Source organism: Ylistrum balloti, unplaced genomic scaffold (assembly GCF_031769215.1).
Source record: "Ylistrum balloti isolate Yb309-2 unplaced genomic scaffold, AGI_CSIRO_Ybal_v1 Utg369598, whole genome shotgun sequence".
NCBI classification, from domain to species: Eukaryota; Metazoa; Mollusca; class Bivalvia; order Pectinida; family Pectinidae; genus Ylistrum; species Ylistrum balloti.
This window is the reverse complement of record NW_026781880.1, coordinates 85436-211219: the sequence shown is the minus strand read 5'-3', so window position 1 is coordinate 211219 and position 125784 is coordinate 85436. Positions and strand designations below refer to the sequence as shown.

General features: G+C 36.6%; 2 protein-coding genes across 2 annotated transcripts; both read right to left on the bottom strand.

The window, feature by feature from the left end:
- Positions 1 to 11882: 11882 nt before the first annotated feature.
- LOC132545592 (uncharacterized) lies at positions 11883 to 16691 on the bottom strand. The gene has a single exon (XM_060209288.1). The coding sequence runs from the start codon at positions 16689 to 16691 to the stop codon at positions 11883 to 11885; it is 4809 nt and encodes a 1602-aa protein (XP_060065271.1).
- Positions 16692 to 16811: 120 nt separating this feature from the next.
- LOC132545583 (secretin receptor-like) lies at positions 16812 to 77156 on the bottom strand. Its single transcript, XM_060209276.1, has 14 exons — positions 77115 to 77156; positions 75497 to 75593; positions 68325 to 68435; positions 53692 to 53828; positions 42361 to 42455; positions 40062 to 40233; positions 38495 to 38651; positions 34319 to 34379; positions 33152 to 33221; positions 32741 to 32832; positions 32049 to 32187; positions 31448 to 31489; positions 30965 to 31182; positions 16812 to 16890 (listed from the first exon to the last, which is right to left on the bottom strand). Exons 1-14 carry the CDS (start codon positions 77154 to 77156, stop codon positions 16812 to 16814), a joined length of 1512 nt encoding a protein of 503 aa, XP_060065259.1.
- Between the last annotated feature and the right edge of the window lie 48628 nt (positions 77157 to 125784).

Sequence of the window (125784 nt, the reverse complement as noted above, 5' to 3'; positions counted from 1 at the left end):
AACAATGACAGAAGCGTTACACAAACATAGCAAAAGAATAGAACATCGAAAATACATATATGTTAAGTTGGGATAGGAGCACTAAGGGTGGATAATTTAAATCTCCACGCTCGCCTTCAATATCAGTAAAATGTTTACCAGTATTTAAAAACTTGTTTAGGACGACTCCCTCCAAACCTTTATATAGACCTGAAGAGACACGCATACCTTCACGCGTGTGTCCTACTTGGGGTCATTATTCATTGGGCTATTGTCGGGCTAACATTCAAAGTGACCAATGCGATCACGCGTTGCTGCGTGCCCTAGTTGGGGTCATCCCCTACTGGCCAGCCTGGCTACAGCCGTAGACCACTGACCAGTGGGTAAAGACAAAGTAGGCGATGAAGTGCAGTCACTCATGATACATAAGTGATCTTACGTGTCCGACATAAATGCCGAAGTTGATAAATAGTGAAATGCATTTCAAGAAATACACGGTATACCCTCGACGCTATACCTCCTTCCAGAGTGATATCACAATTATACCCAATATCAGGGTTCAACTTACATAGATATATTTATAATAAATAATAGATTCTATTTATGTCAGCTTGAGCCTGGCCAGAGCTTGCAGCTTGTTTACTGCTGTCCATCAGTTCATCTAGTGACAACAGAAAGTAACATAGGATAGAATTGGTATTGAAATGGTCATGTATCAACGACATCAGAATTTAAATGCTGATACATATTCATACAGTGGCCTCAAGCATAAAGTGGCCCAAAACACACAGTGGTCCCATACATACAGTGGCCCCCCTAAATACCGTGGTACCATACATGCAGTGGCCCCTATACATACTATGGTACCATACAGACAGTGGTACCTAACATACAGTGGCCCCCATACATACAGTGGTACCATACATACAGTGGTCCCAATACATACAGTGGCCCCATACATACAGTGGTTCCATACATACAGTGGTCCCAATACATACAGTGGCCCCCATACATACAGTGGTCCCATACATACAATGGTCCCATACATACAGTGGTCCCAATACATACAGTGGCCCCATACATACAGTGGTTCCATACATACAGTGGTCCCAATACATACAGTGGCCCCCATACATACAGTGGTCCCATACATACAGTGGTACCATACATACAGTGGTCCCAATACATACAGTGGCCCCATACATACAGTGGTTCCATACATACAGTGGTCCCATACATACAGTGGTACCATACATACAGTGGTCCCATACATACAGTGGTCCCATACATACAGTGGTCCCATACATACAATGGTCCCATACATACAGTGGCCCCCATACATAGAGTGGTACCATACATACCGTGGTCCCATACATACCGTGCTCCGATATATACCGTGGTCCCATTTATATTTATACAGTGGTCCGATACATACAGTGGCCCCATACATACAGTGGTCTCGTACATACAGTGGCCCCATACATACAGTGGTCCCATACATACAATGGTCCCATATATACAGTGGCCCCCATACATAGAGTGGTACCATACATGCAGTGGACCCTATACACAGTGGTACCACACATACAGTGGTACCACACATACAGTGACCCAATACATACAGTGACCCCATACATACAGTGGTCCGATACATACAGTGACCCTATACATACATACATACATACATACATACATACATACATACATACATACATACATACATACATACATACATACATACATACATACATACATACATACATACATACATACATACATACATACATACATACATACATACATACATACATACATACATACATACATACATACATACATACATACGTACAGTGAACCACACATGCAGTGGTCCCATACATACAGTGATCCCGTACATACAGTGGTCCGATACATACAGTGGCCCCCATACATACAGTGGTCCCGTACATACAGTGACCCCGTGAGTGGCTCCCATACATACATTGGTCCCATACATACAGTGGTACCATACATACAGTGGTTCCATACGTACAGAGACCCTATACATACAGTGGTACCATAAATACAGTGGTCCCATACATACAGTGGTTCCATACATACAGTGGTCCGATGCATACAGTGGTCCCATACATACCGTGGTCCGATACATACAGTGGTCCCATACATACAGTGGTCCCATACATACAGTGGTCCCATACATACAGTGGCCCCCATACATACAGTGGTCCCGTACATACAGTGACCCCGTACATAGAGTAGCTCCCATACATACAGTGGTCCCATACATACCGTGGTCTGATACATACCGTGGTCCCATACATACAGTGGTTCCATACATACAGTGGTCCCATACATACAGTGGTTCCATACATACAGTGGTCCGATGCATACAGTGGTCCCATACATACAGTGGTCCCATACGTACAGTGACCCCATACATACAGTGGTCTGATACATACCGTGGTCCCATACATACAGTGGTTCCATACATACAGTGGTCCCATGCATACAGTGGTTCCATACGTACAGAGACCCTATACATACAGTGGTCCCATACATACCGTGGTCCGATACATACCGTGGTCCCATACATACAATGGCCCCCATACATACAGAGGTCCGATACATACAGTGGTCCGATACATACATTGGTCCCATACATACAGTGGTACCATACATACAGTGGTTCCATACGTACAGAGACCCTATACATACAGTGGTCCCATACATACAGTGGTCCCATACATACAGTGGTACCATACATACAGTGGTCCCATACATACAGTGGTCCCATACGTACAGTGACCCCATACATACAGTGGTTCCGTACATACAGTGTCCCCATATATACAGTGGTCCCATACATACAGTGGTCCCATACATACAGTGGTTCCATACGTACAGAGACCCTATACATACAGTGGTCTGATACACACCGTGGTCCCATACATACAGTGGTTCCATACATGCAGTGGTCCGATACATACAGTGGTCCCATACATACCGTGGTCCGATACATACAGTGGCCCCCATACATACAGTGGTCCCCATACATACAGTGGTCCCATACATACCGTGGTCCGATACATACCGTGGTCCCATACATAAAATGGCCCCCATACATACAGAGGTTCCATACATACAGTGGTCCGATGCATACAGTGGTCCCATACATACAGTGGTCCCATACATACAATGACACCATACATACAGTGGTACCATAAATACATTGGTCCCATACATACAGTGGTTCCATACATACAGTGGTCCGATGCATACAGTGGTCCCAGACATACAGTGGTCCAGTACATACAGTGGCCCCCATACATACAGTGGTCCCATACATACAGTGGTCCCATACATACAGTGTCCCCATATATACAGTGGTACTATACATACAGTGGTCCGATACATACAGTGGTCCCATACATACCGTGGTCCGATACATACCGTGGTCCAGTACATACAGTGGCCCCCATACATACAGTGGTCCCATACATACAGTGTCCCCATATATACAGTGGTCCCATACATACAGTGGTCCCATACATACAGTGGTCCCATACGTACAGTAGTCTCATACGTACAGTGGTCCCATACATACCGTGCTCCGATACATACCGTGGTCCGATACATACAGTGGTCCGATAGGTACCATACATACAGTGGTCTGATACATACCGTGGTCCCATTTATACATTGGTCCGATAGGTACCATACATACAGTGGTCCCATACATACCGTGGTCCGATACATACAGTGGTCCGATAGGTACCATACATACAGTGGTCTGATACATACCGTGGTCCCATACATACCGTGGTCCCATACATACAGTGGTACCATACATACAGTGGTCCGATACATACAGTGGTACCATACCTACATTACCCTATAGCTATTTATGTTTACGTACATAATATCTGTCCTGTGCTCGTGTCATAACTAGTACGAAGTTTGTATGAAGAGTGTATGTTGCACGGGTATTTATACATACCCTGCACACATACCAAAGCCCTGTTCACGTCCACTACCAGTCACTTTCCATCTGACTGCTGTCCCAGCTGTGCCACGTACCTCATGGGTCTCTGGTAAGTCTTAGGAAATAATCAATATTTCAAACCAATTTATATTGTCGCGACAGTTAAATGTATATCATGTGTCCCTACAATGAAAGTAAAAGTACAGTGGTATTATGTTGTAGGTTTTCTTAATTATTGATTAAATGGAAGTACCAAACTTTTGAGTCGTCTCATCACTAAAGAGCTGAAGGGTTACACATACATAGCAGACACGTGCTGTTGTTTGAATGTTTTGTATAAAGGTATACCAGGACTGTCGAAATGTTTCGAATTAACCCGGTCTTAGAGTTGTATGAGTCCGGGATAATGGGGTTCGACTGTTATTACAAATGTGGTACATCACATGAAAACAGCTATAAAAGTTCAAAAGTTTTGTGCATTAAATAACGTTTTCTTTTCCTCTCAGCTTCATCATTGTTGATTTTTATATACTGTTTATGTTTCCGGCTTTCTAAAAATGGTCGTTTGCAAGATAATATCTTGTTCATGGTTTTTTTGTACATAATGCTGAGATGTAGGTTGTACAGTTATGTAAGCTAACCATTCAACAAATTGTACGTCGCTAAAATCTAAATAAATCGATTATTTACAAATACTGTAATCAATATATAGCAAGGTGAATGCAACAGTGTAGTTTGTAGTATAAAAGTGTCAAATACAGACTCGATATATAAAGTACATACCTGAAAGACTGGTCGTGTAACCTGCCTACGTCCACACTGAACGGACACGTGTCCTTTATTTTATGTGTGTTAAGGCGTGTATCCATTATTGTTGTTTCTAAAAATAGAAGCATAACATACTGCCCATGTGGTCAGCTGTTAACAAAAGTGATGTATGCGTTGTTATACACAAACGCGATACATCGAATTCCCACGAGTATTTCAAACGAATGTGTGTTATGCTTGTTTACACTCATGTGTGGAGAATTCTATTTAATGCAAAACTCTAGGAGGAATCTACAAGGAAAAGAAACTGGTCGATAATGAACAATGATAGACAGAAATTAATAAATATTGACAAGTAGCATTGTCACTTTTATATTTCGGGCTTGCGTAGTGGAACTTGGTTCATATCCGACGGTAGAAAATACAAATAGTACACGTGGATACAGATATAATCAAAAAGTTGTATTCCGCATTTACAAAATGATTTCAAATACCAGTGCACAAAGTACGAACAGAGAAAAAAGTTTATGGGGAGTGAAAAAATTAATAGAACAGTGTTCGAAGCACGTCTGAACACTAAGGAGTTGGACTCTGTTTGCCAACACTGTTCACGAAGCAATCTTTCTCACTGTTGACCACTTGACTTACACACTCTAAAACCCTTTACAAAGCGTTACAAAACACAATATAGGTTGATTCGTCACACTTTCGATCTACATACGACGACTCGTCACACAAGTACATGGACCAGTTTTACAGGGGAGGTGACTAAAAATATATCACCTACATGGACAAAGGCACGCGCACGAACACATATACTACTATAAATATAAGCATTCACTCACACATGCATGCACGTACATTATTCACACAACATAATCATAAGTTTGTGACAGTATCTTACATTATCAAGGCTGTTCCAGTGGTGTTTTGTTAACAACGTCACCCTCCAGGTAAGCGTCTCAGCTTTGTGGGATCTGCTCCGTCACCTCGGATTACCGCGGATTAGTTTTTTAACACATCGGTATTTCTTTCCACTCTATCAGGGACAATGAAGTGATTGATACAGAATAAAAAAGTTGCCGTTATTATGACGATATTCGTTGCGTGTTAAACATTAATTTTGTGATATATCCATGTATGTACGCGTGTTTCTATTACCTATTGTCAGTGAGAGTTACCTGTGTGTACATGTATCCAAGTGTATATGACACCTGGCTTTCTTAGGCCATGCATGGGTACACATTACCTCTAACCAGGACTGTTGGAAGTAATTAATAAGACACCACCCAGTACCCTTGTTAAGGGAGGTGTGACTCGGAGGGGAGCCTTGGGTGCATGTGAGCAGTACACTGTACTATCAAGCAGTTCTGGTATGGTACACCTTTCAGCCCGTATTCATAAAACCATTCTCATGCTCAAGCAAACTTTTTTATAATTCACCTAAATCATATAAAATAATACAAATGTCAAATTTAATCCTTGAATTTAACTTTAACTTGAAGTCCTTTCAAAATTTTTTTAAATCTTCGGCGAAAACAGCCGTATTTATCGATCTTTAACTTAATCAAGACATAAGGCTTGAGCACAAAATTCATGCTTGAGCATGAGAATGGTTTCATGAATACGGGACAAGTTGTTTTGGTAACCACCAAACACCATGTCCCCTGCAACCAAGGTGACTGGTTGGTGTCATGAACCACTTATTAACAAAATAATGATAATTAAATACATTATAAGTAATACATTGTAACACTAAATCAATAGATTGATATATTGAACTGTAGCAGATCATCCCGGTTTCTTAAAACACTTGTAATGGCGAGAAAACGTTACAGTTGCTTCCACTCGTTAACACAGGGTTGATAAGCATACTTATAGAAGTGGACCTAAGTGAAATTATCGTCACGTACATATGTATGTATCTGATAGAGTCTAAAGTCATTTTAGAAAGTTATGCAGTCGTTTTTTTCAATTTAGATACTTACAACAAAACAAAGACCATTCCACCATTCAGTATTCTGATTTACGCTCAAAACACAAATATCGATATTGACCAAATTCAGTCATTTGGAACGATAAAAAGTCCACCCTGGCTCTTGAATTTACCTGAAGTTGACTTTTCACTTCATGGAATGGTGAAATCAGACACTGACAGTTGCATATTTCGTTCATACTTCTCGCAATTGCAGTTAAATTTTAAATCTACATCTATACACTGATGGTTCAAAAGATAATGGTAAGGTTGCCGCGGCCATGGTTACACAAGGTGAAGCCCATGGATGCTGGCTACCGAACCACGCCTCACCATTCTCGGCGGAGTAATGAGAGCTGTTATCTTTTCAGACTCTTTTTCTGTACTACAAAGTCTTAGCAAAATATTTTCATTCGTAATACATTGATATTATCATGAACTTACCTTAATATTGGTTTTTGCTAGGTTCCTGGGCACATGTGAATATCAGACAATGAAAAAGCAGATCGTGCCGCAAAGGAAGCTTTATCACTACCACCTGTTGTTTTTAAACTTCATTTTACTGATTTTAAACCATTTATCAAACAATTGTTTTAGCTCAGTGGCAGGATGAATAAAATCAATATACCAATGATAAACTGCACTCAGTAAAACCTATCACGAGTAAATTGTCTCCATGCTATAGGGACAACCACCGAGAAGAAGTTGTCCTTGCCCGTCTTTGGATGGGCCATACATTACACATTCATATATGTTGGACTATATGTCGGCCAGCGTAGGCGCTAAGCAGTTCTCAGGTACGTTGGGTAACTTGTGCTAAGCATGCACTTACAAGGTATTTTGTGGGAAACCCTAAGTGGGACGGGACAGTACCAGACAGAACTCCAACACTGGAGGTTGTGTTGTCCAGGGCTCGTCACCATGGATGTAGGAAGTATTGTTGGGAGAGCTGTGTGCCTAATTCCAGGAATTAATATGTTGGGAGACTAGAGACTGGTTCTTGTTGGTATGACATGTTATTACCTGGGTGCTAATGATGGCTGTGTGCCTGTAAACTTATTATTTTCCAAGCTGTGTGCTTCGAAGCTGTGTGGGCTGTGTGCCATGTTGACTGTCTAGAACTGTGTGTCCGTGAGACGTTTAGGACTGTGTCCATGAAACTGTAGCGGGTTCGTTTAGGACTGTGTGTCCGGAGACTGTAGTTGTGGGACTGTGTGTCGGAGAGGCTGTGTGCCATATTTCTGAGAATCAGGACTGTGTGTCCGAGAGGCTGCGTGCCATGTTTCTGAGAACCATGACTGTGTCCAGGGTGTTCGGGATGAAGCTACCTATATGTTACCCCGAAAATACTGAGGTCTTCATTAGAAGTTTGTGACCAGAATCAGGACATTGATGAAGGTGTTATAACCATGAACGTACAACAAGAGACTGTAATATTTATTTAGAGATAATTTCTCAGGTTTTAGTATATGGTATGATTACTAAAGGGTGCTTCCGTATCGTTAGTGTAAGAGGAAAGTATGAGTGTGGTAAGGTAAAGTGGTGTTTTGTGTTCTTCATAGGGTTCTGTTTATTTTGTTTGGATTGTAAATAAATGTATATAAGTTTTGGTTTGCTGGTTGTTAATTCGGACGAGCCAATTTCCCACATTCATTGACATATATAAACAAATTTGTGATGTTTGTCTTGTAGGGAAATACCTTGTGTAAGAAATGAATATTCTTAAAGCCAGAATATTATCATTTCTATCGAGAAAATGAACAAAACATAATTTCTAACAACATTTACTATTTGGCTACCAGAGTCCCAGAAATCTGGTTGTTAAGTTGCAAGTTTTTGATTTCTTAAATACCAACAGGAAATAGGGCATTACTTACTGGTATAAATGTTGTGTAAACCAAGGCTGTGATATATTGATGAAAGGTTATCATTCTACCCAGGATTTCCCGAGATAAATGGAAAGGTCGCCGGGCTACGTTAATCAATAATTGTTGTACAGGCAAATATTTTAGACCATCGTTATTTTAAAACTAAAGGATGTTAAAAATGCCGAAGGGTACATAGTATTATGTTACTTTCGCTAATAAATGTCTCGCATAAAAATCAAGATATTGACCTATTCTAAAGTATAGAAGAATTTTGTCAATATAAAACAATTCTGGTAGAATTATAGTAATGGGTGATTTTATTAAGAGCACATGCGAGATACAAAACAATTATAATTAAAGAATATGCGAGACAATAATAATAATAATAATAATTTCGTTCTATTGGTAAATTCAAAGGACACGTTCCATTAATCAAAGTTAATAATATACCAGAGATAGGCCAAAATGATCGAATACAGATAATGTTTTTAATCAATTTTGTAGACAACTTCTGGAAGTTTGTAAAAGCAATTGGACTTCGAATTGTAGACGTGACGATGATGTTAAGTGAAAATTACATGCTGTAACAGAACTGGTTTTAGCTTAATCAATTATTTATCAAGTTTGATATTACTCTGTGGTTTGATCACGCGCCTGTGATTCTTACAATAGATAAAAGTAATAAAATGGAGGCGAATGTTCTGATTCAAAGTAATATTAGCAGTACTAAAATTTGAACAACTGAAAGTGGAATTGGAAAAAAAACCCCAAAAAACAAAACAAAACAAAAAACAAAAATATTTGCATAAAAACATAAATTACATAACAATATTGATATCTTATTGGAAATAGGTAACATCACACAGAACGACCAGGATAACATTAATACGGGTATTGATAATTTAACCAATTTACTAAATGAACTGTTTGACCCATTGTGACAAAATAGCTGTACAATTAAGATAATTATTTTAACATAATTAATTGGTAGTAATTAGTGTTAGTTAATAATATATCTTTGTGGTGGAGGGATTATATTGATTATATTTTCTTCACATATTGGAACATGTTTTAGATAGAAGTTCAATGTACTGATACAGTTAAGTAGAGAGAAGGATAATTATATCAAATATAGATTCTCTAAATTCCAAATAGACTTTCACATGCATCAATCTCAATATTGGGTTGAGAGGTTTGATAGTTTTAACAGTGGTGTAGTCTATCTATCTCTCCTATAGTATTGGTCACTGGCAGGGTAATAAGGTGAAATTTGAATTTATTAATTATATTCTCGAGTCCGCAAGTTTGAGCGGGGTGTTTGTAGTCATTCATGGAGATTGATGGTCAATAATTGCATCAATTAGGTACCGATGGTCAATAATTGCAACAATTAGATACATGTTCTTGTATCTGTTCTAACGATGTTTTTGGGGATATAAGGTAGGCAGACTAGGGTCTGGGTTTTTTGGGGAGGGTAGGACTCTCAGAGGGTACAGTTCGAGAGCGGGAAGAGCTGACCGGACGCTCTCGAGGAGCAGGGCCTGAGAGTGAGGCGTACATGATGTATGGAACATGTACAGCGACATGACTTGTAAGATAATAAACACTATACGATCACTTGAATTAACTCGTTAATGTTGTCTGTTTTGTGCAACACCATATTGTTCACAAACATTGAGTAAAAGCTATACATACAGTAGACCAAAATCTACAAAGGGAGATAAGACATGGTTTATCTACAACTGCAGACAGTGGTATAGAGAATACAAGGACATTCTACATCGTTTCAACACGTGTAAATCTGACCTTAATAGACAACGTCTTTCTACTAAAAATCAACGTATAAGAAACTTGTGATGTCGAGTGAGTCCAAAGAAATACAAACTAAACGCCTTTAATGAGTTCTTTTATTACATATACAAAGTTCCTAGTTCCTATAGCCATAGTTCACAATAATCACAAACACAGTGTAGGGGTTCTTGGTTGCACCTAGCTTGCGCCCCAACCTGCGGTAAAAAAATGAAAAATACAGAAATTAACCTGTCCTTAGTACATATTTCAACAAAAGTAATAAACTTCAAACGTTTAAACCGTATTAAAGTTACCTCATGGGTCACCTAAGCCTTGCTAAATCCGCAAGTCTGTTTCCTTTGGACTTTCACGTAAACATATCCCATGATGCATTTTTCCACGATGTACAAAGAATGAACTCTGAACCCTGACCTGACTACCAGAGCAGACGGACAATATAAAACTAGCGTTTCACTACATTCCTCGCCTGATTGCTAAATCACTACTACATTTAAACCCTGTAAACATTCATATTATTTATAACCCGATGAAAATATATAATATCAAAACTTATCTGAATAACAATAAACTAAAGTTTCTAAGCAATAAAATTCACTTGTCGCTGTCAATGTTCAACACAATAATTCACTCTGCCATCAATAGTACTAACTGAGTAATAAGACGGATATACGAAACCGATCGTCCATTACGAATTGTCTTAACTCTGACTTTACTAACAAGACCATCGTGACTAGGGAAAACACATTCAACAATTCCCATTGGCCAGTCATTACGATGAGAGTCATGATCCTTCAGCAAAACAATGTCACCTTGTTTCAAGTTTGAACGTTCGTGATTCCACTTTTGTCGCGTTTGTAGCGATTGTAGATAGTCTCTTCTCCACGCGTTCCAAAATGTCTGGGCCAATACCTGAACACATCGCCATTGGGATCGAAACATGTCTTTCACTGAGAAGTCTACCAAGGTTAGATCTACATTTGGAACGTCAGTCTTTTGCGTAATGAGAGTACTTGGCGACAATACCACTGGGTTTTCAGGGTCGTCAGATACGGGTACCAGTGGTCGCTGGTTTACTATAGCACATGCTTCGGCTAGAAAAGTCGTAAGCACTTCATGCGTGAGGTGTTTAGTGTCAGTATTACGCAACATGTTGTCCAGAATCCTTCTAACGGTACCAATAGGCCGTTCCCAAGATCCGCCCATATGGGAGGCATATGGAGGATTAAAAGTCCATGTGATGCTTTCCTCTGAAAGAAAGTCTTTCACGGCTTTGTCCTCGACGTCAATAACATTCAAGTTAAGTTCCTTAACGGCTCCTACGAAGTTAGATCCTTTGTCCGACCTAATGTGCTTTACCGGTCCTCTGATCGCGATGAATCTCCGCAGTGCGTTAATGAAGGAAGATGTGCTCATCTCCTCTACGACCTCAATATGTATCCCTCTCGATACCATGCAACAGAATATTATAGCCCAACGTTTTGCGTTAGCTTGTCCTCCCCTAGTTTTTCTCGTGATAATGTCTCACGATTAGAGTAGCCACGTGATGTTTTGCTGGGACAATGATCGGATCCTTTCCAGGTAAGTCAATGTCACTATTCTGAATCCTACCACCAATCCTCAGGAGCCCCTCGTCGTCTAGAAACGGCGACAATTTCAACAAAGAATTGTTCCTGTTTAACGGCAGTCCTTTCTGTAAACAGTCGATTTCCATCGAATAAAACTCTTGTTGAACAACCTTCAGTATGAGGTTCTTTGAATCGCTAGCAAAACGCAACACGTCTGGATTGTCTGTTCCGTTGTGATGACGATGCGCGACTTGTTTCAGTAAGGTTATTGCACTAACCAACCTAGTCCATGACGAAAATCTCGCGAAACGGTCAGGATCGAGAGCGAAGTCCTTCCGAACGTGAGTTTTCATGACATTTGTTTCGTTGATGAACGTTATTTCACCGTCGTCGTTACCGATCAACGGAAATACTTGGTCTCTATACGAACTTTGCAAATCACTCATGACGTCAACGGGTCCGTTCAACCACACTGACTTTCCAACGTCTTTCGCACGCATTGGCCTAGTCGCACTATCGGCAGGGTTACATTCACTAGAAACGAAACTCCACTGCTGTTTGGAAGATAACTTCAGAATCTTGTCAATCCGATTAGCAACATAAACGAAGAAACGGCGCGTGTCGTTAAATATATACCCTAGTACTACCTGACTGTCGGTATAGTAGTAGGTGGCGTCAAACACAACATCGATGTGTTCGGATATAAATAAACCGAGTTCAGTAGCCAGAACAGCCGCGCATAGTTCTAGTCTTGGAATGGTATGTCCGTGGGAAGGCGCTACTTTCGATTTGCCAAGAACGTATGCAACAGAAGCATTTTCCTGTACGTCATAAATTTTCATGTATGTTACTGCGCCTATGGCATCCTTTGACGCGTCTGAGAATACGTGTAGTTCACGACGAATTGCCTTTTCCAATGACGAATTGGAGTAACATCTCGAAATTTCTAACTGTTCCAGATCTTTAAGCGAAGACCTCCATTTTTTCCAATCAGAGTTCAAGTCCGGAGGTAAAGGGTCATCCCAGTCAAGATCTTTTGACGATAACACATTTCGCATTAATAGTCTGCCTCCGAGAATAACTGGTGCCACAAAGCCGAGGGGGTCGAATACACTATGTATTGTAGAAAGTACACCTCGTTTGGTGAACGGTTTCACCTCATCAAAAACACTAAACGTGAACTTATCACAACCGACTTTCCAACATAGTCCGAGACTCCTATGAACGATATCATCGAAGTCCATATCGCAAATTTCGCTGGTATCCTCTTTTGGAAACTGCTTTAAAACATCAACACTGTTCGACGAGAACTTGTGCAAGTGAATGTTTCCGTTTTGCCGTAATCGAGCTTGAGTGTCTCTCAACAACTGCACTGCGTGACCTTCGTCAGATACAGAGGTCAACCCATCGTCAACGTAGAAGCTCTCTTTGACGAAACAACACACCTCGTCGCACGCGGAAGAATCGATATGGTCGCAAGCAGATTTCCTTAATCCAAGTGTGGCAATACACGGAGAAGACGAGTTGCCAATCACATGCACGCACATACGAAATTCCCTTAGCGGTTGTGTGGGATCATTATCTTGAAACCATAAGAAACGTAGAAAGTTTCTGTCACGCTTGTGCACATAGAAGTTGAAGAACATTTGTTCAACATCGGCCATAATCGCAATTCGTTCCTTCCTGAATTTCATTAACACACCAACCAAATTGTTTATGAGATCCGGACCTGTCATGAGAATGTCGTTAAGCGAATGTCCATTAAACTTTGCCGCCGAATCGAACACGACTCGGATTTTGTTGGGTTTTTGGGGATGATAAACCCCGAATATCGGTAGATACCATGCTTCCTCGCCATCTTGTAACTCGGGAGCTACCTCTGCATGCTCCTTGTCAAAAATGTTTTGCATAAACGCACAAAACTGTTCGCGCTCAGTAGGATTTTTCAGTAACGACTTTCGTAGATTTTCTGCGCGATGCCTTGCCTGATCCATATTGTTTGACAAAGTAGGTCGTTCCTTTTTTAGCGGTAACGGTGCACTCCAATTACCGTACTCGTCCTTAATAAACTCCCCTTCCATGACACGCATGAATTCCTTATCCTGTTGCGAGTAACCAGGAATATCATCGAATTTTGTTCTTTGAAATATGTCCATTCCAATTGGCAACTTATCGGATTTTTCAAACTGAGCCTTGAAGTAATTCGGACACGGATCCATGAGAGTAGGTCTGCCATCCGGTAAAACGACCGTTTTGCTCACAGTTATGACCGTAGGTTTGTGAACGAGACCTAGGCACGATTCTCCTACAACTACCCAACAGAATTTTAATTTCTGTGCATATGGTTCACGTTCATGTCCAGTTCGCTGTTCCAACACATGATTCGCCGAAATGAGATCTCTGCCAACGAGAAGCAATATGGGCGTATCGTTTTCATACTCTGGGATAAGATGAGCAATGTCCTGCATGTGACTATAGTGTCGTGCAACTTCCGGTGTAGGTATTTCCTGTTTCACATTCGGAATATAATTGCATTCTGTAATCAACGGTAATTTTAATGAGTATTCCTTGTCCAATGATTCCATTACGTATCCGCTGCCTTGCCTCCCGGTTACCTGAATTTCACCGGCACATGATGAAAGTACGTATCCGGTTTCCGTAGAATGATCTCCAAAATAATCGAAGAACTCACTTTTGGCCAATGTCCGATTGCTCTGCTCATCTATAATGGCATAAGCACGCAACACATTATTAAGTTGTCCGTCCTTGTAGATATTTACTAACACCGTTTTTGAACACGATTTCCCCACGAAGGGACCGGTTTCACCGCACAACTGTGTACACTTGGAATTTATCTTAAGATTGTCTCCCCTGATACTTGTCCTTTCCTCGCCGTGAGACTGACGGGGCTGATATTTGTCATCATGAAACATGGTGCAATGCGATGAACCTTTACACACAGTACAGATTACTTTTTCTGTACAGTCTTTGGCCAAATGTTTGTCCTTACAACACTTAAAGCACACGCCGTGTTTTAAGAGAATTTCCCTCTTTTCGTCCTTGGATTTCGATAGAAACAGGTGGCAACCTGATAACAAATGCTTCACTTCTCTCGCACTGTCATGAAGTGGGCACAAAAATGCTGTAGGCACATTATTAACTTCCGTTTTCTTTGAAAAGACGTATGCATTCCTACTTCCAGTAGACGGAGTACGACGTTGTTCTTTGTTGACGCTAGGTACCGCAGTACCATCGGTGTAATTGAAACTCGGGTTGTTCATTCGCGAGCTCATTTCCTGTATGAACCTCTCGAAAACACTGAATTTCGGATATGTAACATTGTGCTCGGTTTGATATCTGCACGCATAGTCAGTCCAGTTGTTCTGTATGAACACGGGTAACTTGCAAACAATTGGGTTTATTCCGCTGGACGAATCGTAGTGCGCCATTATCGAGCTGAACGCCGTGTTTTCCTTAACTGCCTGAATTTCCGCCAATATGTTCGAAAGATCAAATAATTTCTGACCATCTCGGTTCGTTAATTTCGGGAATTTGTTTAGCCTTTCCCTCAAAGATAACTCAATTTGGTCGGGCGCGCCGTACTTCTCACTGAGCCTAGTCCAGATTTTGCACAAGGCTTGGGGTGGGTCGTGTATGTTTGCAGCACGTAGACTTACACTTACAGCCTGTTTTCGAGATTCTGGCCCCAACCATTTCGATAATAAGTCTAATTGTTCTTGAGGGCTTACATCAAGTTCCTTTACAACATTTAGGAATGACATTTTCCAGACACGATACTCCTCGGGTTTATCAGTAAACTGAGTGAGTCTACCCATAAGCAAGTCTTTCTTTAGCATAAATTTGGTCAAATCAGTCAGTCCAGTTACACACTGACCTGGGGTGAATTCTCGAGCCTCAACGTTTACCGGCACTTTATGTGAATAGGGGTCGGATGTTTCATAACCGGTGTTCAAATTTTCGGCTTGACTTTGCACAAATTCAACTGTCCTAGACTTCCTGTGTAACTCCTCATCATCCGACGGTGCTTGTGAACAATGTCTGATAGGGCTACCAGTGTCGATAACGTCATCCATAGCCTTAAGCTCGGCTGCTGCCTCGTCCAGTTCTCTTTGTGATTTTAACAGCTGAAGGGATTTTTGCAATTCGGCCTCTTTCTCAGCAAATTTTAGCCTCACTTTGGCCGCTTTCAATTTCGCTCGTTGTTTCATATATACTGAACTGACCCTGGAGATGTTAGTTATGCTAGAACGCACTGAGGTTTTACTTGTTTTCGACTTTATTGACATAATATCCGAAACGCCGTTTTTATATCCACTTACACTATGCCGAGGTTTTTCCTCGACTACAAACCCCTGTGAAATGTTATCGACCACAGATACAGTTTGAACTGGGTTTATTTTGTCAATAAATGATTGAATTTGGTCCAAAACCGTGTCACACTGGGATTTTAATGTTTCCACAGCTGTCATATGAAATAATAATTCTTCCTGGCCTTGTTCCGTTCTACTTTCTTCCAAATATTTACTGAATTTGGTTGAAACTTGTTCATAGGATTCATATGATTGGGTAATGTCTGATGCCAAAGATTTTAATTCATCCAAGTTCATATTTTCATACTCAATATCAGTTATGAGACAATCTAAATTTCTGTATAAATTTAACAGTCTATGTTTATATTTGCCGACTGTGTCCTCAAATGCCTGACGTGCCTTTTCCGTCATTTTGTTGGTTCTTTTTCCCGGGTTTTCAGCCATGAGTTTTTTTACTGTGATGTCGAGTGAGTCCAAAGAAATACAAACTAAACGCCTTTAATGAGTTCCTTTATTACATATACAAAGTTCCTAGTTCCTATAGCCATAGTTCACAATAATCACAAACACAGTGTAGGGCTTCTTGGTTGCACCTAGCTTGCGCCCCAACCTGCGGTAAAAAAATGAAAAATACAGAAATTAACCTGTCCTTAGTACATATTTCAACAAAATTAATAAACTTCAAACGTTTAAACCGTATTAAAGTTACCTCATGGGTCACCTAAGCCTTGCTAAATCCGCAAGTCTGTTTCCTTTGGACTTTCACGTAAACATATCCCATGATGCATTTTTCCACGATGTACAAAGAATGAACTCTGAACCCTGACCTGACTACCAGAGCAGACGGACAATATAAAACTAGCGTTTCACTACAAAACTAGAATATAAGTTTAAACGAGAATACAAATATGAAAAAGGAGATAAAATAAATAATTATTTTCAATGTATATTTTAAACAATAAATGTAAACGCCGATTAAAATACATCAGATTTTGAACTGTATTTCAGGTTTGTCAACCACTGATAAATACATTATGATGTCAGTTTTGTTTGTCTTTGATTTAATGTGTTAGATGTTGATCTAGGTAAAAAAATCGGCGAGGTTATTACAATTTCACTACAGCTTGTGGACACACTAGTTTTATTAATGAGTAACTCATGTATTATACAGAGATCTTAATGCCATGTTTATTACCACTATCTCTTACTCTGGACAGCCAAATCCAGGGTATTTACCGGTGTGGGATTAATACAATCTTCATCCTCTTTAAGGTAAGACGGAGGATCAAAGAAAGGATACTATAACAGAGATGACTTTGTTCAACGTGAAAATATCAAAAGAGTAATAAAATCTAATTCGTCAGTCAAGTATAAGGAGTGACGAGATGAGTGAAGCAAAACAGGAAAGACAAACATTTGATAGGAATATACACGCTGTGCAAAGAGAAAGTGTTTCATTAAGTGTGCACGCAATTTTGAATGTCTCACGTCAGAACCATTGTTGCAACCGGGGACTTGGTGTTTCTTAAACATACCTTGTTAGTAATAAGTTGTGGATTACGATGAGTTTCAATTTCGATAATAATATACTGTTTTCAGTTTAGAGAATATCACTAGATTTCCGTTGTAGACGACCTAATGTGATGTGTGTAACCTCATAAACTGTCCTAGTGTCGGGGGACACATTTCCTAAGACTATCCTGTGACTGTTTTAGATAAACATTGTCAAAGATTGTCAGGAGACACATTACCTAAGACTGTCAGTGTTACACAATATCGACACGTCTTTTTGTTTTTTATTTTGTAGTGTTTATTATTTCCATTGCATTGTGTATATGTTCCTTGGCTACACAGCCCTCATAGGAACATAATGTCTGCTTTTTCTACCGCTCGATCACTGTCGATATTCGTTCCTCGAGTGTCCCTTCCAAACACCTCCCTCAGACACAAGTCTGGCTATTCTATATCCGAAAATAAATCGACAACGTGAGAACAGAGAGAAAACACGTGGCTGTTACAATTATTAATCTCTTGTTGAGCATAAATTATTAACGTTCACATGAAATCGCAGAAGTAATATATAATAAACAATTAAATCGTTGAAATCATTAACTTGTCGCTGTTGACCACTGTAAGAGAGATAGAAAGCTTCTCTCACCAATTAGATGTCAACGATCTCCACGGACTATTAGGATTAATAATTGCGATTAATGATTGCAGGTGTCCATTCCGAAATAATTTATTCAGAATTTAATTGGAGGATAATTTAGAATGCAATTAGCCTTCTCTCTGTTCCACTCTATACATGCTTGGTTAATTTACATATATAAACAATCATAAGCATATATATAATACATTCCCACAACCAAAACATACTATTTAATACTAACAATTATTGATTGTCACAGTCATCAGTGATGAGAGAAGTTAAAGGTTACTCTCTAATCGTCAGCTTGTAATAGGAAGGCGAATAACTGAGTTATGGAACCAGGAGAGAAGGTGCTGGTTTTGTTACCGACGAAACGGAACAAACTCCAGATGCAGTGGCGGGGACCTTGAGGCATCACAGAGCTGAAGGGTCCAATGGATTATGTGGTGTCAGTTGATGACAAAGAGAAATTTTTTTCATGCAAACTTGCTGCGTTGGTATGTCCACAGGGAAATGCCAGGGTCGTGTGAGGCTGGCGTTCTGAAAAGTGTTTGTTCATCTTTGATAGAGAATAATGACGATGATGATGTTGAAGGTGACTTACGGAACACCGATTGTTTCAACGCACCGACTCCTGTAAAGACCGAAAGTGTAGACGATGTATAAGTATGAGAACTACTGTCAATCCAACAATAACAAAGGCGTTAAGACCTTGATGGCTGAATTCTCAGACATGTTATAAGATGTACATGGAAACAAATCTGGTAGCGTATGCAGTCCGGACAACGAACAACGAACCAGTGACGGCTAATAACAACCCGATTCCCCACAACATGAAAGACATCATTCGAGAGGAAGTCGAGAAGATGCTTCAGACGGGTGTTATTGAGAAGTCCGATTCGCTATACGCATTATTGTTAGGAAAAAATACGGCATAAACCGCTTTTGCATTGATTTTAGGCAATTAAACAGAGCGACCATCTTTGATGCAGAACCAATATCGGACGCGAACGATATATTTGCCCGACTGTCAGGAAACACATTTTTCTCACGCTTAGATCTCGGCAAAGGGTATTGGCATGTCCCTATGGAGGAATCATCGATACATAAAACAGCTTTTACAACACATGTTGGTTTAATTTCTGTTTTCTCTTTGGCAACATTGGAGTAACTTTCATGTGAACTCTTTGTACCCTTACAAACAAAACCTAACAATGATATTTATTGTCTGTCGGTTCTCATCGGGTTAGTATAATTCCTCAAATTAAATTGTTTGTCTTTTTTTGTATCAAGTTTACTTTTATAACGTAAATCAGGATGTTTCAGTTTGGACAAATGCATTTTTTAAAAAGTCATGCCATTTGGAATTGATTTGGTTATTGTTGTAAATTCCAGCTTTCATAGACACGTGTTGGAATGGATCAGTAAGACGATACGTATCTGTGTCGACCAAACGTAATCTTTCTGTTACTTTGGTGATTATAATGACACGGTTGACAAGTGTCATAAATAAGTATCCCATCAACCACTAACTCGATACTGTAATGGACCAATATTATGGAAATACTGTATTTAAAATGTGACATTTCAGCATTAGAATTGTTGATATCTCATTGTTATACTTGTATATAAAAGAGTTGACAGAGGAAAAGGACCATTGCAGTAGGAAAGCCTGTGTGTAAACCTCAACACCACTGCAGCGTTCTAACAACTTGACTTTCTAAGGTAAAGGATTTTGATTTGTTTTTCATTTTGAACACAATATTGTTTTAAAAATATTTCATTGTTACCAACAATAAATGTTTTGAAAGTTCTTACATGTTTGCATGGTATATAAAATATTTATTAAAAAAATAGTGAATATTTCTTTGATAAGATCTATTAAATTTATTTTTTAAAAATCAGCGTTGAATGATACTTTGAACCCATTAATAGTATAGAGAACTCTGATTTTAACATTTTATTAACATTTTTCCTGTTTAAGACAAATTCACAGATATATGTTTTAAGTTTTCCTTTTGAAATGCTGATACGTGGTTATAGCGAGTGTCACATTATCTGTGAGGTATACATATCGAAAAAGACAAGTTTACATTACTTACGTTATTGAACGTTAAAATGTATTGTCTTAACAAGTAGCATTTGGCATGGTTATGTAATTGTGTATACTCAGTTTCTATGAGTGTGATATTTGAAATGCATTTAAAAAAATGAAAATACATATTCTTTACATCTGTGACATTTTAACCTTTGATCTTAATTCCAAATTAAAACGGCAGCTTAAACAAACTCTACTGTAAGATGTTAAATCTTAACATCAGTCGTCACATTTGTCATACGTTTGTTCAGAACCAGCGTAAATCATTGACACATTCAAACATCTTATACTTTAATTTGAGTTATGAGGATAAAATATTACTGATTTAAAGTGAAACAAATCCTGACACAAGTTATTGTCTAGGATATTTGGATAAACAAATCCTATTGAATTTAACCATTGAACGCCAGTCATATTGTTAGGCCGTCATAATTATTTATCTGGCACCCAGGTTACTTTTATATTGACAATAAATGCAATATGACCGACGTTCAAAGGCTATTTACATTGCAGATACAAAACATAACTGTTTGTCTTTTCCTGATTTAAAATTGTTTTCCTCGCTGAATGTTTACACACTGGGAAGCATTTTGAAAATCATAAGCAGCTAATTGATTAACGTAAAGCTATGAAGCGTGTTATCTGAGGCGAGGTGCAAAGCGTTGGCGTGACGTGATCTAGACTGTATTTATACTCCTGTGAATACAATCCAGATTTACAATGAGTAAATGGGAGACCATTATGTAAAATATGTATATGATATTTTAAGTCATATAGGTAATTGACTAACTCTGGAATCAAAGAAAGGCCATTACATTCGATAAAATAATCACTTAGGTGCATTCTTACATGGACAGCTGATCATAATATAATTTAGGTCAGATTTACAATGTATGATGATTATCAGTGAAGTTTTAGGCAGATTTGTATAAAGTAGAATTTTCCATTCAATGCTGCTGAAATGATAATTCGTTGTGTTATGCACCTGGATGTTTCGATAGTGTGACACAGAAAAAAATCAAGCGCTAGGTTTTAGCGGAATACCGATCTTATTCAGTGACATTAATTGTTCTGTTCTTTTCTTGTTCTCGTTTATTTTGTGTTTAGCTTGGATCCTAGGAATGTGTTAATTTTCTCTTATTGTTTTGAGAGGTTCTGTAGGGTCTGCCATCAAAGCGGAGAAATGAAACAGAAATACAGGCACTATATAACAAACCTATGTTGTCAATATGTTCAGGGTTTTGTTTTTCTGTGATTAACAATTAATAAGTATTTGGTGTAAGGGAATGTGTCATTTTCTTAATTTTCATCTTTCATTTGGTTTTTTTTTGTTCAATGAATGAGCTTATGTTTCTTTAATTATCATTTGTCGTGATGCCAAAATCACGATATCCCATCTTTTATAGGGAGACACACCAAAGGTCAAAATCAATGTGACTGAAAATACCAGTAAATGGGGTGATGACGTCACACCATCATCTATAAACGAGTGTAATTTGATACCTGTACTTTTGTCGTTTATTTCCAGATGAATCTACAGGAAACATGTGTGTTTGTTACAATCACATTGGTTGGTTCAATCATACAACCAATTAAAGTGTCCGGTACATACTTGGATTGCGAATCCCGATGTACTGACGAATTCTTCGAGTGTACTAATGAACTTGAATGTGCAATTAGGTCCCAGAAATGTCTCGATTACTGTTTTTATGTTCAAGACAAATGTAGCAAGAAATGTGAGGACAATGAAATAAATGATATACCGTACCGGCGATCTGCAACTGACGGACAATGGCACATAGACACCAGAACTACCGGGAACGACGCTACCACGAAACGTAATCCTATCCACACAAGTCCGCTGAGGAAAGTGTCAAATAACAAAGTCAGGGGGATGGGTGCTCTTGGAAGGCGTGCTGAAAACTTTCTACAGATGTTAAACAAAGTCATGATCCAAAACTAAGGACTGCAATTGTTTGACGGAGCTGCCATGTCGCCTTACGATATGTATTTCCATTCTACTGAACAATACAGTTTGAAATATTTTAAAACAAGTCATTTGTTTTAACCCTTATTAATATTTTTATAAAAAAGCACCAATTTTCATGTGGTTTTACTCCTCTTCATGGGTTTAGTATTCGGTTTAAGGACTGTTACAATAATTTCATTTCAATAAAAATACGTCATGACCATAATTAGTTCGTATTACTATCTTTACAATGATACTACGTGAATGACAACTTTCTATCCTCTTACCAGTAGTTGTTAATTGTTACGTACCTTCCAATCGATATCAAACAATGTCTAAGCTAAATGTCGAGGTAACCGGACATGTTATCAGTGGAGAATGTGTGAAGAAGTAAATATCTTACATCGTGGTCCCATAGTTTCCAATGGTATGATATTGATATATCCAATAAAAATAATGGCACAGAAGGAACATTAAGTCACAAGTAAAAATGTAACGATCGAAAGGATTTATTACACTTTTTCTGTAAAGGTAAACAGTATTAAATATATTTGTTTCATTTATGATAAAGATAAGTCATCGCTATTACACAACTTGATTGTTGATGAAAAAATAAAGGAGTGTTGCATAGAGGGTGAAAACGGCCCACAAGATTTTATATATATTTATTTAAATTAGTCAATTCCATCAAAGCAAACATAACAACAGTTAAACATCTGTTGGACCATTATTCTGACTGCAGTGCCACATACATCGATACTAGGAAAAAAATGACAAATTCATAAGAAAAGTATCCAGATCACAATCCAGTAAAACAGCTAAATAACATATATAATGGCCTTAAAATGATATATAACAATCGGCTTTATTTTATATGGTTTTTAAAAACACATATTGCATTTAACTAGCAAACAAGTCCCAAAACATATTTTCACAAACATAGCAAAGCAGTTTAGTAACCAAATGAGTACCCAAAAATTGTCATACTTAAAATCATTAGATAACTTTTGTGCTTGGAAATTACTATATAAGACAATTTTTTGGATTTTCTTTTCGTTTACTCCGTAATGTTTGACAGAATATCAAATCACTATGCATACCTGATCAAATAGTACAACAAAGAGTGTAGGAATAAGCACTCTCCAGTTCTGGCATAATTTTATACATTTGACTTAGATGTGCATGTTCTAGTTTGTGACCAACCAAACAACAAAATGACCGATAGACAGCCATCTTTAATTTTAACAATCGAAGTTTCCTGCTATTTTCAAAAATCTTTGTTTTAATAGATCTTTCTCAAAGAAAGTGTTGCATATGATGGAATGGTTTAATGACATCAATTACCTTTAAGCAGGCCTACAAATCAACCAATTTCATAGTCCCACACACCATTAACTCGTCATACAGCAACACACCATTAACTCGTCATACAACAACACACTATTAACTCGTCATACAACAACACACCATTAACTCGTCATACAGCAACACACCATTAACTCGTCATACAACAACACACCATTAACTCGTCATACAGCAACACACCATTAACTCGTCATACAGCAACACACCATTAATCCGTCATACAGCAACACACCATTACCTCGTCATACAACAACACACCATTAACTCGTCATACAGCAACACACCATTAACTCGTCATACAGCAACACACCATTAACTCGTCATACAGCAACACACCATTAACTCGTCATACAGCAACAAACCATTAACTCTTCATACAGCAACACAGCATTAACTCGTCATATAGCAACACACCATTAACTCGTCATATAGCAACACACTATTAACTCGTCATTTCGCAACACACCTTTAACTCGTCATACAACAACACACCATTAACTCGTCATACAACAACATACCATTAACTCGTCAGATATCAATAAAACCATTAACTCGTTATACAACAACACACCATTAACTCGTTATATATCAACACACCATTAACTCGTCATACAACAACACACCATTAACTCGTCATACAACAACACACCATTAACTCGTCATACAACACCACACCATTAACTCGTCATATAACAACACACCATTAACTCGTCATACAACAACACACCATTAACTCGTCATACAACAACACACCATTAACTCGTCATACAACAACACACCATTAACTCGTCATACAATACACCATAACTCGACATACAGCAACACACCATTAACTCGTCATACAGCAACATACCATTAACTCGTCATATAACAACACACCATTAACTCGTCATATAACAACACATCATCAACTCGTCATACAACAACACACCATTAACTCGTCATACAGCACCACACCATTAACTCGTCATACAGCAACACACCATTAACTCTTCATACAGCAACACAGCATTAACTCGTCATATAACAACACACCATTAACTCGTCATATAGCAACACACTATTAACTCGTCATTTCGCAACACACCATTAACTCGTCATACAACAACACACCATTAACTCGTCATACAACAACATACCATTAACTCGTCAGATATCAATAAAACCATTAACTCGTTATACAACAACACACCATTAACTCGTTATATATCAACACACCATTAACTCGTCATACAACAACACACCATTAACTCGTCATATAACAACACACCATTAACTCGTCATACAACACCACACCATTAACTCGTCATATAACAAAACACCATTAACTCGTCATACAACAACACACCATTAACTCGTCATATAGCAACACACCATTAACTCGTCATACAACAACACACCATTAACTCGTCATACAGCAACACACCATTAACTCGTCATACAGCAACATACCATTAACTCGTCATATAACAACACACCATTAACTCGTCATATAACAACACACCATTAATCCGTCATACAGCAACACACCATTACCTCGTCATACAACAACACACCATTAACTCGTCATACAGCAACACACCATTAACTCGTCATACAGCAACACACCATTAACTCGTCATACAGCAACACACCATTAACTCGTCATACAGCAACAAACCATAACTCGTCAACACAACACAGCATTAACTCGTCATATAGCAACACACCATTAACTCGTCATATAGCAACACACTATTAACTCGTCATTTCGCAACACACCTTTAACTCGTCATACAACAACACACCATTAACTCGTCATACAACAACACACCATTAACTCGTCATACAACAACATACCATTAACTCGTCAGATATCAATAAAACCATTAACTCGTTATACAACAACACACCATTAACTCGTTATATATCAACACACCATTAACTCGTCATACAACAACACACCATTAACTCGTCATACAACAACACACCATTAACTCGTCATACAACACCACACCATTAACTCGTCATATAACAACACACCATTAACTCGTCATACAACAACACACCATTAACTCGTCATATAGCAACACACCATTAACTCGTCATACAGCAACACACCATTAACTCGTCATACAACAACACACAATTAACTCGTCATACAATACACCATTAACTCGACATACAGCAACACACCATTAACTCGTCATACAGCAACATACCATTAACTCGTCATATAACAACACACCATTAACTCGTCATATAACAACACACCATCAACTCGTCATATAACAACACACCATTAACTCGTCATACAGCAACACACCATTAACTCGTCATACAGCAACACACCATTAACTCGTCATACAGCAACACACCATTAACTCGTCATACAGCAACACACCATTAACTCTTCATACAGCAACAAACCATTAACTCTTCATACAGCAACACAGCATTAACTCGTCATACAACACCACACCATTAACTTGTCATATAACAACACACCATTAACTCGTCATACAACAACACATCATTAACTCGTCATATAGCATCACACTATTAACTCGTCATTTCGCAACAAACCTTTAACTCGTCATACAACAACACACCATTAACTCGTCATACAACAACACACCATTAACTCGTCATACAACAACATACCATTAACTCGTCAGATATCAATAAAACCATTAACTCGTTATACAACAACACACCATTAACTCGTTATATATCAACACACCATTAACTCGTCATACAACAACAGACCATTAACTCGTCATATAACAACACACCATTAACTCGTCATACAACATAACTCGTCATACAACAAAACACCATTAACTCGTCATACAACAACACACCATTAACTCGTCATACAGCAACACACCATTAACTCGTCATACAGCAACACACCATTAACTCGTCATATAACAACACACCATCAACTCGTCATATAACAACACACTATTAACTCGTGATACAGCAACACACCATTAACTCGTCATACAGCAACACACCATTAACTCGTCATTTCGCAACACACCATTAACTCGTCATACAACAACACACCATTAACTCGTCATACAACAACACACCATTAACTCGTCATACAGCAACACACCATTAACTCGTCATACAGCAACACACCATTAACTCGTCATACAGCAACACACCATTAACTCGTCATATAACAACACACCATTAACTCGTCATACAACAACACACCATTAACTCGTCATACAACAACACACCATTAACTCGTCATACAACACACCATTAACTCGTCATACAGCAACACACCATTAACTCGTCATACAGCAACACACCATTAACCCGTCATACAACAACACACCATTAACTCGTCATATAGCAACACACCATTAACTCGTCATACAACAACACACCATTAACTTGTCATACATCAAAACACCATTAACTCGTCATACAACAACACACCATTAACTCGTCATATAGCAACACACCATTAACTTGTCATACATCAACACACCATTAACTCGTCATTTAGCAACACACCATTAACTCGTCATATAACAACACACCATTAACTCGTCATACAGCAACACACCATTAACTTGTCATTTCGCAACACACCATTAACTCGTCATACAACAACACATCATTAACTTGTCATACATCAACACACCATTAACTCGTCATTTAGCAACACACCATTAACTCGTCATATAACAACACACCATTAACTCGTCATACAGCAACACACCATTAACTTGTCATACAGCAACACACCATTAACTCGTCATACAACAACACACCATTAACTCGTCATACAGCAACACACCATTAACTTGTCATTTCGCAACACACCATTAACTCGTCATACAACAACACACCATTAACTTGTCATTTCGCAACACACCATTCACTCGTCATATAGCAACATAGTAACCATTTTCAGTAACATACGTAGTTACTTTTGAATTTTCACATTTTAATTGGCGTTCTATGTAGACATTATATGTCAAACACTTGAACAGGAAGACCAATGACAAAAATGGACATCTTTTATGTTTAAAATTGATATTTATTTTGAAGTAAGTATGAGTTTGTTTTCATATGTACCAGTATTATAAACAGGATTTCCCATTTAGCATATAAACTTGTAAATCTTAACGAAGCAACAGGGCTTTATTCTTTATCTAACAAGACATATGCACGGAACATTAAAAAACCAAACAAACAAAACACAATACGAACAAAATGTTTTGTTCTTTTGTCATTTGCATAATCCAACATGATTGGACTAATGACCGCTCCTTGAGAAAAACATTTGGCCACTGCCACATTTGACGGCCATCTTGAATTAGGGAAATCCCCCTAAAACGTTGCGTGAAAAGCTACATGTCGTTTGGGTTCTTAATAATAAAATACGAAGCAAAACAAGATGTCACCCCACTTTCCTTTGAGGACTAAAATATTCCGTAGTTTAGTGCAAATTCTAAGGGGTACAATAAAAGAAGTTAAATAATGACATATCCAGTGAATTATCAGTACAATGAATAATCTATTGTTATATATCATTGGAAAGATTCATTTATGAGGTATTTAACGACGGAAACAAAAAGTTGATGGAGCTTGCCTACACATATAACATGTATGAAAATTATGAAAATGTCACGAAATCTTTAAAACAAAAAGTGGCGCTGCAATCGCATATGTCATTTATTTCAAGGAAAAATACTGTTTCACTGTCTATTTTAGGCTAATTGTTTCACAAACAAACAAAAAATCGATCGTGGGCTGCCATGCAACAACTCCTTTACAAAAATACATTTTTACAAAACGTACATCTAATACCAAACATAATTTGATTGCCATGAGAAATTTGGCTTTGGTTGTGTATCAAAATTAATATTTATCTCGTCTATTGGAAGACTACCTTAAGCTACTCAGCACTACTTTAAGGTTTTCTGCGGATTAGCCATCATAAAACGAATCGGATCTAATCGGCTTCCCGATGTTCACACACAATATCATATATGTACTCTAACGACAAATGCAATCAAGGGAAAAAAAGAATTTACCTGAAAATATTTATGATTAATCGAAAGAAAGCTGGTAACAATGGTGTAAGATTTACTACACGAATTAAAACAATAATCGTTCTGAAAACAAGATGCCAATAAAATGGAAGGAGGCAGTAATTAAATTAATGTGTTACGTACTCTCGACAGCTAGGTGTATGCGAGGACGTGTTTCTAGGGAGACACCAACAGCCAGGGTCAGGTGAGGACGGGTTTCTAGGGAGACACCAAAGCTAGGGTCAGGTGAGGACGGGTTTCTAGGGAGACACCAAAGCTAGGGTCAGGTGAGGACGGTTTTCTAGGGAGACACCAAAGCTAGGGTCAGGTGAGGACGGGTTTTTTAGGGAGACACCAAAGCTAGGATCAGGTGAGGACGGGTTTCTAGGCAGACACGAAAGCTAGGATCATGTGAGGACGGGTTTCTAGGGAGACACCAACAGTTAGGGTTTGGTGAGGACGGGTTTCTAGAGAGACACCAACAACCAGGGTCTGGTGAGGACGGGTTTCTAGGGAGACACCAACAGTTAGGGTTTGGTGAGGACGGGTTACTAGGGAGACACCAACAGCCAGGGTCTGGTGAGGACGGGTTTCTAGGGAGACACCAAAGCTAGGATAAGGTAAGGACGGGTTTCTAGGTAGACACGAAAGCTAGGATCATGTAAGGACGGGTTTCTAGGGAGACACCAACAACCAGGGTCTGGTGAGGATGGGTTTCTAGGGAGACACCAACAGCCAGGGTCTGGTGAGGACGGGCTTCTAGGGAGACACCAAAGCTAGGGTCATGTGAGGGCGTGTTTCTCGGTAAACACCAACAGCAAGTGCAGTAAGGACGGGTTTCTAAGGAGACGTTAACAGAATTATGGAGTGTCAAGGAAAGAATAGTATACTACAATGGGTGCAGTAGAACAGTTTTCATCTTATTTGTGCCCCACCATATCTGAAACAAGAGACAGACAGGTCTTAACGGTCACTTGACTATAAAGACCTATATATTAATGAGGCAAAAGTAGGTCTAGATTGTTCAACTACTCTACAGCTTACAAAGAGGACAATGTTGGTTCATTACAAACATCTGCAAGCTTAGACAAATGCCCTAAAAATTGCTTATTGAAAAAAATTAAGATCTTAATTCATCTGAACCAAGAGAGGTTGAATATAAGTCAAGATGAATTATTTAGATATGTTTGGTAGCCGTTTATTAATTTATGTTAAATAACCTACTTTAACAGCCTAGACTTTTACCATTATTACGAAGAATTCCTGTGACGTTTAAAAGAGACAAAGTCAACCACAGGAACAAATTGGTAACCCTTCAACTTCCAGAATACCACAGAAACATTTTCAAGATCTTTACATCTTTGACTCTGTTACCTTGAAAAACAGTCAAGGTCATAATCCTAACGAACTGGGTAGTGCACTATCGCGGCATGCTACATACCTAATGTCAGTACCCTGGGCCCTTAACATATATGACCCCTGTGACATTGAAATTTGCTTAAGGTAATTCATTTTTCAAACTTGGTAACCCTTTATCCCAACATGATACATGTCCAATATCAGCACTTGGGTCTTTTGGTTTTTGAGGAGAAGTCGTTTTAATTGAAATTTTACGCACGGCGGACGGCGCACGACGACGGACAAACACTATGACTGTAGGTCATCCTGACACTTTGGGTCAAACAACTTAAACAAATCAATAAAGATAATTAATTGTATCACGGGGATGACATAGGGGCTTTTCAGACATAAAGTATATAAATATTTTAAAGAATTAAAGTTACAATATAAAAAACAAATTCAAATAAAAACATTAACCACCTAATGATTTACAAAACGAATAAAATATTAAACAAATAAAAGTATATTTTACCATAACCACCATGAGTTGGAAATTAAGGGGAACATGTTGATCAAATACAACTCTCAGGTCGCCGTAGGTCGTACTGTACAAGGCCTCGTCTTTCAAATTTATAATTACACGAGTTATACTTTGTTACTGATGTGTTATATAGATGGCAGTTCGTGTCAACATGCCATTTACATACACAGGAACTCAACCTGCGATTTTGATAGTTGCCACCCTCTGAAAAATGACGTTGTATTCCATCACTGTCGTATATGCTTTGGCGCGAATTCCCTGTCGTGAAATTGTTTTCTACTTTGTGACACTGGCATGAACACTTTAAGTTGGTAGGGTTTAGTGATGTTCGGTAATATCGTTGATAATGAATGTAGGCCCGTTTCCGGCATATCCTTTTTAACAGTTCCATTTGCACCTGTAAATTAATCAAGTCCTTTTCTTAGAATTTATTTGAAGAGTAACGAGACTGTATGAGAACAATAACATTAAAAAACAATACCGACATATCTGTCATAAATCAAAATTTAAATTCGTTAATATGAGAAAAAGGATATAAAGTAATAATACTAACACAGTGACCCAAAACAAGGAGAAGAAAAACATATTTTCTTCATTTCGTACCCTTTCTAAACACAATTAATTGAATGCGAAATCATTGTTATTATGTTATGAACACATACCTCACCGTTCATAAAGCAAAATAATATGGCAACCACCAATCCCTGAAAATAGTACATATTTCATCATTGTCATGATTATTTGGGGAGGAAAACATTGACTATCACTAAATATACACGAATTGATAACATTGATAACACATACGTTCGAATATCACGCTGATATTAAGAAATCTTAATACAATTACTGGGCAATTGTGTAGATCATTTGACATAGAATATGCTTCTAAATTCCACAGACATGCAATGCCATTCAGTATCAATAAATACAGTCGAACCTAGTTATCTCGAAGTTGTATAACAAGAAGAAAGCGTTAGATTAGAGGCATTTCGTCTATCCTGCCAAACTTTTCACCAAACATTTTATCTCGGATAACTGGAAGTTTCCAACTGGTTCACCGACTTCCAAATAACGGAGTTCGACTTGTTTACGATCTGTTGATGTACCTTCTCTATTGTCTTAATTCAGCGAGTATTATTGTTTCACATATGATACACATGTCTAAAAACAATTTGACCTGAAGTACACTTTTACCGTAAAACCGTACATCACACCACGAAAAAAACCCATAAATACTAGCACTAATACTATGAGGTGGTATACCTGAAATGAGTTGAGGAACATTTCAAAGTAAAGTTTAACCACTTCTGTTTCTGGTTCGAGTTCATCAGGAAAACCAATGAATACGATATAATGAATTCCAAAAAGTGGGATGAGAACTAGAGTTGCTTTTGCCAATCGCCTGCAATTGAGAAAAAAAGGTATAATGAAGCCTGTATACATTTCCTAAACGGTATTCTTGGAGAACACAGATAGCATATTAAATTTTGATGCTAGAAATCCTAGTTTTTGACAGTGAGATATGTGGTTTTCTTAATGTGGTAATCCAACATAAATATTGAGATTCACAATGCCAACACTATATACACTTAAATACAATTAACGGTCCATTGGCCGAAACAGTAATCTGACTTCACTGTATAGGACCTAGAACTGTAACAACAGTAGTGGCAGTGGTGATGGAATACATATGTAACTAAATCTATTCTTAATTCTAGCGAATTATATTTTTCACTAGTTTGCAGCAAGTGCCCATCAAATCATTTGAAACTTTATGTGACATTTTGTTGTGAAGAAATTATGAAATATGAAGCCCAAATAACAAAATAATAATAATTGTAATGGCAAAAGGACATTAACTCCATCAAATTCCATTTATCTAGAAACAAACGTTGTCAATGAACATAGCTTCACTTTGATAAAAGTTGCTTCCCCTTGACCAAATGTCGCTTTACCTGTACTTGTGTCGCTTCGCTGATTGTGATTTTGGACTTTTCATATTGAAAAATAACGTTCTCAAGATGTTCAGAAATAGGAAGAAATTGATCTGAAAAGGAAACCATTCATTATTAGCGAATTAATCATACATGGAAACATATACATTTGCTTTTAAGTATTATGATCGTTATGACACAAATATAACATTATCAAATTCGATCTGATGTTTTTAACGACTTAATATTGATTTGATCAATACTGTCATATGTATGAAAATTGATGTGACCCGTTTTGAAATTTAGAATTGACAAAAACAGGATCCTGGACGCAGACAGTGAAAAGTTTTGCAATGATATCACTATATCAATAAATTGGTAGAGATATAAATATTAACGACCATTTCTTCTGCCAGACCATCACTCACTCACCACAATGCTTAGAACTAAGGGTCCTTTTATGATCCAGAAATATTCATGAGTTGGGTTTGTATTCCAACACCTGTAATATAGTTGTATTTCATAATACATTGTATCAGGCATATGATTTGAAATTATATGTGTTCAAAACTTGTTCGTGTGCCTGGTCGCTGTTTGTTTCAGACAATTGTTTTCTTTTTGAGAACAAAACATTACTTGGCCTAGTCAAGCTCAAAAACTTCTGAATACGAACTTATACCATATGCCAATATTTGTTATCAAAGCATTCTACAAAAGACACATGAATAGGATATATTAATATTAGGTTAGAATAACATATGTATAATGTTGCTCTATAGCATGAATTAGACTATATAAGTGTGCTGTCTCGTCCATTTATGCTAAGGGCCTGAAAATTTGAAAATTAGGAGGCAACTGTTTAAGATCAAGATTTTCTCATTTAGATGCAACAAAGACGGAGATATATCCTAAGTCCATTTTTATTGATAAATGATTTTCAGTATTGTATGGTTTCCATAGAATTAAGTTACAACTGTTTGAATTACAGGTTTCAGCAAACTTTAGGGACTAAACTCCACTAATAATTCTATCCATTGCAAAGCAAAAACAAAAAAGGCAGTAAAACTAGGGCAAAATATGAACAAAAGAAAGATTGATAGTGCAACCCCTGAAAAAGTATAGGGACGATAACATCAGGCGTTCAGGAAGAGTAAGCGTTTTTAGAGAACAAGTTTTACAACAACGAAACAAACAGGCAAACTAAAAACATCAAACATGTACAGCCAAAAGAAATATAATATTTCTCAATGGGATCACTGTGATAACCTTAAAACTTCACCATCATTTTCGTCAATTTGCATCTTTTGAAACCCTATGTTACAGGGTTTGTCCGTCAGTTGACGACTTCTTGCACAAAAATCGTGATGCATTTGAATTTTGAATTAACTGCGAAATTATAATCAACATAAATAGGGGATGCAGGGAGGTTGCTATCAGGAAATGGAAAAGTTACATAGAGAAATTGAAATCATCACACAATATCAATGTTAATTATCATTTTCATACCAATTATATATAGTAATATTGGAAAAGCGCTTATTTTCGATTCGACACCGACAATCACGTTACCTTGGCATTGATACGTTTTTTCAAACTCACAGAATATTTTCTTCAGTGATCCGAACCACGACCCATGGAATGACATATAGGAATGGCGAACCTGCAAAAAGGAGACATGTTATATCATGTTAACAATGAATGTTTCAGTACATAATGATACCTTATCGTATAAAATATATGGATATGGCTTGTTACTATCAATAACATTAATCATGACGTCAACAAAGATGTCGGCTAGCTGCTGTGATTCGGCGGTCGAACGGAAGCTGCCTATAAATGAGTAAAATAGATTATCATCATAGACCCACTACTGCTAGAAGCACTTACACATTATCATGAAAACCTCGAAATGAAACAGAAAACCACGATTTACAATGACCGAGTAGTTTGACAGTTTATGGAAATTAAAAAAACAACAACTATGACAGTATACATTCATTGACAAAAAACAAAAACAAGAAAAACCAAACAACCAAAGTGAGTAATCTAAGTAAGTAATGGCACGTTCTCAAATGATACGGTAGAAACAATTGAAGCAATATTTATATTAACTAGCTACAAACACATGTTCAAATTTGTATCACATCAGGAAAATTTTCTCAAATAGTTTATTATGACGACCGCAAACTTTGCCACCATTTTAATCAACCTGTATCCTCGAAACCCTGTGTTGTGAGTTTGTATGTCATTTGCCATTATCTTGTGCATAAATCATGATACAGAAAGCAAACCCTTGAATATAGAATCGTCTGAGACCTGTAAATACCACAGGATTGAGATAGAGGAGTGGTGCTCTTCAAAAACAGAAAATTTTAAAAAGGGGAAATAAAAACACCACGCTTTACATACAGCTTGCTAAAAAACTATCACCGTTGATTTCTTGATTGGAAAGACTGAGGTAAGCAGTTTATGTTGAAGAGTTTGTCGTGTTCTTCATTTCCAATTCATGTGAATACATACGATGGACATAAAATATGAATTTCCTGTTATCTAATGACATCATCAATATCAGTTGATGGTCTTTTCAATGTTATTGTAACCAGTTTTTAAAAGCTCTGCGATGTATTCAGCCTTGCAGGAAAAACAAAGACAGGTCAGCCAAACAAGGGACATAATTTGTACCTGGTCTGGCGGAGGACCTTACACCGAACTCGACAAAAATGTCGTCAATCAGAAATATATTATTTAAATAACTTCTTGCTCTGTAAATTGCTGCTTTCATTTAGACGAAAATACGCTTCATTTTAGTTCACAACTATACATATTTATATCGTCGTTTCCTTTGAAAAGATATGGTTGTGTACAGAGCGGAAAAATTAAATGCTCTTATAAAAGAAATATTTTTAAGAGGATGTTCAAGATTTGTGAAAAGCTCTTTGGATCACTTTAAAATTCTCATTAATTTCACTTTAAGAGTAAATAGTATCACAGTACTAAAATGGTAGTATATTGCTTTGGTATAGGTAAAGTTTAGCAGCGAGTCAGCAATAATACGTTGCTTATATGGATTATTTTGCAGTTAAGACATCCAGTGTTAAGAACGAAGGTCCAGATCCTTGTATTTTTTGGCAATCTGAGAGATTGTTATACGGAAGCGTGATTAGCCAGTAATTATCACTTGAAAAGATCTAATATATCGGCACGGTTTCCTGCACCATGAAACATTTTTATTGGACTCCACTGACCTTGTGTCTACTCGAGAAAAAATATCCTAAACTTACAGCTTTAAAGACCAGTTTCGAAACTGTTCAGATTGATATAATGTTGGTCTATATTATAGAATATGACTTACTAATATTTGGTGATAAAATAAAGTTAAGATTTTCAGCGTTTGTCTTTTACGTTTTAGTGTGTATAATGTTATTTCTTTTTGGATCGTTGTGTCTTTCACCGGTTGATGGCCCCAATGTCGTTTTATATGTTGACGGACCGTTAAGATTGTAATAATGATAAAATTGTAATAATAATCCTCCATTGTTGAGCCAACTTTATTATCGAGCTAACTGAATCCTTTTTGAAGTGATGAAATGAAATTAAGTTTAATTAAGGACAGGGGAATTTATGTTTGGTGAAAGGTGTCAAGAAATTTAAAGCAGACTGTTTGAAAAAGTATGATAGTCACTTCTAGCACGCTGTGGTATCAGCAATGTTTAAAGGATGTTTGTCCATCAAGGAGGTAGGTATGCTAAGTGTAATAGTGGGGCGTGCTTTCTGTGATATATTTTCATCAACGTTCTTTAAGATATTTATGGCTAGTTGTTACGACGGTGACTGTTCGTGGAATTTCTGGGAGAATGACTGTCGGTTACATAAGTCAAACATGACCCGTGCGTGGAAGGAAGAAAAGGATATTAAGACTAGACAATCCCTGGATAATAACGTTAATAAGATGTTTGGTGACATATAACATAAGAAATGAACCGTCATAAAAATCCTCATCCAGGTTGTAAAAGACATATAGTCAAATATAATGTCTATGATGTCTATATCTGTTCTCTTAACCATATAGGATGAACATGTATCCAACTATACAGGGAATATACTTTCCTAGAAATAGCGTGATCTTGAGTATCGAAAACGAGGTTTTATTAGTAAAACGAAGATTCAATTATATCATTAAAATCTCTTAACAGTCATCGTTAACTATATGGAAGTTTTATGGTCGTTATACTGTCTTGGGTTGACAAGGATTCACATGGCGGGTGTCGTCAATGAAGCAAAAGACACTTAATCCTCCGGAAACCCGGGTCCGTGTTCATGAAACCATTCTCAAGTGTAGATTTTGTGCTCAAGCAAACTTTTTGAATTCACCTAATTCATATCAAATAACACAAAATTCAAATTTAAACCTTGGATATAGCTTTGTCTTGAATCCCGTTCATAATTGTTTTTAAATCTATGGCAAAATCAGCATTATTTATTATTTTTTAACTTAAGACATAAGTCAGATAGTATGTGGTTTTGTAGAGTGGCAGTTGAGAAAAGTATACTGACCAATAGAAAAATTGAGGAAAGGTGTCGCGAGATAATGGAAACATTCAAGAAAATGCTTGAGGATTTGGAAAATTCAATGAAGAGGAAATGTGAAATATCTGATGTTGAATGCATATTGAAAAAGGAAATGGGAAAGATTGTGAAACAGATGGAAACGCCTCAGTGTTCGGATGAAATATTCTCCGAGGTAAAGGATCGGCAAAGCAGGGAAAATAACATGGTCATTTTTGGAGTTCAACCTACATTGTATGATATATCAATTCCATTGTAAATCAAATTTAGATATGGACATAGAGGCATTGTTTTGCCTGAGTCCATTATTAACTTAACTTATAAGGCTTGAGCACAAAATTCATGCTTGAGTATGAGAACGGTTTCATGAATACGGGCCCTGGTCTTATTCTCCGTTTACTTTTCCAGTAGTCTCTGTGTAAATCCTTCTGATGCCATAGTTTTACTGAATTTGAGTTTGGATTATGATTTCATTTGTATGCTGACATGTTGGTGTTATCTTAATTTTGTTTGATTTCATTTCATCATTATGTTACACACAAAGCATTATTGGATTCGAAGACTAAGCATAGCCGCCTATCTATCTATTATTTAGCCAATTGGACATTTTTTTGGAATCCAACGTAACATAGTACTGAATAAGGTACAGACGAATTGAGACATGAAAAGTTGACATCATTCATCTGAAATATTCTTAGCAATATCTATGGACCTTATTACCGCTGATGAGGTTGGAAATACTTTCAGTCCTTAAATCATATTTTTATTGATAATATTGGAACGCCTATCAGTTATAAACCTAAAATGTGAGGATACTAGCTTTCCTCTAAATTATTCATTTTGACCTTTTTAGATGGTATATTACAGTGAACCATACGCTGGGTTTACATACTTAATTGCTTTTTCCAGATACGGAACTATACTATTCAGCAAAAAATGATAACGTAAATAAGGCATTTGGAACTGGGGTCATTGGAAGATTAGCAAGAATGTAATAACATTAATTGTTTCTAGATAAAAAGGAAATAGCTCTCATCTCGTGTAGTAAAAATTTTCATGCAATATACCAGTTCTTCATGAAACATAATTAACAGCCGTATTATACTGTATTACAATGGTTACACTTTAGTTGATATCATAGGAATCGCCTACGATTACCATAAATCTTGAAACTTGTTACTATTGCTTAAAACCGTAAATGATACCTACCCCAGCCGAGTATGACGTAGTATTTGATACTACTCCTCTCAGAGAAGACGGAGACTAAGATCAGTGTGTGTAAGTGTATGCCCTCTACGAAGATCCACATGTAGCTGGCGGACAGCACATAGTAGAAAACTGAGAACAGCAATTTACACTCCCAGTGCTGGTGATAGAAAAAGAAATATGTACTGGCATCATTGATTAAAATTGTATCTATATCAAATGATGAGAAACAATGAGCTGACTATAATATTTTTACTAAATGTACGAAAACTAACGATATAGCATGAGTATATGTAACAAGGTTGGTCGCAAAAATGTCTAAACTAATTAAGTTAAGCAAAATGTTTTAAATAAAAGCTCTACAGGAAGCTGTGGATAATCCTTTAACATAACCAGACATTCTCGCTCTTAAATATTAAAATGCCAGCGATAAGTACCAGTAACAGTTTAAATTATTGTAACATTGTGAGTGTAAGCTAATGCGACAATTCTGGAAAGTTTTAAACAAATATGCAATGTTCTCCAACCTTCTGTAAATGAAATCGAAATTCGTTTCCTGCACTGGAAGTGATAAGTTGCAGATAGTATAAGATAATAATAGTTGGAAAAGGATAAGAGATTGCACAAAGACACACCTTTTCACAATTTATATTAGATACAGGTAGAGTAGAGTCAAACAGTGAATTAAACTGCATCATACAACTGTTTTGTCCATCTAGGACCAAGAAAAATCCAAAGTGATAAAAAAAGTCAAAATCTAGATAATTTTAGGCACATACCCATCCGTAGCTATTAATCACTGATGTTAGTTCTGACCAAAATCAACAACGAAGGAATGTCACGATACGTCTAACCAATAAAGTTGAAGGTTCGTGGTAGGTATTGTAAGATTTAACAATCGATTAACTAATGATAAAAAAATAACGATGTTGTTACCAAAAATGTATGCCTTGACCTGTCGGTGATAATTGTTGAATAGCAACATCTCTGCATTGCCAACCTATGGTGTTTGCATGTCGCAGTTCATTCGATATCATTGACCTATTCCTGTTGTCACGATTTTCGTGGGTGAAGTCGTCAACTGATAATCAAACTCGTAACGCATGGTTTCAAAAGATGCAGATTTATGGAAATTATGAGGCAGTTTTACTGTCGTTATTGTGATCTCATTGAGAAATTTATTTCTTTGTGCAAAATTAAACAGGACGTGTTTGATGCTCGTTTTTTTCTTTTTTGCCTGTTGATTCCGTTGTTGTATACCTTATTCTCATTTGAGAATATGACATTACTTAGCTGGATTGACCAAGATTTAAATGACTTGTGTCGGCAATGACTTCTCCAGGTAATTTTTCAGAAGTCTCCGTGGACAATTTTTATTTTATTCCTATTTTGTCCTAGTTTAATTGAATTTGAGTTGATGATTTTGTTTACAGTTGGTATTTTCTTGTTGGTTTCCTCCTTTGAAGACTTTTATTATCATAAATTCTTATTATACATCTTTCTACATTTATACATCGATGTAATTACTAAACTATAGTGGTAAAGTATGTAAAACACGTGATTCACTTACCGTTCCTTCATTAATAAATAATACCGTATCTTCATACGGAATTCGTTCTACGTCCTTGTGCAGTCCAAGTCCCTGAACTAGAAGTGTTTCCTTAAGAATGGACACAGTTGCTCTCAGGATAAATGATACAAACAGATTCACATGGACTGTGTTCCTGGGGCAATGCAATTTTCTGGAGGAGTAAAATACAAGATATGTTCATTGCAATTGTAGACAATCACACCTCTACAAAACATTGTCAGTTCGTCCTCGTCGAAAATTATGCCACATGCTAACTTGGCCTTTGTTATGTTATAATAAATGAAGTAGCATGGGCTTTGATGACCCGAAAACAATATCTACATGTTATAGGTAGAATGATCATATTTACTTATGCATGCTATATTGAAATATTCTGAATAGGAACAATGTTATCCACACAACGTGCAGCCATTAGACATAACCTTGAAGCATCTATCGGCCACCTGTAACTCATTACTGACGCGTTCTAAGTGAGATTATTTCACTTTGTTAAATGCAGCTACGGCCATTACAAGATAATAAACAGTTTTCTGTTGTCACATGTACAGTCGAACCTTGTTATCTCAAAGTCAAGACTTCGCTTCACTCAAGTTTTCGATTTCAGCGAGTTTGAAGTTTTTGACGAAACCGACGAATTTAACGGGATCTTCGAGATTTATGAGTTCGAAGGTATCGAAGTTGGATTGTATATATCTTTCGAGTGCAAGCACAAGTTACATGTATTCTGAGATACACCGGACATATATGATATCTATTCAACGGGAAACCATTGACTTTCTTTTTAATGCATCTCAAGAGGGGAAGACATAAAAAAAAGTCGGTGCAGACGTAAGTCAAATCTGGTTTCAAAATGGTGGGAAACATGAACATATTATTTGACGTTCGATAATTCTGACAGTAAGTGCCATTTTGAATCGGCTACTCAATAGAGTATCCTACTGTTAGCATTGACGTCATACTGTAACAAGATATGAGTTTTCAGAAAACCCGCAGATACACAACATAGGTTTGGTGGAAACCCACGTATGTAACTTTAGCTTCCTTTGCAATTTTAATACAGTGGCCAAATTTCACAGTTCAGATTGGCTAAAAACCTAAACCGCTGTAGGTACACCTCCTGAGAGCTCGAGGGTAGCTTTTCCAAAGCTGTGAAATGATAAAAGTGTCTGGATGACCGAAAAGTTTTCCCCATTGGACTTATTAAGAACGTTATTGTGGAGTACGCTTTATTCAGCTTTAACTGGATCACGTCAAGTTATGACTTATTACATTACTAACAATATATATATATATCTATTAATTCTATAGAATAGTTCATGTCTAACCTAAGTATAGCTGGCCGAATATATGTTTCTCTGAAGATAAATGTTTTGACTGTGGAAACATTCCAGTACATAAAGAGCAATTTTACATATAGCTTTACAAAAGAGCTCCACGGCAATACAGTTATGCATATGAAAACACTATTTAAGAATCAAACAATTAATACTTATATTAACTTAAACTAAACTTAAGTTTTGCCAACGCGTGAAATTTTGATAGATACAATATTTATTCTTCATCTTTCTACGTCTTGATTATAATTATAATTTGTTTCAGACCGATTACAATGTCTCAGTAATTATAGAATTATACTATGTACCACATTCTAATATCAACCATGCTTTACTATGGAAGGTAGGCGAGTTTCATCATTCATTTACAAGCGAATTGATTATTTTTTCGAGGTGACATCCATTATACGAGTCCAAACTACAGAATGATTTGTGGACCACGGATGATGAGCGTATAATTTGATATGATAGGCAAATATAGCTGTAGAACGGCGCTTGGGAGCCAAAGGTGAGTACAGCAATCTAGACATCTCTTGTATGTAGAACGCATTATTCAAACGGATATCGCATTTCAGTGACAAAATGTTGGCTTTTTTCCATTCGTGGGAGACATATTTACTGGCATAATTGGTTTAAAAGTTATTGAGCAAATTACGCGATACTCTGAGACAGAAAAACAACATCCCGCATCCGCCCCCATGGATTTCGGCAGTACATGCACTTTAAGTCAATTAGAACAACAGTATGACAAACACAACCGCTTGTTATCACTTTAGATTCAATATTTGTCCATGTTTCTTTCTCAAAATTTCCCTTTACTTTCAGTATCGTTTATTTTTTGGTGTACACTACCTTCGGTAAGTGTAGGTATATACACCATCAGTAAATAAGTTACAAAATCACAGGCATAAGAAGATGTTTTATTGCCTTTAGTGTCAACTTACCGGAAGTAAATCATGATGAAGACTGCAACGGACAGGGATATAAGTGAAATTCCATAGCCGATGTTATACATCACCCGGATGTTCTTCATGTGAATCTTAAAGAACAACAGTATCACGATTCAAGCAGATAAAAGAAGTTCATGTAATGTAAGAAACAACAATATATGGCATTAAAAACAATAAAGATTGATGTAAGTCTTGCCGCGTCAATAAATCCTAACGATTTTGTATGGTGATATTTGATACAGCCGCAGGTGTTTCCTTCTTTGATCAATATATTAAACAGTTAAAAAAATACAAAGCGTCACACGCACAGTTCGTTGAATCATCATTTGAAACTTTATGGTTACAAAATAATCTCCCGAGTAACAAAAACAGTGCTGTTATATTGATACGAAGGCATCACTCTAGTTTTACAGTTTTTCATGTGTATACTATAGAGTGATTTAAACACGTCATAATAAAGGCATTAGAAATCTGAGACATGCTAATGACAACTTGTCTCAGGCAATCACACCTTATATGTTTTATGTGTTTGTGTTTTATTAAGTATAATTTTACTTTCATTTTAATGGTATTTTCTTAAAACCATAAACAAGGAGAGTTTGAGAACAATCTCTAGATGGTTATATGTTATGTCTCTATGGAAAAGAAAATTTGCAGTCGAACAGGATTGTTATTACATATGATTTATAAAAAAAGCAATCTTTAAATATGGTCATCAGATAGCGAAAGTTTGGATTGGTTTATATTGAGTACTATCAGCAGTGAATGTCATTAAGGACGGCCTCCCATTGTATGGAAGGTGAGTGCATGAGTTCGATGTCTGTGGTTTTGGAAGGCTTTGATTTGTTAGTTAAAGCGTCCTTGTGGTTATGCGCAACATAAGGTTCATATTGCAGTAGACGTTAAACTTCAGTCTTAAATGGTGACAGTCATGATCAGAGAAGAGTATTAAATAGTTTCAGTAAACTGGTCACAAATACACATGACAAAACTTTCAACCAACTCCAGAACAATACCGGCTGTACATGCAACCGTTGTGAATCTATATCGATATACAAATAGGTCAAACGTCGATTTCTACATGTAATTTACTAAAAGTTACAGGTCAAATAAGTACTTACAGTAATCAACACACTATACTTCAAGTCAGTAAAACAATGTCAAATGGTTAAATATAGGTGACGGAAGGTCACAGTTCAAGTAGGTGATATCGCATTATTTTCAGTTTACAACTGCTTCGACAATGTAGGTTCATTATATAGGCCATAAGAATACATGGATCGATAAGTTCAAAGGTACATAACAAGATCAAGATAAATATAGTTTCATTTACACATCTAACAATAATGTAGGTCAAAGGTCGATATATGTGTAACCTCAATCAGGTTATATAACAAGGTCAAGATAAATATAGTTTCATTCACAGATCTAACAAAAATGTAGGTCAAAGGCTAATTTATATGTAATTTCAGTCAGGTTCATATGGGTCGTTAAGAATACAGATATTGAATGAATTGAATGATTGAAAGCTGACATTGCATGTAAAACTAACTTGTTGCTGGTCTTAAAGTCATCAGCTTAAGTAAAGTGATAGATAGAAATATCCCTTGTTTGGCCCCTCAAGGCAAATTCCACCTACATGTTAATACATATTTAAACTCAGAAACAAGTTACAACTAATTGATCAGAATTCAACCGCGCGTTGATACACACATTGAGTTGAAGTCTTATCAGCGGCTCCAAAAGCTCTTTAAACTATCCCAGGTTACCAGCTAACTGCATCAAAATATGGATAATAAATAGATCCTACCTGATTAATGAATTGGTTATTTAACCAGTATCTTATAACTAAGTTGTTATAAAATAAAACTGTCGAGCCGAATCCCATCATACTTGCTGCAGAGGGGTACTACAAGGAAAACGGGGTTTCCCAAAGGAGTTTTACACGTAATATACATGCACGAATCTACATAGAAGATTACCCAGCTCCTCAGTTTTTCTTACACATATGCGTGGTGGCCTAAGGCCCCATATAATAACTTGCATCCACACACACACACCATCTTTAAAATGATGATATGGTCAAGCTAATCGATTTCAGTAATCATGATATGGTTCTTGGTTAAATTACACAATGGGGCCTCTAGTTCATCTGTATCTTCAACTCAATTTTGGAAGATGTTAAGAAGCCGTCGCTTCACAATACCTATGATTCTACCTCCGCCAAAATGTCCATCTATGTCTACAACCTTGCTGGACTACGTCCAGAGTTCGCTTGACGTTCTGGACGTTGGGCAATGTCCAGAGAGCTAAAATTGTTCAGAAAATTTCAGATCGCAAATGTAGTCGTCTCTTACAAGGGAGCTTATAAAACACATTATACCTTCAAAAAACATACATCAACACACCCACTTCAATGGTATACACCTGGCCCCCGGTTGCTTAAAGGTTAGTTCGAGTTAACCAACGGTTAATAAAAACACATTGCTGTCAGTGTAAAAACAAGGACTCAAAAAACCAAACTTGACACTCAATAATATCAATTTAACATGTCTCAAAAAGTATAGAAAAGTGGAATGATAAAGTGTGTACACAATTTGTTTAATTCATGTTTGAATTTTTTTACTAACTGCTGGTTATCTCTAACCAGTCTTTGAACAATTGGGGGCTTGAAAGTCGTCATAATGTAACACCATACCACTATTACTAAAATTGCAAGGATGTAATATCATAAACAATATGTTAATAATCGTTATTTGTATACAACATTCAGTTGTAATAAGCGAATATCTTGTTCACTTCTTTGCAAAATAGAAGTAAATGGTACAAGTAAGTTTGAAGTGGTAATGTCCCTTTAAGTGGATCTTCAGTCTTAAAAGGTACAGTTAACCCACTATAAAAATACGACTGTTACTTTTCTACTTAGGCCTTGTTAATTATCCATTTAATGACTACTTAGACTGACGCTGTGGTATATATGAGTCAGTATTATTCCAGTAATTTTGTTAAAACTACAATATTTAATCATTAGCATCACGATTTACAACACTGGGTTCATTGGCCAGCACTTTCACATAGCTGCGGTTTTATTTTTACTTTTTGTTTTGCTCTTAAATATGTGAGCATTATCGATTTGATGTTATCGTCCTAGGGCGTGTCTATACAATGTCTAGAGTTGGAGCACTAGAGCTAATGCTGTTTCCAAGCCCGAGGCTCATTAGTCAATTCATTAGAAGACACATCGTTGCAATGTCAATATTCCAATTACGTCATGTTGTTTACCACGACCTAATGTAGTTTGTACCGAATGAAATGTCAATTTGTTCACAGGCTCTTGCTTTGGTTTTTTTATAATACAATAACAAGATATTGATAACTCCAAGGATATCTAAACGAAAGGGATGACTAACTCCAAATATTTCACATATCAGGCTTTTCAATTGTCTTTCGTGTTTTAATCGCTACACTGATGTATCTGTAGAGAGGTGATTAATGATTCAGGGACGATATTAGTATATTTTGTTGTACTGCAGAAGGAATATTTCAACACCAGCTAAATTTAACTTACAATTGTGAATTACAAAAGGCCGCTAGGTATCGCTCGCTCTAAAGGTGGGGTCAATATTGGTTCCCCACTTTGCACATTGTTTTATTCTGCATATATAGAACAATAAACACTTATTGTATAAATGATAAATCATTATTACTACTTATAGTCGTTACGGGCCTCCATGCATGACACATGGTTGAATGACGGGGATAACAAAATAACAGATCATTGACAGAGGTGAATGTAATTTATGAGGTAAGCCTAGTGATACTTTTAATAAAAAATGCAATTTTTTCACATAATCTAAAATTATAGATGCATTTATAATCTATATTCTTTACCTCTTTATAAACTTTCCATACATATATACTCAATCAATTTAATGTAATATACAAAAAAAGTGAAATAAATACTTTTTAGGATAGCAACCATGTCCAATGCACAATTTCCAATAAATGAAAAGAATTGAATATGATTGCATTGTATAGAAAATACTGATGCTTTTTCGATTTTTGTAACATATCAACCACTTGTTTATATAACACATGATTTGAAGTCATGTACTGTAGTAATTACTCAGAAATATGTATAAAGTAAGTAGTCTATCCTCTAAAGAACTATCTTGGGTTAGGGGGTTGTATTAAAAACAAAGGTTTATATATATACGAAGACAATGAAATAATCATTGTAATCAATAACTTACAGATATATCAAACAAAACATGAAAGAATATTACATACTTTTATATCTTTACATCTTATCAACTAAACTAAGAAATAATAACCTTGTCTGGCACAAGTGTGCTTAGGTGATTGTTGCAAATTGAAAAGCTTTGCCTCTAGGATCCCGAACTGAAATAGATATGTTTTTTCTCTGTATGACTGGCTGCAACAAAAACTAACTGCTGAGAATAGCACTCCGAATGATATAGAAAGTGATGTTTACAACGCTAACACATACTTCCTGTCAACTCACCATCTAACATTAACCTGATTTTTATGGTGGTATTTCATCAGTAGGATTATGCAACATGCCACGGTGAATATATCTAATATATTCCATTTCCTGTGGTGTCAACCTGATACACGTGTTTGACGTGAACATATAATTTGTGACTCCCTGAACTCCTCATTGACAATGGACCTGATGCACGTCTTTGTTGTGAACATATAATTGGTGACTCCCTGAATTCCTCATTGACAATGGACATGATGCAAGTGTTTGACGTGAGCATATAATTTGTGACTCCCTAAACTCCTCATTGACAATGGACCTGATGCAAGTGTTTTACGTGAACATATAATTGGTGACTCCCTAAACTCCTCACTGACAATGGACGCGATGCAAGTGTTTTACGTGAACATATAATTGGTGACTCCCTATACTCCTCATTGACAATGGACCTGATGCACGTCTTTGTTGTGAACATATAATTGGTGACTCCCTGAATTCCTCATTGACAATGGACATGATGCAAGTGTTTGACGCGAGCATATAATTTGTGACTCCCTAAACTCCTCACTGACAATGGACGTGATGCAAGTGTTTTACGTGAACATATAATTGGTGACTCCCTATACTCCTCATTGACAATGGACCTGATGCACGTCTTTGTTGTGAACATATAATTGGTGACTCCCTGAATTCCTCATTGACAATGGACATGATGCAAGTGTTTGACGTGAGCATATAATTTGTGACTCCCTAAACTCCTCACTGACAATGGACGTGATGCAAGTGTTTTACATGAACATATAATTGGTGACTCCCTAAACTCCTCATTGACAATGGACCTGATGCAAGTGTTTTAAGTGAACATATAATTGGTGACTCCCTATACTCCTCATTGACAATGGACCTGATGCCGTGTTTTACGTAAACATATAATTGATGACTCCCTGAATTCCTCATTGAAAATGGACCTGATGCACGTCTTTGTTGTGAACATATAATTGGTGACTCCCTGAATTCCTCATTGACAATGGACCTGATGCAAGTGTTTGACGTGAACATATAATTGGTGACTCCCTGAATTCCTCATTGACAATGGACCTGATGCACGTGTTTTATGTTAACATATGATTGGTGACTCCCTGAATTCCTCATTTAAAATGGATCTGATGCAAGTGTTTTACGTGAACATATAATTGGTGACTCCTTTATCTGCTCATTGATAATGGACCTGATGCACGTGTTTTATGTTAACATATAATTGGTGACTCCCTGAACTCCTCATTGACAATGGACATGATGCAAGTGTTTTACGTGGACATATAATTTGTGACTCCCTCCATTCCTCATTGACAATGGACCTGATGCAAGTGTTTTACGTGAGCATATAATTTGTGACTCCCTGAATTCCTCATTGACAATGGACCTGATGCAAGTGATTTACGTGAACATATAATTAGTGACTCCCTAAACTCCTCACTGACAATGGACCTGATGCACGTGTTTTATGTTAACATATTATTTGTGACTCCCTGAATTCCTCATTGACAATGGACCTGAACTATAATTGGTGTCCTCATTGACAATGGACATGATGCACGTCTTTAACGTGAACATATAATTGGTGACTCCTTTACCTGCTCATTGATAATGGACCTGATGCACGTGTTTTATGTTAACATATAATTTGTGACTCCCTGAATTCCTCATTGACAGTGGACATGATGCAAGTGTTTTACGTGAGCATATAATTTGTGACTCCCTAAACTCCTCACTGACAATGGACCTGATGCACGTGTTTTATGTTAACATATAATTTGTGACTCCCTGAATTCCTCATTGACAATGGACCTGATGCAAGTGATTTACGTGAACATATAATTGGTGTCTCCCTGAACTCCTCATTGACAATGGACATGATGCACGTCTTTAACGTGAACATATAATTGGTGACTCCTTTACCTGCTCATTGATAATGGACCTGATGCACGTGTTTTATGTTAACATATAATTTGTGACTCCCTGAATTCCTCATTGACAATGGACCTGATGCAAGTGATTTACGTGAACATATAATTAGTGACTCCCTGAACTCCTCATTGACAATGGACATGATGAAAGTGTTTTACGTGAGCATATAATTTGTGACTCCCTGAATTCCTCATTGACAATGGACTTGATGAACGTGTTTTATGTTAACATATAATTGGTGACTCCCTGAATTCCTCATTGACAATGGTCATGATGCAAGTGTTTGACATGAACATATAATTGGTGACTCCCTAAACTTCTCACTGACAATGGACCTGATGCAAGTGTTTTACGTGAACATATAATTGGTGACTCCCTATACTCCTCACTGACAATGGACCTGATGCCGTGTTTTACGTAAACATATAATTGATGACTCCCTGAATTCCTCATTGACAATGGACTCCCTGAATTCCTCATTGAGAATGGACCTGATGCAAGTGTTTTACGTGAACATATAATTGGTGACTCCTTTACCTGCTCATTGAAAATGGACCTGATGCACGTGTTTTATGTTAACATATAATTTGTGACTCCCTGAATTCCTCATTGATAATGGACCTGATGCACGTGTTTTATGTTAACATATAATTGGTGACTCCCTAAACTCCTCACTGACAATGGACCTGATGCACGTGTTTTATGTTAACATATAATTGGTGACTCCCTGAATTCCTCATTGACAATGGACATGATGCAAGTGGTTGACGTGAACATATAATTGGTGACTATGTGAACTCATTGACAATGTACCGGCAGGGGAATCATTAGAACTTCATTACAAAGTCATAACTGGTCACGTGATAAATGACTTCCTGGAACTGAGTCATTTTCAATCTGCAAGTGGCCAAACCAATGCAGACATTGATGTTGACTAGTCAAGAGAAATGTCATTCATTAAGGCGGTACATGCTTGAGGAAATACAGAAAATCTACAGTTTTTGCTACTCCCGCATCAAAAGAGGATCATGTTTTTCTGCATTTAAAGTTTTGTTGTTCTTCTTGGTTAAATTGATGGCAAACAATAGTTTTTCATTGGGGAAAAAGGAACTGTAATCCTTGATGGTACCTATATAGTGCTGATGACCCTCTTTTAAGAAAACCATACACTCGGCAAAAGTAACATACCTACGTCAAGTTCATGAGCGTCGTTTTTCGCTACTGAAATCATAGAAATCGTTCAAAGAGGAACTCAAAAATTCCTCATCATCAAAGAGGAAGCAGTAACAGCTTCTTTGAATGATGTGCCTGGGCCAAACTTGATAGGAATTTGGGTACCGTCGCTTTGTTGGGAACATGCAATCCCGTTTGACACTGCTCAAAGAAGCCAATGACTGCGACCTTTCTATGCTATATAGTCAACTGGGTGAAGCTCTCCATACTTCATATATCTAGAGGTAGTAACATGCAGATGATGTTAGTAAAAAATAGCGCAAAGGTACAATGTAGAACATCTGATAAATCGTGGCAAATTTAAAATGTGGCTCGGTCAGCATGTTGAAAACCTCATCCGAAGTCTAAACTACACAAATCATAAACAAAATATGATCTTTGTGTTGCTTTTGACTTAAACGACCAGGATGGGATTTGTGCATATGATGCATGCGTTAAGTATTTCTAAAGTCAAGTACGTAATCAATAACACATCTTTCCAGTCCAAGCGACACCCAAATTCAATCAAGCTGTATTCAAAATGCGAATTTCATAATTCAAGGCATTTACTGCAAACCTGGTCACAAAACATTTTGTAACTTTCAGATATAAAAACCGTCACTTCGTTGACCCCATTTACCGTCATCAATATTTATTTCATAATTCTGCTGACTAAACCTGATAAATTCAATTCTAAAACAAAATTAATTCATGTGCCATTGATTGCAGGTCAAGGTCAGCAATATTAACCAAAATTATATCTATTCACATAAACAATCTACTTATCAAATATTGTCAAACTCATGAACTTTTGGTTATGTTGAAAAATATGCTTTTAAGCAAGTATGAAAAACAGACTTTATTTAGAAATTTGAAATTAACGTGTGTGGCAATTATCTCATTATTAATGAAATTTCTCATGCATTTCGACAAAAGTCTTTGCCAATCCCTATAGTAGCCAAGAGCTGCATCCTGTTTATGAACACCGGTTAGGGCTTGAAATGGCTTGATGATGTCAGAGGATGTGGTAATACAGCATTCGTAGTTCTTCTATGGTCATTTTTCCTCTTATATAGTGTATCGACGGAAACTGAGCGACTCAGTTCACATTGGTGAATGTTGTTGAAATGAAGATTCAATCAATAACACTTTTTCGATGATTTTCTGTGACATTGTTACTATTTCCACTAGAAATATGTGACTGCATAGAGGTAACCTAATTATGTCATCCAAATATAAGGTAGTTTTCATTCTTTCCGCTTAGATAATTTTTTGGTTCATAATTGCAGATTTTCTGTACGAATGGAAAGTTCTCAGATATATAAAGTAATTGAGAAAACTTAATGATATCGGCTTTTATTGCTTCTGCCTTGCAATAGATTATGAACGGCCGAGTCATTTACTGAAATTTCCAATGTTAGTCTATTTCTTTCGCTCTAGAATGTTTGACTATAACCATTTTTTTTGTCTGTTCTGTATTCTCCAATTTCACCTTAGGGCATTTTTATAATGACAAATGATAGGTCGATGGCCTTTTGGCGTGCGTGTATTGAAGCAGGTTTGGTAGATAGAGCTGACTAAATCCATTCTGACAAATTGCCATTTCACGCACGTCTTTGTTATATCATTCCTCTTGGATACACTTTTATCAGTCCTATCGAGATCCTCAGGGTCATAAATCTTCACGTGTTACATGCGATAAAACCTTGCTAGAACTGGCGTCTATTGTCCGAACAGTCAGTGTTAGACGGAGTAAAATGCAAGGCGTTATTTTATTGATCTTACAAGATTAAAATTTTTATCAGAACTCTTAATAACTTTTATCTGTATCTAACATTATAATCTTTGTGTCATATGATTCTTAACGTTTTTGATGCTTTTTTTGCCTGTTTGCTTGGTAGTTATATATATTATTTTCTCATTTGAGAACGTGACATTTCTTACTCGGATAGACCAAGATTTATATGACGGGTGTCGTCAATGAAGCAGAAAACGCTTACTCTTCTGAAACACCTTGCCTTATTTTCCTTCTTTTGTGGATATTTTGTCCTAGTGTTATTAATTTGAGTTTGGATTATGATTATGTTGACATGTCAGTATTTTCGTGAAGTGTCATTTTGTGAACATACACGTAAATAGCATTAGGGTCTGGTTCCAAGTTCCGTTTTCTACACGATTATAGGGTCTGGTTCCCAATTCTATTTGAACTCTTAAACGGAATCAGGAATAAGGAACCAGTTTCATACCCCAAAACACATGGTGGGAAAATGTGAAACATCAGCAGGTGTCGAACAGTGTGGAGGCGACTTGACCAAACGCTTATCATGAAAGTTTGCCAATAAGTATTGTAGTTTGTAATTATAATAACTAAAGTCAATCTTTTTGATAATGAAATGCTGGCCTGATATCATATATCTTATTATCAAAGGTAAATAATATACGGAAAGTAGGTTCACAGAAACCAAAGAACATGGACAAGTTTATTGTATTCTACCACACATCCATTACATGTGGTTACCATAACATTTCTGAAGTTTACAAACAGCTAATCAATATAATGTTGATACACCTAGATGGATCTTTTTGTGATGGATGTGTTTTTTGTTTTTGTTGTTTCAATCTTTTAACATTTTGTTTTATTCTAACTACATATGCAGAGTATTTGATAAAAAATATACTTGAAAAGACTGTACAAAAGACACACAAGTAAATAACATCTTTTCAAAGTTTAGAGTAATATACAGAGTCAAACAATAAATTAAACTGCATCATACAGCTGTTTCGTCCATTTAGGACTCGTCTGTTATAATAAGGGCCTACATTTGGAAGCCTAAGATGCGACTAAGTAAAATACAAACTGATAAGAAGAAAAGTCCAAATCTAGAGGAGGAGGTGCAGCAAGCAGCCCCCTGAGTAAATAAATTTCGTTATTTTCATACATCAGATAATTCGATGAAAGCGTCAAGTACATGTTTACCACTATCCGAGTGAATTAAAAAATACATGGCATTTATCAATTTGTATTGTCAATATGAACGATTAATTTCCCTAGAAACCTATTTCGCTGATACATTTGTTGTTAGGTTTCTGCCGGATAATGCTGATTTAGTTGGCAAGCTGTGTGTTCAAACCAAGAATTCAATTTAGCATTCAAAAGTAAATAAGCAATGCATTTACTTATTGCACATTTGAAAAAAACCTGATTAACTGAACAATTTATTGAAATTGTGAAAGGTGAATGAGCCTTAGAAATCATCTAATATAGAATAGTTATGATAATATATATAATGACTAAACTCTCGAGATAATATCCACGTTAAAATAAGATATTTATTAGAGACAGTGTCTATATAAAAGTGGTTATATAAAATATACCCGTGAAACACTTGTTGATTCCGACAATACTGATTTAACTTACAGTAGTGGGATCGCATAACGTTACACGATGTCTGCACGATGTGCGCACAATGTCTGCACGATAAAGTTTGAAGAGATTGTCATGAATGATTCAAGAAAGCTGGATAAACAGAAGGAAATGTTTACGTGTGCTATGTAACACAAAGCTAAAGCGAACCATTTGGCTATGAAGAAGAAACATTTCGCGCTTAATGTACTATTCTAGCTATGACAATTGATAATACCTGGATTAATTCTGGTACAGAGGAAGTTGGAGTAAGCATTTCCTTGTCAAAGCAGGCAGTGTAGTTAGTCCAGGTCTGGTTAAAAACAGGATGAACATACCAACGTCCCTCAGGCATGCAGAACCTTGTGGCAGCATCTAAATGGGGGGAAACATAGAAAAATAGAAAAAAGACCAAAGTCGTTCATCTATGTATGTTCAAATTTTCTATTCCATATCATATCATAAATGTGTTGATAACAGGTTTACCAAATATTAAAACACCTTTCTTGGTAATATCATACCAAATTCAACTACATATCAAATGATATAAGGTACCTCTGAATCACGTACACATAAACAAGCAATGATTTTGATGATGTGTCAAATTTGGAATTGTTTATAAGTCATTTTCACGGTAATATTCATACAAATACAACCTCAATTTATAGAACAGTATACAGCATCATGATTCATAATATTTCAAACCTTTCTGTATAAATCTCATTTGTATCAATCGTTGTTTCCCGATCATAAATATTAATAATGTATTGATTGATACTGATAATGACTGGCTGCCATATGGCGCTTATTCCATTGTAAAGGAACGATTGAGGGTGTAGCACGTGCTACATGCACCTGTTATATCACGAGCAATGACGTACGGGCAAACACCAAACACCAACTTCTCACGACGTAATCCAAAGTGGACATGACTGTTTCTTTGATGTGCCTACCTTTGTTAACATCGTCAAAGGTTAGTTAACATCTGTACCAATCAAATGTGACAGAGAGGTGGAGAACCTTGTGTAATCGAAATATGCAATTTACGGATGGTATGTCAATAAACAACTGTTGAACAACATGCCACAAGCCATACCATAAATTGTACAAAGGACACAGAATTGATTAATACCATGTGTGCCTTACAAGCAGATACAGAATTGTCAAAAAGAAATTACAGCTAACTGTTGCATTTGGTTTAGCTTATATTGCTTAACGTCCTTACAAAGTTCGGGTCATTTATGAAACGCATTTCGATGTACAAAAGAATTAATGTATGCGAGGTTTATGAATGTGTAGCGTTCGTATGTTTTTGGGTAGGCTGCGATATGTTCGTGTAAGTGAACTTGTGCTAATGCGTAAATGATGCCAACGTTACAGTAAAACCACAGTGAAGTTTTCCCAAAAGTGCACCTCGCACGGTCACATCATACGGACGAAAGAACAAATAGGGATACTTCCACACTTCTGGGCATTAAGCAGGAAGTATCAGCTACCGTGTGTGAAGAATGTGATCTCTCGGAAAAGAGATATAACTAAAAGTATTCGGCACAAGAGGTAGAGTCAAGAGAGACTTTAAGAAGAAATATGTCTTTAGAAAAAGAGAGCACGACAAGCAAGCAATTTCTGTCACGAAGATGTATATATTAATAGCTTACACAAATCTCCAATGGGGCCGTACTTCGGCAGATGTTTGCTACAAAACTTAATTAACATCTGCTGAACTTTCACAATCGAGCACTGCTTTTCTGCCTTAGAATTAACTTGGCATCTGAAAATGACTTCTTTTTCTTCTTCAAATTGATGACAACGTCTATGTCGATTATGTTTTGTTAAAGCTGACCTTATAAGTGTTATCTAGTATCACTGCTGGGTAAAGGTACTGGGCATGCTTGTGCATTTAAGCACGTGGTAAGAACTTTCCTAATGCCTGATGATTATAAGGATGTGCTACAGGTATCCTTCCTTTCTAAGTCCTGATACCATACTGTACCTACTGCCAGGATTATTAAGAAATGCTAATTTTTGTAACATATGTATGTTAATTAAATTATCTACTAAAGTACTTCTCAATTGTAATTACATTTTCTAGGTGATCTCATATCTTGCTGCTAGATCCAATCGTTATACCTGTCAGAATGAAACTAAGTAATGTTTAAGCCAGTGAACTTTGACCCTTTAACTGGTCTCAGAAACCTATTAAACTTAAATGAAATATCCGACCCCTGTAGATATGGCATTATCTCGCAAACTGTTTCAATTGAAAAATTATACAAAAGTGAATAGCACATTTAAGTCTAGATAAAAAACAGTAGAGCCAAACAAAGACGTAAACTGCATCATACCGATGTTTCGTCCTCCTAAGACTAGTCAGAGATCCTAAGTGACTAAATTTTAAACCTATAAGCGATCGAGGAAAATCAAAATGGGTTCCAAAGAATAACAAAATCTAGATGGGTATGTGCACTTTCCACAATAAATCGCCGAAATAACGTCAAGTATATATGTGTATATTCTGAACCGTTCATTATTCGTATGGATTAAAATGTGGCATGCAAGTTACAGCAAACTTCAGGGACTGATGGTCAACCAGACGAATTCACCATCTACAACCTCCAAGATTGTACAAAACAAGCAAGTTCCTATCAGCTATTGACCTAGATATAGATAAAACACGATAAAACAAGGATTTGAAGGCGATTGAGGAAAATCCAAAGTGTTCAAATTTCAAAATCTAGATGAAGAGTAGCAATATCCTCAAAATTCAATAAATTTCGTTAAATTCATTTATATAATAATTTTGGACTAACTTTAATTATAAACATTCCTAATATTGTATCTGAGGTTGACAATGACTACATTTCTGATTATGGGTGTACATACAGATGTAGTAAACAATTTCATGTTTTATTGGATTTCAGCCTTTCATGTCTAGCTTTAAATATATACATTTATAACTTTACAATCGCCGATTTTCTCTTTCGCCTGAAAACCCTAGACTTCTCTACAAAGCATGAGCTCCATTATAAAATACAAAATCAGCGGAAACAAAAATTACAAAATTCTGCGTCGTTTGTTCGGCGGAGGGAGCATTGTGGTATGGAGTAGCATTATAACGTATAGAAGGCTCTCCTTTTATAATGGAAGCCATCTCGCCTATCGCGCACTACGCAATAATACGTTATTATGTTCTTACAGTTAACATAGTCCGGGTCACATCATTTACTGTGACGAAATTATACGTTATTATGTTTACAGTTAACATAGTCCGGGTCACATCATTTACTGTGACGAAAAAATACGTTATCATGTTTACAGTTAACATAGTCCGAGTCACATCATTTACATTTAACATAGTCCGGGTCACATCATTTACTGTGACGAAATTATACGTTATCATGTTTACAGTTAACATAGTCCGAGTCACATCATTTACAGTTAACATAGTCCGGGTCACATCATTTACATTTAACATAGTTCGAGTCACATCATTTACATTTAACATAGTCCGGGTCACATCATTTACAGTTTACATAGTCCGAGTCACATCATTTACTGTTAACATAGTCCGGGTCACATCATTTACTGTGACGAAATAATACGTTATCATGTTTACAGTTAACATAGTCCGGGTCACATCATTTACTGTGACGAAATAATACGTTATCATGTTTACAGTTAACAAAGCCCGGGTCACATCATTTACTGTGACGAATTAATACGTTATCATGTTTACAGTTAACATAGTCCGGGTCACATCAATTACTGTGACGAAATAATACATTATCATGTTTACAGTTAACATATTGCGGGTCACATCATTTACTGTGACGAAATAATACGTTATCATATTTACAGTTAACATAGTCCGGATCACATCATTTACTGTGACGAAATAATACGTTATCATGTTTACAGTTAACATAGTCCGGGTCACATCATTTACATTTAACATAGTCCGGGTCACATCATTTACTGTGACGAAATTATACATTATCATGTTTACAGTTAACATAGACCGGGTTACATCATTTACTGTGACGAAATAATACGTTATCATGTTTACAGTTAACATAGTCCGGGTCACATCATTTACTGTGACGAAATAATACGTTATCATGTTTACAGTTATCATAGTCCGGGTCACATCATTTACATTTAACATAGTCCGGGTCACATCATTTACATTTAACATAGTCCGGGTCACATCATTTACATTTAAAATAGTCCGGGTCACATCATTTACATTTAACATAGTCCGGGTCACATAATTTACATTTAACATAGTCCGGGTCACATCATTTACAGTTAACATAGTCCGGGTCACATAATTTACATTTAACATAGTCCGGGTCACATCATTTACATTTAACATAGTCCGGGTCACATCATTTACTGTGACGAAATTATACGTTATCATGTTTACAGTTAATATAGACCGGGTTACATCATTTACTGTGACGAAATAATACGTTATCATGTTGACAGTTAACATAGTCCGGGTCACATCATTTACTGTGACGAAATAATACGTTATCATGTTTACAGTTATCATAGTCCGGGTCACATCATTTACATTTAACATAGTCCGGGTCACATCATTTACATTTAACATAGTCCGGGTCACATAATTTACATTTAACATAGTCCGGGTCACATCATTTACATTTAACATAGTCCGGGTCACATAATTTACATTTAACATAGTCCGGGTCACATCATTTACAGTTAACGTAGTCCGGGTCACATAATTTACATTTAACATAGTCCGGGTCACATCATTTACTGTGACGAAATAATACATTATCATGTTCTTACAGTTAACATAGTCCGGGTCACATAATTTACTGTGACGGAATTATACGTTATCATGTTCTTACAGTTAACACAGTCCGGGTCACATAATTTACATTTAACATAGTCCGGGTCACATCATTTACAGTTAACATAGTCCGGGTCACATCATTTACATTTAACATAGTCCGGGTCACATCATGTACATTTAACATAGTCCGGGTCACATCATTTACTGTGACGAAATAATACATTATCATGTTCTTACAGTTGACATAGTCCGGGTCACATCATTTACATTTAACATAGTCCGAGTCACATTATTTATATTTAACATAGTCCGGGTCACATCATTTACATTTAACATAGTCCGGGTCACATCATTTACATTTAAAATAGTCCGGGTCACATAATTTACATTTAACATAGTCCGGGTCACATCATTTACAGTTAACATAGTCTGGGTCACATAATTTACATGTAACATAGTCCGGGTCACATCATGTACATTTAACATAGTCCGGGTCACATCATTTACTGTGACGAAATAATACATTATCATGTTCTTACAGTTAACATAGTCCGGGTCACATCATGGACTGTGACGGAATTATACGTTATCATGTTCTTACAGTTAACATAGTCCGGGTCACATCATTTACATTTAACATAGTCCGGGTCACATCATTTACATTTAACATAGTCCGGGTTACAACATTTACATTTAAAATAGTCCGGGTCACATAATTTACATTTAACATAGTCCGGGTCACATCATTTACTGTGACGAAATAATACATTATCATGTTCTTACAGTTAACATAGTCCGGGTCACATAATTTACTGTGACGGAATTATACGTTATCATGTTCTTACAGTTAACACAGTCCGGGTCACATAATTTACATTTAACATAGTCCGGGTCACATCATTTACAGTTAACATAGTCCGGGTCACATCATTTACATTTAACATAGTCCGGGTCACATCATGTACATTTAACATAGTCCGGGTCACATCATTTACTGTGACGAAATAATACATTATCATGTTCTTACAGTTAACATAGTCCGGGTCACATCATTTACATTTAACATAGTCCGAGTCACATTATTTATATTTAACATAGTCCGGGTCACATCATTTACATTTAACATAGTCCGGGTCACATCATTTACATTTAACATAGTCCGGGTCACATCATTTACATTTAAAATAGTCCCGGTCACATCATTTACATTTAACATAGTCCGGGTCACACCATTTACTGTGACGGAATTATACATTATCATGTTCTTACAGTTAACATAGTCCGGGTCACATCATTTACATTTAACATAGTCCGAGTCACATTATTTATATTTAACATAGTCCGGGTCACATCATTTACATTTAACATAGTCCGGGTCACATCATTTACAGTTAACATAGTCCGGGTCACATAATTTACATTTAACATAGTCCGGGTCACATCATGTACATTTAACATAGTCCGGGTCACATCATTTACTGTGACGAAATAATACATTATCATGTTCTTACAGTTAACATAGTCCGGGTCACATCATGGACTGTGACGGAATTATACGTTATCATGTTCTTACAGTTAACATAGTCCGGGTCACATCATTTACATTTAACATAGTCCGGGTCACATCATTTACATTTAACATAGTCCGGGTCACATCATTTACATTTAAAATAGTCCGGGTCACATCATTTACATTTAACATAGTCCGGGTCACATCATTTACTGTGACGAAATAATACATTATCATGTTCTTACAGTTAACATAGTCCGGGTCACATAATTTACTGTGACGGAATTATACGTTATCATGTTCTTACAGTTAACACAGTCCGGGTCACATAATTTACATTTAACATAGTCCGGGTCACATCATTTACAGTTAACATAGTCCGGGTCACATAATTTACATTTAACATAGTCCGGGTCACATCATGTACATTTAACATAGTCCGGGTCACATCATTTACTGTGACGAAATAATACATTATCATGTTCTTACAGTTAACATAGTCCGGGTCACATCATGGACTGTGACGGAATTATACGTTATCATGTTCTTACAGTTAACATAGTCCGGGTCACATCATTTACATTTAACATAGTCCGGGTCACATCATTTACATTTAACATAGTCCGGGTCACATCATTTACATTTAACATAGTCCGGGTCACATCATTTACATTTAACATAGTCCGGATCACATCATTTACTGTGACGAAATAATACGTTATCATGTTTACAGTTAACATAGTCCGGGTCACATCATTTACTGTGACGAAATAATACGTTATCATATTTACAGTTAACATAGTCCGGGTCACATCATTTACTGTGACGAAATAATACGTTATCATGTTTACAGTTAACATAGTCCGGGTTACATCATTTTCAGTTAACATAGTCCGGGTCACATCATTTACATTTAACATAGGCCGGGTCACATAATTTACATTAAACATAGTCCGGGTCACATCATTTACAGTTAACATAGTCCGGGTCACATTATTTACATTTAACATAGTCCGGGTCACATCATTTACAGTTAACATAGTCCGGGTCACATCATTTACAGTTAACATAATCCGGGTCGCATCATTTACTGTGACGAAATAATACGTTATCATGTTTACAGTTAACATAGTCCGAGTCACATCATTTACATTTAACATAGTCCGGGTCACATCATTTACATTTAACATAGTCCGGATCACATCATTTACTGTGACGAAATAATACGTTATCATGTTTACAGTTAACATAGTCCGGGTCACATCATTTACTGTGACGAAATAATACATTATCATATTTACAGTTAACATAGTCCGGGTCACATCATTTAGTGTGACGAAATAATACGTTATCATGTTTACAGTTAACATAGTCCGGGTTACATCATTTTCAGTTAACATAGCCCGGGTTACATCATTTACTGTGACGAAATAATACGTTATCATGTTTACAGTTAACATAGCCCGGGTTACATCATTTACTGTGACGAAATAATACGTTATCATGTTTACAGTTAACATAGTCCGGGTCACATCATTTACTGTGACGAAATAATACGTTATCATGTTTACAGTTAACATAGTCCGGGTCACATCATTTACATTTAACATAGTCCGGGTCCCATCATTTACATTTAACATAGTCCGGGTCACATAATTTACATTTAACATAGTCCGGGTCACATCATTTACATTTAACATAGTCCGGGTCACATCATTTACAGTTAACATAGTCCGGGTCACATAATTTACATTAAACATAGTCCGGGTCACATCATTTACATTTAACATAGTCCGGGTCACATCATTTACTGTGACGAAATAATACATTATCATGTTCTTACAGTTAACATAGTCCGGGTCACATCATTTACTGTGACGGAATTATACGTTATCATGTTCTTACAGTTAACATAGTCCGGGTCACATCATTTACATTTAACATAGTCCAAGTCACATTATTTATATTTAACATAGTCCGGGTCACATCATTTACATTTAACATAGTCCGGGTCACATCATTTACATTTGACATAGTCCGGGTCACATAATTTACATTTAACATAGTCCGATTCACATCATTTACATTTAACATAGTCCGGGTCACATAATTTACATTTAACATAGTCCGGGTCACATCATTTACAGTTAACATAGTCCGGGTCACATAATTTACATTTAACATAGTCCGGGTCACATCATTTACAGTTAACATAGTCCGGGTCACATCATTTACAGTTAACATAGTCCGGGTCACATCATTTACTGTGACGAAATAATACGTTATCAGGTTTACAGTTAACATAGTCCGAGTCACATCATTTACATTGAACATAGTCCGGGTCACATCATTTACATTTAACATAGTCCGGATCACATCATTTACTGTGACGAAATAATACGTTATCATGTTTACAGTTAACATAGTCCGGGTTACATCATTTACTGTGACGAAATAATATGTTATCATATTTACAGTTAACATAGTCCGGGTCACATCATTTACTGTGACGAAATAATACGTTATCATGTTTACAGTTAACATAGTCCGGGTTACATCATTTACAGTTAACATAGCCCGGGTTACATCATTTACTGTGACGAAATAATACGTTATCATGTTTACAGTCAACATAGCCCGGGTTACATCATTTACAGTGACGAAATAATACGTTATCATGTTTACAGTTAACATAGTCCGGGTCACATCATTTACTGTGACGAAATAATACGTTATCATGTTTACAGTTAACATAGTCCAGGTCACATCATTTACATTTAACATAGTCCGGGTCACATCATTTACATTTAACATAGTCCGGGTCACATCATTTACATTTAACATAGTCCGGGTCACATCATTTACATTTAACATAGCCCGGGTTACATCATTTACTGTGACGAAATAATACGTTATCATGTTTACAGTTAACATAGCCCGGGTTACATCATTTACTGTGACGAAATAATACGTTATCATGTTTACAGTTAACATAGTCCTGGTCACATCATTTACTGTGACGAAATAATACGTTATCATGTTTACAGTTAACATAGTCCGGGTCACATCATTTACATTTAACATAGTCCGGGTCCCATCATTTACATTTAACATAGTCCGGGTCACATAATTTACATTTAACATAGTCCGGGTCACATCATTTACATTTAACATAGTCCGGGTCACATCATTTACAGTTAACATAGTCCGGGTCACATAATTTACATTAAACATAGTCCGGGTCACATCATTTACATTTAACATAGTCCGGGTCACATCATTTACTGTGACGAAATAATACATTATCATGTTCTTACAGTTAACATAGTCCGGGTCACATCATTTACTGTGACGGAATTATACGTTATCATGTTCTTACAGTTAACATAGTCCGGGTCACATCATTTACATTTAACATAGTCCAAGTCACATTATTTATATTTAACATAGTCCGGGTCACATCATTTACATTTAACATAGTCCGGGTCACATCATTTACATTTGACATAGTCCGGGTCACATAATTTACATTTAACATAGTCCGATTCACATCATTTACATTTAACATAGTCCGGGTCACATAATTTACATTTAACATAGTCCGGGTCACATCATTTACAGTTAACATAGTCCGGGTCACATAATTTACATTTAACATAGTCCGGGTCACATCATTTACAGTTAACATAGTCCGGGTCACATCATTTACAGTTAACATAGTCCGGGTCACATCATTTACTGTGACGAAATAATACGTTATCAGGTTTACAGTTAACATAGTCCGAGTCACATCATTTACATTGAACATAGTCCGGGTCACATCATTTACATTTAACATAGTCCGGATCACATCATTTACTGTGACGAAATAATACGTTATCATGTTTACAGTTAACATAGTCCGGGTTACATCATTTACTGTGACGAAATAATATGTTATCATATTTACAGTTAACATAGTCCGGGTCACATCATTTACTGTGACGAAATAATACGTTATCATGTTTACAGTTAACATAGTCCGGGTTACATCATTTACAGTTAACATAGCCCGGGTTACATCATTTACTGTGACGAAATAATACGTTATCATGTTTACAGTCAACATAGCCCGGGTTACATCATTTACAGTGACGAAATAATACGTTATCATGTTTACAGTTAACATAGTCCGGGTCACATCATTTACTGTGACGAAATAATACGTTATCATGTTTACAGTTAACATAGTCCAGGTCACATCATTTACATTTAACATAGTCCGGGTCACATCATTTACATTTAACATAGTCCGGGTCACATCATTTACATTTAACATAGTCCGGGTCACATCATTTACATTTAACATAGTCCGGATCACATCATTTACTGTGACGAAATAATACGTTATCATGTTTACAGTTAACATAGTCCGGGTCACATCATTTACTGTGACGAAATAATACGTTATCATATTTACAGTTAACATAGTCCGGGTCACATCATTTACTGTGACGAAATAATACGTTATCATGTTTACAGTTAACATAGTCCGGGTTACATCATTTTCAGTTAACATAGTCCGGGTCACATCATTTACATTTAACATAGGCCGGGTCACATAATTTACATTTAACATAGTCCGGGTCACATCATTTACAGTTAACATAGTCCGGGTCACATTATTTACATTTAACATAGTCCGGGTCACATCATTTACAGTTAACATAGTCCGGGTCACATAATTTACAGTTAACATAATCCGGGTCGCATCATTTACTGTGACGAAATAATACGTTATCATGTTTACAGTTAACATAGTCCGGGTTACATCATTTACAGTTAACATAGCCCGGGTTACATCATTTACTGTGACGAAATAATACGTTATCATGTTTACAGTCAACATAGCCCGGGTTACATCATTTACAGTGACGAAATAATACGTTATCATGTTTACAGTTAACATAGTCCGGGTCACATCATTTACTGTGACGAAATAATACGTTATCATGTTTACAGTTAACATAGTCCAGGTCACATCATTTACATTTAACATAGTCCGGGTCACATCATTTACTGTGAGGAAATAATACGTTATCATGTTTACAGTTAACATAGTCCGGGTCACATCATTTACATTTAACATAGTCCGGGTCACATCATTTACTGTGACGAAATAATACATTATCATGTTTTAACAGTTAACATAGTCCGGGTCACATCATTTACTGTGACGAAAAAATACGTTATCATGTTTACAGTTAACATATTGCGGGTCACATCATTTACAGTTAACATAGTCCGGGTCACATCATTTACTGTGACGAAATAATACATTATCATGTTCTTACAGTTAACATAGTCCGGGTCACATCATTTACAGTTAACATAGTCCGGGTCACGTTATTTACAGTTGATATAGTCCGGGTCACATTATTTACTGTGACGAAATAATACATTATCATGTTCTTACAGTTAACATAGTCCGAGTCACATCATTTACAGTTAACATAGTCCGGGTCACATCATTTACTGTGACGAAATAATACCATTATCATGTTTACAGTTAACATAGTCCGGGTCACATAATTTACATTTAACATAGTCCGGGTCACATCATTTACTTTGACGAAATAATACGTTATCATGTTTACAGTTAACATAGTCCGGGTCACATCATTTACTGTGACGAAATAATACATTATCATGTTTACAGTTAACATAGTCCGGGTCACATCATTTACTGTGACGAAATAATACGTTATCATGTTTACAGTTAACATAGTCCGGGTCACATCATTTACTGTGACGAAATAATACGTTATCATGTTTACAGTTAACATAGTCCGGGTCACATCATTTACTGTGACGAAATAATACGTTATCATGTTCTTACAATTAACATAGTCCGGGTCACATCATTTACTGTGACGAAATAATACGTTATTATGTTTACAGTTAACATAGTCCGGGTCACATCATTTACAGTTAACATAGTCCGGGTCACATCATTTACATTTGACATAGTCCGGGTCACATCATTTACATTTAACATAGTCCGGGTCACATCATTTTGCAGCAGAACAACACATGGCCTCAGGCAGATTTACAAGTACATCTACACCAACAGAACCTTAGCATGCTGTGACATCATATTTGTCCAAAATCTTGAATTTCAGAGGAAATGGGATGACGTCGGAAGCCGATCTTTCCCATATCTAGTTGTTGGCGCATTACGTCGTACATTGTTAGACATAAGGCAGAACATTCCCCAAGCATTTCTGTGTTATTTGATCAGTTCCATCCGTTATAGATATGACAGGCCTCAAAGCCAATGGTTGACATGCACAGTATGGAGCTTGTGAAACTGGATTTAACACACCTTCCTTTCTGTGACTATGAATTTTAATTGATCAATTCTGCCGTGATAAATAGAGAGTCAATCAAAGTATGATTTAAAACTATCAGTGTTTAAAACGATATTTAATATAACTTATAACAGTAATATAGACTAAATTTGGTTAGTAAAGTATCAAGGTCATGGCTTTCTAAAATCTAAGGACGCCTGATAAGAATCTTTGGTTTACGTAATCAAACCACGTGCAAACCAGGAAATTTGTGCTTAGCAAACATACTGACATTCTAGAATTATCTCACAACTGCATAAAAATGTACGAATGTGCTTTTTGTAGTCTTTGGAATTCTAGGTGGTAGACACTGATGGTGGACTAGTCCTCCAGGTAGTAAGCTGTATACCATGTTTTTCAATTCATCTGAATAGTTGTACGATTCAAAATGTACACCTATACGTTACTTTCTTCTAAAATGGTTAGATATATGAAAATAACGAAATTTATTGAATTACGGGCCACTGCAGTTCCCACCTAGCTTTTGCTTCTGTCTCAAGCGCCTCCTAGACTTCAAAATTTAGGTCCTTGGTAGTACTGACGAGTCCTACAAGGACAATGCAGCTGAATGATGCAGTTTACGACATTACTTTGCTCTGTTGCATCTAACTCTAAATTTGTGTTTACAGGCGGTCTTTCGTACAATCTTTCCCCATACATTTGGATATAAGTAGAACTAAAACTGACTTGTAATTACCTAGATTTCAGTGTCATTATGTACATACTATCGAATTATCACCAAATTCAATTTAATAAAACTACAGGACAATATGAACAAAAGAACTATTTACATAGAGAATCTTAGAAAGTACCAGGAGAATAAGACCAGATGTTCCGGGAAAGTTGGCGTCTGTTGCGTCATCGCCAACTCCCGACATGTAAATCTCAGTAAGTAAAGTCACGTTCTCAGGTGAGATAAATGTAAACAACAACGGAACCAACATTGTCCGTAAGTTGACAACTTCCTGCAAGAAAATCGTAATAATGGGAACCGCCATTGAATATCGAACAGCTGTGACAAGCAAGTATCGCTGGTTGGGATGATGGTTTGGTGTTAATCTAGAAATGGAAAAATTTACAATAGGGAAATTGAAATCATTACGCTTATCATATAGCTTGGAAGGAAGCTGTCTATGTTGGTTTTGTTGCAGTAAAAGATCAAGACTGGTTTAGAAGAGTCTGTCATGTCCTTGACAAATTCTAACAAAATTTAATTTTCTTCAAGAAAATGCAACAAATTGGCCGCAAAAATTTAATATTTTTTCTTTATAACTTTGGTACAGCGAAGGAATAAGGTCACCGTAGGGTGTCCTCTAATCATTGCAGAGAGAGATATATATATGCTTAACCATAATAATGAAAAACTTGAAAGATACAGCATGGCATTACCCATATTTAAAAAAGAAATTCACAATTTGCTACAAGTATTTAAAATCCTAAATATTAGTGATGAAAAGGAAGAACGGGATCCCTTCCTGGGGGAAATATGATACCAAGGTCACGACATCAAAAAGTACTATAGTTTAGTATACCATTATACTACATACCTATATTATATTTATCTTTAACGATGTTTTTTTTTTCTTTTTTCTTTTTTTCATATTGGCTATTATACAAGAATTGAGCTATAAGAAAATATCAAAATGTCAACATAATCATAATCCAAACTCGTATTCAATACACTGACAAATAAGCTTCCTAAAAGGTTCCAAAGCATTTGACTAATTGTTCCAAAAGAGCAACCGTCTTCTGCTTCGTCGACGACATCCGTCATGTAAACATTGGTCAATCTAAGCAAGTAATGTCATGTTCTCAAAATTAGAACAAGGTATACAAAAATGGAACCAACAGGCAAACTAACGGGCATCAAAAAGTCCTGATTCATATCGTAGAAGGAAATAGAATATCTGCCAATGAGATCACTGTGACGGCAGTAAAACTTCCCAGCTATTTTCATTAACCTGTATCTTTTAAAACTTTTATGTTATGAGTTTGTCTGTCGGTTGATGACTTCTTGCAAGAAAATCGTGATGATAGGAACAGGCCCTTGAAAAGATTAAATGGAATGACCCGAGTTGCCAGTTTAGTGGTTTTTGACACCTCTGACTGATGGTATTTATGTGTCACAATCAATTATGTATACATACTGTTGACGTAGAATCCATGAAAATAATCCGGACAAGGCATCCGAGCATATGATCCAGGCTCTGTTTCCGGCCAGCATGCAATTCCGTCCCATGTTCGGTTACAATACAAACCTTAAACAAAACCAAATAATTTTTAAAAACTTCTTGTTTATTTGATAAACACGCATAGCTTTAAACATATTAGACCCTGAGCTTCACTGACGAGGTCTAGATGCACAACAGTTTCAGTTTGATTTATTGGTCAGTTGTATTATTTCTAGTTCTTAATTTATGTAGCAAGCTCTTATTCACACGGGTATCTTGTGAAACATCCGATATTGCATGTGATAGACACTGGTGGGCAACTGCAGTTTCCAAAGTTTACCATAACCTGTAACATATTGTACCAACGACACAAGTGTAAAGAAAAGCATCTCAAACACAAGTTTAGAATTAGATACTGTAGAGTCAAATGACAAATTAAACTGCATCACAGACTTGAAAAGGTGAACTCAAACTTTGGACCTCTCGTAGTAATGAACTTGTTTTTGACCATATCTGATAAGTATAATATAAGATATATGAAAAGAAGCTTTGTGACCACCACAAAAAAACTATCTAATTATACATAAAGATAACACCGGAAACAAAATACAAGATGTACGTCAAGCTCACTAGATCAAAGGATTATTATGTCGTGTGAAATGTACCCACACAACATCTGAGACTGCAACCGGAAATTAGAAATATGACAACTGTTATTTGTCGATGACTAATCGGACTTTCGTTTTATATGTTAAATCTTCAGTAGTGCACAAAAGGCGCACGTAAACAGAGAAAAGTATCGTACACATAAAATGTAAAGGGGCTAAATGGTGATACATTCATTTAATTACCGATAAAAAACATTATAACATTTTTTCAAAAGTGTGTCCTTTTTGTTAATTATGATATTGGAAAGTTTGCATAACCATTTTATTGACAACGTCAAAAAGTTAAAAAAAAGTTGGAGAGACCCAATACTATTCCATATCATCGTTAGGAGAGTGTAAACAATGTCATTGCGCATGCAATTTTAGATTAAGATTATTTCAAATTCATTTATTTCGTTATGTCACACAAATAGCGTTAAACAATATATCATTTTACAAAATAAGAACTGATACACGTCTGGCTAATTGCATGAATATACATATTTAAAAATGATATCAAAACAGAGGAAAACGAGGCTCTGAAATGTCACGTGATGAACTCGGCTATCTCAGTTGGTAGACACAACAAAAAATAAAGAAATCTAATCATTTATTCCCTTCAATGTATATTGGAGGCAAATATATAACCATAGATTACTGGATATTTGTTGTAGACTCACAGAGTCAATCACTCCTCCAATCATTAAGTGGTTTGAACCAAATTTGTTTTTCATCAAAAAATTAAAATTGACGAATCAGAAACCTGCATACAATTAATGAAATATTAATCATTTTGTATCTTAATTCTAACGTCTGTATGTTTCCTTATGACTAATATAAAAATAGTTTTATAAAGCAATTCGAGGGTGTTTTCTATGTAAAATCAACGAATTCAAAACAAATCAGCACATTCCTAAACATTTTTATGACATTTTGTCCACAAAAACAAAATACGTATAAAAACTAGAGTATATCTCAGGAACTCCCCTTTCACTCCTTTACCGTGCACGTTTATGTGAGCTTTGATTATCAAAACACAGGTTATCTCCCTTCTTTACGACTTTTGAAATGTTTCAGTCTCACATTGACTACATGTCATAACTAATGCTCTCTGTACCTAGCACCAATCGGTAATTCTAATTTCGTTTGTTCATTGTTGCTTTACGTCCTATTAACAGCAATGATCATTTAAGGACGTGACAGAATTGGTAGATGGAGGAAAGTCATAAATCCCGAAGAAAAACCACCGACCTAGGTTCAGTACCTGGCGACTGCCCCACGTGGGCCTTGAACCCACGCCCCAGACGTGGAGGGCTATTGTAAAACGGTTAGATACCTAACCACATGCCCACCGTGGCTAATTGCCCTTTATAGCTAAAGCAGCGAGTGTTTCCCCCTCTTTTTTACGACTTCACATCGGCACATTCGGTAGAGAGTTTTCACCTGGGAGTAACGCTATGGGTTTTGTCAGTTTTCATCTCGACTTACACGAACAAATCGCAGCCAAAAAAAAAAAAAAAAATGAAAACTCAAAAATGGCGCCACTTGATATATGCAGCCAAACATAGTCAGGCCTTCCTTCGGAGACAATCAGATGAAAGATAAATCATTTTGTTTTGTAATATAACATTTAATGACACTGGCCACCTGCAGCTGGGAACAAGACACGAGTACATATATGTGATCAATAGGTATGTATCTGTTCGCTTTGTTGACTAAACTGGGACAAGATGTAAACGAAATTATACAGCATTATGATGTCAACACCATATGTTACACTCACACATCATGTATCAAGGCACGTCATTATATCTGTCTGCAGCTCTCCAGTCCATTGTGTTCGGGAATGGTGCTGACAGTTACCAACAGTAACACATCTCCGGACTTCATTACAGACATAGTAAATAGAACGAATATATACTGTACTTTGATCAGAATATTAATAACCTGAATGGAGACTTCAAACTGTTATTTCATCGATATCTTACCGATAAGAGTACGCGATGTAATCCATCGTAACAAGAGGAGTAATTTTGTTGGTTTGGAAATTAACGTCTTCGTAACAGCGTTGTTATTTGGTTGTTTTCCCCCTGTCTGCGTTACTTACCGTGCACTACATTCTGTTATAAATAATCAGCTGTGATATACTACTTTGTGGAGCATGGCATTGCAATTCATGTTCGTTGGTTAAATGCATATGAAGTTACTAAAATACACAAGTGATTCGGTTTTCTTCTATTCTTTTAACATATCATAATCATTCTGGGTACACAGTTGATGTAAGTGGTTACATGTGAGGGTTTTAGGTCCTTGGGTAGAGTTTACAAGTATGTGACCAGATACCGGAACTGTAATTACTGTCACGTTTTAATTTCCTTTTCAAGTGAAAAATCTCGACTCTCTGTCTATATGTGGTAGACATGTTAGTTGTGTGAAAGTATGGAGTTGCTCTTCGTCTGGTCAGAGGTCATTTTATATGTTACTAAAAATAGAATACAAGTTTCGTACACTTTTTCTCGTGAACTTGCCGGAAACAAAATGTGCCTTCTGAAATAATAATTTATCACGTAAGGCCATATCTAGTTGTTGATTTTAGTGATCAGTAATGTAAGTTCTGTTGGTATAACATTTTTCCCACAGTGGACAGTCAGAGCTACTTTGCGGCGAGGTCTCCCTGTAGTGGCCGATGGCTACAAGTGTACCACATCGAACAACATACGGGTGATCCGTCGCATGTCATTTAAAGCAATTAAGGTATAGCATCCTGACAAAAAACACACCTACACCGGCAGGCCGATCCGATTATCAGCTTACCGGGAAACAGATTCCACGGAAGCGTCGAACCCTACATTTGTAGGTCAACGTCCTTACCGACAAAGTTGTCGCAGCAGTCTCTCATTGTTATGTCATACTTATTAAATGCAAACATATTTTTATAAACATTTATTCTAAATTCACAATGCGTTCATTGCACTCAACCGAGTATTTTCACGGGCTTATTACAACTGATAGGGGTCTAACTAAGTGGTCATTGGAGAATGGTCGGATAGCACAATGGTAACGCTTTCGTCCTTAACCTAGAACTGACGTGAAAAGGTATGGGGTTACCTACCCGACCACGTGGGTTTTCGCGCGGGTACTCCGGTTTCCTCCGACAGAAATACTTTCGCGAACTTCGGGCCAACAATTGTGGTTTATATAAAACGGGAAAAAACTTGTTTTGCAATTGTGGTAAACTACTTTAATACAAATTTAGTGTCAGATACAGTTATATTACTTACGGTTATATTGATAATTACATGTTTTTTTTAACAACAAGAAAATTATTGACTATGTCCATTATATATACCCATCGGAATTGGAAATCAAGGGCACGATATTAGACGTCAGCTGACAAACAATCTCACAACTCAGGATTTTACAGCTGTGCGTTGAGAAATATTCTATTTTCCGTATTAGATATGAAGCTGGACTTGTTCGATGCTCGTTAATATGTCTGTTTGTTCCGTTGTTTACTGTGACACTATTTACTTGGATAGACCAAGATTTACATAGTCTAATGGTCCAGTGGAAATGCACAAGGACCCTTGCGAGCCCACTGCTTGTTTGGTTTTCAATTGTTTAAACAATAAATCAACATTATATGTATTTACCAGGCGAGTGTTGTCGCTGAAGCAGAAGACGCTTACACTTTCAAAACACTTGGTCTTATTTTCACTGAACATTTTCAGGAATCTTTGTTTCTTTAAATTCGTTAATAATTTGATCTAGTTTAATTGAATTTGAGTTTGGATTACGGTTATATTCATAACGTAAATAAATAACATGAAAGGTTTCTGATTTAATTCAGTGTCAACGCATTCAAGTATATCGATATCTTCCTACTATATTTTTATATGACTATCTTTACCAGAGTTGTCGCCCCTGAAGTCCGCAATATACTCTGACAGTGAATATTGTTTTGTATTTTCATCGTATAAAGATGATACATAGCCAGTGTATTAAGTTTAGTTATCTATCTAACTATGTATAAGTATATCTGTAATTACAGTATAGATTAATATCACTTAGATTTGTCTTATTTCCATCAGATCTAATTTAAATTCATGTTAAGACACGAGATAAGGTCAACCTTTAGAGACCGAAATTTGTTCTGTTTCCGTTATTAAAATATACAATGATGTTGAATCTAAATTCAAATATGCCTGTATCCAGCTTAAATGATATCGGGAGGTAGATTTTACACTATATAGATGATATACATGTAATACATTTAAAATCCCGGTATTTAATGTTTACTGAAGGAGTTGTATGGTGGCAGAAATCACTTGTTACTGCAACAATAATACCTTATAGACGGTTATTTGTGTGGGGATGATGTTGTCTCTTTTTCGCGGTATATTATTATGATAGCGAACATGTAATCCTTGTAATATTAAGACATGTATTTATGAAATGTTAATTTACATCCAGATCGCGAAATTTTAATAAGATGAAATGATCGTTTTAAAGAAACTCGCGAAAACTGTGAGCACTAATGACTAGGACTAAAATTCAAACCTCGCACAAGACAACTCATTGATGTTGAAATTATTAAAAAAAAATATTTAAAAACAGTTTAATGGTACTTAAAGCAAACATCACTTTTATTTCCCCCGGTGTTCTACAATCGCTATATCGATAAATTTGATTTACAATTACAGAGCGAGGCCATCTTACAGGTTTAACAGTATTACGGTTATTAGTTTAGGGGGGAAATCCTTGAACATTCGCCAGTTGTTTTATTAGGCATCAGATTTATAATGGATTATTTTCGATTTTTTAGTGCTTGATAAAGCTTGTCGATCTTTGAAGCATGAAGAAAAAATAAATCTAATTTTAACCAGACCCTAGATAGTTCAAACACTGACAGTTATAATTCGGATTACTGGTAGATGTTTGTTTTTTTCTCTCGAAGATTGCTGGACTTTAATAGGTCACAGAAAACACATTTTCACCAAATATACTGTTTCTCGAATTTTGGTTTGCTAGAATAAGTTTTCACAGGTTTCGATGATTTGACCCATGTGACCTTGAATATGGTTCAAGGTCATTCCATTTTTACACACTTTATCGAGTCATATATATGTATGTCATGACAAAACTTTAAACAATGCTTCTGAGCCTTTTGGCAAGTCAGATGTAGTTGTTAAATTTTTTAAGCAAATTTGGCCCTATGAGCTGTGTTGGGTTTCCTACTAGGAAACTATCAACCAGATACCACGTTTATGCGCTTCAAGGCTTTCACAAACTCGACCTCTGTGATCTTGAATAAAGGCCAAGGTTTCGCAAATTTTGTTTGGCTTCATCCCAAAAACCTACCAGTCATATACCATGACATTTGATCGCTTGCTTTTGAGATTTTTTCGAATAGAAAAGTTGCCGCCGTACAGACAATGGACGCCGCACCACGACATAAGCTCGGCCGTTCGGGCCAGGTAAGTTAATAACAATAGTTATTACTCTCTGCATTGTAACGGTGTAACAAATTAAACTCCAGGTGGTCGGATCGATTATCTTCAGCAGTACACTGAAGTGTTAGCATAATAATTACTACCTGATATAAGAAATATATATAATCTCTATATGAATGATAACGTAAGGTCAATGAAATGAGTCCATTTCATCCAACTGCTGTATATACTGACTACATTGTAGTAAAAGTCAGCAATGTTTACTGAAGATTACGACCTGGTAAACAAAGCTGTCACTCAAACTCAAATCCATCAATATGAATAAACGGAAAATCAAACGGAAATGTTTTAGAAAGTAAAAGGAAAGGGGACCGGATAATTCAAAGTTCATTATAGATCTGATAACGACTGGTATTCCTGTCTGTGTAGTTCGTTATCACTTTGTCATGTTCACAACACGTTCTGCAGCCTTTTACTTGGCTAATTACACAACAGATGGACAAATGAACGTCTAGGAATGGCTAATGATAACGAAAGGCTTCATTTGTTGTAACCTAGGGGGCGACTGTGTAAGGTATTAAGTATTCTCATTAATCATCTCCTCAATGTTTCGTGAACTGGCATAATGCCTGGATGTCATAATCTGCAATCTGCGTCACTACATTGATGTGACATCCTGAAGGCTGTTGACGAAGTCTTCATTTGTGAAAAAATAATGCCATTTATATAAAGCATATGCTAAATCTATATTTAACAACGAACAAATTAATTCCCTTTTGAACATCCATCAGTCTTCGCATATGGTCAATTTTCATAACACGCTTTAAATCTGACATTACATCCGTAAATGACCCAAGGCCCAGATTTCTCCAATGTCAAGAATTAAATAGAATTATTACAGGCTTCCCGAACGCAATACAAAAACCTGATATCGCGACATAATCCTGATAAAAACTAAAATTCTATGAAGCTTACAAAAACCACGGTGACTCCTGAAAAGATACAATAAGACAGACAAGGTGTGACAGACCGCTTGATATCTACTCACCTGCTTTAGGCTTGTCATATAAAATTTGCTTGAGGCATTCAATGTGATACCGGTCGATTTTCCGCTGTTGTTCGTCCTCGCCGATAAATACTCTGCCCTGGAACAGAAAATTATTAGGAATTAAGATGTTCAAAATAACCTAAGCTAAACGTGAATAATCAGCAAATTAAGTTCAAATAGATGCTCCTCAAGTCGACTTCTCGCGGTTATCTCAGTGTTGAATTTCGTCTAAGATGTCGACAACCGATATGAAAATTCACATAGGGTTTCAAGAGATGCAGGTTGATAAAGATTATGCGGAATTTTTACGATCGTCAAATGATCTCATGGAGATATATTCTATATGTGAAGCTGGTAACGTTCATTTTGTTTTATTTATGTCCATACTTTGCCCAGTTTTGTCGAATTGCGTTTGAATTATGATTCCTTGCACATATCGTTATTATCTGTGACGTTTATATTAAGTAACTTTAAAGACAGGATTACATGCAATACATCCGTTTGTGTGAAATTTGGATATCTTATTTTCACACATCATTCTTTATATCAAATCGAAAGTTTAAGGATTTTTTTCAGAGAATTTTTCTCGATAAAACATGAGCTCAGTGACACTAAGAATGAGAGAAAATGACTAAAGTTGATGTACTTTAACAGGTCTTTGAAATGCTTCTAATGGTAGCTATTATTAACGACGACAAAGCGGCTGAACCGTGTTTTGGTTTCATATACATAGTGATGCCTTCACTGAATGTTGATTGCATATTGGACATTGTACATCATGTATGAACCATTGATGGTGTCATAAGCAGAAAAGGGTCTATTATGTAAAACTAACCTCTCAGAGATTTGCAAATGAGGTCAATTTTCGAGACATATAAAGATAACGATATTTTTGATAGTAAACATTTTTATTTCATTTTCTGAAATCGCGACACTTATAGCGAGTCGGCTGTAAGGTGCTACATTTTTAGTAGAGTGTTGTTGGTCTTTTTTACCGCTGTGCTGCTTCCAGTGGTAATTTTGTTTGTAGTAATTCATATCTGTTTTATTTCTTTAGCATCACGTATACCAAGCCGAAATTTTAACATCGGTACCAAACTGATCGAAGTATACAAGTCAGTTATAGTGGACAATATCTCGTAAACAATAGTATTACAGTTCAACTGACAGTCGATTCCTTTCCATCTCGCACATTCCGTACGTAGGTGTTCAATTGTAATACGCTTCACACTAGTCAATCGACAGTGTAGTCATCGAAAGAAACGTCACACTAAATCTTTTATAGGTTGTGTTATAAGAACTTCTTTTGCCAACAAAAACAATTCAATATCATCATTGTTACATTTTACATCTACCTCTGTTTGAACACATCATTTTACCATTCAAACAAAATACATGCCATTTAATTTGCGGAAATTATTTGTAGATATAATTACATAGCACACCGATTTACAAATGTTCGCGTCACAGATTGCGTCATATTAAGTTTGCGTTGTTATAAAGCGAACAAAATGAAATATTTGTGTTAAAATCAACAGAACATGAGACTAATAGAACGTAATAGAATTGTAAAATCGGTAGACATTTTAGTGAACAGCATCTACCCTTGTGTGTTTACCCAATACTCTGCGAGGGCTGATTGATAAGTTGTGAGCATCATATTTAACGGTTTGGCTTTTGGCAAACATATTGTTTAAACTGTTTTTCAACATAATTCCCTTCAGTATCTATACACTTTTGCCATAGATTACTACGGGCGTCACTGGCAGTTTTTAAGAAGTAATTTTCTTGACCGTTCAGAGGGCCCTCCACTGCATATATGACGTCTTTCGAAAGTGGGTACCGGAAATGTTTTTCTTTTTCAATTATGGAAATGGATGAAATTCTGATGGACCAAGATCAGGCGAAGAAAGCGGATGCTCAATCAATTCGAAGCAACAAGAGTTAATGACAAACAAAGACCACCTGGTGTGATTCTGATCAATTGTCAGAAGTCATGGTAACCTACGAGCTTAGAGCTTTCTCATTGCAAGATATTCCGTAAGAATGGAATGCACTCCTTCCTGTGAAATACCAACAGACGGGCTTTATGTCTCTGTGTACCTCGCCTGTCAGGCAAAACAATATCATGGAATTTATTGACCATTTATTTCTGGGGTTGCAATAGTGACAGGCCTTCAAAGAAGGACGTCATCATCAAGGCTCTGCCTGCCACTCTTAAATTCCGCCATCCACCTTATAACTGTAGCAAATGAATTGGAATCATTTCCTAGTGTTGCTAACATATTATAAGAGTGTTCTTAAAACTTCGACCTTTAAAATTGGTTTTAGTACTAATGAGTCTAGAAAGATAACTAATTTCATAACCAATCTAATTTTTGTCTCAATCATTCTTTTAAGAGCTAGTTTTACAAAGTATTGACATGTTACTTAAAAGAATGCCATCCTGAATATATCCAATGCGTCATAAGGAAGATAAAGGAGATATCGTAGGTCCAGAAGAAGTCAAATAGGATATTTAATGATGTAGAAATAGAGCAAAAATGCCTCTTGAAATTTCGCTGAAGCAAGTAGTATGTACATGAGGCATTAGGCCGAGTGCTTTTTCAACTTATCAACTTCTCGGCAAAATCTCAGGAAAATATTTCGGACCTCCTTCAAAAGAGTGCACATGGCGATATTAAATAAAGTGTTTAATCATACATCACTGTTTCAATGATATCTACAGGACCGAAGCGACGGAGTCAATAGCGGTCAACTAGATAAGGTAATCCTGTCTAGGCATCAGCGGTCAACTAGATAAGGTAATTCTGTCTAGGCATCAGCGGTCAACTAGATAAGGTAATCCTGTCTAGGCATCAGCGGTCAACTTGATAAGGTAATCCTGTCTAGGCATCAGCGGTCAGCTAGATAAGGTAATCCTGTCTAGGCATCGGGCTGATGGGAAGATCAACCACTGTAATGTGGGATAATGAGGGTCTACTATAAACGATGTATTTGATGATAACATTCATTTCTGTCTGTGTTAAAACAATGACAAAACTGGAGATTGTCCATATTTCAAGACTGCATTAACTACGTATGCATACCAATTTTCATCCTGTACAATGTATTTGCTGGTGTATTTATATAAGTGTATTTCAGGTTGTCTAGATTCATCAATGCACTACTTAGGGAAAACCACAGTTTATGATTAGGTTTCCAGGAAGCTATACGGAGGATAATACTTGTTTCTTGGTGAACAAATTAAATTTTATCTGGTGAATTAGATATCACGAGTGCGGGGTTCGTGTGAAAAATATCGAATTTCCCACCTCAGGAGATGAAATTCATCAAGAGACAAGATTCTACAATGTATCTATTACATTTTGCATCTTTCGTTGGTTTGAATTTGCTGCTGCCGTTATAGCACAGGCCTTGCAAAGTCCTTCAAGATTGTTCACACAGGCAAATAACACTTTTTTATACAAATATAGAGTTAGAGAGGTGAGCTAAATGATGAAATAGACTGAAACATACAACTGTTTCGTCCTTCTGAGACTCGTCACTGATGTTAAAGGACTAAATTTTGAAGCCTAGAAGGAGACTGAGGAAAATCGGAGTCATCGGAAGAAAAGTCAAAATCGAGATGGGGAGGTGCACTAGCCCCATAATAAAGTAACTTTCGCAATTTTCATATATCTTTAGAACAATGTCATTTATATATGTAAATTCTGCCACTATTCGGATAGATTTAAATATGGTGTGCATCTCGAAGATTATACAAAAGCTATATAGATTAATACATATAAACATTATAGGTGGACGGGTGACGCAGTGGTAATGCACTTAACGTTCACCTAGATGCTCGGTTTTCGATTCCCGAAACGGACATTAAAAGGTATGGGATAATCTGCCCGACCAGGTGGGTTTTCCCGAGGGTACTCTTATTTCTGTCGACAATGAGACCCCTCGCACGCTTCCATAATCCCTCTCCAGAAACAAATTACATTTACTACATTTGGCAAACAAAGAGGTCATGAACCAAAACTTATAGTTGAATACATTCAGGAAAGTTACATTGACCTCCAAACTAGGAAAACGAACTATACCTGTTATAATTTAAAATCTATTTTTTGATTGAATGAAAATGAGGACATTTCTAAATATCACTAAATAAGTGCTACAGGCAGATTTTTCCCCTGAAAGAAGAAAGTATAAATGCAAACATTCTCAAAATTAACGAAAAACAAACGTCTCTGCTGTTCAAAATTAGGAAAATCAAAGAAAATATGGAAAACATTTTCACAAAGGTTTCCACAAGATCATTCGGCTCTTTCATCTAGATTTACACAAGATAAATCATATTTCAAAGAACTACATCATTGACATAACATTATGTAAATTATATCAAACATCATGTTACCATAGTAAACCAGGGGTTTTGGTTGGTCTGGAGTTATAGATGGAATTAATAACCATCGATAGGCAAGAAATTTTGTATGTGCATGTATGGTGAATTTCTGTAAAAACTCATAATAAAATATATTTTAAAAAAAACCTCCACTACTTTTATTACCCCTATGCCATCCAATAAAAATACTGTTGTTTTCAATCTGTATTTTATTATGCCAGATGGGTATATTAAGAATGACTTCAATTTTTATGTTCAAGACTTTCCAATTTTTTACTAATCTATACCAACTTTTTAATACGTCTTTCAAAAATGAGTTTTTGCAGCTTTGTTGGCATTTTGTATTCGTTACCAAAGGAAGCTGAAATATCCTTGTTTCTATGTCTTTTAACGAATGCATGCCATTTTCCATTTCTTGTCAATAAAAGATTGTATATGTATCACTTTCAGCCCTCTTTCATGAGAGTTTTTGATAATGATATCTCTTTTTTAATTTATCTGAATTACCATTGCATAAAAAATTCTGTATCTAGGTTTTTTTTTATAAAAAAGATTATTTTGATTTAACAGATATTAACAGATGGTAGAACATAGATATGAGAAGGCACTTAATGTTATGTATTCTTCCAAGAGGTGTAAGAATTCTTCTATTCCAAGTGTTATTTAATGATTTAAGCTTTACCAATTTTTTGTCATATTTAAGTCTGGGGATTTGGTTTACGTCCACATCAACCACAATACCTACAACTGTAAATTCAGTGATATTCCGATGTAAATTCCACATGGAAATCACTAAATTTTTTTACTGCCTATCCAAATAACGTGTGCTTTGTCTTTATTTACTTTTAGACAGGAACATTTTGTTAAGTTGTTCATGGAATGATTCCATTAAAATAGTTTTTACTCTCTAAATTAATCTATGTATCATCTGCATATCGTGATAGTAAAAGTTGGAACGTTATCTATGTTTATACCATTTATATTCTTATTTATTCTTATCCTAATAGCAAGTATTTCAACACATACTATAATAATATAAGGAACAATATGTTCTCCTTGACGACAGCCTCTCTTTAATTCGAAAAAAGTTGAAAGATTACTGCCTTGATTATTAAAGAGAGTGCACTGACATGTAAAGTTTTATCCATTTGCATATATCAACCCCAAAATTAAAAAAACAGTATTGATTAAACCCACACTAAAAGAATCGAAAGCATTTCAAAATCTATAAACAAGAGCATACCAGGTTTTCATTTTCTTCTACGGACACCATGGTATCATAATTTTCCCCCTACATACCTCCCTACAATAAAACATGCTTGATTCCTATCTATTAATTTGTCTAAACACATTTTTATTCGACTTGTTATTGACGCTGATGCTATTTTGTGTATAATATTAACTAAGAAAATTTGTCTCTTATATTTTGAAACTGCCTTGGTTTGTCTCCCTTACGTTTACATGTAATGATTCCCTGACAATGAGTTATTGATAATTTACCCATTGATAAATCCATAATTAATTGATCTTACCACGAAATTTCTTAACTTACCCAAATTTGTTTTTACAATTCAGCAGTAAAACCATCTGATCCCGGACTTTTCTCGTTTTTCATACTTCTTAAAGTATATGAAGTTTCTTCAATAGATATGATTCCCCCAGAAAGTAAACATTCTGTGCAATTTAATTTTGGAACATTATTATTGCTATCTAGATATGAATTATATCTTCAATATTACTGACACTTGAATACAGTTTTTCATGAAATCCTTTTACTTCATTCAAAGTATCCTCTTGTTTTGAAATAATTTCCCCGTTTTAAAAAAATACTGAGAGTAAAGGTTACAGGCCATTTCCGAACACTTACGAATAACTGCACCAATATTCTCACCAAAGAAACTCCCACTGTTAATTTTAATACCGGTTGTAAAATCTTGGTAATGTTTTCTGACATTTTGGCACTAGCCCTATGCAGGGTATGTTGACACAGATGTTTTGTAAGTGCACACAGGAAAGGAGAGACACGTTTTGGAAGAATATTTCCTTGATTATCTCGAAAATCAATGGTCGTCCTACAAGGCCAGTAGGAGTATCTATCTAATTTGATGACATTCTGGTTTTATTGACAGATGAAAGGAAGTGCTTTGTGTTGTATGGTGTCATGAGTGATCACTTTAAGAAATTGTTCTTGTACAAACGTATTTATGTTATACGGCATGGTATTCCCGAAGAAATAGAAGCGTGGCCTACAGTTGTAATATTATCTATGTCACCATCAACATCGCGGACCATTACTCTACAATGAGGTATAGATATAATTCATAGCTTATTTAAAACAAACCGAGTCCCCTGATAAGCCCACCCACCTACGATTCCCCGAAATTATCAATTTTGTCTCCGATCTATCAATATATAAAGGGTTTGGTAAGGTCAGAGCTTAATTTACCCTAAATGATAAATCAAGAAGGAAAGTATCAAGATATAGTTAACTTTTAGGTTTTATGTGACTTTTGTTTAAAATCTATCCTTAGGGACGACTGTTCTGCCGTGCTTAAACGGCCTACTAGAAGTCATGCAATACATACCATACTGAAAATTTTCAGCGATGTTTCGAACCTAGAGCGATATTCATAACTGGTAGAACTCTTATCAATCTTCAGTATTCTATTAATATTTTACATAAGATTAGTGCAAACAGACCCAATGTTTGTTTATGTTTCAGTAGAATAGTATAAACATAACCTGGTGTTTGTTAATTTTACACCACATTGGTACAACATTCATTATTTCTGTTATTTTTGCGCCAGATTGACGATACTGATGTTCCGGAATATGGATATACCCAAGGTCGCACGTGGATCTAACGTGACATTAAGTGCTTAACCTGATATAAAACTAAAAATTACGACTTGTCTACATGTTTTGTGAAGAACTTTCCCTCGTGCGCAATCTCTAAGAATTTATGACTATTTACATATATGTACTTCTTCCAGCTATCACCCATATAAACAGAGTACGTTTCATCTTTATGATCTTAAGAGCAAATGTGATTAATTAGCATTGTAACTTGTATTTATATGGTCGTGAATTTCCCGAACAAAATAATGCATGTACATGCGATATGGATACCTTCAGTCTCCCGCGCTGCATAAAATGTCAGAAGATAAGGACATACAGTTATAGTGTGCATGTCACAAGGAAATGGGTATATAAACATTTTTCAAAGGTCAAACATGTAAAGGTAAGCTTTTCCTCGAACAAAATATTGTTGATAACAGTAAAGAAGACAGACCGCCACACTAAGTCTTGCCTACCTCTCCGGTTCTAATAAAAACATAGACCTTTATTAATATAAAATATGCTATGAATTTATTATATTACGATACGTACATATGCACTCGGACCTCGTTATTTCGACATCGTATGACTCGAATACCCAGTTTAATTCGAAGAATTTATTCAGTCCTTGCAAAATTTAACAAAAAACATTTCAACTCGCTTAAATCGATTGCTCGGTTTTCTCGAAATTTTCCCGTGGTCTTGCCGAGTTCGACATTTGAGGTTCGAATTTAATTCATTTTGCAAGCTAATCGAAATGACGTAATGACATATTTCGAACACTGATACATGTCGTATCAAAATCCATCAAGAAGATACCAACATGGCAACATAATCATAATTCAAACTTAGATTCCATAAAACTAGGGCAAAATATGACAAAAAGAAATATTTGAACGGAGAATCTTTAAAAAGTACAAGGAGAAAAATACCAGGTGTTCCGGAAAAGTAAGCATCTTGTACTTCATCGACACACCCGCCATGTTAACATTGGTCTGTTTTTCTTAATAGTCGAGAGGAATAGTCTTTCAATGTTATAAAAAATGTCGAATTACAAAAGCGCCTTGTTATTAATAAGGTACGTTATACATAGTTCTTATTAATAAAAGCAGAGAGTTGCCTTTGAAAACAGAGGCAGACAGCTGACCTGAATAAGACTGGCGATGAGTTGAATATTTGTGCGAAGGTGTTAATATTGGCAAATGGGTCAAGTTTATTATTTACACGTAGGTGGAGGGGCCTCGCCAATTGACAGTAACACAACTGACCGTGGTTTGGTTTTGTTAATTGTACAGATAAAACAGACGTGACATTAACCTTAAACTGAAACCTTTTTAACTTAAGTCAATAATGATATCAATTAAATTGAAATATTAAAAGTTAAAATAATATCAAAATTATAACCTGTCTATATACCTATGAAAAGGTTTTGATAAGCATGACTGACGTTAATTAAGTAATTTAGATAATGTTACTAAAACCGGTAGATTTCTCGACTTTGTACACGGGCATGCTTGGCTTGGTCTCTAGGGTGACGGCAAAAGGTCGTTGTTATATCAGCATGTAGTCTCACTATTTAGAGAGCGTAGTGATAAACAGGTCAAGAGAATAGCTGTAGTATTTGCCAAAAACTCGCAGTTAGGTTCTTAAGATATATTATGACTTTAGGTTTATCATTTCCCGCTGTGCTAGGAGTTCAACATCCGTATATCTCCAACTTCTAACATTCAACTCTAATCTTTCTTTTCCAACCATGGTTACATAAGTGTGAATCAATGCATACAAATATTCATGTCTGATAATCACATACGTATATCATTCACAAGATTAAAGATTTAATGAAAACAAAACAGAGATTCATTCTTTGATCCCAGCCTTCAATCATGCTTGTCGTGCTTAAAGATTGAACAAAAGACGCACAAGTGAATCGCACCTTAAGTCAGTAGCTACAATAATGGCATTGTTCGTAATGTGTATGTATCGATATATTTGACTTTGTTTTGAAATTATCAGATACCTGAAAATTCTGAATTCTTATAACTTATATAGTTCGCACATATCCCAATTTGTATTTCTTTCGATCACTTTTGATTTTCCTTACTCGCCTCATAGTCTTCAAAATTTATGGCTTTAGCATCACTGACACGTCCTAGAAGAACGAAACAGTTGTATGATGTAGCATCACTGACACGTCCTAGAAGGACGAAACAGTTGTATGATGTAGCATCATTGTAGAGTCATAGAAGGACGAAACAGCTGTATGATGTGGCATCACTGACACGTCCTAGAAGGACGAAACAGTTGTATGATGTAGCATCACTGACACGTCCTAGAAGGACGAAACAGTTGCATGATGTAGCATCACTGACACGTCCTAGAAGGACGAAACAGTTGTATGATGTAGCTTTATTGAAGAGTCCTAGAAGGTCGGAACAGCTGTAAGATGAGTGAATTCATAATCAGGCTATACAGTACATACCTATGAATTTGTATTGAAGACGTTATTCACATGTGTGCCTTTTGTACAATCATCGACAAGACGAGTGATATGACAGGTATATCACTGTGCCTGCTGATAAGAAATCGTATCCAGGTTATTACATTTTCTGAAACAAAAAGGATCGAGCTTGCTTGATAAAGAAAGTCAGACTAGAATTACTATATCTAAGTTTACCAAAGAAGGAGGCATGTTTCAGTATTACAGTTGTGGTACTGCCGAACGCACCAAAATCTTCGTGCGCACTTCGAGCATACGTTGACCGCACATTGTCCTCACACACGCACTATAGTGTCTTCTTTTGCTTCAGACCACAGTTTATTTCTTATATGTTCTTTAAAAAGGAAAACAAAAGTTAAAAATATTTTTTTAGAAAATTGAAAAGGATCTGCACTTATCTACAAGTGATTTTTAAAAGAACCGCAATATATGCGCAAAGATGTGCAATGGCTAATTTCGTCCACTGTAACGTGTAACGTTGTGCGATCCCACAACTCTACATTGATACGGAACTCTTTCATTGATATTTGATCCTTAACTTCACAAGCATCCATAACAACCGTGCTTTATGAACCGCTCGTTCAGTTCTTCATCCATTCTTTATCAAAGATTGTTATATTCTTATTACTATCACACAACGTTAGTAATGTGGTGATGTTGTTAACTGGAGAACTGGCATTTTTATGGTTTGTTGATTTTAAATACTTCCAGAGAAGTTTTGACCAAATTAACAACGTCGTCTACGAGACATTACCACTCTTTACACTACCATACCCTATTTCAAACTGAAAATCTTCGTGTTTCAAGGACAATTATCTTAACAAAGAAAGGTGGAGGACGATACAGATATATGTTGGTATACTACAGTGGGGCATACGTCCAAATCACAGAAAGGTGAAGGACGATACAGATATATGTTGGTATACTACAGTGGGGCATACGTCCAAATCACAGAAAGGTGAAGGACGATACAGATATATGGTGATGTACTACTCTGGAGCATACGTCCAAATCACAGAAAGATGAAGGACGATACAGATATATGTTGGTATACTACAGTGGGGCATACGTCCAAATCACAGAAAGGTGAAGGACGATACAGATATATGGTGATGTACTACTCTGGAGCAAACGTCCAAATCACAGAAAGGTGAAGGACGATACAGATATATGGTGATGTACTACTCTGGAGCAAACGTCCAAATCACAGAAAGGTGAAGGACGATACAGATATATGGTGATGTACTACTCTGGAGCAAACGTCCAAATCACAGAAAGGTGAAGGACGATACAGATATATGGTGATGTACTACTCTGGAGCAAACGTCCAAATCACAGAAAGGTGAAGGACGATACAGATATATGGTGATGTACTACTCTGGAGCATACGTCCAAATCACAGAAAGGTGAAGGACGATACAGATATATAGTGATGTACTACTCTGGAGCATACGTCCAAATCACAGAAAGGTGAAGGACGATACAGATATATGGTGATGTACTACTCTGGTGTAAACGTCCAAATCACAGAAAGGTGAAGGACGATACAGATATATGGTGATGTACTACTCTGGAGCATACGTCCAAATCACAGAAAGGTGAAGGACGATACAGATATATAGTGATGTACTACTCTGGAGCATACGTACAAATCACAGAAAGGTGAAGGACGATACAGATATATGATAATGTACTACACTGGAGCATACGTCCATATCACAGAAAGGTGAAGGACGATACAGATATATGGTGATGAATTACACTGGAGCATACGTCCATATCACAGAAAGGTGAAGGACGATACAGATATATGGTGATGAATTACACTGGAGCATACTTCCAAATTTAAAAAGTAGCACATGGTCATCGATATCATGAAAATGATCGGATTTCTAGTTGATGATATGTTCGCCTAGTTGGTTATAAGATGTTTTGATAGAATATTGGCAAAATCTTTGAGGACAAACTGTGTCCCACTCTGATCGGGTTTATTAAAAAGGTTATTAAAACAAGTCACGAAACCTTACCAAGTATTTCAATGTCACATTCAAATATATTGATGGTTTTGTTTTTCGACTGTAAACAAGGAAACGAACTACCCTTTTACCCCTGCCGCTCTGTTCGGTCGAACAACAATATCTCCCTTGACACTAATTTGCTTTTTCCCTGAGATGATGGCTTTAGCTGAGATACCAGAATCCGTGAATGGAAATCGATTCTCCTTGTTAGGAAGGGGGCAAATAGTTCACGAGTTGTCAGTATATTGTTTTGTGTTTTGTGGAAATATTTGGATTAGTTGTTTATTTTTTAATAAAATCAGTCAGGTGTGAAAATAAAAGATTGTCTCATAAAAGAAAACTAATTCCGTCGCTTTACTTGAGGTTTGTTGAGTTTCTAAAAACGCTTTGTGCATTATTTCACAACTTTGGTCACTTAAAAATCCACGTGTGGTTTGGAATTGTAAAGATTTATGCAATTCCACGTCTGTCGAAAGAAGAGTGGGGACTGCCTATTGTATGCTCGGTTTGGGTGTAGCTAAACGACAGTATAACCGTTAATCCAAGGTGCTATTTTTGTGCTGGAAAAGTGCTAAAAATTTTGAATAACAGTATATAACTTTCAAAATATCTATTTTATTGAATTTCAAAATAAATAGTAGGAAACCCGTCAAAGACGTCATTACACTGGGATGACTACTGTATATAAAGTTTAACACGTTATGGAGAGTAACGTTAACAATTGCACAACACAATGGTGAAGTGAAGTCGTGTCATTTTACCTTGAAACAACTTACTCCACTCTCCAAACAAACATACGTGCGGATCATTGACTTTCGTTTCATTTGTCTGCGAAGTAGTCTGTACTAAGTGTCTTCTGCTCCATACGCCTTGTAAACCTTAGTCAATCCAAGTAAGTAATGTCACTTTCTCAGATGAGAACAAGGTATACAACAACGGAATCAACAGGCAAACTAACGGGCATCAAACACGTCCAACTTCGTATCACACAAAGAAATAGAATATTTCCTAAAGAGATCACTATAGCGATTATAAAACTTCTTCCCTGTTCGTGATATTGAGACAGACCCTTGAATATCGAATCAACTGTGACATGCCAATACCATAAGTTTGAGACCCAGGAATATTGCTATCCAGAAATGAAAAATTCACAATAGGGATATTTAAATAATCACGTTTAGCAGGCAGCTTAGTGGAAAGCTGTCCATGTTGGTTTCCTTGTAGGAAAAGATCGAGACTGTCATGTATTTGATTATCAATTCAGGTGGGTACATATGAAGGACATGGTCAATAAATTTCTTGTTTTTTAAAGACAAGACGTCATCAATATAACTGAAAGAGAAATTAAACGACTTTGCGAGGTATTTTTGACCTCTTTTGGGAAGCTCTTAGATAAACTGGGTCTCATATGAAGGATTAATAACAAATAAGCCAACAGAGCGGCACAATTATTTCTTTAGATTTCATCAAAATCCACGATCAATTACACCTCCAGAGTAAACAGTGTCTCAATAAGACTGTAACCAAGATTTTCTATTACTCAGAATAGTGGTTAGTAGATTTGACAAAGGCTTAGTAGAACAGTTAGTGAGTCAGAAATAAAATGTTGCTTATATGGATTCCTGCGAATATTAGCTAATACTTCGGTGGATTTCCCTTCGTTATCAAGCAAGCCCTATTCTTTACAAAAAATGGAATTATGTTTGCAAACAAGGATAAAATTATTGGACGCCTCATCTGGAGGCAAAATAGCAGACCTGTCATGTAAATTTCGAGATATGGATTTGACACCATGATCGAGGAACGCTGACCTGTGTTTCGTTTTCATTATCGATTTCAAGCTGCAGATTATTTTACGATTAATGGACCGAATGGAAAATGAATCCTAAGTATCAGGTTGTCGTTTCATCCATTCTCTTGCATAGTTTTCAGCAGAAATCATAAGTATATTAAAGTTCATATTCCAATAAACGGACGGGAATTTACGATATAATGACCCTACAGGAAAAGCTCTCCTGGCTTAATATTTTGAATAATGCTTAAGTCATCATCCAGTTGGAACATGGTTATTAGGAGAGGTAGAACAAAATCAAGATGACAGAGGACTAGTTCAAAGGTCATCTTTATTCAGTTGCTGCAACGTTTGTTTGTAGTTGGATGCAATGGACTTGAAGTAACCGTAGGAAATTACAGGGATGTTTCTAGCTTGAACAGACTTCCGGTGTAAAGTACTGTTGATGTTTTGGAGTCAATTTCCTAAATTGACAAACTCAACTTTCATAAATTGGCGAGTTGTTAGAGGATTTCGGACATCTCTAGGGAAAAGTCATATTTGTGCCACGTCATTAATAATTTGATGAAGTCTACAAGCTAGTTTCCACAGGTCACCAGAAGCAATATTAGCTGAAGCTGAATCCACCTGAAGTTTTCGTAGCATGGAGAAAGGAAGCGAATATAGTTCAGTTGGAACATGATGGACACCTAGTGGTTTCTGTAAAGTATCCATTAGAGTTTCAACTGTGGCGGTATATCCATTAGACGTAATGCCTCTGTCCGTAGCCACGATTAAGTCTAGTTTAGAATAGTGAATAAAGTGTGTCACTGCATTCAGGACTAGACAAATTTTCTACACTCGGTATTTGCATCCATATGGCACAGTAGTGCCAAGTAGTTTAATACAGTGTTCTTCATGTTGTCTATGGTAAGGTGTGCTCAGTATAAGGTAATTGTACGATAGTAATTTCTTTTCCAAAAATACGACCATTCATCGACAACATAGAATGGTCCTGGAGAATAAGATATTGATACAAACATTGATTCTCTTCCCGGTTTACTGCTGAATCACTTTTCAGGTAGAGTCACACGACTTTTCTAAGCGAAACTATCGGTTGCCGATATAAAAACTTTTACTGAGACCATGTCTCTAATGGCTCATCTTTCCCGATGTCATTTCTAGTTCAGCATTCGAATGTGTCTACAAATGTGAGTTAGTGATGTAAAGTATTTGCGAAATCTTGGTAATTTACAATAAGTAAATCAAATTATGCGTGCAAGATAACATCATTTTCATATCTCATGAGATATACTTATATAATGTACTAATTACTTTCCACATAGAAACGGGATTTCAAACACTTACTATGGTAACGGTAGCAGACAAATATACATATTATTTTGCCGCAGACAAAAAATCCCAATTATTTGAAAACGACGGGACCTTGTGGTTATACTTAAGAAAATATGACATCATGATACCTCTAATGATGTCCCAAGCCAAAGCCAAACTATAATTATCTAATGCCTTGTAATGCTATTACACTAATAACAGTAAAAGCTATCAAACGACACACCTTCTACGAACGTTAACCTTAAATGTTAACCAAAATGAATCTCATTAATGTCAGATCTTCGAATCATAATGTAAACACCGGATTATCCCTTCCTTTGTTCAATGACAGTTCTCGCAGTTGTTCTAATTACAAACATCTGCACCGGCAGATTCGATAAATATTTTCAGAGCGTTTAGCAAATATTTGATCAGATAATACATACGATAAGGTTTATGTGTGTTTTCGTTCCGTTTCCTATTCTAATTTTAACCATGAAAGCGGGTTGGCCTACATATTGCTCAAGCCGATAAAATATCGTGCATTAAGACTAGTGTAGTGCCATACTAGAAGGCTTCACATGTTCTTATCATTAACACTTAAGTGATTTTCTTGCATTTTATCAGAACTCGTCAGAACACGAGTCATGTTTGCTTGTAGACAGTTTACTTATCTCGGTATCATTAATACATTATTTATTTATTGCTCAAACATCCATGAAATAGGAACATTTAGGAGAAACCGTTGTGTTTTGTACACAAAACGTCAGATTTCTGTCATCGTTGTGGAAATATGTTGACTAGCAGGAGTGGACTTCACCAATATCATCAAATTACAAAATAAATACAGAAGCGTTGGGTATATTTCCCTCGCATGTAAACTGTGACAAATTGGTCACATACGTGTTTAGTTCTGCTTAATCTTAAAAGTAGTCTTGAAACGTTTATCTTAATATCGAGTAATGATGATGTGTTGTTTTGTTGTCTTTTCCCTATAAAATGGCATTTTGAACTTTATTGCGGATGATAGACAGCATCTAGTTACAGTTTCGTTTTTCAATATTATCTAAAATATATCATGATATCAAGTTTAAAATACGGAAATTCGCTGTGCAGCCATTAAATAAACATCGTAAAAAAAATCCATCATAAGATCGTTGAGATATGTATATCTTTACTTGAAATTTGCAAAAAAGAAAAGAAAACAAACAAAACACGGCGCGCTATTTCAAAAGCATTTCATCATGATAATTTCCATTTAATTAATCAAACAAAAATTTCGAAAAATTGAAATTTCAGAACAAATACAGAAAATAATGGTCGAATCTATGTTTTCAAATTGCCCACTTTTGTTCGCTATGCAGTTTTAAAAATCGTAAAATAATATCAAAATTTAGCTTTTTAGTTTATTTTATTCCAATATCATTCTGTTCAATTGTAATATACAAATGAAATTAATAGAAATCACCCTGTAAAGAACACAACTTACGGGAGAACACATGTAGCTAAAACGGTAGAAAGGAAACATCGTCAGTTATCTTTGCTTTCAAAATTAGTTTCTAAAAAAAAGTCTTCATATTATTCAATGAATAGCTGACTTCCAATAAGCAACACGGTTTTGGAACTAGTAACGTGTCGCTTCAATTACACGCACTCTATAAATCCGCAGCCTTTGATAAAATAGTTAACGGAATATATCAAAATAAAAAAGGTCGAGTTTTCTACAATTTTGTCTGCCTAAAAGTACATCTGTCTATGTGATATTTCAATCTCTTTTGCAGTTGAGCAAAGTGATTTTTGCTAATCGCACAGTTAATGAATGGAATGAAAGTAATGCAATCAATGATAAGAGAAGGCCTGAAATTGGTGTTCCTTTAAAAGTTTAGCACACTAGGTCCTATGTCAATATTATTGACATGTTCCGTACAATGTAAAGTTTATCATCTAGTTTTAATCAAGTACAGATAGCAAACAAACACGTATACCATAAAATCAAAATAGTTGTGTTAGTATGTGAAAATAAAGACACATTTGTATAAAATATTACGAAAAAGGAAAGAAAAAAAAACATCATGTTATCAGTGAGACATTCGAAAAAATATTTTCATTTTTGATCCCTTTCACAACCTGCGCCAACTCCTTTAAAGCTGGTACTTATCGATAATGATGAATTAATCAATTACAATGAAATATTGTAAAGTGAATGGATTTGTCAAATTGATCGCCAACCCTCCACATGTTTAATACACGGCAGTTTAAAAATGGAATCTTTGATATTTTTATCCTAGATACAATGTATCTTGGACCTGTAGTGAATCGTTTATGATATATAAGTCAGTAATTTACTTACGGCTTTCGTTTTGTACTCCTCCGTAAGCGTTGTATTCATGACTGTTTCCACTACTACTAACTGTAGAAGGACTACTAGTGCGCTACCGAGACATTTCGTGCAATACATATCTGTTCGGCAAGAGAACAGTTTATCACTTAACTTATCCAGCTGATAGATCAAAATGAAGTGAAGTGCTCTGCTAGCGTGAACACCTTAAGCGACAACTGTGGAAAATGTTACATTAAGCCCCCGTGTTGTCAGCTTCCGCCCACTTCAAATCCTTCAAATGTTGTAAATGGATGTTAGGTCATTGTCGTATGACTTAATTTCGATATTTTTAAAATAAATCATAGCGGTTAGCAGTTTTAAAAAAACTGGTCTCATTAGCGGTAATGGTAATGTATGGATTGCTATTTCAAATCTTGATCCAAAAAGACATATATATCATCATGTAGCATATATCGTTTGTTTAAACGTATAGTTTACTTATCATGGTTTTTAGCCAATTTAGAGCTAATTTACTTTATCTTTATCGATCATTTTTAAAACACCCGACAGCAGATTAAAAACTGATGAAGGACGTCTTCATAACTGTCATGTTTGTATTAGAACCGTATTTATGATTTCTGCTTACAATTTCAACAACGTAAAATACTCAAAGAACTTCCATTAATATTTAGTAAATTCCGTATAAGGAGATCTTGAGGTTGCCAATTTAGAATGTTTACCAATTAGCAACGACTAGGAAAGAAAAACGAGGTACTTTTCGCATCATTAAAATTAATTGGATCATAGAAAGTCATTACGTTGACAAAGACATACTTGATATTGCAACACTAAGAGGCGATTCAGGTATCCCCCAGTGATTATTCAATACATAGACCAGGCCGATAGCATCGTGAAGGCCTCAAACATTGGATCCGGCTACCTCAAAAGTAGATAAATGAATGTAAAAAGAAAACGCTACATGTTTCAAAATGGCCAATGTTCAGCATCCTTTTCTAAACTACATTTCCTCTCTAAGAACATTTGATTTTTGCTTTCTGTACACCAACATACTCCATTTCGAACTGAAAGAACGTCTTCCTTCGTTCACTTGTTATGATAACTCTTTTCCCCAAGAAAGGTGAACGACTGTACAAGTATATGGTTGTGAATTCAACTGAACCAGGTATCGTGAAAAATTCGGCCACATCAAATAAGGAATATATGGAAGACGAGAAAGTAAAAATAAGTTTTTTGATTGACAACATCTTGGTGGAGTATGGTGGTATGATATCCCGACATGATATTGGCATACCTATGGAAACCATCAGCGGTGGCTGACTTGTTTTTATTTCCTTCATACGAGGCCAAATTTATCTAAGAGCTTATCAAATTGACCACGTCCATCGTATATACAAGCGACCAGACATGACAGACTCTTCTACATTAGCCGCCTATCTCCATCTTTTTCTACTCCTACAATGAAACTAACGCATTCAGTTTTGGTTTCATTTTTCCTCTTACGAGTTTTTCATTTTTTTCGATAGTAACACCCATCCATCTTCACCCAGATCCCTCCATCCCCTACCGATGATGCTGACATGTCGCAGCTGATTTGATATTTAAGGGCCAGGTCCCATTTTCACGATTTTCGTGTCAGAAGTCGTATAACTGACAAACCAATAACATGGGATTCAGAAGAAGCAGGTTGATGAAAATTACGGGAAAGTTCATTGAGTCGTCATGTGATCCCATTGATAAATGTTCTGTTTCTTTGTACGATATGAAACTGGGCAGGTTGGTGCTCATGAAATTAACTGTTGGTTCTGTTGTACGATATGAAGCTGGGCGTGTTGATGCTCGTGAGTTTGTCTGTTGGTTCTGTTGTACGATATAAAGCTGGGTGTGTTGATGCTCGTTAGTTTGTCTGTTGGCTTCTTTGGTGTATACCTTGGTCTCAGTTGATAACCAGGCATTATTTATTACATGTACTTCAATTCACCAAGGTTTACATGACACTTTAATCATGCGCGAACAACACAAGTATCAGTGAGATTGTAATGACATGTAGACAAAAATCAGCGAATAGTGACTTTGTTACTATGGCAACCTATTTTTTAATAAGAAACCTGCAAGAATAATTATACATGGTCCCTTAAATTCCTGTGCGATTTTTGGGGGAATCGGTTCACAAGTTTAGGAGATTTTCGGATAATTTGCTTTGCTACCGACATACTGAAAAGCTGATTTCAGTGTACCCGCGAGTATAGGTGGTGATTATAACAAAGGTATCATACATGTAGAGGGACGAATCCGTCGTATAATTAAGTTGCATTTGTTAATTGGCAACATTTGCTTCTAAAATAGAATTCGTATAGAAAAATATTTTTTTTTGTTGCTTTTGGGTGATCATTACATTTGATATTAGGCATAATGCAATTATTCACAGTTGTAAATTGATCCCAGTGGAAACAGCATAACGTTGCACAACAATTTTCCTTGTTTTTACGAATGCGAAATGATGAAATCGTGTCGCGAAAGTAATTTTGCCATCAAGCAAGGACAATGACCTGTTATAAAGTAAAGAAGCCTAAGGACTTCATAAGCATTTCGGTGTTACATTGAGAAAGTGTTTGAACGCTGTGATGACATAGACATGCTTCTCAGCGAAATCAATTTGAAATTTAGTTTTCTTCAACAATGTGGGTTACATGATAAATATAATGTTGCAATTGCGGCAACGTTGTGAATTATCTGTTAATTTAACTCAATAATATATGTCACGAGATTCATATTCCGTCCTTCATCGTTATCAATTGAGATCTCCTCTGTTCTATATAAGGAATGCATGCTAGCCGTCCGTTCAAAGCGTCTGGTTATCACTATCGAATTCTAATAGAATTGTGCATGTCGAATTGCAATGCTAAATATTTACTGAGACATTGAAATCGTTACTGATTAGTTGCATTGCTCTTAGTATTACTGACAATGGCTGTAAACAATGTAAAAACAAACCCCTGACAGGGTGGTGATATCTTTTTCTGATTATTGACAATGAAAACAGGAACAATTTCCAAAATTGCTTAAAAACATTGACAGTGCGGTGGGTATATTGATATCGAACCGAACAATATTTACCGTGTTGTGGGTTTGTTGGTTCCTAAACTAACACTGTTTACAGTGGTGTGGGTTTGTTGGTTCCTAACCGAACAATGTTTACCGTGTTGTGGGTTTGTTGGTTCCTAACCTAACACTGTTTACAGTGGTGTGGGTTTGTTGGTTCCTAACCTAACACTGTTTACAGTGGTGTGGGTTTGTTGGTTCCTAACCGAACAATGTTTACCGTGTTGTGGGTTTGTTGGTTCCTAACCTAACACTGTTTACAGTGGTGTGGGTTTGTTGGTTCCTAACCTAACACTGTTTACAGTGGTGTGGGTTTGTTGGTTCCTAACCTAACACTGTTTACAGTGGTGTGGGTTTGTTGGTTCCTAACCTAACACTGTTTACAGTGGTGTGGGTTTGTTGGTTACTAACCTAACAATATTTAATGTGGTGTGGGATAGTTGGATTCTAACCTAACATTATCCAACGACGCCTTGGTTTTTCTTTGATCTTTTCCTGGTGATAAATCCCATACCATGCGATATTTCAGATATCACATATCTGATATCTAAAATATCGCATGGTTCTCTCTGATTGGTCCACACCTCATTAGGGAGGTGGTGCCCATTTCCAAGTGGGCGAAACAGATAAACAAATACGTAGGAAAGATTTCGAACAAATCTTTAATACATGAAAAATAAATATAAAAAAAAACATGAGAGATTTTGTTAAATTGATATTCGTCGTTTTGATACATTCAAACAGTTCTGTAAGATTAGCACATGAACACTGTATAGCCCTACATTGAATAAATTCATACTTGTCGACGGCCTGTGATAATGTTATATCATCGAGATCGCAGAAAACACCGGAGTCAATGCTTCTAAAGTCTTTCCATACGTTGTCCAGCTCCGACATCTCTGACATCTACTAATGAAATGAATTATTACTGTGATAGAAAATGGGATGGGTAAGAAAATAGCGGGAAAATCATCGACTTGACACTTGACGCTAATAGATTATAGCTCCACCCCTTGGCACGTGGATGAGAAAACCTCCGTGGTCATTGGATAAAACAGATACATAATGTGCACGAGTAATGTATCGGATATATCACACTCTACATATTTACAGTGTTGTGGGTTTGCTGTTCTCTAACCTAACACTGTTTACAATTGAGTGGGTTTGTTGTTCTCTAACCTAACACTGTTTATAATTGAGTGGGTTTGTTGTTCTCTAACCTAACACTGTTTAAAGTGGTGTAGGTTTGTTGGTTCCTAACCTAACAATGTTTAAAATTGAGTGGGTGTGTCGTTCTCTGACCTAATGGTGTGGGTTTGTTGGTTCCTAACCTAACGATGTTTAAAATTGAGTGGGTATGTCGTTCTCTGACCTAATGGTGTGGGTTTGTTGATTCCTAACCTAACAATGTTTAAAATTGAGTGGGTGTGTCGTTCTCTGACCTAACAATGTTTACAGTGATGTGGATCCTTACCTAAAACTGTATAAAGTGTCGTGGGATTGTTGTTCTCCAACCTAACAATGTTTGCAATATGTGGGTTTGTTGGTCTCCAATCTTAAACTGTTTACAGTGGTGTGGGTTTGTTGGTCTCTGACCTTAAAATGTTTACTGTGTTGTGGGTTTGTTGGTTTCTTACCTAAAACTGTTTAAAATGGTGTGGGTTTGTTGGTTTCTTATCTAAAACTGTTTAAAATGGTGTGGGTTTGTTGGTTTCTTATCTAAAACTGTTTAAAATGGTGTGGGTTTGTTGGTTTTTAACCTAACAATGTTTTCAGTCGACTGGATTAGATGATATTGAACCTAATAATATTACAATGATGTACGTTTGTTAGTCTTTAAAACGAATGTTCATAATGATATGAGTTCCTCTTGACATTATTTCAAATACAGTTTTTCTATCATCTATGTGCTAGGGTAAAATTCCACACGTAATGAGGGGATGCCTTGAATATGAAAGTTAATCTCGCGGAACGTCATCTAGAAAGATGTAGCATTTTTGCAATTTGCTATATATGTATGGTATGTGACTATAGTTATGTAATTGCTTTGTCTGAAAGTGCATCCGAAATTTGAACTATTTATAGTTAACTGAACATCTAACATAGATCGGGAATCGCCACGTTTTTCGTTGAATCTTCCTCACCTGGGAATATATCTGAATCACATATCAGTGTTGTAATATCAAGTATGTTTTTGTCGATGTTATGATTTTTTATGATCCAAATTACTTTGAATGATGCCAAGAATATGTCGTGTTTCTTTCTCTGAAATCTAGTTTCATACCTTTATCAAATACATATCCCAATACGGAATGCTACCAATAAAAACAATATGCTTATAGGGCCTGTATCGCCCAACCCATTTAAGTGCGTTGGAATTATTTCATCTAACCAAACCAAATAATTGAAACTATTTTTTAATTGATTTCCTCTCTTGGGGTCCACCTCAGACGGTGTAAACCAACTAGTTACTCCAAAATGGTTCTCTTTACCCAGGAATGTTTCAGATAAAATTATGTTGGAATCTGGACACTCCTTCAGGAGAAAAAAATATTTCTAAAAATGCCCTGTTTCCCACTATTGGGTCTTTCAACCACGGGAACCTGGGGACAAAGAGCCACCGTTTATACAACATTGATTCATCTTCCCCAATAATGCTGCAGACCACACTATGACAAAATCAAGCAATTCCTACAGAAGAAAAAAAGCTTTCGGCGACCAACGGGGCCAGATGTCCACCGTTCATATTAATTTTGTTAACAGGACATTGCTATCGCGTTTTTTGCTTTTGTTTTTGTTGGTTTCTTTCTTTTTTTCTTCCTCAATTTCAAACTTATTCTCAAGTTGCACCGCTGAGATTCACATGAAATGAACATCAGATGGTGGCATCATCATCTTCCGGTAAGAAATCCAACCTGATTGACTACCATGTGGAACACCTGTTCCCCCTATCGCTAGTACCATTGACATTTGTAAGAATGGTGAGAAACTAGTACAAAGACGGTATTGATTTTGTCTTCAGTGCTGTTAAAATTTCCTATATTGCTTTAATCATTAGATATTGTTCTTGCTAGCGGTGTTATGACATCACGTATAGGTCTTTATTCATAGTCAGAGAAGCCATAATGTCGGAGAATTCTTAATGATAACGGACTCTTATTAGTCATTCGTACCATTGATAAGGTGAGAGCTTGACACACTCTAACTCTAGCTGTATGTATTTATTTTACAACGCTTATACAGTCGAAATGTACCATTGCAATTTACTTTCAGATGTATCGACACTCATGAAGGGACACGCCACGTGGAAATGTTGACAAAATTCGACACATTACGTTCACAAGAATCAATGTATTCTCCTGAAAAGGAGGAGATTCGGGTTACACTGTTAAATACTAACTACTATATACTACTCGGTTAGTGAGAAATTCTCTTTAACTTGATCGGTTGAAATATCATTAGTTAGCCAAATCTTACGGCTTCAGGCCGTTGTAGAGGCATTAGTATGAATAATTTCTTTTGTTATAATTAGAAAGCAGATGTTCTGTTGAAATATTGTATTTAAGAAGAACAAATGCAGTCGTTTATCATCCTTGTCCTGTTTTATTTATTTATTGTATTTTATTCTTAAAACCTTTACAAATCAGTTTACTGTAAAATCAGGTTTGTTATGCGTGTTTTACTTTTATACTATTTATTCACGAATTCCTATGTCTACAAGTTAATCAAAAAGTAAACATTGACCTGGATTACTACCACACAAATATTTAGGTGATTATGTTGAATAACGAAATCAGGTGCCCAAGAAATAACATTTTCGCAAAAAACAGAACATTTCAGCCCTACAAAAATACTTATTTTGAGGTGCTTGCGTTTTGTTTTCTCATCACAATTTTAAAAGATCTAATACACATGTTTTTAATACTAGCTTGTATCTGTAAAGAGTTAGCCTGCATCACAACGTTTTGCGACACCAATCTTGAGTTGTAAATTATCTCATATGTCTATGCTTCATGAAGCAGAAAGTAACCAGACTGTGCATGCTAACTGCCATGACGGCCAGTGATTGTTAACAGCACCGTTGTCGATATCTTCTGTCATTCAGTGTGTCCCCCGACATGATACATTGATAACATATATTCGACTTTACAAGGGCAATATTTCCTTTTGAACAATTTAAAGAGTAAAAATGGTGTTTGGATGCTGTCATGCTTAATCAAGTACTAGGTTGTATACTGAATTTTCAAGAAAACTGTTCATTTGAAGTTTTGAGAAGGTTGTAAAATAAAAGAAATGTACAGAGAGAAATTAAAAATAGACAACAAACTCACGAATTGTGACACGGGGGACAGAATAGATTTTACGAAAAAACTCGAAAAAGATTTGACCGAGACAATGCCCATGGGAAGGCACCATTTGGGCTATTTGGTACTATGGTCAACTGAAGGGACAACACCATGAGCAACAAAATAAAAAATGTAAAAAGTGCTTTGAAGAAGGCCATAAACAACCCGACTGTACCAATGACTGGAAATGTCTATATTGTAAAGAATATGGACATTAGACAAGGCATGAGTGCACAAAAATACAGAACACAGAACATTCTAGCAGTGACACGGAAGAGGAAACACAAAACGAAGAAGAAACACAAAATGAAGAAGATTCACAGAATGAAGAAACATCAAATGAGGGAGGAGCAGAGACAAAGAAGGGTGCAACCAGCACTAGAAGAAGAGGAAAGTATGAAGGTGACAAAAGAAAAAAGGGGAGGAAATAAAGACAAACAGCAGACTCAGACATTAGACAAGTTCAGCAAGGCGGGAAACCGCTGGTGTCAATCGAAATCGCGGACACCCCGTCTCCGTCAGACAAAGAAAATAAAAAACACAATAAAGTATGAATCATAATAAAGATATAGCTCATATTCTTTCCTTAAATGACCAAGGACTTAGGGATAAAGGAAAGAGCTTTCGTCTATATCAATGGATGAAACAACAAAAGTTTGACATTTGTCTGTTACAGGAAACACATTTTACACAAATTATACTAAATCAACTAAAAAGAAAGCAGACGATTTAGCTATATACTACCATAGTTTTGGTGAACAAAACAAAAAAGTATTATTAGAAAACATTTGAATGCAAATATCATAATTTCTTATATCAAAGATAACGGTAGATTTGCCTTCTTAAATATTGAAGTAGAAAACAAAATTCTAAGTATTGCTAATATTAACACTACAAATAATCAAAATGAGAGGAATGCTTTTTTTTAAATCCGCGTTGAATGATATAAAAGAATAAAGCACTGGAGTGGTTATTGTTGAAGGCGATTTCAATGAAGTTTTAAAAGATTATGATAGAAAAAGTACCTCCAAAGCTAGAAATTAAAATAAAACTTACGGCCTTAAACAACTTAAAAAATCTTGAAGACTAGAAGACATTTGAAGGGAGAAGAATAGACATAAAACACAGTACACGAGGAGACGTAATAGACAAGGAGAAGCTAGTAGGATCGACTACTTTCTTATTGAAAATACCATGAACAATTTAGTAAAATCATCGGACATTAGACCGGCACAAATAAGAAGTACTGATCATCAAGGTGTATCTTTAAAATTCTTTATGGGTAAAGATAAGGGTCCTGGAATATGGAAGCTAAACAACAGTATACTAGGGGATAAAGTGTATGAAAATCTAATTATCAAATGTATTCAAAATTCAAAACATTACTGTGAAGAGAATGACCTAAGTTGGTGGCAAACATGGGATTACGGCAAACTTATAATAAAAAACGAATTTATCAAATATAGCATATTCAAATCAGAAAAAACAAACATCAGACATATGCTTACGTTTGAGAAAAATAAATGAGAAGAAAAATATTACCGTTACAGTGGCGGACAATGCAAATAATATTGAGAAATACTAAGAAAAATTGTACGAACAAAACGCAAAAGGCGCAAATATTAGATCACGAATCAAATGGACAGATGAAGGAGAAAAAATACCAAATATTTTCTAAGTCTTGAAAAGAAAAGACGAGCAACAAAAGTAATAAATGAACCAGAAATTGATAATGGAACTTTAATTCATGAACCCGAAAAAATATTGAAAGAAATAAAACAATTTTATGAAAATTTATACACGACTATAAATCCGCCTGAGATAAATATAAATGAATACATTAAAAATACAAATGAATTACGCAGCTAAATAATACCGAATCTAAATCTTGTGATGGTAAACTAACAGAAAAGGAATGCAAACATGCACTAAATCGTATGAAAAAATATAAAATTCCTGGCACAGACGGATTAACCGTAGAATTTTATCAGGCGTTTTGGAAACACATAAAGAATTTAGTACTTAATTCATTAAATGGAGCTTATGACCATGGCGAACTTAGCGAATCTCAAAAATATGTTTCTAGTTTCTCTGATTTATAAAAAAGGTAATGCTGCTAAATCGGAAAATTGGAGACCGATATCTCTACTAAACATTGATTATAAAATTGCCTCATACTCTTTAGCAACAAGATTAAAATCAGTTATGCCGAAAATCATTCACACGGATCAAAACGGAGATATTAAAAACAGATTCATTGGCTATAATATTAGACAAATTCAAGACATAATTGACTATTCCGAGAAATTTGATATTGACAGTTGTTTACTATTTTTAGATTTTAAAAAAGCTTTTGATACCATAGAATTTTAATTTATGTATGCAAGTCTTCAAAAATTTGGTTATCGGAGTTTTGTTTATAAATTAGATAAAAACTTTTTATAATAATATTAAAGGATTTGTGAAAAATAATAATTGGATTACAGAAAAATATTCAATATCCCGTGGAATTAGGCAGGGCTGTACGTTGTCTCGTTTATTTTTTGTAATCGCAGTAGAGATATTAGCATCAAGAATAAGAAAAGAAAAGGATATTGACGGTTTTAAGATGAACGATAGAAGTTCGAAAATAGCACAACTGGCTGATGATACAACTCTGTTCTTGAAACGAAAAGATATAAAGCATGCAATAAGCGTTGTGGAAAAGTTTGGGGAATTATCTGGGTTACAATAAAACAAAAATAAGACAGAGGGAATGTGGTTAGGGTGCAATAAGGGAAGGAACAACAATTACGAAGGAATCACATTCAAAAAGGAAATCAAATTATTAGGAATATTCTTTGGAACTAATACAAAAGTCTGTATGAATTTAAACTGGGAAAGCAAAAAAGTTTCAATTGATGAAATGTTGAAGCTGGAAGAAAAGGAGATAAAATTTAATTGGCAAAACAGTTGCCATACAAGCGCTATTGATATCAAAATAACCTATATAGCAAATATGCAAGCTGTAGATAAAGAAAAGATACAAGAATTAGAAAAAGTATCCTTGATTTCTTCTGGGACGGAAAAAGAGATAAAGTTAAAAAGAAAATAGTGATAGAAAAGTACGAACAGGGAGGGCTTCAGTTACGAGACTTAGAGTCACATATTGACATTATTAGAATGGGATGGGTGGAAAGACTAACAGACGGATCTGAGGCAAATTGGAAACTGATTCCGAAAACATCTTCAGTAATTTTGGATCCAACTGGTATATTTTCAAAATGAATATGAAAAATATTGAAAACATACCGAATTTCAAAACTAGTGTGACTGACTTTTATCGACAAGTAATGAAAGCTTGGATGAAATTAGGTGGAGGCTCGAAAAAAGATCCTCAAAGTTTTTTCAGACATAAGAACGAAGTTATATGGGGTAACAGGCACATACAATTCAAAGGGAATGCGCTGATCAATAAGGATTGGGTTGAAAGTAGTATAAGCAGAATAGCAGATGTGATAAATGATCAAGGTCTCATAGATGAAAATCTTATCTATAACAAACTAAAAGAAAAACGAAATATAATAAGTGAAATATCAAAATTAAAAAAGCTATACCAAACCAATGGAAACTATAGTTGAAAAAGGAAGACTCAATAAAAAAACCTTCGTAAAAACATCAGACACTTTATCCCTGTATGATAAAAAGTCAAATACACACATAACACAAGAAAACCAAAATAATAAAAGTCTTTATAAAAAGGTCTTACATCTGTACCCTCATATATTTTTGTTTATTGGCGAAACCAATTTGACATTAAAAGATCGCATTTTTTTGAGAATATTCTTTAAATTTGTATTCTACAAAAGGCATGAAAATAAGCAAAAATTTGTCAAATGGAAGTTATTTCATTGTATCATCCCCAGTAAATATCAACTCCACAAATGGAAAATGGAAGAAAATAATCTTTGCAATGTTTGTGGTGTTTTAGAAAATTGCAGTCACTATTTCATCGAAGCTAAGTATTTTGAAACGTTTTGGAAAAAGCTTGCTGATTTTTTTTTGAGTATTTCGGATTCAGGGTTAACCTTAAAAGACTGCAACACATTGTGTTCGGTTATAAAATTGGACAAGTTATGTATAGTGAAATAAATACCATCTTACTTTTGATAGGTTTTACAAAATACCAAGTGTTTCACCTAAGCGATCAGAAAAGAAAATAAGTTAACCCATGTCTAGTGTTGAAATACGAACTGAAAAGAGTGACTGAAAAAAGAAATTGATTGGTTATTTTATTGAGAATCTATGAAAAATGCGGCCTCTGGTCAATTATATTGAGTGGTCAGCGGAAGTAGTTAAATTTGATGCGATCAACATGGAAGCCGATCTGTCGATATAATTTATCAGACTACCGGAACCTGTTTAATACAAACCAGAAATGTTAAAACCAAAATGGAGTTCTCAGTGAATTTGTGGGTTTTGTTGTATATTGTAGTTTTTGTTCTTTATTTGTTTTTAAATACAAAAATATGCACTATGATGAAATAGAGAGTAAAATCAGCTAATATGGAAAATGTGGCCTAGAACTTCTGAAAATGAAATATAATACAATGTATATAAAAAAAATCATAAACAATACAAATACATAAACAATCTTAGCTAACATTAAATGCATTCCCAAAGCCATTGCATGAAATGTTCGTATGTTTGTCAACCTACTGAATTGAAGATGAAAGTTGAATACCTAATAAAATGAAGTATGATTGAAAAGTGATACATCTAACAGTGTGTAAGTATGATGGGACTTTTATTACTTACTTGATCTTTGTGTACATTTTTCCTGTTCGATATGTGTACTAATTCCCTTGTTCGTTTTACAAACATTCTCTAATTCCCCTTCTTCCTATCTTTACCCATCTCATTTTACCCACCTTACCTTCTCTTTTGAGTTAACAAATTCACATTTTGTCTTTCACATTCCGTTAGAATTAACCAAATGATCATTTTATGACTTTATCTAGATTGGCTTAAAGAAGATACGTCAAATCCTAGTATGATCTGCTTCTCTGGGTTCTTTCTTAACTTCTACTCCTATCTGTAACCGTTCCTTAATCTTTATTAATCTTAACTGTTCACATTTGGCTTTCGGTATGTAGGACACGGACTCGCATGAAAACTATACAACGGCTAACTTTCAAATTTCTGAGTGTTAAAAAGAAAGGGCTTTGAGAAGCTTTCTGTCAAAGATGTTATATTAGGTGAAATGGACTTAATGATACACTTGATGATGTGATCTTTCATGCCAGACACCTATTCCTCATCATACCTCTAATACCAGATACTTTTATAGCAATGTCAGATATATAAACACTACTTTGATATTTGGCCTTTCTTAGTTTAAATTCTCGGGACTGACTGCAGACTGTGTCTTAGTCACCCTGACACACAATAAACACCTGATTTACTCTAATTTGATTGTTCTATCTCGATAACTAACATACGATGACTATACGCCAGCAATACCAGGGTTTCACGTAGTCGAGTTGCTTTCTTAAGACAATTTAATCAGTTAGAAGAACTGAGAAATAAGATAATACAAAATAACCCAGACGTCAGGTTTTAAAACTAAATGCAATGAAGTCTCGAATGAGTTCAAATTTACTAAAACCGTGCGAGATTGACCATTCAGTTTATTTATTTATACTGTAATTTAGCGATGAAATAGAGCCTCCAAGAAAAAGGACATGATATCTATGTATGGTAGAGGTAATTCTCAAAAACTATCAATCGATTTTTCAAAGAGGAATCTGAGGACACGGGATTACCAAGTTGATATGAACTATTGTCATGAATTCAGTAAGGACACTAACAAGGATGGCAGAAAAGTTTTATGAAATGAAGGGAATATGAAATGCACGTAAAAACAACGACAAAATATGATATTTAGGATTTTTCACCATTTTGTGAAAAGACCTACTTTTATTTTTGTTTCTTCTTCTTCTTCTTCTTTGTGGAGTCTAGATCTTTTGATCGGTAAGAGATAGACAGTCTAGTTAGTATATTACTTATCTGAAAATATACGTGTAGCATTTTAAGGAGGTCATAAATCAAATATGGCCTCCATGACTTCATACACTAAAAACTTTAATATCGTCATATCTTGAAAATCGTTGATCGTACAGTTTGTGCAGCTATATTATTTGTAGATAGTTTCTAACTTTTCCCTAGTGTCTACTAATACAAAATATGTCATAAAAAAGCTCGCTATTGGGGCGAAGATCATTTTTTTTTTATAATTAATGAAAATTTGTTTCTATAGAATTCATTTTCAGGTCGATGCAGAATATCATTCCGATGAAGTTGGTGTCTTCAGTATTTATTTAGCATTTACCATTTATTTTGGACGCCATCTATTAAAGTGCCAACAAATTGGTAAAACTTGTTTTAGACCTCCATCAATTTCATATATTTCAGTTAATTATTATGAATTAATTATTATTAGAGACATCTTCAACTTCTTCAGAAAAAACAAAATGGCCGCGATGATGTCATATCTAATTGTACCTCTAATTGCAATATCCCATTAAATGATGAATGTATATTATTCATCTTTTGATATGTTATGTAAGATAACAAAATAATAACATTTCTCAGGAAACTTTGTTTTTCAACTTCCGGTTGTTGATTGTTGATATAAACGACCTTGACTCAAATTTTAAGGTCACAAAGATAGATTATGCAAAAATTTATAAATAGCAGTTTTTCAACATCCAAGAGGCACAAGCTGATGAAAATTTGTCAGTAGAATGCAGTGATCAGTTGCTATTGAATGTAGTAATCAAACTTTTTTCTGAAAATTCCTCTGTCGGTTCTCCATTGGAGTCAAATTTGAAAATCGCTGCTTTGGGTACCAAACTTTGAAGTTCCACGAGGTCTACATGTAAGATGTCCCAGTCGTTAGTTATCAGCTTTGATATTATGAAAGACCTTGACCCGCTTTTAAGGTCGCATTGGAAATTTTGTTAAAAGAATTTAAATGGTTTCTTTCAAGAAGCTAAAAGGTCAGAGTGAATATATTTGGTTATTTGCATATTGCGTTTGATTGCTGTTGTCAGTATCATGGAAATATTGTGTCAAATGTCAACTTCCGGCTTTAGTAAGGGGTTCTGTTTCGACACAAAATAGATAATCTGAAGCTGTACAGCCTAGAGTCTAGATATGAATATTCCTTAAACGGTTAATTATCATGTGTATAGAAACGTTTGTCCTTTAGGTATGTGTACAGGTGAAAAGCCCGGCAAATGTTTGGCCAACAATTTCCAGTTTAAATTTGTATTCGAATACAAACAAGAAGGTTATCACTGCAACAAACATAAAAAAGACAACATATATTGAAAAGATAGAAAAGATACATGTAGGATAATAAGATGCTAATTAAAACTTCTGTGAGATATGACGACAGAAAAGTTATAAACTTGTCTATCAATGGAAGGCAAGCACACGTGAACAAAACTTTTCGGAGATATAAAGGGTTTTCAAGATTCAACAAGAGGAAATTTACGCAGAACTGTAGATATCTGTAACAAACTTCTGTTTAGGGTTGTAAATATGAGTGCAGAAACAATTAGGTATGAACTAGACAACTAGACAACGATTGTAGAAGAGTCACAAAAGTGTTGTTTCAAAGAAAAAATCAAGCTTTGAACTTTACAATTATAATTTTGTATGTTATCGGTTTACTTTCAAAGGAAGACTAATCCTATATATATTTTTGTTTATTGTTTATTGTCAGAATAAATCTATGTTTGTTTGCTATTATCCCCAACTTGTATACCATGGATTGTTCCATACAACCTCCTACACCTGTCTGACTTGCACGTGTTATCTCCGGCTTTTTAACACCTCATTGGCGGATGGCCCCCAGACCCCAGACAATAGGACTGGTCATACTATTGACCTTCTTGACAAAAGCAAAGTTCTAACAAGGCTGAATATCGGTGTAAATGACCACACATTCTAGTGACTGTATCGACGATCTGCAGAACGGTTCACTGTAGAAACAAATTACCTTTTCTCGATAAAAATACCGTTCTCGACAACATACTGGCCAGGGGGGGTAATCAATACAGAGACACCAATACAATAAGAGTCTCGGTCGTTATTTTTGGTGCGAAGTCATTCATTATTTTTTCAATATTTTGTTTGGATTTCTTTATGACTATCTAATGTTTCTGCAAGGAATACGACATTATTGCGTAGTTTTTTTTAACGTTTTTCTGTCCTGCAGGTATGGGAAATAGAGTGTACTTCCAATTAATTCCTAGGACGCGGTAGAACTAAGGATCAGATCTATTTCTATATACGTTGGTATACGCTTCCGGACTACAGTTGAGCTTGTGTCCTTGTGAGGAAAGATTTTGGTACTGTACCGTGGTCGAGACATATCAGTGTATCACATTGCATTTTTTTTTACATTTCCTGTCATTACAGAAAACACGGAACCCTAAGAAATACATTTAAAGTAAATCACAGTATCAGATGATATATCAGTATATATATGGATCAATGTAACCAGATGTCTTCAAAGCGAAAACACCTTTTAATATAGAGCCAAGAGCATCAAGGCAACCGCAACATTAAATGGAATGTGAAATTGTCAGGATACTCCTTACTACTTTAGTTACTATTATTTACTATTGATGTTACTCAACTGTGACGATGCATTCATACACCTGTAATGCATGTGCTGTTCCCAGGATAAGTCAGAAAACTGGTTAGACCAGTGTAGGCCAGTGTATGTACTGGGTGTTTCTCAGGTAAGTTGAGGAACTTATGCTGAGCATGCACGTGCCAGGTATGTACTCGGTGTTTCTCAGGTAAGTTGAGGAACTTGTGCTGAGCATGCACGTGCCAGGTATTTTGTCTAGGTGGGGTTGGGCAGTACCAGACAGAACTTCGACGGTGGAGGTTGTGTTAGGCTGGGCTCAATGTATTGACAGAGTACTATTGGGAGGGCTGTGTCCCTACTTCCAGATGATGTTGGCTTTTGGGGAGCCTAGGACTGGTGTCTGTCCAGCATGACAATTTTATTAGCTGGGTGCTAACGGTTGTGTGCTTGTAAATAGTTTTCTAAGCTGTGTGCTTCGAAGCTGTGTTTGTCTACGACTGTTTGTCCATGGGACTGTAAGCTGTACTTGGGCTGTGTGCCCTCTACTTTGTCCAGGACTGTGTGTCCAAGTGGCTGTGTGCCATGTCTTTGTAAAATAGGACTCTCCTTGGGGCTTTGTGCCATATTTCTGTAGGAGTGTTCCGGATGAAGCTACCTGTGAGTTGATGTAACCTCGTAATGTGGTACTGATAGTACTTAGGCCTCATTGGAGAACAGTATGACCTTGTGTTGACCTTGCCCGGGTTGAAGAGACCATTTTTACTGTGACCTCTATAAACGGAAGAGGATGGAGTTCAAAGTGTAAACCGGATTATGAACTGTGTTCACGGAGAAAAGACTTTCCATTATCGCGTCATCAATTTTATGTTCGTGTATAGGTATAGTTTATCTGAGAATACGGGCTTAAGTGTGTTTGGTAGCTAATGTATGAGAGGTAGTGACGTGTTCGACGTGGATATTAGTGTTTTCTGTAAATGTGTTATTTTGTTTGATTTGTAAATAAATGTGTATATTGTTGGCACATCTTAGTTAGTTTGTTGGTTCCCACCAATTTGGACACTCTTACATTACCACACCTCGTGACAGAAATTCAAAGTGATTATCGATTGGATGGACGCTTGTAGAAGGGAATGCTGGTGTATTTGGTTCCCTTTCAAAAAGAGATAATCCATTGGACGTGCCATTGTAAGACAACCACCATTGTATAGGACTTGATAAGTTCGCGTTAATTTATCAGACAATCTACATATTTAAGCATTTCGATAAGGGCGCATTAACACGTATTTCATTGTTACATTGATCTCATGGTGGACACTAAAGAACATCCTTCATCATTAGGGTGGATATAGCAGATTACGGCTTTACTTCCAATACTTTTACAGCATGTTCACAGATACAATGATAAATATATATTGATTTCCTTATACGGATATAAGCAGACTTTTAACTTTTTTGTTCCATGACTTGATTAAATATTTTCTATAGACTATATATAACAGATACAATGTATGTATAAATTCCGGAAGGAAAAACTATTGAATTCCGCGGTGTACATTCTGTGTCATTTCCTTATGCGTTACAGTGAAGCTACTTAATGTATTTACATGTACCTGGTGCAAAACTCTTCACTGGTTTCTGGATTTCTGTTCACAGTAATTTCAGGGATAGCGACTCATTCAGATTCGTCGAAGGTCGATTTCTTTATATCCTCGCTTATGCCTGAACTGGCAAGAGCAATTACTGTTTTGCTTCATCGTATAAATATTTCAGAGAGTTTGAGAGATAACTTGACCGAGATTCCTATATTTTCAAATAGCTGTGGTTACCAGTTTGTGGGAATAGGTATTTCGTGTAACGATCTTCAAGCCGGAAGTATGTTGGCTTGGTTTAAAGACCCTGACAATGATATTTGGGTTTTACGTTTTTCAGATATATACAACAGTACTTACACATGGTGTGCGTTTCGGCAGTTTACAATTGTCGGGACATTAGTGGCACATATGGTTTCCTTCATTACCTCGGCGATTCCGTATCCTGCCGTACATTGTTCAACGATAGTTTTAGTAAGAAATTAGGTAAAACTTTCAATCACATTTCCCACTAATGTTTTAACAGAAATAATAATGTAAAATAGTATCCGCTATTTTATCCTCGCGACAAAAGACGTCGAGGATACACAGGGATCTAATCTTATGTCAAGATTATACTTAACAAAATCGCACCAATTAGACCAATTTTCAGATTCTACGTCAATTAAATATCACAAAAAGAGATGAGTTATCTTCAAGTGTTTTAACTGCTTAATTGATTAAACAAATTCAGCATTTACTTCACAAAGAACTGTGTTAACTGATTCTTTGTTCACATCTTGAGTTCACATCATATGAATGATTAAATAAATGAAATCTCTTAACGATATCTCTCTCTCTCTCTCTCGCTATTTTGAATGTTGATTTCCTCGGTGATTCAAATTTCCAAAGCGGAAGATTCAGTCCAAGGAAAGTTTTTTTAATGGAAAGTATAACTCTGACGGAAATAAGTTCCCGCAATTAAAATATGATGCGATTTTAATTGGTAATTTAAAACCAATTGAAATGTAAAGAAATATGCCACGAATTCCAATTTGGCCTGTGAAAGATAAATCATCAATTTGAAAAAAAAATTAAAAAGCCGATATTGCAAACTATAAGCATGCCAGCACTATATTTTGAAATCAATACCAGGAAACGAGTACAGTTGTGTAATATAAAGAGATATATAGTACCAAATTATCACAAAATTTAGTAGGTACTAAAATTAATTTAGGAATCATAAAATCCGATATGCAATGAATGTTCAAGATTTATATCTATAATGCAGACGAGCTTCGTCATAACACTACTAATAAAACTCCGGTGGTATCTTTGTTTTCTTTATATCATAGTTCCCACCATAAATTGTAACTGAATATGTAATGATGCGATAATTCCCAATAAAAAGGATGTTTATTGGCCATTAAAATCCATTGACATTAACAATAACGTTCTTCTTTTCGTATATGTCCAGCTTCTTATTATTCAAATTAATAAACATCGTCAACTTCAAGCGATGCCTACCTTAATTTTTCGTTGTTTATTATTTAAACTGAAGTAAACATGTTAAAATAGCAAAATCGAATTAGGATATGTTCAATGTACGTGTAGATGAGGTGTGCCTACTCAACAATTCAGACCAAGGCGGATGAAAACAGCGGTCGCATGCACTTTAATAAAGGGCGTAAATTGCATGACGATCCGAAATTCGTTGGACATACCAAATTACGAGGTGTTTAATTTGACAGAAAAAAAATGTCGCCCCTTTCATGTATTGTCTTATAACATAATGTACAGAGAAATATGTATATAAGACACCAACTATATATATTAACTCTGTCATTCAGTTAAAAAGTCAATCCTTTAATTCAAATTTATTTTCTTGAATTCCATTTCAACTACAAAACCCTGTTTTAAACTACTAAAGTGCATTCATGTCATTTTTCATTATTTACATATCATCATCATCATAGGAAACTGGGAAAACGATTTCAAATCTTTGGAATGTGGATTGTTTTAATCAAATCCTTTCGGTACTACATTTAGAAGATATCTGTCTATACTGATGTTTGTGTAACAACAGTAACAAGGAACCCTTGGTTACCAATTATACAGCTATGTGATGTTGTCTACAAAACGTGACGTCAGTAGTCCCTTTAGAAACCAGAAACCATTGCTCTTACCTGTAAATACATTTAGAGATATTACATTCCCACTTATTAAAGTTTGATGACCAGCTCAGTACATAGCATGACTTAAAAAAAGCTATGATAAGACAAATTTTATTAGATTCTGCCTACGCAAATGCTATTACATGACTCATTTCACCATCCACCAACAGCTGTACAGAGAGCAATGTCGGCTAATAAATTCACATCATGAAACATCATAAGTACAACATGAAAATAAACATTGTTTCGTTTATACGAGTTACGTTATCTGTTATCTCGTTATAGCGAGTTACGTTATCTGTTATCTCGTTATAGCGAGTTACGTTATCTCGTTATTACGACATCAGTGGTCTTGTTATTACGACTTTAAGTTATCTCGTTACTCCGACATAAGTGGTCTCGTTATTACGACTTAAGTTATCTCGTGATTACATCTGAAGTGATCTTGTTATTACGACATAAGTGATCTCGTTATTACGACTTAAGTTATCTCGTTATTACGTCTGAAGTGATCTCGTTATAAGTTATCTCGCTATTACGACATAGGCTATCTCGTTATTACGACTTAAGTAATCTCTTTATTACGACATAAATTATCCCGTTCTTACGACTTAAGTTATCTCGTATGAACCATATGCACCTGTTACAGTAATGTAATACAATTAATAACAAAGTGATCACAGTAACGACACAAGAAATGGATAGTGAACTATCTTTTACATTATATTACTGTTTATTGATAAAAACAGGAACAAACTATTTTGGCGGTTGTGTATTTCTGGATGTCATCTGTAACGTCACGAAAAGTACTCAAATCCTACCAAAACAGAAAAATATCCGAATATCGTTTGGTCGGACACGGACTCCTAACGGTAGCAGTGAAGAAAAGCAACACACCAGATCCAAATCCATTTTGAAGAAAATTTATTCGTGTTCTCGAGTTTCAGAGGCTAGAACTGACATGCCCTTTAAACATTGATTGTGGAGTTCTGTACCTTTCTCTAACATAAACATATATACTTTTTATCAGTGAGCTAAATGTCATTAGTCATGTGGGAAAGTAGTAACCCAGGTAGATTGTCAAGTTTACGGAAGTACACAAAATGTTAAGAGGTCAAATCCTGCTGCTCTTCGATTCGCGTCGCATAGGGTATTTTATCATTGTCAAATTAAACATCGACCTGCGAAACTGGTATGCGTTAACTTCTATTGGGGATTGTTTTAATATGACGTCATTAACACATCCTACTCATTCGGCTATTTTCAGATATGTCAAGATGGATTAGAAATACATAATTAGAAAATAACCGAACTCATTTTTATTGCGTTTTCTTTATCTGGTGCACATGGGCTTTTTTCGAACGCTGTTGTGCCAACGATTATAAAATGTTGGTAGTCATTGATAATTCCTTTTGCCACGAACCAGGTTAATATCTACACATGGATATACCTTAAAACAAAATAGTATAGTTATGGATATACATGTACATTTTTTTTTAAACCTTGTAAAGTCATAGTAATGAGAAATGTTTTCTTTTTCTTATACTATATGAGTACCAACATTCCAAATCATTGACACCGCTCGCACTACCAACACTATATGACACAGCTCGCACCACCAACACTGTTTGGCACAGTTCGCACCACCAACACTGTTTGTCACAGCTCGCACCATCAACACTGCATGACACAGCTCGCACCACCAACATTGTTTGACACAGCTCGCACCATCAATACTGTTTGACACAGATCTCACCACCAATACTGCTTGACACAGCTCGCACCACCAACAATGTATGACATAGTTCTCAACACCAACACTGTTTGGCACAGCTCTCAACACCAACACTGTTTAGCACAGCTCGCATCACTAACACTGTTTTGCACAGCTTCCACAACCAATGCTGTTTGACACAGCTCGCACCACCAACACTGTTTGGCAAAGCTCGCACCACCAACACTGATTGACACAACTCTCATCACCAACACTGTTTGACACAGCTCCCACCAACAACACTGTATGACACAGCTCGCACCACCAACATTGTTTGACACAGCTCGCACCACCAATACTGTTTGACACAGATCTCACCACCAACACTGTTTGACACAGCTCGCACCACCAACACTGTTTGACACAGCTCTCAACACCAACACTGTATGACACAGCTCGCACCACAAACACTATATGACACAGCTCGCACCACCAACACTTTTAACACAGCTCGCGCCACCAACACTGTTTGACACAGCTCTTACAACCAACACTGTATGACACAGTTCTCAACACCAACACTGTTTGGCACAGCTCTCAACACACCAACACTATGTGACACAGCTCGCACCACCAACACTGTTTTGCAGAGCTCGCACAATCAACACGCAAAACCAACACTGTCTGACACAAATCTCAACATCAACACTGTATGACACAGCTCTCAACACCAACACTGTTTGGCACAGCTCTCAACACCAACACTATATGACACAGCTCGCACAACCAACACTTTTAACACAGCTCGCGCCACCAACACTGTTTGACACAGCTCGTACAACCAACACTGTATGACACAGTTCTCAACACCAACACTGTTTGGCACAGCTCTCAACACCAACACTATATGACACAGCTCGCACCACCAACACTGTTTGACACAGCTCGCACCACCAACACTGTTTGACACAGCTCGCAAAACCAACACTGTTTGACACAAATCTCAACACCAACACTGTATGACACAGCTCTCAACACCAACACTGTTTGGCACAGCTCGCACCACCAACAATATATGACACAGCTCGCACCACCAACACTGTTTGGCACAGCTCGCACCACCAACACTGTTTGACACAGCTCGCACCACCAACACTGTTTTGCACAGCTTCCACCACCAACACTGTTTGACACAGCTCGCACCACCAACACTGTTTGACACAGCTCTCAACTCCAACACTGTTTGGCAAAGCTCGCACCACCAACACTGATTGACACAACTCTCATCACCAACACTGTTTGACACAGCTCCCACCAACAACACTGTATGACACAGCTCGCAACACCAACATTGTTTGACACAGCTCTCACCACCAACACTGTTTGACACAGCTCTCAACACCAACATTGTATGACACAGCTCGCACCACAAACACGATATGACACAGCTCGCACCACCAACACTATATGACACAGCTCGCACCACCAAAACTGTTTGACACAGCTCGTACAACCAAAACTGTATGACACAGTTCTCAACACCAACACTGTTTGGCACAGCTCTCAACACATCAACACTATATGACACAGCTCGCACCACCAACACTGTTTGACACAGCTCGTACAACCAACACTGTATGACACAGTTCTCAACACCAACACTGTTTGGCACAGCTCTCAACACCAACACTATATGACACAGCTCGCACCAGCAACACTGATTGACACAGCTCGCACCACCAACACTGTTTGACACAGCTCGCAAAACCAACACTGTTTGACACAAATCTCAACACCAACACTGTATTACACAGCTCTCAACACCAACACTGTTTGGCACAGCTCGCACCACCAACACTATATGACACAGCTCGCACCACCAACACTGTTTGGCACAGCTCGCACCACCAACACTGTTTGTCACAGCTCGCACCACCAACACTGTATGACACAGTTCTCAACACCAACACTGTTTGACACAGCTCTCAACACCAACACTGTTTAGCACAGCTCGCACCATCAATACTGTTTGAAACAGATCTCACCACCAACACTGTTTGACACAGATCTTACCACCAACACTGTTTGACACAGCTCGCACCAACAACACTGTATGACACAGTTCTCAACACCAACACTGTTTGGCACAGCTCGCACCACCAACACTGTTTGACACAGCTCGCATCACTAACACTGTTTTGCACAGCTTGCACAACCAATGCTGTTTGACACAGCTCCCACCACCAACACTGTATGACACAGCTCTCAACACCAACACTGTTTGACACAGCTCTCAAAACCAACACTGTTTAGCACAGCTCCCACCATCAATACTGTTTGACACAGATCTCACCACCAACACTGTTTGACACAGCTCGCACCACCAACACTGTATGACACAGTTCTCAACACCAACACTGTTTGACACAGCTCCCACCAACAACACTGTATGACACAGCTCGCACCACAAACACTATATGACACAGCTCGCACCACCAACACTTTTAACACAGCTCGCGCCACCAACACTGTTTGACACAGCTCGTACAACCAACACTGTATGACACAGTTCTCAACACCAACACTGTTTGGCACAGCTCTCAACACACCAACACTATATGACACAGCTCGCACCACCAAAACTGTTTGACACAGCTCGTACAACCAACACTGTATGACACAGTTCTCAACACCAACACTGTTTGGCACAGCTCTCAACACCAACACTATATGACACAGCTCGCACCAGCAACACTGATTGACGCAGCTTGCACCACCAACACTGTTTGACACAGCTCGCAAAATCAACACTGTTTGACACAAATCTCAACATCAACACTGTATGACACAGTTCTCAACACCAACACTGTTTGGCACAGCTCGCACCACCAACACTGTTTGACACAGCTCGCACCACCAACACTGTATGACACAGCTCTCAACTCCAACACTGTTTGGCAAAGCTCGCACCACCAACACTGTTTGACACAGCTCGCACCACCAACACTGTTTGACACAGCTCTCAACTCCAACACTGTTTGGCAAAGCTCGCACCACCAACACTGTCGCACACAGCTTGTTTGACACCACCACCAACACTGTTTGACACTGTTTGACACAGCTCTCAACCACCAACACTGTTTGACACAACACTGCTCGCACCACCAACACTGTATGACACAGCTCGCACCACTAATACTGTTTGACACAGATCTCACCACCAACACTGTTTGACACAGCTCTCAACACCAACACTGTTTGACACAGCTCTCAACACCAACACTGTTTTGCACAGCTTGCACAACCAATGCTGTTTGACACAGCTCGCACCGCAAACACTATATGACACAGCTCGCACCACCAACACTGTATGACACAGCTCGCACCACTAATACTGTTTGACACAGATCTCACCACCAACACTGTTTGACACAGCTCGCACCACCAACACTGTTTGACACAGCTCTCAACATCAACACTGTTTGACACAGCTCTCAACACCAACACTGTTTGACACAGCTCGCACCACCAACACTGTTTGACACAGCTCGCACCATCAACACTGTTTGACACAGCTCGCACCACCAACACTGTATGACACAGTTCTCAACACCAACACTGTTTGGCACAGCTCTCAACACACCAACACTATGTGACACAGCTCGCACCACCAACACTGTTTTGCAGAGCTCGCACAACCAATGCTGTTTGCCACAGCTCGCACCACCAACACTGTATGACACAGCACTCAACACCAACACTGTTTGACACAGCTCGGACCACCAACACTGTTTGACACAGCTCTCAACACCAACACTGTTTGACACAGCTCGCACCACCAACACTGTTTGACACAGCTCGCACCACCAACACTGTTTGACACAGCTCGCACCACCAACACTGTATGACACAGCTCGCACCACTAATACTGTTTGACACAGCTCTCAACACCAACACTGTTTGACACAGCTCGTTGACACTGTTGTCACCACGATCTCTTCTTGACACAGCTCGCACCACCAACACTGTTTGACACAGCTCTCAAAACCAACACTGTTTAGCACAGCTCCCACCAACAATACTGTTTGACACAGATCTCACCACCAACACTGTTTGACACAGCTCGCACCACCAACACTGTTTGACACAGCTCGCACCACCAACACTGTTTGACACAGCTCGCACCACCAACACTGTATGACACAGTTCTCAACACCAACACTGTTTGACACAGCTCTCAACACCAACACTGTTTAGCACAGCTCGCACCATCAATACTGTTTGAAACAGATCTCACCACCAACACTGTTTGACACAGATCTTACCACCAACACTGTTTGACACAGCTCTCAACACTGTTTGACACAGCAACAACTGTTTGACACAGCTCGCACCACCAACACTGTTTGACACAGCTCTCAACACCAACACTGTTTGACACAGCTCGCACAACACTGTTTGACACAGCTCGCACCACTCACTGTTTGACACAGCTCTCAACCAACACTGTTTGGCACAGCTCTCAACACCAACACTGTTTGCCACAGCTCGCACCACCAACACTGTATGACACAGCTCTCAACACCAACACTGTTTGGCACAGCTCGCACCACCAACACTATATGACACAGCTCGCAACACCAACACTGTTTGGCAAAGCTCGCACCACCAATACTGTTTGACACAGCTCTCAACACCAACATTGTATGACACAGCTCTCACAACAATTTAGTTTTGATAATTCTCGATCCCTCAAGACTATTTGACACAGCTCGCACCACCAACACTGTTTGACACAGCTCTCACCACCAACACTGTTTGACACAGCTCTCAACACCAACATTGTATGACACAGCTCGCACCACAAACACGATATGACACAGCTCGCACCACCAACACTGTTTGACACAGCTCGCACCACCAACACTGTTTGACACAGCTCGCAACACCAACACTGTTTGACACAATGCTGTTTGACACAGCTCGCACCACCAACACTGTATGACACAGCTCTCAACACCAACACTGTATGGCACAGCTCGCACCACAAACACTATATGACACAGCTCGCACCACCAAAACTGTTTGACACAGCTCGTACAACCAACACTGTAGGACACAGTTCTCAACACCAACACTGTTTGGCACAGCTCTCAACACCAACACTATATGACACAGCTCGCAAAACCAATACTGTTTGACACAGCTCGTACAACCAACACTGTATGACACAGTTCTCAACACCAACACTATATGACACAGCTCGCACCTCGCACCACCAACACTGTATGACACAGCACTCAACACCAACACTGTTTGACACAGCTCGCACCACAAACACTGTTTGGCACAGCTCTCAACACCAACACTGTTTGCCACAGCTCGCACCACCAACACTGTATGACACAGCTCTCAACACCAACACTGTTTGGCACAGCTCGCACCACCAACACACACCAACACTGTTTGACACAGCTCGCACAGCACACCAACACTGTTTGACACAGCTCGCACCACCAACACTGTTTGACACAGCACACACTCACAGCACAACCAACACTGTTTGACACAGCTCGCACACACAGCTGTTTGACACAGCACCACCAACACTGTTTGACACAGCTCTCAACACCAACACTGTATGACACAGCTCTCACCACCAACACTGTTTGACACAGCTCGCACCACCAACACTGTTTGACACAGCTCTCAACACCAACACTGTTTGACACAGCTCTCACAGCTCGCACCAACACTGTTTGACACAGCTCAACCAACACAGCTGCACCAACACTTTTGACACAGCTCCAACAACACTGTACACACCAACACTGTTTGACACAGCTCTCACCTCGCACAGCACCACCAACACTGTTTGACACAGCTCTGACACAGCACCAACACTGTTTGACACAGCTCGCACCACCAACACTGTTTGACACAGGTCTCAACACCAACACTGTTTGTCACAGCTCGCACCACCAACACTGTTTGACACAGCTCGCACCACCAACACTGTTTGACACATCTCGAAACCACCAACACTGTTTGACACAGATCTCACCACCAACACTGTTTGACACAGCTCGCACCACCAACACTGTATGACACAGTTCTCAACACCAACACTGTTTGGCACAGCTCTCAACACCAACACTGTTTAGCACAGCTCGCATCACTAACACTGTTTTGCACAGCTCGCACAACCAATGCTGTTTGACACAGCTCGCACCACCAACACTGTATGACACAGCTCGCACCACTAATACTGTTTGACACAACACTGTTTGTTTGACACAGCTCTCACACTGTTTGACACAGCTCTTCCAACCAAAACTGGTTGACACAGCTCGCACCACCAACACTGTATGACACAGCTCTCAACTCCAACACTGTTTGGCAAAGCTCGCACCACCAACACTGTTTGACACAGCTCGCACCACCAACACTGTTTGACACAGCTCTCAACATCAACACTGTTTGACATAGCTTTCAACACCAACACTGTATGATACAACTCTGAACACCAACACTGTTTGGCACAGCTCGCACCACCAACACTGTTTGACACAGCTCTCAACACCAATACTGTTTGACACAGCTCTCAACACCAACACTGTTTGGCACAGCTCGCACCACCAACACTGTTTGACACAGCTCTCAACACCAACACTGTTTGACACAGCTTTCAACACCAACACTGTTGACATTTTATGTGGCCTTTAGCGACGAACTACGATGGTGCTTTATAACTTACGAGCGCATTTGACATCCCTGCCATGTGGGTTGAAAGTCTTCTCCTGCAGAACGAATTGTCCCTAATTGTCTTGATACATCAACGTCCCCCTCCACAGACACTTTTGTCTAGTGTTTGAAAACCGAAACGACCGTTATGGATCGGGTACATTTACATGAAACGTTCTTATACAAAAATATCTATTTAGACATCAGCTATCTTATCTCATTTTTTTTATTGATCTGTTTGATGTTATTTGACTCAACAAACTAGCGGTATTTACTATATAGAAATTCTATAACACACAACATCTTAAAACAATTGTAGTCAGCGAAAAAACAAGCCGAGGTGTGAATTTCGCTCGCTATCTTGCAAACTTCTTCGGCACCAGTGACAGGGGAAAGATTTAATGGCATCTGTCACATGACCGGAGACCAGGCTGTCATAAACAATTGTAGGTGGCGGGCAGAGTTTGGCATCCTCTGTCCTGATTGACGTCAGACCTGGAGTGGAGAAATATGATAGAGGTCTAGCTATTTATAGCAGATCTATAGCAGATTTATAAATGGTCCTGCTGAACGAAAATCCTTAACGATAAACGATTCTTTTACCAGACATTGTCGCTTTGAGTTAACATTAAATACTGTTGCTGTTGCTATGATCAGACATTATATAGTGTCACTGTTGCTATGATCAGACATTATATAGTGTCACTGTTGCTATGATCAGACATTATATAGTGTCACTGTTGCTATGATCAGACATTATATAGTGTCACTGTTGCTATGATCAGACATTATATAGTGTCGCTGTTGCTATGATCAGACATTATATAGTGTCGCTGTTGCTATGATCAGACATTATATAGTGTCACTGTTGCTATGATAAGGCATTATATAGTGTCACTGTTGCTATGATAAGGCATTATATAGTGTCACTGTTGCTATGATCAGACATTATATAGTGTCACTGTTGCTATGATCAGACATTATATAGTGTCACTGTTGCTATGATAAGGCATTATATAGTGTCACTGTTGCTATGATCAGACATTATATAGTGTCACTGTTGCTATGATCAGACATTATATAGTGTCTCTGTTGCTATGATCAGATATTATATAGTGTCACTGTTGCTTTGATCAGACATTATATAGTGTCACTGTTGCTATGATCAGATATTATATAGTGTCACTGTTGCTATGATCAGACATTATATAGTGTCACTGTTGCTATGATCAGACATTATATAGTGTCACTGTTGCTATGATCAGATATTATATAGTGTCACTGTTGCTTTGATCAGACATTATATAGTGTCACTGTTGCTATGATCAGATATTATATAGTGTCTCTGTTGCTATGATAAGGCATTATATAGTGTCACTGTTGCTTTGATCAGACATTATATAGTGTCTCTGTTGCTTTGATCACACCTTACATAGTGTCTCTGTTGCTTTGATCACACCTTACATAGTGTCTCTGTTGCTTTGATCACACCTTAAACTCATAGTGCAACATACAAATACGAAATAATTTCCTCTCGTTGACAAAGTACATACTTTACAAGACAAACAAATGCAAAGCACCTTTTAATACAGAAGCGCGCGACACATCTTACAGATGTTTCGTCCTTCTACGACTTGTAAGTAATGGCACATTATACAACTGTTTCGTCCTTCTAAGACTTGGTAGAGATGGTACATTATACAGCTGTTTCGTCCTTCTAAGACTCGGTAGAAATGGTACATTATACAGCTGTTTCGTCCTTCTAAGACTCGGTAGAGATGGTACATTATACAGCTGTTTCGTCCTTCTAAGACTCGGTAGAGATGGTACATTATACAGCTGTTTCGTCCTTCTAAGACTCGGTAGAAATGGTACATTATACAGCTGTTTCGTCCTACTAAGACTCGGTAGAGATGGTACATTATACAGCTGTTTCGTCCTTCTAAGACTCGGTAGAAATGGTACATTATACAACTGTTTCGTCCTTGTAAGACTCGTTAGTAACTAAGGGCGTAAAGTTTAAAGTCTAGAAGGCGACTGAGGAAAATCCAAAATAATCGAGAGAAATGTCAAAATCCAGACGGGGAGATGCAATAACCCCAAGGATTAATTTTAGAACAGCGTTAAATACGTGTGTGTATTCTGAACCGTGCTGCAATTCAATACAGCAAAACCAGCAGTGCGATATGATACATGGAATTCCCCACGAGAATTAATCCACTAAACAATTGCCCTGCTGAAGCGCTCAAGACCACCAGAAACATAAATGTCTCTTCGACTCGACAACTTATAGTTTCTTTTTAGCTAAAGCGACAGAACTTCGATATAATAAGACAGAGATTAATGGCCAGATCTCTGATGCAGGTGTTGAAAGGACTTCAGTGATAACATTTCAAACGCCATTTGCGATAGAGACAAATCCCTTTAAGAGAATCTCGGAAGTATGCTAACGATAAACATTCAACCATGCAGTGTGCCCAATTGCTTTTTTCTTATTTTAGCAATAACATATTTTAAAAATGTTAGTCTTAATCACAGTAAAAAAAACTCATATTGTTCTGATATGTTTTATGATATGCATCCAACAATATACATGTATATAGTATTAATCAAAATAAAACCTCGTTATACTGCCATCACTTTCTCGATATAAAACTGATATGATTTCATGATAAACCTTCAACATTATGAATTACATATTTTTGCCAGTGTATTTTATATCATTATCAATGATAAAAAACACTCAATGATAAAAAACATTCAGTGATGAAACACAATCAATGATGAAAATCATTCAGTGATGAAACACAATCAATGATGAAAAACATTCAGTGATGAAACACATTTAGTGATGAAAAACATTCAGTGATGAAAAACATTCAGTGATGAAACACAATCAATGATGAAAATCATTCAGTGATGAAACACATTTAGTGATGAAAAACATTCAGTGATGAAAAACATTCAGTGATGAAACACATTTAGTGATGAAAAACATTCAGTGATGAAAAACATTCAGTGATGAAAAAACATTCATTGATGAAACACATTCAGTGATGAAAAACATTCAGTGATGAAAAACATTCAGTGATGAAACACAATCAATGATGAAAAACATTCAGTGATGAAACACATTCATTGATAAAACGCATTCATTGATGAAACACATTTAGTGATGAAAAAACATTCATTGATGAAACACATTCAGTGATGAAAAACATTCAGCGATGAAACACAATCAATGATGAAAAACATTCAGTGATGAAACACATTCAGTGATGAAAAACATTCAGTGATGAAACACATTCATTGATGAAACGCATTCATTGATGAAACACATTTAGTGATGAAACACATTCAGTGATGAAACACATTCAGTGATAAAAAAAACATTCATTGATGAAACACATTCAGTGATAAAAAACATTCATTGATGAAACACATTCAGTGATGAAAAACATTCAGTGATGAAACACATTCATTGATGAAACACATTTAGTGAAGAAACGCATTCAGTGATGAAACACATTCAGTGATGAAACGCATTCATTGATGAAACACATTTAGTGAAGAAACGCATTCAGTGATGAAACGCATTCATTGATGAAACACATTTAGTGATGATATAGCTTTCGTTATTTAGACCAACTAGAGCGATGCTTTCTAATCACTGCTCCTACCTGTTCGGACATAAATCAAGCGAAGGTTGAATAAATTGGTTTTCCATCAAATAATTCCCGTGTTTATGTCTGGTTTTCTCAAATTTTGTATATAGAAACAGATTTGTTAACGATTCTAATCAGATAACGTCATAAAATGGAAGACACTACATTACGCATCTTCTTCGAAATGGCGTCGTCTCAGTGTCAAGCGCAACGTCAAACTATCTGAGATCGAATTAACAGCATTTCTTAACACCGCTTTATATAATGTCTGAATAATTGATTATATTGAAATGCACATATACTAGTAAACCTCGTTATGCTGTCATCAGTTTTCGGAATTGAATTGATATAATTGTATGATTCACATTCAACAATATACATGTATACAGTTTAAATCATGTTAAAACCTCGTTATGCTGTCATCATTTCGTGATATAAAACTGATAAGGTGTTATGATATACATTCAATGATATATATGTATATAGTCTTGATCGTAGAAAATATTTAAGTAAACTAACAGGTAATATCATAGGTCGGGTATTTAATACATGAACCAATGCCATCAAGTATCTGATCAACCCTCTATGTATCGAGTCACGTACCTGTTTCGTTTTGTAGCCTTTGACTCCAGTACTATCCAAAATCCAGAAACACTCGGCCACGAGCATGTACAGCACAAGAGAAACCATCGGAAATGTCAAAATTTCAGAAGTTTGAAGGCTTCAACACTTAATGGTAAAGCAAGGCGATGTTAACGTGTCAGCGCCAGTGAGAAAACCAGATTCACATAATTAAGATATAGAGGGCGATAAAAGGCGCCACGTGATCAATAGGTATAAGGTGTGACCGACGTTGCTAAGACTCTGACATATTTACAGACAGTTCACTGGTATTGACTGAATGGACGTTATTATTTTCGGTAATCTTATTAGGATTGACTAGTAATCTGATAGTATGGAATAGTGCTTTCGGTTAAGGAGATATGGCACCCGAGAACCCGTATGATCAGCAAATTTGGCAGCCTCACTGTATATCTGTGAGCTGTTACAGGGTGTTGAAGTTGCTACCTGTGAACAAATGCACGAACGCATATTTTATCTCGACTACAAATACTATTTCGACACTTATGTACTTCCG

Excerpts from the sequence above, each read along its gene's own strand:
- LOC132545583 (XM_060209276.1), bottom strand. The coding sequence starts at position 77,156 with ATGATGCTCACAACTTATCAATCAGCCCTCGCAGAGTATTGG. Across the intron at positions 75,594-77,114 it reads CAGCCCTCGCAGAGTATTGG|GGCAGAGTATTTATCGGCGA; the intron begins GTAAACACACAA and ends TTTCTGTTCCAG. Across the intron at positions 16,891-30,964 it reads GGCAACTATCAAAATCGCAG|GTTGGGGCGCAAGCTAGGTG; the intron begins GTTGAGTTCCTG and ends TTTTTACCGCAG.
- LOC132545592 (XM_060209288.1), bottom strand. The coding sequence starts at position 16,691 with ATGACGGAAAAGGCACGTCAGGCATTTGAGGACACAGTCGGCAAATAT.